The sequence below is a fragment of the Bufo bufo genome, chromosome 10 (genome assembly GCF_905171765.1).
Source record: "Bufo bufo chromosome 10, aBufBuf1.1, whole genome shotgun sequence".
NCBI classification, from domain to species: domain Eukaryota; kingdom Metazoa; phylum Chordata; class Amphibia; order Anura; family Bufonidae; genus Bufo; species Bufo bufo.
The window spans coordinates 57,596,793-57,740,971 of record NC_053398.1 but is presented as its reverse complement, the minus strand read 5'-3'; the positions used below and the strand labels follow the sequence as shown (position 1 = coordinate 57,740,971).

The following is a 144,179-nucleotide window of genomic DNA, read 5'->3' as shown; positions in this document are numbered from 1 at the left end:
GAGTAACAAGGCATGATTGTGGTACAATCAAGTGGACATAAATCAAGAGTATGCAGTATATAATATCTTGTAATACAAAGGTATAGTTTGTACTTAGGCAAGTTGATGTAAAAAAAAGAAAACAAATCAAAGTTTCTTTGCATATACAGCAAGAATACAATAAATTCAGCTAATACATTAATAACGTGTGAGGTTTGAGTATTATGACACATTTAAGGACCAATGGAGATCGCAGATCCAGCTGAAGTGGTTAAAAATGAATCACACCAGAGACCCCATACTTTCTGGAGTTTGTCAGGGCATTTCCTGTTCATGAATATTACATTTTCAAGAGGTATTACTTGATTCACTAGTCTTTTCCAAATCCCCAATTTTGGTAGATCGTCTGCCATCCATTTAAGAGCGATTACCTTACGAGCTAGAAACAGAGTTTCGCTCAGGAATATTTTATTGTAATGAGACCAACCATCATTGTCCAAAATACCCAGTAAGCATACCTTAGGACATAATGGGCCTATACCCAATGATGAAAGTACCCCAAGCACTTCCGGCCAATATGATCTAATGTGTCTGCATTCCCACATCATGTGCCAGAAATCGGCACTATTATGAGAGCATCTTAGACAACTGGGTTGGGACATTTTCCCCATCTTGTGCAGTCTAGTGGGGGTTAAGTAACTGCGATGCAGCATAAATAGCTGAATGAGTCTATTATTGACAGAGGGAGACACATTGGTAACCGCCTCCATCGCCTCTGCCCAATCCTCTGCAGAAAGATGGGGAATATTCCCTTTCCACCTGGCCTCGGTTAGTATGGGTTGTAGTGACATATGGTTATCTAAAAGGTAAGTATAGAGTGCAGATATTATACCTCTAGGTCCCTGTGATTTAAAGGGAACCTGTCATCAACTTTATGTTGCCCATACTAACGGCAAAATAAAGTAGAGACAGGTGAGTTGATTTCAGCGGTCTGTCATTTATAAGTTAAAAAGTTATTGGCTGCCGAGAACCAACATGAGAATCATTGCAGACTGGGCCTGGAAAAGAGTCCCGGCCACCTGAAAAGAGTCCTGGTTATTCATAATCTCCTGCTCTCCCTGACAGTCTTCTACCTAGTTTTCTCCCTTTCTGTCTAGGAAGTATGTATCCACTGGACTCTGGGGTCGAGTGGAGGGTGGACCATAGGCGCAAAACACAACCAGAGTTTGTTTCAAACCAATAGTTTTTTTTTTATTGTTTTTGTTATCGTGACAACGCGTTTCGGGGTACTGTGGACCCCTTTTTCAAGTCTGTGAAAATGCTGCTGATGGAAATTGCGCTGCTTCCAGCTTCTGGCACGTGCGGCGTCCACGCCGCACATGCCAGAAGCTGGAAGCAGCGCAATTTCCATCAGCAGCATTTTCACATACTTGAAAAAGGGGTCCACAGTACCCCGAAACGCGTTGTCACGATAACAAAAACAATAAAAAAAAACCTATTGGTTTGAAACAAACTCTGGTTGTGTTTTGCGCCTATGGTCCACCCTCCACTCGACCCCAGAGTCCAGTGGATACATACTTCATACACTGACCCGGACGGCGGCTTGGCCCCCGCCAAAGGTGAACACGGACGTAACCGGCAGCACCAACCACCAACACCTAAACCACTCCTACTCGCCTCCAGTATAGTTGCACCGAACATTAGGTGCAACAACAACAGGTGAGCAGTACCACTCTTCCTGTATTTGGAAGCTTGTTCTGAACCTACTCACCCTATGAGCGCCTTTTTCCTCCTTTGGCCACTTCTTTCTGTCTAGGAGAGAACTGCCAATCATCAGCAGATGGGTGAGAGAGCAGGAGAATATGAATAACCATGACTCTTCTCAAGTAGATTTGACTCTTTTCAAGGCCTGTGCTGCAATGATTATGATGCTGGTTCTCAGCAACCACTTACTTTTAGCCCATGAGTGACACACCGCAGAAATCAGCATTTCTGTCACAAATTTATGCTGCCCTCAGTGAGGTCACCATAAAGTTGATGACAGGTTCCCTTTAATGACCCCAATTAAAGGATAAGAGGAAATGGCCCTGTTTCCATCCCTAAATTGTTCCTGGAGGGCATGTCTGATCTGTAAATATTTAAAAAACTGGGTGCGTACTATCCCAAATTGCTCTTGAATTTGGGAAAAGGAGCATAAAACTCCACCTTGATATAGATCTCGCAATACAGTGATCCCAGATGTTTCCCAGGTGTGTGTTCCCTCTATACCTTGTAAGTGGGGGAACAATGGGTTATCCCACAAAGGTATGGTATCGGCCCAATCGTGATATTGTCGTAATTTGGCATCTCTCCAAACCTGCTGCGCCAATCTGTGGATCTGCAACATTTGTCCCGATAGGGATCCGACATTTTCTAGCACTGGCCACAAATTGGATAGACCTAGGTATTGTTGCAAGTAGTACTCCATATTCTGAAGGGGTTCCCCATTGACCCAATTAGCTAGGAACCTCAACTGTCCTGCGAGAAAATACAAATGAAAGTTTGGTAGCGCTGCACCTCCCTGTATCTTAGATCGTTGCAGTGTGTTCAAAGCAAGTTTGTGTCTGGCCTTTCCCCAAATAAAGTTAACCATTAGAGAATGAAGGCGGTCAAAGAAGCTCCGGGATATCGGGGTGCAAGCGTGCTCCAACATGTATAGCCCTTTGGGTAATAAGATCATTTTTATTAGGTTGATCCTACCCATGATGGACAAAGATAGGGTTTTCCACACCTTGAATTTGTCAGTAAAGATGGCTTCTAAAGGGGCAATGTTTTTGGAATAGGAGTCTTTCGGCACTCTAGTAATAAAAACACCTAGGTATTTAAAATGGTCCATTACCTTGAGATTGTGATGAACCTCGGACCAGTCGGATCGCCACAGCGGCATCAGGGCCGACTTAGCCCAATTTATATGTAACCCTGAGAAGTGCCCAAATTTTTCTATGATGGTAATCGCTTGTAGTAGAGAAATGTCCATCTCACTCATAAATAATATAAGGTCGTCCGCATACAGACCAACTCTGTCCTCTCTCCCCCCCTAGCGCCACCCCTTTAAATGTCGAGTCCTGCCGAATTCGTAAAGCCAGATGTTCAATGGCAATTGCAAACAGTAGGGGAGAGAGAGAGAACAACCCTGCCTCGTACCCTGCTGTAAAGGAAAAGAAGAAGAGGCCGTACCGTTGACTAGAATACTGGCCTTAGGGTCCCTATATATTATCCGTACCCATTGTAGGAATCTAGGTCCAAAGCCGAACTTCTTCAGCGTTTTCATTAGGTAGTGCCATTCCAATGAGTCGAAGGCTTTGGCCGTATCTAATGACGCAATTGCCCATTGTCTGTCGTGATGGGTTCCAATTTGGGCTATGACTTGTGCCCTGCGGATATTATTGGAAGTCGACCTTCCTGGTATAAAACCAGTTTGATCGCTGTGTATTATGTGAGTTATTATTTTGTTCAACCTATTGGCCAAGATTTTTGTCAGAATTTTGTAATCTAAGTTTAATAAGGATATCGACTGGTATGAGGCACAGTCCAGCGGATCTTTGTCCGGCTTTAGTAATACTACTATGGACGCCTCATATAAGGAGTCCGGTAATTTGCCCATCCGCCATGCCTCTTTGAACATCTCTTTCAGCTGGGGGCCAAGGATATCCACATATTTGGAATAAATCTCCAGGGGCAGCCCATCAGGACCAGGAGATTTCCCGTTCGCCAGACCATTAATTGCCTCCTGTATCTCTTTCAGGGTTATATCCTCCTCTAACAAATTGCTGTCTTCTACTGTTAGTGTTGGGTAAGCTATCTCATCTAGATAGTACTCAAGCTCCAGCTCCGAGTACGCCACTCGTGATTGGTATAGATCACCATAGAAGTCAGCAAAACCCGATACAATGCCTGGGGCAGAGTCTCTGACCTCACCACTTGGGATCTGTATGCGTAAGACCGGTGGAGCAGATGTATTTCTGTGGACTATATGGGCTAGCACTCTTCCTGCCTTATCTCCCAACTCAAAGGCCTGTTGTTTATAGAAAAATAACTTGCGGTTACTTTTTTCATGTAGATGGACCATGTACATCCTACCCTTCTATAACCAATCCTGTCTATTTGCTTCAGAAGGATCCGAGACAAACCTTGCCTCGGCTTCCTTGACATAGACACTAAGGGAGTCCTCCTTTTTCCGTGCGTCCTTTTTAATGTAGGAGATGGAGGATTTAAGGCACCCCCTGAGATACGCTTTCAACGTATCCCACAGTAGCAAGGTATTCGTATCTACGTCCTGTAACTCTAGGAATATTTGTAATTGGTCTGGGATCCTATCTTGATCCTTCAGGAGGGTGAGCCAGAATGGATGTATTCTCGTTTTCAAGCGAGGGCTGAGTACATGTGGAACATTGAACTGTGCTATTAAGGGTGCATGGTCAGACACACCTTGGGGGCCATGAGATATAGTTGATAGTTCTAAGTATACATCAGGGGAGCCAAATATGTAATCGATCCTGGATAATGCTCCACAAGAGGGAGTGAAATAGGAGTACTCCACAGACCCTGGATGTTTCTCTCTCCACAAATTTAACCCACCCCATTTCCTCAATCCAGGCTGACAACAAAGTGGCCAAGCTGTAGACTGAGGAAGTCGGGTAAGCATGGAAACAATCCATATGTAAGTTCATGACCATGTTAAGGTCCCCCGCACATATAAATTTAGCATGCGGATACTGAGCCGCAAAGGTGTCCGCAGTCTGCAAAAGCGATAAATTAGCAGGAGGGGGACAGTAAATGCTCAGAATCACACATGGAGCACAGTTCACATGTGCATACACAAAAATATACCTCCCATCCGGGTCAATCTCAACTGTGTGCGGTTCCCATCTAATGGAGCGATGAATTAGAAGAGACACTCCCCTAGAGTGTGAGGTGCCATATGAGTGACTTGACCATTGAACCCATGGTTTCTGAAGCCTAGTGGCCGTTTCGGCCGTCAAATGGGTTTCTTGCAAGCTGAGTATATGTGGGTTATACCTGCGGACATGTGCAAAAACAGACATTCTTTTACCCGGGTTACCCAACCTCCTCACATTCCAGGACATTAACGATAGGGCGGCCATATTGTATGTGACTTATATCTGGAAACAAATCTGCCCTTCTGCTGTGTTTTAGGAGAACTTTTCCACATCGAAACGCCAAGTACATATATAAGACTGCTTACATGTAGTGATCTACCACATTGTGCCCAAACAAAGTATATAAACTTAAAATAGAACAAATAATGCCATAAATTAACATTGAGATAGTATAAGCAATGCCAAGTATGGGAGAATAACCTCCCTGTGGCTGAGTAGTCAGGGACCTGCATAGTACAAGGTGGTGAAGGTCTATGCAGGTATCTGACCAGCTCCCTATGCATGATACACATCGTGCTGACACCCAGCCAATAATGCACACATTAAACAATAAAACTCACTCCGGATCAACTGTGCGCAACTATTACGGAGTCCATAACGATATAACGGTGCCTGGATCAGATGGCGAATTTCCTCAGACATCGCAGGTATTGTGCCCTGTTAGCTGAGTCCTCAGGCAAGGGGTGAGATGTCGGTGCCGTCCCACACATCAAGATGGCGACAGTCTGCGCGACTTCTTAGCGATCCAATCATCCGCTTCCTTGGGATCCGTGAAGAAATTAGATTTTTCCCCTTCTACCACACGCAGCCTGGCGGGGTAAGTCATAGAGTATGGTAAGTTCATGTCTCGGAGCCTTCTTTTAACAGAGACAAAGGTCGCCCTTTTCTTTTGAAGCTCGGAGGAGAAGTCAGGGAACAAGGATACTTTGGCGTTTTCATACGTGATGGACTGCATCCGCCTTGCTTGGCTAAGGATAAAGTCCCGGTCTTTCCAATTTAACATGCGCGCCAAAAGAGGCCTAGGTGGGGCCCCAGGTGGTGGTGGGCGAGCTGGAACCCTGTGGGCCCGCTCTACTGCATATGCTATAGAAAAGGATGCGTCGGGGAAGGTAGACTTGAACCAGGTCTCCAAGAAGGCGGCAGGATGCGAACCCTCTTTTCTTTCGGGCAAGCCCAATATGCGCACGTTATTCCTCCTGACCCTGTTCTCCAGGTCGTCACACTTTTGCTTCCATAAGGAGACCGAGTCTTCCAGGGCATGGATCTTGGCAGGTAAGGGACGGGTGAGGTCCTCTAGCTCAGAGATCCTCTCTTCCGCTCCCCGCACCCGTTCTCTGAGTTGTTGGACATCTTGTCTGAGGAGGCCCAAATCCACACGTACCTCAGCAATCTTGGTAGTGAGAGAAGTTTGGCAGGCCAGAATCGCTAACATAAGCTGCTCATGCGCCTCTTTCAATGTAAGCTCAGGCGCATCCGACTCATCAGTAACTGCTTGTTGTGCCGCTTGTCCGCGGGTATGTTGAGCGCGAGGTGTACTGGCTGCCGCGGCACCATGTTGGTTGTCTTTGCGCGCAAATTCTTTAAGGCATTCTTGAGCCTTGCTGGGTCCCATTAGGTAACCGTGGGATCCCGTGGCGTTGCACACCTTGTAACTTGCCAAGTGAGCAGTGTCAGCACTCAGGATGGAGCAGGATGGTAATCGGGAGCCGGAGAGCAGATCAGATGCGGCCATTCATGCTGGTAGCTAGCCACGCCCCCAAGCTGCTGACAAAGCTTTTCCACATTTCGGCCATGCTAACCCTGCCTTTTGAGGTGCTGGCGGTGCCCCAGCTGCGTTGGCGACCTCTTCCTCGTCCTCTGCCTTCGCCTTGTGCTTCCACTGTGCCCCCGCTGTCAGGTGGGAATGCCATCAGCAGCGCATCTACCAGCGTGCGCTTGTACTCGCGCATCTTACGATCACTCTCCAGTGACGGAATTAAGGACGGTACGTTGTCCTTGTAACGGGGATCCAGCAGCGTGGCCACCCAGTAATCAGCACAAGTTAGAATGTGGGCAACTCGGCGCTCGTTGCGGAGACACTGCAGCATGTAATTGCTCATGTGTGCCAGGCTGCCCAGAGGCAACGAAAAGCTGTCCTCTTTGGGAGGTGTATCGTCTGTGTCCTCTGTATCCCCCATCCACGCACCAGTGATGGCCATGAGCTGATCTGGGTGCCACCCTGCTGTATACATGGTTTCTCCTCCTGCATCTCCTCATCCTCCAGAACTGTGCCCTGGCTGGACAATTGTGTACCTTGGGTTTGTGGGTGCAGGAACCCACCCTCGGTGCCACTTGGGAATGACTGGCCGGAAACCCTATGAAATGATCCCTCTTCCTCCTCCTCCTCCTCCTGTGCCACATCCTCTTCCATCATCGCCAGGAGCGTTTTGTCAAAGAGGCATAGAAGTGGGATAGTAATGCTGAGAACGGCGTTATCGGCACTGGTCATGTTGGTGGAGTACTTGAAACAGCGCAACAAGGAATACAGGTCTCGCATGGAGGCCCAGTCATTGGTGGTGAAGTGGTGCTGTTCCGCCGAGCGACTCACTCGTGCGTGCTGCAGCTGAAACTCCACTATCGCCTGCTGCTGCTGCTCGCACAGTCTGGCCAGCATGTGCAAGGTGGAGTTCCACCTTGTGGGCACGTCGCATATGAGGCGGTGAGCGGGAAGGCCGAAGTTACGCTGCAGCACTGACAGGCGAGCAGCAGCAGCGTGAGAACGCCGAAAGCGCGCACAGACAGCCCACACTTTATGCAGCAGCTCTGACATGTCGGGGTAATTTTTAAGGAATCTCTGCACCACCAAATTCAGCACATGCGCCAGGCAAGGGATGTGTGTCAAACCGGCTAGTCCCAGAGCTGCTATGAGATTTCGCCCATTATCGCACACCATCAGGCCGGGCTTGTGGCTGACTGGCACAAACCACTCATCGGTCTGTTGTTCAAGACCCGTCCACAGCTCCTGCGCGGTGTGGGGTTTGTCCCCAAAACAGATAAGTTTTAAAACTGCCTGCTGTCGTTCACCCCTGGCTGTGCTGAAGTTGGTGGTGAAGGTGTTACGCTGACCGGATGAGGAGCTGGCAGAGGATGAGGAAGCAGAGTAGGAGGAGGAAGCAACATAGGCAAACTGAAGCGCCCTGCAATCCTCGGTGGTGGAAGGACATGCGCCAAACTGCTATCCGCCTCAGGCCCAGCCGCCACTGCATTTACCCAGTGTGCTGTTATGGAGATATAACGGCCCTGACCGCGCTTACTGGTCCACGTATCTGTAGTCAGGTGCACCTTGCCACAGATGGCGTTGCGCAGTGCACACCTGATTTTGTCCCCTACTTGGTTGTGAAGGGAAGGGATGGCTCGCCTTGAAAAGTAGTGGCGGCTGGGCACGACGTACTGTGGGACAGCCACCGCCATAAGGCCTTTAAAACTATCCGTCTCCACCAGACGTTATGACAGCATTTCAAAGGCAAGTAATTTAGAAATGCAGGCATTCAGGACTAGGGATCGCGGGTGGGTAGCGGGGTACTTCCTCTTCCTCTCCAGCGCTTGTGATATGGAGAGTTGAACGCTTCCGTGGGACATTGTGGAGATGCTTGGTGACCCAATTGTTGGTGTTGCTGGCAGATCCTCTGTTTGTGGGGTGCCAGGTGGCACTGTCACTCCAGAGGTGGATGAAGAGGCCGCGACTGCAGCAGAAGAGGAAGCAGGAGGAGCCAGAGACCTTTCTTGGTTTTTGAGGTGTCTACTCCACTGCAGCTCGTGCTTTGCACTTAAATGCCTGGTCATGCAGGTTGTGCTCAGGAAGAGAACGTTTATGCCTCGCTTAAGGCTCTGATTGCACAGCGTGCAAACCACTCGTGTCTTGTCGTCAGCACATTGTCTGAAGAACTGCCACGTCAGGGAACTCCTTGGAGCTGGCTTTGGTGTGCTCGGTCCCTTGCTGCGGTGGGCAGTAGGAGGCGTACTCTCTAGAGGACGGCCGCTCCGCTTTTGCACCCTACTCCCTTTTCTGCTGTGCTGGTGGCTCTGTGCGACCACCGCCTCTTCCTCCGAACTACATCGGTCACTCGCATGACCTTGATTCCATGTGGGGTCGAGGACCTCATCGTCCTCCACATCATCTTCCACCTAGTCTTCACCCCTGACTTCCTTGTCGGTCTGCACACTTTCGAAAGCCCCAGCAGTTGGCACCTGTGTTTCGTCATCATCCGAGACGTGCTGCGATGGTCCTCCCATGTACTCATCTTGAAAAATAAGTGGTTGGGCATCGGTGCACTCAGTCTCTTCCACTTCTGGGGCAGGGCTAGGTGGATGGCCCTGGGAAACCCTGCTAACAGAGTCATCAAAAAGCAGAAGAGACTGCTGCATGACTTGGGGCTCAGACTGCTTGGCTAATTTGCAAGGGGGTGAGGTGAAAGACTGATGGACATCGGCTGCAGGTGCCAACTGTGATCTTTCAGCAGGAGACTGGGTGGGAGACAATGTGAAGGAACTGGATCCACTGTCAGCAACCCAATCTACTATCGCCTGTACTTGTTCAGGCCTCACCATTCGTAGAGCAGCATTAGGCCCGACCAAATACAGCTGCAGGTTTTGTCGCCTACTCGCACCTGAGGAAGGGGTTTCACTTGTGCGTGTAGCTGGCACAGATCGACCACGTCCTCTCCCTGCAACAGGAGCTCTACCAGCAGCACCACGACCTGGGCCACGTCCCTTGTTTGACGCTCTCCTCATTTTTTTTAATTTAGGATCTTGCCCTAAATGGGTGTTTAATAGTAGAATAGAACGACAGTATGTAAAGGGTGTATCTCACACGGCCTGAACCAGACTAGGCCTCAATAAAAGATTTTTTCCCCCAAAATGGCTGTATTTCAAATGTCTAATTCAAACCCCTGTATGTAGAGGTAGTATCTCAGAGGGCCTGAACCTCTGTAGGCCTGAAGAAAAATATATCTTTGCACAAAATGGCTGTATTTCAAATGGCTGTATTTCAAATGCCTAATTCAAACCCCTGTATGTAGAGGTGGTATCTCACAGGGCCTGAACCAGTGTAGGCCTGCAGTAAATATATCTTTGAACAAAAAGGCTGTATTTCAAATGGCTAATTCAAACCCCTGTATGTAGAGGTAGTATCTCAGAGGGCCTGAACCTCTGTAGGCCTGCAGTAAATATATCTTTGCAAAAAAAGCCTGTATTTCAAATGGCTGTATTTCAAATGCCTAATTCAAACCCCTGTATGTAGAGGTAGTATCTCAGAGGGCCTGAACCTCTGTAGGCCTGCAGTAAATATATCTTTGCACAAAATGGCTGTATTTGAAATGGCTGTATTTGAAATGCCTAATTCAAACTCCTGTATGTAGAGGTGGTATCTCAGAGGGCCTGAACCTCTGTAGGCCTGAAGTAAATATATCTTTGCACAAAAAGGCTGTATTTCAAATGGCTGTATTTGAAATGCCTAATTCAAACCCCTGTATGTAGAGGTAGTATCTCAAAGGACCTGAATCTCTGTAGCCTGCAGTAAATATATCTTTGCACAAAATGGCTGTATTTCAAATGGCTGTATTTCAAATGCCTAATTTCAACCCCTGTATGTAGAGGGGGTATCTCACAGGGCCTGAACCAGCGTAGGCCTGAATTCAATATTGGTGCACCAAATGGCGGTATTTAAAATCTCTGAATGTAACCCAAATGTATTAAGGGTGTATCTCACAATGACATCTGCATCAAAGGCTGCCAACTAAATTTTTTGTGCCCAAATGAGTGTTTGTTTAAAAACTGAATTTGACAGCAGTATATAAGCCTCTAATTTCACACGTGCTGATGCTGCAAGATCTGAAAATAGTGTTTTTTGTCAAGAGTATGTTTTTCAAACCCCAGAAAATGATGGGTGTATTTCTACCTTAAATTGCACACTGACTAATACAGATGTTGTTGATTGCCAAAATTTCTTTTTTTGCTAACAGAATATGAAAACTGTATATATTAAACTTGAATTTAACACTTGCAGATCTAGAAAATACAGTTTTGGGGGGAAAAAAAGTGTGTTTTTCAAAACCCAGAAAATGATGGGTGTATTTCTAGCTTAAATTGCACACTGACTAATCCAGATGTTGTAGATTGCCAAAAAAGTGTTTTTTTTTTGGTAACAGAATATGAAAGCTGTATATATTAAACTTGAATTTAACACTTGCAGATCTGGAAAATACAGTTTTTTGAAAAAAATAGTATGTTTTTAAAACCCCAGAAAATGATGGGTGCATTTCTACCTTAAATTGCACACTGACTAATCCAGATGTTGTAGTTTGCCCCCAAAAAATGGTGATTTGCAATGTCCCAAAAGCTCAGATGCAGTGCTGGTGCACTGAGCATGCATAAAATGGCCACCGCCACCCACCTAACTAACAGAATTCTAAAAGTTAGTATTTTTTTGTCAATGAGCTCAGGGCAGGGTAAAACGATAGTGCCCTGCATCCAGACAACTATTTGTCTGTAGATCGCTGAGTTATATTCTCTCCTATTCTCTCCCTAAAATCACAAGTCCAGCAGCATCCTCTCCTTACACTTGTAACAGTAGAGTGACGTGCAGCGCTATGTGACTCAAGCTTATATAGAGCCTGGGTCACATGCTGCTCTGGCCAATCACAGCCATGCCATTAGTAGGCATGGCTGTGATGGCCTCTTGGGGCAAGTAGTATGACCCTTGTTGATTGGCTGCTGTGCAGCCTTTCAAAAAGCGCCAAGAAAGCGCTGAACACCGAACCAGAACTTTTACGGAAATGTTCGGGTTCGGGTCCGGGGTCCAAAAATCCTAAAGTTCGGTACGAACCCGAACTTTACAGTTCGGGTTCGCTCAACCCTACTCTCTAACTATCCTCCTGGCCAACACAGGTGTCACTTTTGGCTTCCGACCACGTCCTCTGAGATTTTTCACAGTGCGCAACATCTTGTATTTTTTAATAATATTTTGCACTGTAGCCACTAGAACTTGAAAACATTTAGAAATCGCCTTGTAGCCCTTTCCTGACTTGTGAGCAGCCACAATGCACAGCCGCAGGCCCTCACTGAGCTCCTTTGTCTTAGCCATGACTGTCCACAAACCAACTACAGAGAGCTGCTGTTTTTCACCTGTTGAGTTGATTAAAACAGCTGTTCCCAATTAATCAGGGTAATTAGGATGCTTTAGAACCGCTTGGACTATTTGGAAGGGTATAGAACTTTTGATTTTCCCACAGACTGTGACAGTTTGTGAAGGGTAGGAATAATTTTGGACTGGACACTTTTTGTTCAAATGTAAATAAAAGCTGAGAAATGTTTTTTTTCCCCACAATAATGCCTCTTGTACATCGTCTTATTATGTTTTTGGAGACACCTATGTCATTTCCCGTCAAAAAATTACTTGCTGGTTGAATAAAAGTAACGTTAAGTCAAAATTTGCCAGGAGTATGAATAATTATGGGCAGCACTGTATATAAGGCAAGCTGGACATATTTTGATAAAGTGATCTGTTATAGTGCTATCAGTTTTGAAACTTAAGATGGATAAACGCAAATGTGTTAATGATCCAAACAATTTCTGCTACATACAGTCTTGTGAAAAAATTAGGACACCCTTTGAAAGCATGTGGTTTTTTGTAACATTTTTAATAAATGGTTATTTCATCTCCGTTTCAACAATACAGAGAGATTAAAGTAATCCGACTAAACAAAGAAAACTGAAGAAAAGTCTTTTCAAGATCTTCTGTAAATGTCATTCTACAAAAATGCCTATTCTAACTGAGGAAAAAGATAGGACACCCTTGCCCCTAATAGCGAGTGTTACCTCCTTTGGCTGAAATAACTGCAGTGAGACGGTTCTTGTAGCCATCTACCAGTCTTCGACATCGGTCTGAGGAAATTTTACCCCACTCCTCAATGCAGAACTTTTTCAGCTGTGAGATGTTTGAGGGGTTTCTTGCACGTACAGCCCTTTTCAAGTCACCCCACAGCATCTCAATGGGATTCAAATCTGGACTTTGACTTAGCCATTCCAGGACTCTCCATTTCTTCTTTTTCAGCCAATCTTTGGTTGATTTACTAGTATGTTTTGGGTCATTGTCATGTTGCATGGTCCAGTTCCGCTTCAGCTTTAATTTTCTAACTGATGGTCTCACATGTTCTTCAAGCACCTTCTGATACACAGTAGAATTCATCGTGGATTCTATGATGGTGAGCTGACCAGGTCCTGCTGCAGCAAAGCAGCCCCAAACCATGACACTTCCACCTCCATGCTTCACAGTTGGTATGAGGTTCTTTTCTTGGAATGCTGTGTTTGGTTTACGCCAAACATGTCCTCTGCTGTTGTGTCCAAATAATTCAATTTTGGACTCATCTGTCTAAAGAACATTATTCCAGAAGTCCTGGTCTTTGTCAACTTTATCGCTGGCAAATGTCAGTCTGGCCTCGATGTTTCTCTTGGAAAGCAAAGGTTTCCTCCTTGCACACCTCCCATGCAAGTTAAACTTGTACAGTCTCTTTCTGATTGTAGAGGCATGTACTTCTACATCAACAGTAGCCAGAGCCTGCTGTAGTTCTCGAGATGACACTTTAGGGTTTTTGGATACCTCTTTTAGCATCTTGCGGTCTGCTCTTGGGGTGAACTTGCTGGGGCGACCAGTCCTGGGCATGTTGGCAGTTGTTTTGAAAGCCCTCCACTTGTAGACTATCTTCCGGACAGTGGAATGGCTGATTTCAAAATCTTTTGAGATCTTTTTAAATCCCTTCCCAGACTCATAGGCTGCTACAATCTTTTTTCTGAAGTCCTCTGACAGCTCTTTTGCTCTCACCATGGTGCTCACTCTCACTTCAACAGTCAGGAGCACACCAAACTAAATGTCTGAGGTTTAAATAGGGCAAGCCTCATTCAACATGCAGAGTAATGATCTACTAATTATGTGCACCTGGTGTGATATACCTGTGTGAGATCTGAGCCAATTTAAGAGGGAATACATGTGAGGGTGTCCTATCTTTTTCCTCAGTTAGAATAGGCATTTTTGTAGAATGACATTTACAGAAGATCTTGAAAAGACTTTTCTTCAGTTTTCTTTGTTTAGTTGGATTACTTTAATCTCTCTGTATTGTTGAAACGGAGATGAAATAACCATTTATTAAAAATGTTACAAAAAACCACATGCTTTCAAAGGGTGTCCTAATTTTTTCACATGACTGTATGTGGCAAATACACTACTTATGATCACCACAAGAATCTGACAAAGCGAGTGCGTCTTGCAGCTTGGGATGCATTTGTGCTAGTAATGCAGAACTTCCTTGGGAACAGACGAGCTGCAAACTATGCTGAATTAGTAGACAACATGCTTACAGCATATGAACAACTTCGCTGCCGAATGTCATTAAAAGTGCATTTCTTACATTCCTATCTTGACTTTTTCCCACCCAATTTGGGACATGTAAGTGACGAACATGGACAGCGGTTCCATAAAGATATTTCTACAATGGAGAACAGGTATCAAGGCCGCTGGAATACCAACATGATGGGGTACTACTGCTGGTTTTTGCAACGGGAAAATATGACCGTTCACAAAGGCAAAAGCAGATGGCTGAAGCACTTTTAACAGTACTGGGCCATGCTCAAGTAAGGCCCCTTTCACACGGGCGAGTATTCCGCGCGGATGCGATGCGTGAGTTGAACGCATTGCACCCGCACTGAATCCTGACCCATTTTTTTGGGGGGGCTGTGCACACGAGCGGTGATTTTCACGCATCACTTGTGCGTTGCGTGAAAATCGCAGCATGCTCCTCTTTGTGCGTTTTTCACGTAACGCAGGCCCCATAGAAATGAATGGGGTTGCGTGAAAATCGCAAGCATCCGCAAGCAAGTGCGGATGCGGTGCGATTTTCACGCATGGTTGCTAGGAGACGATCGGGATGGTCCCCGATCATTATTATTTTCCCTTATAACATGGTTATAAGGGAAAATAATAGCATTTTGAATACAGAATGCATAGTAAAATAGGGCTGGAGGGGTTAAAAAAATATTTAAAAAAATTTAACTCACCTTAATCCACTTGCTTGCGCAGCCCGGCTTCTCTTCTGTTTTCTTTTTTGCTGTGTGCAGGAAAAGGACCTTTGGTGATGTCACTCCGGTCATCACATGGTCCGTCACATTATCTTTTACCATGGCGATGGATCATGTGATGGACCATGTGATGACCGGAGTGACGTCACCACAGGTCCTTTTCCTGCACACAGCAAAAAAAAAGACAGAAGAGATGCCGGGCTGCGCGAGCAAGTGGATTAAGGTGAGTTAAATTTATTTTATTTTATTTACCCCTCCAGCTCTATTGTAATATGCATTCTGTATTAAGAATGCTATTATTTTCCCTTATAACCATGTTATAAGGGAAAATAATACAATCTACAGAAAACCGATCCCAAGCCCGAACTTCTGTGAAGAAGTTCGGGTTTGGGTACCAAACATGCATGATTTTTCTCACACGAGTGCAAAACGCATTACAATGTTTTGCACTCGCGCGGAAAAATCTTGCATGTTCCCGCAACGCACTCGCACCTTTTCCCGCAATGCCCGTGTGAAAGAGGCCTAAGATTTTTAAACTGGAAAAACTAGACTTTTTGAAATTTTGTTATTCCATTCCATTTTCATACAGGTGAAACTCGAAAAATTTGAATATCGTGCAAAAGTCAATTTATTTCAGTAATGCAAATTAAAAGGAATTGCATTAATGCAGCTTAAAATTAGAATTTTGCCAAAAGGTTCAATATTCTAGGCTCAAAGTGTCACACTCTAGTCAGCTAATTAATCCATATCCCCTGAGCAAAGGGTACCTCAAAATTGTGACTTTGGGGTTTCATAAGCTGTAAGCCATAATCATCCAAATTATAACAAATAAAGGCTTGAAATATCTCGCTTTGCATGTAATAAGTCTATCTCATGTATTAGTTTTATCTTTTAAGTTGCATTACTGAAATAAATGAACTTTGCCCGATATTCTAATTTTCGAGTTTCACCTGTACACTGTTTACTACGCAAACTTTGATGTAGATCAGGTAATTGTTGGAGTAAAACTCGTTCTGTTCAAAATTATTCAATGCTTTCCAAGTCTTTTAGGCATACTTATGCATAGCAAAATTTTGTGACGCGTTACAACAATTCTGACTTCGGGTTTGTAATCCGCACACTCAATTTAGTATAGGACAAATGTTTTTTGCCCAGTAGCAGACAAAAAGTGTTTTATTGTTGCGTTTTTGATTAAAATTGTGTCAGACCCATGTACTAATGGCAAGGTGGCTTCTGCAGATGGGAACCTACACTATCAGACTTAATTCAGGGCAATGTAGGATACAACTACACAATGCTCTAAATAAAACCCTTGGACAGATGGGCAGGAGTGCAAGGTTCAAATGGAGTCAACCACGCCCCCAATTGTGCCATGCAAAAAAATGAAGCTAGACTAGCACCTCCAAACGATATGAAATAAAGTACAAGTTTACACTACCATGGCTGACATGCAGAAGTAACAACGTACGTTAGGATTCTTTCACTAGGAAAAGAAGATGTCTGTCAGCCCCCAGAACTGTAGCATTCATTTCTAGGCATTGTTTTTTACCTATGTATTTTGCATTGAACATATAAGTATCATCGTTCTAGAAAAATATTGTGGGGCAGTTATCAATGTATTTCCGCCACTATTGTTTTACTATTTCTGCCATAATTTGTGACCTTTTGATCTTCTCAACACTTTCTGCAGTGACTAGGAAAGAGGCGGGGTTTAGTGGGTGGGGCAGACTCTATCAAGAGGCGGGGTTTAGTGGGTGGGGCAGACTCTATCAAGAGGCGGGGTTTAGTGGGTGGGGCAGACTCTATCATGATTCCGTCGGATTTACTAAACTTACACCAGAAACTGGCGTACATTATAGCTGAAGTCTACACCATCCCCTGGCTGCCGTAGATTTGAGTTTCTGGCACACAGCGTGCCATAGTTGCAACTAATTTATTAATTTGGGAATGCCAGTCTTGATAAATCTCCCCTGTTGTGTAGTTAGATGTTATTAATGAAAATCATCCAAATCCAGAAGATGAACCCATTCCCAAAGATTAGTGATTTTACACAACCTAAATTTTAATAGCTTGTACAGTATTTAGTTAATGCCCTCAACACAAGAGGAGCCCATTCAGAAACACATCTGCCAACCAAGACAAAAAATATTTAGCTGCTGTGAATAAACTGTAAAAAAAAATTGCTAGCGGCTTATGCTAGTCTCATTCAGAAATATTTCTTAGATTTATTATTGGGTTTGATCCTACACTTTCTATCTGAACCTCCCTTCCAGCCACAATGTTCTTTTAAATGAAGAAACCAACTGAGTACAGTTTATTTCACACGAAAGAGCTTTGGATCTAATCACAGCAAGGTCACGTTTCTCTGCATGCCGCAATACAACATCCACCTACCAGGGTCACCATGAGAGATCAAGTGCTGTCAACTTCAGCCATTTTACCGGTGACTAAGCTCTTACATCACTTTATAAATACCTTCAGAACCCAGTGTTCACAAATTATATTATTAGACTACTGCTTTTAAAGGGAGCCTGTCACCATGAAAATAAAGTGCAATATCCAGACAGCATGTTATAGAGCAGGAGGAACTGAGCAGATTCATATATAGTTTACTTTAGATTCAGTATAGCTTTGAATCCAGAGGGAAAAAAAACTGCACTGTTTGCAGCGAGACTGAGAAGAGCAGCTTTATAAGCAGACTAAATGTTTGATTTGAGATTACGTGACTTTAGGAGGGAACTGCACTTTTTTATCACTTTCATTGCAGTGTATAATCTACTTTTTTCTTTTTCCACATTAGCAAGTATGTGCTCAATGATTGACAATGCAGTCCAGTGTACATCTTGTGCAATGTATTCAGTCCTGGACAGTGGCGTCGCTAGGTTAAAACATTCGGGGCCTGGGCCCCTGATCAGTGGCGTACACACAATCCATGGGGCCCCGGTGCGAAACTGATCTATGGGGCCCCCTCCAGTCGCCCCCCCAACCTGCCTCCAAGCCCCCCCCCCCCACTACCTCCCCTACTAGTGTTGTAACTATAGTGTTATGGGCCACAGTGCAAACATTTTTACAAAGAACCGGCAGATTTTCTTACTAAGGGCTCTTTCCGTGCGGCTAATCCACTGCGTGACTGAGTGCCAAGCCCCATTCTGGACAGCAGAGACACGGAGCTGTAACATCATTGACTGTCATCTTTTTACTACAAAATCACGGTGACAACTTTATGTCTCTGTGATTTTGTAGTAAAAAGATCACAGAGAGGCACAGAGCATTACCAATCATGTTAATGCTCCGTGTCTCTGCTGTCCGGAACGTGGCTTGACTGTCTTTCACGCAGCGGATTACCCGCACGGGATCCGCTCGTGTTAAAGAGCCCTAAGCCCAATGCATGGCTACACTCACCCAGTCCTAATAAAATCTGGTCCTACCTCATCCAGGGTGTCACTGGCGTCGGCGTGATGTCCGCTGGATCCAGAACAAGGTCCCTGTGGTGAGAAAAAAAGAATAATCACATAAGGAAGGGATGGTGACTGCCCCTGTGAAATCAACAGCAGGGGGCACTGTGCTGGCCTGTAAGACTGAGCCATGCCAATGTATAGCAGGGTAATCTAGGACATTTCCCCTAAGTGCAACCACACAGCACACAGTACTAATGCCCATCTTGTGGCCCCTCACAGTAGTTATGCCCACCTTTGTTCCTGTCACAGTAATTATGCCCAGATATGTGCCCCCTCATAGTAGTTATGCCAAATATGTGTCCCCTTACAGTAGTTATGCCCAGATATGTGCCCCCTCAGAGTGGTTATGCCAGATTATGTGTCCCCTCACAGTAGTAATGCCAGATTATGTGTCCCCTCACAGTAGTAATGCCAGATTATGTGCCCCCTCACAGTATTAATGCCAGATTATGTGCCCCCTCACAGTAGTAATGCCAGACTATGTGCCCCTCACCTAGTAACGCCAGATTATGTGCCCCTCACAGTAGTAATGCCAGATTATGTGCCCCTCACAGTAGTTATGGCAGATTATGTGCCCCTTCACAGTATTTATGCCCAGTTATGTGCCCCCTCAAAGTAGATATGCCCAGATATGTGCCCCCTCAGAGTGGTTATGCCAGATTATGTGTCCCCTCACAGTAGTAATGCCAGATTATGTGCCCCTTCACAGTATTTATGCCCGGTTATGTCCCCCCTCAAAGTAAATATGCCCAGATATGTGTCCCCTCAGAGTGGTTATGCCAGATTATGTGCCCCTCACATTAGATATGCCCACATATGTGCCCCTCACATTAGTTATGCCAGATTACATGCCCCGTCACAGTAGTTATGCCTTCATATGTGCCCCCTCATAGTTATTCCTTTATATGTGCCCCCCTCACAGTAGTTATGCCACATTAGGTGCCCCCTCAAATTAGTTATGGCAGATAAGTGCCCCCTCAAATTAGTTATGGCAGATTAGGTGCCCCTCAGTAGAGATGCCAACTTTTGTGCCCCCTCACTCTAGTTGTGCCCATCAAACACCCCCACCCCCTGCCCCCAGTCTGCAGCATTAGAAAAAAAAAATACACATACTTACCTTCTTCCCTGATGAGAGGAGGCAGATTGCCGGGCTTTCAGCTCTCCTTCCACAGCCAGCAGCGTGATCTGGGGCCAGCAGGGGGAGCTCCTGAGCTCTGAAGATCAGTGAAGCAGGGAGCAGAGAGGTTTCCCTGCTTCACTATGGAAACGGAACTGCCTGGCCGGGTGTGAGTGAGTGTGCGCTCCCCCCCCTCCTCTTCCTTGACCCTCCACCCCCCCACACACCCATATTATACATGTAATGGAGCGCTCTGATGGGGCCCGAAATTGCCACTGTACTTCATGCCAGGCCCCATCAGAGCGCTCCATTACATGTGAGTACAGAGGGGCCCCTGCCAGTGGCCTGGGGGGGTCCACCCCTGCGACCCGGGTAGGTACGCCACTGCCCCTGATGTTTTGTCACAGGCACTGAATGTCCTGCCTGCCAGCTAGATACAACTGTATTGCCGTCCTCAGGATGGATCCGTTATGCTGCCCATAGACTTGTATTATGAAGGATCAAAACGGAATGCCTCTTAAAGGCTTCCGGTTTGACTTCCGTCTTATGAATTCCGTTATTTTCTGTTATAACCATGTTATATGTTTAACCATGTTATAACCATAATATATGTTTAGCCACACCTTCTATACACATTTTGTATATATGATTTTATGTGTGGGCCAAGAGTATTTTCTCTGTGTTCACCAACTAGAATTTATAGATGTTGTCTGGTACCTTAGTGATTGCCTTTTCTGTCACATCCCTCAACATCCAAGGTATTGGATCCTCAGAAAAACCTTTATGAGGAAATCTTTCATGGGATGGATTCTGACCCTTCTTTTGATGCTAAATATATGAATGTAAGAATAATTCCTGTCCAGATAAAGCTTTACAGTTCTGTGCAGAAATGCATTCCTAGGTGCTTTTTATCTAATGAAATAAAGTAATATGCATAGTAGTAAGGGCAATCACATGTTCCACGACTCTCCTAATATAAGCTACAAGTGAGACTGAAATGAGCATTATATTAAGGCCTCTTTCACACTTGCGTTGTTGGGATCCGGCATGCACTTCCGTTGCCGGAGGTGCCTGCCGGATCCGTAACAACGCAAGTGTACTGAAAGCATTTGAAGACGGAACCGTCTTCCAAATGCTTTCAGTGTTACTATGGCACCCAGGACGCTATTAAAGTCCTGGCTGCCATAGTAGGAGCGGAGAGCGGGGGAGCGGTATACTTACAGTCCGTGCGGCTCCCCGGGCGCTCCAGAATGACGTCAGAGCGCCCCATGCGCATGGATGACGTGATCCATGTGATCACGTGATCCATGCGCTTGGGGCGCCCTGACGTCACTCTGGAGCGCCCGGGGACCCGCACGGACGGTAAGTACACTGCTCCCCGCTCCCCACTACACTTTACCATGGCTGCCAGGACTTTAGCGTCCCGGCAGCCATGGTAACTATTCAGAAAAAGCTAAATGTCGGATGCGGCAATGCGCCGAAACGACGTTTAGCTTAAGGCCGGATCCGGATCAATGCCTTTCAATGGGCATTGATCCCGGATCCGGCCTTGCGGCAAGTCTTCAGGATTTTTGGCCGGAGCAAAAAGCGCAGCATGCTGCGGTATTTTCTCCGGCCAAAAAACGTTCCGTACCGGAACTGAAGACATCCTGATGCATCCTGAACGGATTACTCTCCATTCAGAATGCATTAGGATAATCCTGATCAGTATTCTTCCGGCATAGAGTCCCGACGACGGAACTCTATGCCGGAAGACAATAACGCAAGTGTGAAAGAGCCCTTAGAGGTTGAAAAAGCCTGATTTGGTAATGGAATAAATGAATAAAATGGTGGTCAATGTTGGAATGTTTTTCCCCTGTTCTGATTTTTCACAAATCTAATGTTTATTGTTTTCAAAATTTTCAAATAAAAATTACAAAATGCATAGAAAATACATATTAAGGCTAGTTTCACACATGTGTCACATAGTGCTGCATGCCCGCCAGACTCCAGAGGAAAAGTGACATTGTCAAATAGTGCATTCATTTGCCCAGGTCTGTGGGGTACAGTAAGTCTCAGAAATAAAGCAGATGTAGAGTCAGAGTAGGAAGACTGGAGGGTGCAGGCATGTGTTCTTGTAGTATCCAGGGGATTGGCCTCACAGATAAAGGGATCAAGGAATTATTAATTCTCATCTATTATTTATCTGTGACATTGTGGGTAAACTGTTTGAAGGTTTTCTAAGAGATGCTATCTTGGAGTACCTCAATGAAAATAAGCAAATAATGCCATATCAGCATGGCTTCATAAGGGATCGGTGATGTCAAACTAATTTAATCAGTTTCCATTACCAAATCAGAAGGCACGCCGAAACGCGCATTGGGGTATCGCCATCCCTGACCACACGAACTCCATGGGTGAGTTATGAACATCTGGTGTTATTGCTTATTTGTGCATATAGGTTGAGCATTTGCTTGTTTCTATTTGCTGTGACTTGGTCATTTATGTACCTAGTGCCAGTGTTTTTTCTGAGACTGACTACAGTTTTACATAGTCCCATGGTTTTTTGTGCGGGTCCGGGATGGCGTTATTTTCTGTCACCTCTCCTTACATCATGTGATTTTAATAATTTTGTGTACAATAAAGAATCATGTTTGTACTGGGTATATTGTGGGCCCTGTTTTGTTTTATGTAGGTCTTTTTCTGGTGATTTTGGGAGCTTGTACCATGGTCACTGTTTAATAGTGTGCCATTAACCACCTCAGCTCCCCTAGCTTAAACACCCTTAATGACGAGACCACTTTTTACAATTCTGCACTACACTACTTTCACGGTTTATTGCTCGGTCATACAACTTACCACCCAAATGAATTTTGCCTCCTTTTCTTCTCACTAATAGAGCTTTCATTTGGTGGTATTTCATTGCTGCTGACATTTTTACTTTTTTTGTTATTAATCGAAATTTACCGAAATTTTTGCAAAAAAATGATATTTTTCACTTTCAGTTGTAAATTTTTTTTAAAAAAAACTACATTTCTATATTAATTTTTCTCTAAATTTATTGTTCTACATGTCTTTGATAAAAAAAATATTTGGGTAAAAAAAAAATGGTTTGGGTAAAAGTTATAGCGTTTACAAGCTATGGTACAAAAATGTGAATTTCCACATTTTGAAGCAGCTCTGACTTTCTGAGCACCTGTCATGTTTCCTGAGGTTCTACAATGCCCAGACAGTAGAAAAACCCCACAAATGACCCCATTTCGGAAAGTAGACACCCTAAGGTATTCACTGATGGGCATAGTGAGTTCATAGAACTTTTTATTTTTTGTCACAAGTTAGCGGAAAATGATGATTTTATTTATTTATTTATTTTCCTTACAAAGTCTCATATTCCACTAACTTGTGACAAAAAATAAAAACTTCCATGAACTCACTATGCCCATCACGAAATACCTTGGGGTGTCTTCTTTCCAAAATGGGGTCACTTGTGGGGTAGTTATACTGCCCTGGCATTTTAGGGGCCCTAATGTGTGAGAAGTAGTTTGAAATCAAAATGTGTAAAAAATTCCCTGTGAAATCCTAAAGGTGCTCTTTGGAATGTGGGCCCCTTTGCCCACCTAGGCAGCAAAAAAGTGTCACACATGTGGTATCGCCGTACTCAGGAGAAGTTGGGCAATGTGTTTTGGGGTGTCTTTTTACACATGCCCATGCTGGGTAAGATAAATATCTCTGTCAAATGACAACTTTGTATAAAAAAATGGGAAAAGTTGTCTTTTAGAGAGATATTTCTCTCACCCAGCATGGGTATATGTAAAAAGACACCCCAAAACACATTGCCCAACTTCTCCTGAGTACGGCGATACCACATGTGTGACACTTTTTTGCAGCCAAGGTGGGCAAAGGGGCCCACATTCCAAAGAGCACCTTTAGGATTTCACAGGGCATTTTTTACACATTTTGATTTCAAACTACTTCTCAAGCATTAGGGCCCCTAAAATGTCAGGGCAGTATAACTACCCCACAAGTGACCCCATTTTGGAAAGAAGACACCCCAAGGTATTTCGAGATGGGCATAGTGAGTTCATGGAAGTTTTTATTTTTTGTCACAAGTTAGTGGAATATGAGACTTTGTAAGAAAAAAAAAAAAATCATCATTTTCCGCTAATTTGTGACAAAAAATTAAAAATTCTAGGAACTCGCCATGCCCCTCATGGAATACCTTGGGGTGTCTTCTTTCCAAAATGGGGTCACTTGTGGGGTATTTATACTGCCCTGGCATTTTAGGGGACCTAATGCGTGAGAAGTAGTTTGAAATCAAAATGTGTAAAAAATGCCCTGTGAAATCCTAAAGGTGCTCTTTGGAATTTGGGCCCCTTTGCCCACCTAGGCTGCAAAAAAGTGTCACAAATGTGGTATCGCCGTACTCAGGAGAAGTTGGGCAATGTGTTTTGGGGTGTCTTTTTACATATACCCATGCTGGGTGAGAGAAATATCTCGGCAAAAGACAACTTTTCCCATTTATTTATACAAAGTTGGCATTTGACCGAGATATTTATCTCACCCAGCATGGGTATATGTAAAATGACACCCCAAAACACATTGCCCAACTTCTCCTGAGTACGGCGATACCACATGTGTGACACTTTTTTTGCAGCCTAGATGCGCAAAGGGGCCCAAATTCCTTTTAGGAGGGCATTTTTAGACATTTGGATCCCAGACTTCTTCTCACGCTTTAGGGCCCCTAAAATGCCTGGGCAGTATAAATACCCCACATGTGACCCCATTTTGGAAAGAAGACACCCCAAGGTATTCAATGAGGGGCATGGCGAGTTCATTGAAGATTTTATTTTTTGGGCACAAGTTAGCGGAAATTGATTTCTATTTTTTTTTTCTCACAAATTCTCCCTTTCCGCTAACTTGGTGACAAAAAGTTCAATCTTTCATGGACTCAATATGCCCCTCAGCGAATACCTTGGGGTGTCTTCTTTCCGAAATGGGGTCACATGTGGGGTATTTATACTGCCCTGGTATTTTAGGGGCCCTAAAGCGTGAGAAGAAGTCTGGAATATAAATGTCTAAAAATTTTTACGCATTTGGATTCCGTGAGGGGTATGGTGAGTTCATGTGAGATTTTATTTTTTGTCACAAGTTAGTGGAATATGAGACTTTGTAAGAAAAAAAAAAAAAAAAACAATTTCCACTAACTTGTGCCCAAAAAATGTCTGAATGGAGCCTTACAGGGGGGTGATCAATGACAGGGGGGTGATCAGGGAGTCTATATGGGGTGATCACCACCCTGTCATTGATCACCCCCCTGTAAGGCTCCATTCAGACGTCCGTATGTGTTTTGCGGATCCGATCCATGGATCCGTGGATCCGTAAAACACATATGGACGTCTGAATGGAGCCTTAAAGGGGGGTGATCAATGACAGGGGGGTGATCAGGGAGTCTATATGGGGTGATCACCCCCCTGTCATTGATCACCCCCCTGAAAGGCTCCATTCAGACGTCCGTACGTGTTTTGCGGATCAGATCCATGGATCTGTAAAACACATACGGACGTCTGAATGGAGCCTTACAGGGGGGTGATCAATGACAGGGGGGTGATCAATGACAGGGGGGTGATCAGGGAGTCTATATGGGGTGATCACCCCCCTGTCATTTATCACCCCCCTGTAAGGCTCCATTCAGACGTCCGTATGTGTTTTGCGGATCCGATCCGTGGATCCGTCAAACACATACGGACGTCTGAATGGAGCCTTACAGGGCGGTGATCAATGACAGGGGGGGATCAATGACAGGGGGGTGATCAGGGAGTCTATATGGGGTGATCACCCCCATGTCATTGATCACCCCCCTGTAAGGCTCCATTCAGACGTCCGTATGTGTTTTGCGGATCCGATCCATGGATCCGTGGATCCGTAAAACACATACGGACGTCTGAATGGAGCCTTACAGGGGGGTGATCAATGACAGGGGGGTGATCAATGACAGGGGGGTGATCAGGGAGTCTATATGGGGTGATCAGGGGGTTAATAAGGGGTTAATAAGTGACAGGGGGGGTGTAGTGTAGTGTGGTGCTACTTATTACAGAGCTGCCTGTGTCCTCTGGTGGTCGATCCAAGCAAAAGGGACCAGGTAGCAGGTATATTAGACGCTGTTATCAAAACAGCGTCTAATATACCTGTTAGGGGTTAAAAAAATTGCATCTACAGCCTGCCAGCGAACGATCGCCGCTGGCAGACTGTAGATCCACTCGCTTACCTGCAGTTCCTGTGAACGCGCGCGCCTGTGTGCGCGCGTTCACAGGAAATCTCGCGTCTTGCGAGATGACGCGTATATGCGTGACTCTGCCTGAGTGAGCCGCCTCCAGAACGTGATCCTGCGTTAGGCGGTCCGGAGGCGGTTAATCTAGCAACACAATCGTGCACTTGCACTGTTGACTTACTTTGCTATGTGTGTTAGTTTTGGTTGTTGTTTTTTTTTCTGTTGTTAACACATAAAAGGTTATATAAAATGAGAATGCTTGGACTAGGAGAAAATGTCTGTCTGTGGGTAAGTAACTGGCTCAGGGTGGTTATTAACGGTACACACTCAGATTGGGTCACTGTCACTGGTCGGGTACCTCAGGGGTCAGTATTGGGCCCTATTCTCTTCAATATATTTATTAATGATCTTGTAGAAGGCTTCCACAGTAAAATATAAATTTTTGCAGATGACACTAAACTGTGTCAAGTAATTTACACAGAAGAGGACAGTATACTACTACAGATGGATCTTGATAGATTGGAGGCTTGAGCAGAGAAGATGAGGTTTAACACTGACAAATGTAAGGTTATGCACATGGGAAGTAAAAATAAATGTCACTAGTACATCGTAAATGGTAAAACACTGGGTAAGACTGACATGGAAAAGGACCTAGGAATTTTAGTTAGTGAACAGCAAAATAAGACTACTTTCACACTGGCGTTTTGGCTTTCCATTTGTGAGATCCGTTCAGGGCTCTCAAAAGCGGTCCAAAACGGATCAGTTTTGCCCTAATGCATTCTGAATGGAAAAGGATCTGTTCAGAATGCATCAGTTTGCCTCTGTTTAGTCACCATTCTGCTCTGGAGGCGGACACCAAAACGCTGCCTGCAGCGTTTTGCTGTCCGCCTGATGAAGCGGAGCCAAATGGATACGTCCTGGCACACAATGTAAGTCAATCAGGACGGATCCATTTTCTCTGACATAATCTGGAACAATAGAAAATGGATCTGTCCCCCATTGACTTCCAATTGTGTTCAAGACGGATCCGTCATGGCTATAGAAGGCATAATACAACCGGATCCGTTCATGACGGATGCATTTGGTTGTATTATTGGGAGGGAAGGGATGCAAATGAGCTCTTAACAAGCTCTGCCTCTAATGCCACCAGATGTAAGGCAGCTATCCTTTAACCACCTCAGCCCCTATGGCTTAAACACCCTGAAAGACCAGGCCACTTTTTACGCTTCTAACCTACACTACTTTCACAGTTTATTGCTCGGTCATGCAACTTACCACCCAAATGAATTTTACCTTTTCTTCTCACTAATAGAGCTTTCATTTGGTGGTATTTCATTGCTGCTGACATTTTTACTTTTTTTTGTTATTAATCAAAATTTAATGATTTTTTTGCAAAAAAATGACATTTTTCACTTTCAGTTGTAAAATTTTGCAAAAAAAAACGACATCCATATATAAATTTTGCTCTAAATTTATTGTTGTACATGTCTGATAAAAAAAAAATGTTTGGGTAAAAAAAAAATGGTTTGGGTAAAAGTTATAGCGTTTACAAACTATGGTACAAAAATGTGAATTTCCGCTTTTTGAAGCAGCTCTGACTTTCTGAGCACCTGTCATGTTTCCTGAGGTTCTACAATGGCCAGACAGTACAAACACCCCACAAATGACCCCATTTCGGAAAGTAGACACCCTAAGGTATTCGCTGATGGGCGGAAAATGATGATTTTTTTTTTTTTCTCACAAAGTCTCATATTCCACTAACTTGTGACAAAAAATAAAAAGTTCTATGAACTCACTATGCCCATCAGTGAATACCTTGGGGTGTCTTCTTTCCAAAATGGGGTCACTTGTGGGGTAGTTATACTGCCCTGGCATTCTAGGGGCCCAAATGTGTGGTAAGGAGTTTGAAATCAAATTCTGTAAAAAAAAATGGCCAGTGAAATCCGAAAGGTGCTCTTTGGAATGTGGGCCCCTTTGCCCACCTAGGCTGCAAAAAAGTGTCACACATGTGGTATCTCCGTATTCAGGAGAAGTTGGGGAATGTGTTTTGGGGTGTCATTTTACATATACCCATGCGGGGTGAGATAAATATCTTGGTCAAATGCCAACTTTGTATAAAAAAATGGGAAAAGTTGTCTTTTGCCAAGATATTTCTGCATTAGGAGTTTCTGCTATTCTCCTTATATTGAGCATACGGGTAATGAGATTTTTTTTTCCGTTCAGCCTCTGGGCTGAAAGAAAAAAATGAACGGCACAGATTTCTTCATTCGCATCGATCAATGTGGATGAAAAAATCTCTGCCAAAAAAAAGAAAAAGGAGGGGAAAGGCGTCTGCCAGGACATAGGAGCTCCGCCCAACATCCATACCCACTTAGCTCGTATGCCCTGGCAAACCAGATTTCTCCATTCACATCAATCGATGTGGATGAATAAATCATTGCCGGGATTTTTTTTTTTATATATACAAAGTGTTTGCCAAAGTATATGAACACCGCCACCTCCTCAGCTCATATGCCTCGGCAAACGTATCTTTTACTGCAGAGGAGAAATCTCGTCTTGCAGCGCCGCATACACCAACTTGCGTGTAATCTGACAGCAGCGCAATGCTTCTGTCAGAATGCACATCAGTGCTGCAGCTAGTCGATCGGTTGGTCCACCTGGAAGGTAAAAAAAAAAAAAAAACAGGCCGCAACACAATAATTTTATTAACTTTGGAAGAGAACATCTAAACTTTAACTTTTTGAACTGAACATTAACCTTTTTGCTTACTGGTGTTTTTTTTTGTTTTTTTTTTACCTTTATAGAACAAACCTCTCCTTCCCCATGGGTCAATGTGCAAAGCGCAAATCGCCCAAAGATGTGGCGAAGTGCGTTATGCACTAGGTCCCATGTGAAAGGAGACGTTTGCAGCAGCTGTGAGTGAATGGGCCCTAATAGCCCTGTGTGCCTGTCCTGGTGAGATGTGATCCCTATGCTAGGTGTACTTGTGTGTGGTACTTCCGGAAACACTCTCCATAGCATAGGGCAGGGTGGTCAGGACAGTCAGGACAGAAATAGCGGGTGTCACGCCTTATTCCACTCCTGCTACAGACACGACATTTTTTTCGGGGTGGCGGTTGGGTTGAGGTACCAGCAACGACACTGGGGAAATGTCGCTCGTGTAGACGGCTAACTACACTGGTGGATGGGGCCACGGAACCTCCTGGATAAAGGAGGTTCTCGATGATCTCTTCCTGGAATTTGAGGAAGGATCCTGTTCTCCCAGCCGTACTGTAGAGTACAAAACTATTATAGGCAGCCAATTGAATTAAATATACAGACACCTTCTTATACCAGCGTCTGGTTCTGCGGGAAACTAAATAGGGAGCCAACATCTGGTCATTGAAGTCCACCCCTCCCATGAGCGCATTATAGTCGTGGACTGAGAGGGGCTTTTCAATGACACGGGTTGCCCTTTCAATTTGGATTGTCGTGTCTGCGTGAATGGAGGAGAGCATGTAAACGTCACGCTTGTCTCTCCATTTCACCGCGAGCAGTTCTTCGTTACACAAGGCAGCCCTCTCCCCCCTTGCAAGACGGGTGGTTACAAGCCGTTGGGGGAAGCCCACGTGACTAGTTCGCGCGGTGCCACAGGCGCAAATCCGTTCTAGAAACAAATGCCTAAAGAGGGCCACACTTGTGTAAAATTTGTCCACATAAAGATGGTACCCCTTGCCGAAAAAGGGTGACACCAAGTCCCAGACTGTCTTCCCACTGCTCCCCAGGTAGTCAGGGCAACCGACCGGCTCCCGGGTCTGATCTTTTCCCTCATAGATCCGAAACTTGTGGGTATAGCCTGTGGCCCTTTCACAGAACTTATACAATTTGACCCCATACCGGGCACGCTTGCTTGGGATGTATTGTTTGAAGCCAAGGCGCCCGGTAAAATGTATTAGGGACTCGTCTACACAGATGTTTTGCTCGGGGGTATACAAATCTGCAAATTTCTGGTTGAAATGGTCTATGAGGGGCCGAATTTTGTGGAGCCGGTCAAAAGCTGGGTGGCCTCTGGGACGGGAGGTGGTGTTGTCGCTAAAATGCAGGAAACGCAGGATGGTCTCAAATCGTGTCCTGGACATAGCAGCAGAGAACATGGGCATGTGATGAATTGGGTTCGTGGACCAATATGACCGCAATTCATGCTTTTTAGTTAGACCCATGTTGAGGAGAAGGCCCAGAAAAATTTTAAGTTCGGAAACTTGGACTGGTTTCCACCGGAAAGACTGGGCATAAGAGCTTCCCGGGTTGGCGGATATAAATTGTGTGGCATACCGGTTTGTCTCTGCCACGACTAAGTCCAAGAGCTCCGCAGTCAAGAACAGCTCAAAAAATCCCAGGGCCGAACCGATCTGAGCCGTCTCAACCCGAACTCCAGACTGGGCGGTGAAAGGGGGAACTACAGGTGCGGCCTCAGGGATTCTAGGGGCTCTACGGGCCTGTCTGCGCGGTGGCTGCGACGGGGTAACTACTGCACGTGCCACCGTACCAGCTTCAACTGCCCTTCTGGTGCTCGCCACGTCACCATGTTGTACGGCAGTGCTGGTACTAGGTCCAGGAAGGGCTGCGCTGCTGGTGTATGCCTCACCACGTGATCCGGCAGCGACAGCCCCACTCTGCTGCCCTTGAAGCGGATCCTGCACAACCTGTGGTCTAGCGACATGGGGCCTGGTACGCCTGGTTCTATCAGGGACCTCCACCTCCTCGTCCGAACTTTGGGTCAGAGAGCCACTGCTTTCTACAGGTTCATATTCTGACCCGCTAGATTCATCAGATGAGAGTTCCCACTCCTCATGCGACTGGGTCAGAATCCTGTAGGCCTCTTCAGAAGAATACCCCCTGTTTGCCATTTGGACTACTAAATTTAGGGGTATTCCCTGAGACTACCCAAGAAAAAAAGCAAGCCTGTCTTACAAAGGGGAGGCTAGCGAAGTACCGGAGGCCGCTGCGGTTGATAAAAAATATCAAAACTGATTTTTTTATCGCCGCAGTGCGTGTAAAGTGATTGTGCAGTGATCAAAAAACAAATTTTTTTTTTCACTGCGGCGGGGCGGGCGTGGGTGAACGCACGTGTGGGCGACCGATCAGGCCTGATCGGGCAAACACTGCGTTTTGGGTGGAGGGCGAACTAAAGTGACACTAATACTATTATAGATCTGACCGTGATCAGTTTTGATCACTTACAGATACTATAAAAGTACAAATGCTGATTAGCGATACGCTAAACAGCGAATAAAAGTGACTGCGGTGCGGTGGGCTGGGCGCTAACTGATCCCTAAACTACCTAACCAAGGGGCCTAAACTAATCCTAAACCTAACAGCCAATACTAGTGAAAAAAAAAAGTGACAGTTTACACTGATCACTTTTTGTCTTTCACTAAGTGATTGACAGGGGGCGATCAAGGGGTTAATTTGGATGATGGGGGTGATGGAAGGTGATCAGGGGCTAAGGGTAGTGTTTGGTGTGTACTCACAGTTCAGTCTGCTCCTCTGCTGGATCCAACCGACGAAAAGGACCAGCAGAGGAGCAGAGAAGCCATATAACAGATCATATTTACTAATATGATCTGTTATATGGCTTGTGATTCGATTTTTTAAAAATCAGCAACCTGCCAGCGACGATCATTGGCTGGCAGGTTGCTGATGCAATACTACTCTAACTTTTGCCGGCCCGCGATGCGCATGCGCGGGCCGGCAATACCCGAAATCTCGCGTCTCGCGAGAGGACGCACCGGCGCGTCCACCCAGAGAAACAGGACCGCCGCAAAGACGCAATCCTGCGTACGGCGGTCCTGAGGAGGTTAAGTCAATGTTCAGCTCTTAAAATAAGCCTTGAGACATGACTTGGATATTAAATAAACCAGGACCTTATCTGCAGACAGCTGTTTCGGGATGTTTGCCCCTCATCAGTGCAGAACAGAGAGTACTGGCTTAACTGGGTGAGAGGCCTGTGTCTGGGTCAGGAGGGAACTAACTCTTCTTAGGGAGAGAGCACCTTAATCAGTGTGAGGAGACTTATAGGCCATACATGCTCCTCTTGTATTATTATAACAGAAGCGTTTTTGCCAATAAGATAATGGGTTGCATCAAAAGGGGCATAGATGCCTGTGATGAGAACATAGGTTTGCCACTTTACAATTCACTAGTCAGACCACACATGGAGTACTGTGTACAGTTCTGGGCTCCTGTGAACAAGGCAGACATAGCAGAGATGGAGAGGGTTCAGAGGAGGGCTGGAATGGATGGACTACAATGGATGGACTACAGTACCCAGAAAGATTATCAAAATTAGGGTTAGTTACTTTAGAAAAAATATGACTAAGGGAGATCTAATAACTATGTACAGAGTACAGAGATCTATGCCATCATCTATTTATCCCCAGGACTGTAACTGTGACGAGGGGACATCCTCTGCGTCTGGAGGAAAGAAGGTTTCTACACAAACATAGAAGAGGATTCTTTACGGTAAGAGCAGTGAGACTATGGAACTCTCTGCTTGAGGTGGTGGTGATGGAGAGTTCACTAAAAGAGTTCAAGAGGGGCCTGGATGTATTTCTGGAGTGTAATAATATTACAGGCTATAGCTACTAGAGAGTGGTCGTTGATCCAGGGAGTTATTCTGATTGCCTGATTGGAGTCGGGAAGGAATTTTCTTCCCCTAAAGTTGGTAAAATTGTCTTCTGTCTCACAGGTTTTTTTTTCCCCTTCCTCTGGATCAACTTGCAGGATAACAGACTGAAGTAGATGGACAGATATATTTTTTGGCCTTATAAACTATGTTACTATAAACTGGAGAACTGCTCTACCTGTGATTTTGGTCTGGTTAATGAAACACGATTTAGAATTAAATAAATTTGGAACTGGAGACATACAAATGAGCACTTAACATGTTCTGCCTCTACTGCTACCAGATGTAAAACAGTTATTCTATAAGTCAATGTTCGGCCGTTTAAGAGGCCTTGAGACATGACTTAATGGAGGCATGAAAGTTTTTGAAAAAATTGTTTGGTAGAGCAATAGATATGGCATGGAACAGGCAAAAATACTGGGGAAAGAGATCCATTTTTACCACATTTATGCAACCAAACCAAGACAATTGTGATTGATCATAGGAATGTAGATCCTGAGTTGTGCATTGTAAAAGGAGAAGATAGTGTATAGAGCTTCAAGAGATTTGCTGGAATCTGAACTATCTGAACAAATACTTTATAGCTTTTGTCTGCGATGGAAACCATAAACTTTTCTTCAACCCAGAAATGGTTGCAGCATCTGTTTTGATTTTAATATGGAAACCTGAACAGTCCAGGTCTCAGAAAAGCAAATATGTCAGATTTATATAATTGACATATTTATTAGATAAATACATTTGGATGTCTTTTCTTATAATTAATGGTTAGAAAATTAGATTTGTTTAGTTTAGGATTCGCTTTAAAAAAAATACAAGGAGATATGAGGGAGGGGAGTTCATAGTCCCCAATCCACACATTTATTTCTTTGCCAAGCAAGTTGGTACATTAAAAGTTTAAGTATCAAACCAAATATTTGAGAATCATCTAAAACATAATCTTGTAGAATAGAATTTAAAATGAAGCAAAACTCCTGTTCAGAAATATAAACTGGAAAGTAGTATTTTTAAATCTCTACATTTAAAATGGTTTTCCAGGATTTCAATATTGATGACATATCCTTTGGATAAGTCATGAATGTCAAATAAATGGGGGTCCAACACCTGGTACCCTTCACTCAACAGCTGGTTGCATGAGCTGTGGCCACCCAAACTAATAATGTGCATGTAGCCAGAAGCAGACAGCTCTGACCTATCTTAAGAATAGCCACATAAAAAAGGAAGAGGAAGGAGACAGCACGCCCTGGTCTTGGTATTTTATTCCAGATGGAACTTTTTGGTTAAGGAGTCTTTGTCAAACATGCTTTGTCAAAGCATAATGTGAATGGTGAGAAACGAACATTTTTCATGCATGCTTAAAGGGGATCTACAGTAAAATACTAAAATATTCAAATATTACTGCATTCTAAATATGTTTCTAAATACTTTTCATTATTATTCATTATTAGATTGTTTTGTCTAGGGGTCAGTCATCAGATGAAATATAATCACCACGTCTTAACTATGTGTATCGCCATTTTATCAGGGATGGGGGGGGGGGGCAGGCGTCCGAGGATGGCATTTTTTCTTTTGAGACAGCCAAACCTGATATCCACACTTTAGCAGACCTTATGTGTGTGATTAAGGAGTTTATTCATCACACTCAGCTATACACAGACACTAGATTGGAACAAGACTTTTTCTCACACAATGTCCAACTTGCTGCAACTTCAACTCTTTACAGAATCAACTAAAAACAACCCCTCTAATAATGCTGATATAGTGATTGTGGGCAAAGATTAGAAGAAAGTATTTTACAGATGGAGAAGAGCAGGCCTTAAATTTATAGATGATATACTACCGTACATATAATGGAAAAGTGGATCCTCACTGTATTTCAGTTAAAAGATAAATATCCTGATCTGATAATTTTGTTGACCCCCCTTCCTTTCCTATTTACAGGCAAAAAATTATACCCAGTGGGTAATATCCCAGGTCATGAGTGCTGACTGGAACCCATGGCCGCATAAATGTACATGCAAATATTGCATTGCTCATATGTGAGTCCACTTAAAGGCTATAAAATGCATTTACTTGAGACACCTAACTGCTGGAGTAATTGGGTACTGGAGATGGGAATTTACCACTGCCTATGGGAATGTCCAATGATTCCAACTTTCTGGGACAAAATTTTAATCTTGGCAACTATGTATCTTACCACTTAGATCCCACATGATCCCCTATGGATGGTTTTTAGATATGTGGACCTGGACTCCTATCAATGTACTAGACAATGGAAATTGGCAAGACTGGAGTCGCCGAGTTGATCGTTGATGGTGAGAGATGCAGTACACAACCAGATGTAAGTATTACGGTGAATTGGATTTTATTTTGGGTTGAAGACAACGCGTTTCGGGGTACGTGGGACTCCTTTATCAAGTCTAAAAAGAAGTATAAAATATTGGGGGATTTGATTTTTTTATATATAAAAATAGTGTACACACTTTTATTTTCATTTGTTACATAATGCATTGTCACCTCTATTTATTGTCCTTTTTAATCATGATTTTTTTATATATGAAATCCATTTTCCCCATCCCCCAATATTTTATACTTCTTTTTAGACTTCATAAAGGGGTACAATGTACCCTGAAACACTATGTCTTGAACCCAAAATGAAACACAATTAATCATAATACTTATGTCTGATTGTGTACTGTGCCTTTCACTGTCAACGATCAGCTCCACGACTCCAGTCTTGCCAATTTTCATTGTCACACCTTACCCCACCGGCGGTTTGGCTCCTGCCCCAAGGGTTCCTGATAGTTTCGGATGCACCGACCAGCACTTCTCCTCTCTTCTGCTCGTACTGGTGTTGTGCTCAGGGTAGCACTACGCCAACAGGTGAGCAGACTACATCCTCTTTTTGAGGAGCAGATCTTGACGTATTTACCCTATAAGTGCCTTTCTATCTCCTGCCACATATTGCATCAATGTACTAGAGGCAGTCTCAAACTGTTTTGGGACGGCAGCCAAATGCAAAAGTATCTTTCACACATGACTTGGTTCTGATGGGTACCTGTTCATGTTTTTTGGGGGAAATTGTTTTTTATAATGTGCATGGATTGGGTGGGGGCATTCCTGGGTAAGATAGGAATGAAAAAATAAAGTTACGTTAAAACCAAGCACACCATTGTTTTTCTTGTGAAATTCCCAATAGGTTTGATGTGTCACATGACCCTCTTCCTATTGAAAAAACAAAAGTTGGATTCAAAATGGCCGACTTCAAAATGGCCGACTTCAAAATGGCCGCCATGGTCACCACCCATCTTGAAAAGTTTCCCCCCTCACATATACTAATGTGCCACAAACAGGAAGTTAATATCACCAACCATTCCCATTTTATTAAGGTGTATCCATATAAATGGCCCACCCTGTATATGGCAGGACAACCCCTTTAAGTAATAACATAGACAGACCCTTATTTCTGATATACAGTATAAGCACTCTATAAAGAGAGGGAGCATTGCACAGTATTGGTGCTTATGAAATGTGGTGCCCATATTCAAAAAGGGTTCAAAATCAGAACCTGGAAACTATAGGCTGGTAAGTCTAACAATTGCTGTGGGTAAAAAGTTTTAAGGTTTTCTAAGAGATGCTATTTTGGAGTATCTCAATGAAAATAAGCATATAACGCCATATCAGCATGACTTCATGAGGGATCAGTCCTTTCAAACTAATTTAATCAGTTTCTATGAGGAGGTAAGGGTAAGTTCTAGACTTGACCGCAGTGAGTCAATGGATGTTGTATATCTTGACATATCCAAAGCCTTTGTTACTATGCTACATAAAAGATTTGTGCATAACATGAGAATGCATAACATGTGGGAAAATAAATGCCTCAGTGATAGAAAACCGAGGGTGGTTATTAACAGTACACACTCAGATTGGGTCTCTGTCACTAGTGAAGTACCACAGGGGTCAGTATTGGGCCCTATTCTCTTCAATATATTTATTAATGATCTTGTAGAAGGTTTGAACAGTAAAATATAAATTTTTGCTGATACTAAACTGCAAAGTAATTAACACAGAAGAGGACAGTATACCGCTACAGATGAATCTGGATAGATTGGCGGCTTGGGCAGAGAAGTGGCAGATGAGGTTTAACAATCACAAATCTAAGGTTATTCATATGGGAAGGGAAAATACATGTCACCATTACATACTAAATGGTAAAACACTGGGTAACACTGACATGGAAAAGGACTTAGGAATTTTAGTGAACAGCAAACTAAGGCCTCTTTCACACGACCGTTGTGTGCATCCGCGGCCGTTGTTCCATTTTTTGTTTTTTTTCACGGACCCATTGACTTTCAATGGGTCCGTGGAATACTCGCAAAAGGCACCGTTTGTCATCCTTGACCGTGATCCGTGGTTTGAGTCCGTGAAAAAAATATGACCTGTCCTATTTTTTTCACGGCCAACGGTTCACGGACCCATTCAAGTCAATGGGTCCGGGAAAGAACACGGATGCACACAAGATTGGCATCCGTGTCCGTGATCCGTGGCCATAGGTTAGCTTTTATACAGACGGATCGGAAGATCCGTCTGCATAAAAGCTTTTTCAGAGATGAGTTTTCACTTCGTGAAAACTCAAATCCGACAGTATATTCTAACACAGAGGCGTTCCCATGGTGATGGGGATGCTTTAGGTTAGAATATACTAACAGAACTGTGTACATGACTTCCCCCTGCTGCCTGGCAGGTGCTGCCAGGCAGCAGGGGGCAGCCCCCCCCTGTAGTTAACACATTGGTGGCCAGTGCGGCCGGCCCCCCCCTCCCCTGTAGTTAACTCATTGGTGGCCAGTGCGGCCGGCCCCCCCCTCCCCTGTAGTTAACTCATTGGTGGCCAGTGCGGCCCCTCCCCTCCCCTGTAGTTAACTCATTGGTGGCCAGTGGCCCCTCCCCTGTAGTTAACTTATTGGTGGCCAGTCATTGCATGACCTGTCACTTACCAGTAGGAGGAGCTCCCGGCCGGACCTGTCACTTACCAGTAGGAGGAGCTCCCGTCCGGACGCAGAGATCGCAGCTCGCAGGTAAGTATAATGGTTCTACAAATTGCTAAGTAACCATGGCAACCGGGACTGCAGTAGCGTCCTGGTTGCCATGGTTACCGATCGGAGCCCCAGCGTTTAAACTGGGACTCCGATCGGTACACTCCGCTGCCACCAATGATAGGGGGGAGATTTTAATTAGGAGGGGGAGGGAGGGGAGAAGGCCCACTGGCCACCAACGAGTTAACTACAGGGGAGGGAGGGGGGGGGCCCACTGGCCACCAACGAGTTAACTACAGGGGAGGGAGGGGGGCCGGCCGCACTGGCCAACAATGAGTTAACTACAGGGGGGGGGGCCCACTGGCCACCAATGAGTTAACTACAGGGCAGGGGGGGGGGGGCCGGCCGCAATGGCCACCAATGAGTTAACTACAGGGGAGGGGGGCCCACTGGCCACCAATGTGTTAACTACAGGGGGGGGGGTGCCCCCTGCTGCCTGGCAGCACCTGCCAGGCAGCAGGGGGCAGTCATGTACACAGTTCTTTTAGTATATTCTAACCTGAAGCGTCCCCATCACCATGGGAACGCCTCTGTGTTAGAATATACTGTCGGATTTGAGTTTCACGATGTAACTCAAATCCGACAGTATATTCTAACATAGAGGCGTTCCCATGGTGATGGGGACGCTTCAAGTTAAAATATACCATCGGATTGGAGAAAACTCTGATCCGATGGTATATTAACTCCTGACTTTACATTGAAAGTCAATGGGGACGGATCCGTTTGAAATTGCACCATATTGTGTCAACGTCAAACGGATCCGTCCCCATTGACTTGCATTGTAATTCAGGACGGATCCGTTTGGCTCCGCACGGCCAGGCGGACACCAAAACGACTTTTTTTTTCATGTCCGTGGATCCTCCAAAAATCAAGGAAGACCCACGGACGAAAAAACAGTCACGGATCACGGAAAAACGGGACCCCGTTTGGCGGACCGTGAAAATATACTGTCGTGTGCAATAAGCCTAAGCTGTAGAAACCAGTGCCAGGCAGCTGCTGCCAAGGCCAATAAGATTATGGGGTGAATGAAAAGGAGCATAGATGCCCGTGATGAGAACATAGTCCTGCTACTTTACAAATCACTACTCAGACCACACATGGAATATTGTGTACAACCCAAAATTAGAGTTATCCAATTTAGAAAAAGACGTCTGAGGGTCAATCTAATAACTATGTATAAATATATCAGGGGTCAGTACAGAGATTTCTCCTGTGATCTTTTTATATTCAGGACTGTGACAAGGGGACATCCTCCATGTTTAGAGGAAAGAAGGTTTCTACACAAACATACAGGGTTCTTTACTGTTAGAGCAGTGTGACTATGGAACTATCTGCCAGAGGAGGTCAGGATGGTGAACTCACTAAAAGAGTTTAAGGGGCCTGGATGTATTTCTGGAGTGTAATAATATTACAGGTTATAGTTCCTAGAATTCTAAAGGGTCATTGATCCAGGGAGTTTTTCATATTGTCTGATTAGAGTTGGGAAGTAATATTTTCTCCTAAAATCTGGAAAATTGGCTTCAACCTCATAGGGTTTTTTGCCTTCCTCTGGATCAACTTGCAGGTTAACAGGCTGACTTGGATGGATGGATGTCTTATTTCAGCTTTACAAATTATGTTACTATATTACTGTGCTGATCTGGGTTATGTTGTCATTAAACATACTAATTAGGCACAGAAGGAGTGATTAGAGATTAGATGCTCATCTTTTCAGTCCATTTCTGGGAAAAGTGAGCCCCCCATATGTGACAATCACAGAGCAGATATGCTGTGTGTTTGATGGGGGTAGGAGGGCATAATATGCACAGTTGTCCATGAGATCTCTTCCCCTGGAGTCATATACAGAAGTTACACAGGGAGAGGAGGATCTATCTCTCCTTCCTTGCAGCTTATCAGCACATTCCTAATGCCATCTCCTCCTCTCCACTACCACGTTTACTGAGATCATAGCGAGCTAAAGGGGGGCTACTTTAACCTGATCTATCTCAGGTTGTGTAGCAGCTACAGCTATAAGCCAAGTCTTATTTGAAAGCTAAATATAAAAGATTTAAAACAAGAATAGGATTGTGGAGCTAGCCAGGTATTACTTGCAGATCTCATACCCACCTGGTTTCTAAAGGTTCTGTTTCTTGCTGCATGGCAGCTAGCACCACTTTCCTTGTCCTGTTTGAAAGCTTAGATCATCAGTTTTAATACAGCTTGAGGTAGAACAGGTTCAAGCAGCCCCCTTACTTCAGCCAGTTATGGTCTCAGCTACTGAAGAGAAAAGTACTGCCTGTTCATGCTCCTTTTATATTGTGGGCCACATAACAGCCACTATGGTTACTACAACACAAGTTTGGCCCTTCTATCAAGGCCCCTTTTAGTGAGCTCATCACAACCTCCTCTGGCAGAGAGTTCCATAATCTTACTGCTATTACAGTAAACATCCCCTTATAGAGGATGTCCCCTTGCTATATTTACAGTTACCTGAGTATGGGAGAGATCTCTATATTGACCTTTGATATATTTATACATAGTTAGTAAGTCACCACTCAACTAATTTTTCTAGGGTAAATAACGCCAATTTTGATTGGCTACTATAGTGCATCCATTCTATTTGTTACTTCAGTTGCCCACCTTTGAATCCATTCTTCAGTTTTTACCTGAACACCATCTCCCTTGTAGCGGCAGTGCCATGTAATTACACTGCACCACCGCTACAACCCCTTAAAGGGCATTTCTAAGTAGATTCAATTTTGCCTTCCTGAAATTCTGTCTTTTTGTGAATCACCTACATAACACCTTATTGAAAAACAAGAGGAAATTGAATATATTATGGTTACATTTCTTAGGTGTACCTAAGAAAAGAACCTCTGTTATTCTGTCAGGTCTATTGGTTAAAATTAAGTCTAAAATGCCCTCCCTCTAGTTAGGTCTCTAGTTATTAACAAAAAAACTGTGTACAGTTTGTTTTTTCTGTAAAATGTGGGTAACTATCTACTACACTTTGTAGACAAATTCAACAACTTGATAAATCTGCCCCATATTAGTTGGATTACAATTCGTATGGTGGATGGGTGGGGGGAACCATCTTTATTAGGTTAATAGAAGAAGTAAAGCACAGGAATATTACATGACATTGTAGATCAGTAAAATTAACACAGGGTGTGTAAAATTCACCTGGTACCGTATTGCACAATGATATGATGATACTGTAAAGCAGTAAGTGCTCTTATACCGTATGCTACACAATGGGATTGTAATTATAACCAGTGCTAAAAACCTTGGTTACAGACTATCATGATCCAGTTCTTGTGATAGTTTCTCTATTTAGAGCTCTTGCTTTCTCATTCAAAATTACCATTTGTGTAGCTTTTGTTATTCTCATTACAGTCCTCACTATTGCATTTAAATGGAGGATAATAATTTTGCTCTGATTCTGATCCTCTAAATCTGCATATATGGAGGTTGGCTGCTCTGTGTACGTTGTTGATTTGATTTCCAGCTAAATTACAAGTTACCAGATTAGAACCAATTCATGAGATGATATTTAATTGTGTCCCACAGGGGGAGAGAACTCAACAGATAGAGCGAAAGAGGAGTTATAACATGACAGAGAAAAAAAGAGACAGAGGATTCATCACACAGAGACAGAGGGTAGGGGGGAGATTAGAACTGTGAGAGATAGACGACTTATAATATTGACAGCAAGAAGCACATTTATTAAGGTTAGAAGGACAAGAATTATGGGGTGATGTTAAGCTAGTGTTTTATACAGTAGATTATCAGCCTGACGTATATTAATGAAGTAAATCCTGAGCACACAGGAGGATGCCTGTAAAAACACCCTGGCTTTTCTAGTCTCCTTAGAGATGTGTATACTATACCTCCTTCAACAGATGGTTCATGTTGGTAGCTCTCCATGGTGCTGCACTTCTCTCTCAGTACTTATACAGGCTTGATTCTGATTTGTATTGTTCCTCATCTACCATTCCTTTTATACTCCTATCTCTAGTCTTCAGAATCCCTCACACATTTTGTTTTTCTTCTTTCAGTGGATGGATGTGTACATCAGGCAGCAGGCCCACTCCTGAAGCTTGAATGCAGCTCTCTAGGAGGCTGTGAGACAGGACAAGCCAAAATGACGTGTGGCTACCGTCTACCTGCCAAGTGTGAGTGTAAACTTGCTGGATTATTCCTCGGGGCTATATTATATACTATTCTTCCATAATGTTACATATTGTAGGTCTTGTGGGTGACCATCTGAACACCTGGATTGCTACTCTGAGTACCTACCCAGTATCTGGTTACGTCCATGAAATTTCAACTTATCTTTGATTATAACTATATTTTATGCCAAGTATACCTATTGTTACTGAATCACCTTTGGAGTCATCTCAGCAAGAAGCAGTCTTAAAATACTAGTTTTTCTCTTTTGAAAATATCATTCTAAAGCAGTGTTTCTAACCTGAGTACCCCCTACTTAAATAAATTACATCAAATTACATCAAATTACCCACATGGCTAAGATCATACACTGTGCTGCACCTGTTAAAAATACAGTCTGAGGACAGTGTGAGGACCCCCTAGAGACATGGCGTGTACCCACTGAAGAACGTGTATTACAGGTTTGTGAAGCTATGACCTAGAGGAGCAATATATCATGCACTACACAGGCTTCATTGTCTTTATACTAGAGGTAATTTTGTGGATCATTCTCTATAGATGTCATTCATACCGTGGGGCCTGTGGCACAAGGTCATCCAAGTCCCAGCCAGAAGGAAGAGCTGATGAACTGCTATAAGAACAGTATGTACCTGGCATCTGAGAGCAAGCTGCGCACTGTGGTGAGAGGCACTCTTAGCTTCCATTGTTCACTTTAAATTTACATTTGTTCCCTAATTTTTTATCAACTTCTTTAAAGGCTATGTACACTTTTGGGTACAATTTTTTTAATGATTGCATTTTACTCATTTGGGGCTAAAAATCTTTTTTTCAATTTGGTCTTTATTAAAAATATTGAGCCGTTCTGTTATGGTTAACTTTTTCTAGCTGTGTAAATAGTACTTACTTTCACTTTGTGCCATTCATCTAATAACCCTTATCTCTAAACTGCTAAAAGGTCATAAGGCTTAAAAGCCACATTCTTATCAGTAAGGTAAAAATTTAGCTTTAATGAGTATTTATAAGGTCAGAGATAAGGAGCCGGCAGATCCTGCTAGTAGATAAACTTAAAGCTGTGCAGGGAAAATGGCTCATCATTTTTAATAAAGACTAATTGAAAAAAAGATTTTTAGTTTAAAACTAGTACAATGCAATAATAAAAAAAATTGCCACCAAAAGTGTACATAGCCTTTAACTAAAGTTAAATCTTTCTCTACAGAACTAATATTTCAGCAATCAATCTAATAAGCAAATGGTCTAAAAACATACATACATATAGCACAATTGGAAATCGTCAACATGCTTCCCCACAGTCAGATCCCTAATAGCTTGCTTGACCTCCTGTCATGCAGAGAGAGTTATTCCTAAATTTACATTTTGAGGCCTTTCGGGCCCAAACTTTACTCTAGATGTAACAGACACAATGCCAGCACACCATAGATAATTATCAGAGATGGCCAAGTGCAGTACACCTAGGTATTTGTACACATACAGTACAGACCAAAAGTTTGGACACACCTTCTCATTCAAAGAGTTTTCTTTATTTTCATGACTATGAAGGCATCAAAACTATGAATTAACACATGTGGAATTATATACATAATAAACAAGTGTGAAACAACTGAAAATATGTCATATTCTAGGTTCTTCAAAGTAGCCACCTTTTGCTTTGATTACTGCTTTGCACACTCTTGGCATTCTCTTGATGAGCTTCAAGAGGTAGTCCCCTGAAATGGTCTTCCAACAGTCTTGAAGGAGTTCCTAGAGATGCTTAGCACTTGTTGGCCCTTTTGCCTTCACTCTGCGGTCCAGCTCACCCCAAACCATCTCGATTGGGTTCAGGTCCGGTGACTGTGGAGGCCAGGTCATCTGGCGCAGCACCCCATCACTCTCCTTCATGGTCAAATAGCCCTTACATTCAAAGTTTTCCCAATTTTTGCTATTGCTTTTTTCTTGCCATAATACAAATTCTAACAGTCTATTCAGTAGGACTATTAGCTGTGTATCCACCTGACTTCTCCTCAACGCAACTGATGGTCCCAACCCCATTTATAAGGCAAGAAATCCCACTTATTAAACCTGACAGGGCACACCTGTGAAGTGAAAACCATTTCAGGGGACTACCTCTTGAAGCTCACCAAGAGAATGCCAAGAGTGTGCAAAGCAGTAATCAAAGCAAAAGGTGGCTACTTTGAAGAACCTAGAATATGACATATTTTCAGTTGTTTCACACTTGTTTGTTATGTATATAATTCCACATGTGTTAATTCATAGTTTTGATGCCTTCAGTGTGAATCTACAATTCTCATAGTCATGAAAATAAAGAAAACTCTTTGAATGAGAAGGTGTGTCCAAACTTTTGGTCTGTACTGTGTATTTGCAAACAAAATCCACACATATGAATCTCCGTACAGTATTATAACAAATTTTTTGCAGCATGTTGCATCCGAAGTCGCTTTGCTCATCTTCCTCCATCCTGTGTCCTCTTCCCCCTCCCTACCTAATTGTCCATGGGGCAAGCCTTTCCATGTGCTTCCGTAACATGCAGATTGTGGACCCATTGAAGTCGATGGGTTTGCACCGCGATGCGGACTGCACATAGCTGGTGCCCATGTTTTGCGGGTCCGCTGTTTGCTGTCCGCAAAACAGACACGGTTGTATGAATGCACCCTTAATCTGATTAAGGTACATTGATGAAAAGGCTACAGTTCCCATAATATCAACAACTCTGGTCAAGCTGTAACACAATATTAGATTCTGTTCACATCTGCATTGTTGTTTCCATTGATAACAGAAGGCATGACTGATCCTGGGTTCATTGTACTACAGATACCACTGAACTGAACCCAATTGGTATCTACCACCATGGTGTCTGTCATTTTGACAAGAAAAAAATATTGCTATTCTTCCTATCAAATACTTTCAGTCTGCCACATGTGTTCTGATTCAAATGTGAATATAAATTTATAACAAACTAATTGAAATGATGATCAGTTTTTATTTTATCACTTATCGACATTTTCTGACAGCCATAACTTTTTTTTATCTTCGGTCTACAGAGCTCTATGAGGGCTTGTGTTTTGCGGGATGAACTGTAGTTTTTATTGGTACCATTTTTGCTGTACTTTTTGAATGCATCAATGTTATTTAACTTTGTGGAGGGGACAGGGTGACTAAAAATGGCAAATTGCATGTTTTTATAGGTTTTTTTCTGAGACCACAAACTTTACTCCAGATGTAACAGACACAATGCCAGCATACCATAGATAAGTATAAGAGATGGCCAAGTGCAGTACACCTAGGTATTTGTACACATATATTTGCAAACAAAATCCACACATACATACACAATACACATGCATTACTCATATAAATGCTCATTACACTTACCTCTCCTTCAGCGTTGTCACATCCCAACAGTGGAGAGTCAGCAGGGCCTGCTTACTGTAGACCTTCCCCTCCCTCTTTTGTCAGTCTTGACAGAGCTGCTCCCTGGATAAAGTTACAATAGCCAATAAGAAGCTCAGAGTGTTGTTTTTCTGTTTACGGCATTCCCCAAACAGGAACATTTTTGTAATAGTTTAATAGTTCAGACATTTTTTTAACATCTTTAGGACACAGCCTTATTTCACCTTAAGGACCAGTTCATTTTTTGCAAATCTGACCAGTGTCACTTTAAGTGGTGATAACTTTAAAACGCTTTGACTTATCCAGGCTATTCTGAGATTGTTCTTTCGTCACATATTGTACTTTATGACACAGGTAAAAATTTTATTTATAAAAAAAATACCAAATTTACCAAAAAAATAAAAAAAAATGCAAATTTCCAAGTTTCAATTTCATAGTAATACCTACAAAAATAGTTATTACTTTACATTCCCCATATGTCTACTTCATGTTTGGATTATTTTGGGAATGATATTTTATTTTTTGGGGATGTTACAAGGCTTAGAAGTTTAGAAGCAAATCTTGAAATTTTTCAGAAATTTAAAAAAACCCAATTTTTAGGGACCAGTTCAGGTCTGAAGTCACTTTGCGAGGCTTACATAATAGAAACCACCCAAAAATGACCCCATTCTAGAAACTACACCCCTCAAGGTATTCAAAACTGATTTTACAAACTTTGTTAACCCTTCAGGTGTTCCACAAGAATTAATGGAAAATAGAGATACAATTTCAAAATTTCACTTTTTTGGCAGATTTTCCATTTTAATAATTTTTTTCCAGTTACAAAGCAAGAGTTAACAGCCAAACCAAACTCAATATTTATGGCTCTGATTCTGTAGTTTACAGAAACACCCCATATGTGGTCGTAAACCGCTGTACGGGCAAACGGCAGGGCGCAGAAGAAAAGGAATGCCATACGGTTTTTGGAAGGCAGGTTTTGCTGGACTGTTTTTTTTGACACCATGTCCCATTTGAAGCCCCCCTGATGCACCCTTAGAGTAGAAACTCCAAAAAGGTGACCCCATTTTAGAAACTACGAGATAGGGTGGAAGTTTTGTTGGTACTAGTTTAGGGTACATATGATTTTTGGTTGCTCTATACAGGGAGTGCAGAATTATTAGGCAAGTTGTATTTTTGAGGATTCATTTTATTATTGAACAACAACCATGTTCTCAATGAACCCAAAAAACTCATTAATATCAAAGCTGAATATTTTTGGAAGTAGTTTTTAGTTTGTTTTTAGTTTTAGCTATTTTAGGGGGATATCTGTGTGTGCAGGTGACTATTACTGTGCATAATTATTAGGCAAGTTAACAAAAAACAAATATATACCCATTTCAATTATTTATTTTTACCAGTGAAACCAATATAACATCTCAACATTTACAAATATACATTTCTGACATTTAAAAACAAAACAAAAACAAATCAGTGACCAATATAGCCACCTTTCTTTGCAAGGACACTCAAAAGCCTGCCATCCATGGATTCTGTCAGTGTTTTGATCTGTTCACCATCAACATTGCGTGCAGCAGCAACCACAGCCTCCCAGACACTGTTCAGAGAGGTGTACTGTTTTCCCTCCTTGTAAATCTCACATTTGATGATGGACCACAGGTTCTCAATGGGGTTCAGATCAGGTGAACAAGGAGGCCATGTCATTAGATTTTCTTCTTTTATACCCTTTCTTGCCAGCCACGCTGTGGAGTACTTAGACGCGTGTGATGGAGCATTGTCCTGCATGAAAATCATGTTTTTCTTGAAGGATGCAGACTTCTTCCTGTACCACTGCTTGAAGAAGGTGTCTTCCAGAAACTGGCAGTAGGACTGGGAGTTGAGCTTGACTCCATCCTCAACCCGAAAAGACCCCACAAGCTCATCTTTGATGATACCAGCCCAAACCAGTACTCCACCTCCACCTTGATGGCGTCTGAGTCAGACTGGAGCTCTCTGCCCTTTACCAATCCAGCCACGGGCCCATCCATCTGGCCCATCAAGACTCACTCTCATTTCATCAGTCCATAAAACCTTAGAAAAATCAGTCTTGAGATATTTCTTGGCCCAGTCTTGACGTTTCAGCTTGTGTGTCTTGTTCAGTGGTGGTCGTCTTTTAGCCTTTCTTACCTTGGCCATGTCTCTGAGTATTGCACACCTTGTGCTTTTGGGCACTCCAGTGATGTTGCAGCTCTGAAATATGGCCAAACTGGTGGCAAGTGGCATCTTGGCAGCTGCACGTTTGACTTTTCTCAGTTCATGAGCAGTTATTTTGCGCCTTGGTTTTTCCACACGCTTCTTGCGACCCTGTTGACTATTTTGAATGAAACGCTTGATTGTTCGATGATCACGCTTCAGAAGCTTTGCAATTTTAAGAGTGCTGCATCCCTCTGCAAGATATCTCACTATTTTTGACTTTTCTGAGCCTGTCAAGTCCTTCTTTTGACCCATTTTGCCAAAGGAAAGGAAGTTGCCTAATAATTATGCACACCTAATATAGGGTGTTGATGTCATTAGACCACACCCCTTCTCATTACAGAGATGCACATCACCTAATATGCTTAATTGGTAGTAGGCTTTCGAGCCTATACAGCTTGGAGTAAGACAACATGCATAAAGAGGATGATGTGGTCAAAATACTCATTTGCCTAATAATTCTGCACGCAGTGTATTACACTTTTTGTGAGGCAAGGTAACAAGAAATAGCTGTTTTGGCACAGTTTTTATTTTTGGTTAACATTCATCTGACAGGTTAGATCATGTGGTATTTTTATAGATCAGGTTGTCACGGACGCGGCAATACCATTCATGTAAGTTTTAGACAATGATTTCTTTTTTGACACTATGTTTCCATAGTCTGAGAGCCATAATTTTTTTCGGTTTTTGGGCGATTACCTTGGGTAGGGTATGATTTTTGCGGGATGAGATGACGGTCTTATTGGCACTATTTTGGGGTGCGTGTGATTTTTTGATCGCTTGCTATTACACTTTTTGTGATGTAAGGTGACAAAAAATGGCTTTTTTTACACCTTTTTATTTTTATTTTTTTACGGTATTCACCTGAGGGGTTAGGTCAAGTGATATTTTTATAGAGCAAGTTATTACGGATGCGGATTACGGATGCTTCGATACCTAATGTGTATACTTTTTTTTTTATTTATGTAAGTTTTACACAATGATTTCATTTTTAAAGCAAAAAAATAATCATGTTTTAGTGTTTCCATAGTCTGAGAGCCATAATTTTTTCAATTTTTGGGCGACTACCTTGGGTAGGGTCTCATTCTTTGCGGGATGAGATGACGGCTTTATTGGCACTATTTTGGGGTGCATATGACTTTTTGATCGCTTGCTATTACACTTTTTGTGATGTAAGGTGACAAAAAATTGTTTATTTAGCACAGTTTTTATTTTTTATTTTTTACGGTGTTCATCTGAGGGGTTAGGTCATGTGATATTTTTATAGAGCCGGTCGATACAGACGCGGTGATACCTAATATGTATACTTTTTTTTATTTATGTAAGTTTTACACAATAATATCATTTTTGAAACAAAAAAAAAATCATGTTTTAGTGTCTCCATATTCTGAGAGCCATAGTTTTTTCAGTTTTTGGGCGATTATCTTAGGTAGGGTCTCATTTTTTGCGGGATGAGATGACAGTTTTATTGATACTATTTTGGGGTGTATATGACTTCTTGATCGCTTGCTATTACACTTTTTGTGATGTAAGGTGACAAAAAATGGTTTATTTAGCACAGTTTTTATTTTTTACGGTGTTCATCTGAGGTGTTAGGTCATGTGATATTTTTATAGAGCCGGTCGATACGGAGGCAGTGATACCTAATATGTATACTTTCCCCCCCCCCTATTTGTTACCAATTTTTTTTTTACTTTCTTTTTGTTTATTTTTACTTGAAACTTTTAATTTTTGGGGGGGGGGGGGCTTTATTTTTTCACCTTTTTTTTACTTTATTTTTAGTCCCACTTTGGGACTTCAACTTTTGGGGGTCTAATCCCTTTACAATGCATTCCAATACTTCTGTATTGGAATGCATTGGCTGTATGAGTAATACAGCTTCCGGCCTGTGAGATGCAGGGGGCTGGATCTCACAGGCTCGTCACCGGAAGGCAGCGCGATCGCAAGGTAATCGCAGGTAAAAACCGCAAGTGTGAATTGACCCCCCCCCCCGCCCATTTAGCCAAGGTGCCTGCTCAGTGATTTGAGCAGGCACCGGGTTCCGATCACCGCCCGCCGGGTGGCGGTGATCGGAACTATACATGACGTACCGGTACGTCATGTGTCCTTAAGTACCAGGACAACATGCCGTACCGGTACATCATGTCTCCTGAAGAGGTTAACAGGGTGATACCTGATATGTTTATTTTTTTTATTGTTAATGTGTTTTTAAATGTAAAATTGGGAAAGGGGGGTTATTTAAACTATTTTTTATGTTTTTTAAACTTTAAAGTTTTTCACAACAACCTGGAATATTTTAATTCCTTGTTTCATTCCCTTGTCCCATCCACCCTAATAGAGATCTATTAGGGTGAATGGGATTCTAACACACTCCTGGTGAGCTGTGCCTTATGCACAGCTTAGCAGGCAGCTTACAATGGCAAGCCTGGGAACCTTCAGCAAGCCCCAGGCTGTCATAGTAACCAATCAGAGCCCTGACAATTTCACTGTAGGGCTTTGATTGGAAGGCAGAGGCAGCCGCATGCCTCTGCCTAACCCCACAGATGCTGCGATTGCTGTTGAATGTGGCATCTGAGGCATTATTTGCTGGGGTTCAGCATTATTTTCATTCCCCATCATTGTGGCCGGATGCCTGCTGTGTTATACAGCTTGCACTCACTGCGTATGGAGCGAGTTCAGCACAGCAGCCTGTTCCATACAATTCCAATTATGCATTAAAGGGTTAAAGAGGTTTTCCCCATAAACATCATTGTGGATATGTAATAAATGTTGCTTATGGGAGAACCTTTTAAAGGGTAATGCAATAAATGTTTTTTTATGAGAGAGCCCCTTAAAGAGTAATGCATCTCCAGGGAGATCTTGATATCTTATGTCATCAGGCAAATCATTTTCTATAAACACATGGACTGTGGTGCTACTGGAAAATCGTCTTATGGGTATGAGGGTGGCCAAACTTTCCCTGAGTGGCAGATGGGTTGGGTTGTTTTATTTTTGGCAGTGGCTAACTCCCCTTTCTCAAGCTGAGTGTGCACGCTTATCGGGGTCTGAAGGAATAGGTGTTGGCTAAACAAGCTTCAGCTGACAACTATTTAAAGATTATGGCCAGCTTAAAGTAATTATGTAGGTTTTTTCCCTTATGCTCTGATCTAGTACTAATTTTACTATTGAAAGTAAATGGCTGGTTGTCATAGAGACTGTAAATTTCACAGTTGTTATTTTAATAGGACCTTGTATTATAGATATCCCTGATAAATATGATTGATCTTAATATGATTTTTCTTATTCAGTGTATCAGTCATTTTGAGTGCCAAACAAATAGACATGTAAATTGCCTTTTAGTCTGAGGTTGTTAATTATGTGTTGTTACGTTAAAATATGGTGTACTATTACAAATGATGATGTTATTGTATGTAGGCCCCTGTTCCTTTTAATCCTACCCTAATCATTCCACTACCCTGATCATCATGTATTTGCAGTCCTATGTGGCACTTTTCAAACCATTGCTAAAACCTCTAATGGGATCCAGTCCCATGATCGGCAAAAAACTAAAGGAAACACCATAAATTTATGTGAACAAGCTCCACTATACAAATACTTACTTTTTTGTATCCTGTGCATTTAACTAGCAAGTTATTATAATTTGCTACAATTTCAGCTACTTTACCATGACATAAATCGAAATGCTTATTGTTAAAGGGGTTTGCCAACACCCCAAAAATTAAGTGAGCGCCAGGAAGTGTCTTTGCCATCACTTGCCACTGTGGGACATGTTATCACTGAAGCTAGTGAATAGCTCCAGTGGTCAACGTGACCAGGGTGGGAGCATGATTACTTCTAGTCCACTGGTGCCTGTAAGGAGCTGGGATAGTAGCCTCAGCGCTGGAGCAGAGTCGCTTTGAAAAGATGTTTTTTTTCCTTTGTTTTAAACAGATTCCCGGAACTCAGTAGTTTTTTGGAGGGACAGAAAACCCCTTTATTACATGTGACTACCAGAGTATCAGGGTGGTGAGTGGAGACTTATGTAGCAACTGCCATATGGCCGAGATGCAGCCATGGTGCAGGCAAAAGCCCAAGGTTCACAAATGAATCAAGTTTTCACTGCTGCAATTTTTTTTAAGGCCACACAAATCTCAGGCTTTTGGCTGCACTAACCCATTAACTCACCCATGCCAAGCCTGCTTTGTGGGAAATCACCCTCAAATTTAGGCTCCATCCCAATCAGTAAAAGTAAAAGCTATATTATTTGTAATATATCTTCCTCATCTGTTTTTTAAATTTTATGTTGCGGCCTTATGTTTGATATCTTTGCTAATTTATTGAAAAGGAAATACTAAATTCTTACATTGACAAAAGTATTCTTTTGGACTTAGTTGAAGCACATTTGGTGATTACAGCCTCCAGTCTTCATGGGTATGATGCCAGCAAGGTTTTCATATCTGGATGTAGGGATTTTCTGCCATTCTTCTCTGCAGATGCTCTCAAGCTCTGTCAGATTGGATGGGGACCGTCAGTTGACAATCATTTTCAGGTCTTGCCAGAGATGTTCGATTAAGTTCCAATTAGGGCTCTGGTTGGGCCACTCAGGGACATACACAGATTTATCCCTAAGCCACTTCTGTGTTAAGTTGCTGCAGGTGTTGAGTAATTGTTTTGTTGGAAGCTGGGTCCATTCTGAGGTCCCAAGCACTCTGGATGAGGTTTAAATTAAGAATTCTCTGTACTTTGCTCCTTTCAGCTTTCCCTCAACCCTGACCATCCTCCCTCTCCCAGCTGCTGAAACCCGCCCCCACAGCATAATGCTGCCACTACCATGCTTCACTGTAGAGATGGTATTGGGCAGGTGAGTAAGCAGTGCTTGGTTTCCTCAAGACATAACGCTTATAATTAGGCCAAAAAGTTCAATCTTGGTTTCATCAGACCAGAGAATCTCGTTTCTCACAGTCTGAGAGTCCTTTAGGTACTTTTTTGCAAACTCCAAGTGGGCTTTCATGTGTGTTTTACTGAGAAGTGGCTTCTTTCTGGCCACTCATACATAGGTGTGTTACAATGGTGGTTCACCTTTATTATTGTACCTTCCACACCATCATCGGCTGCTTGCGGGAGTGCTTCACGGTCATCTCCTGGTATGGCTATTTGCTAGTACCATTGAGTATCCTGGTCTCGGTTCCTTGAGGTGGGAATTGTGCCTTTGTGCCTGTACTTCTCCTCAGTTCTGTATTTGGAGCATTAAGTTTTTCCCCTGCTATCTGTGTGTGTGCACCTGTTTGACTAATGACATTATGTCTGCTGTATAGTTCTGAGTTCTGTGTCTGTTGGGTGGGTGTCTCTTGAGTGCTATAACTTGTCCTGGTTGAGCAACTTGTCTTTCATTTCAGTCTTGCTACTGTATGTCTTGTTCTGTTCTGTTTGGAGTCTGTCTGTGCCCTAGTCATAGTCCTACTGTATAGATTTTGACTGCATTGTTTGGGTGTTTGAGCTTTGTCACAGTCTGTATTTTATCTTAGCTCGTTTGGCATAGTCTGATCTGTATCACAGTCTGAATACTGTTTTAGTTTGTTTGCTAAAGACTGTTCTTTGTGTTGTCTAGATTTTGTTCTAGTTGTTCTCCAATTGGTCTTGCCTAGTTTCTGTATGTATCTTCTGTGTCTGAACAATGTCCAGGTTCCTGAAGTCAGTTCCTGTATCCACATGTTCAAGTGCATGAAATCTGTATGTCTGGGCCTTAAAAAGGCATTCTGTTTGCTTTCCGTCCTAATAGAAGTCTATGGGAATCAAAACAGATTCGCCTGGGTGCCGTTATGCAAGACGGAAAACAAAGTCCTGTCCGAGTATTCCGTTATTTTCCGTTATAATCATGTTATAATGGAAAGCCATAAACGGAATCCCTAACACTAGTGTGACCCCCCCCTTAGTTTTATAGACAGGACTGTGTATTTTAAAATCACCTCTAATCAACTGAATTTGCTACAGGTGGACTCCAATCAATGTGTAGTAATTTCTCAAAGATGATAATGAGAAATTGGGGGCCCTCACAGCTAAATTTAATGTGTCATAGCAAAGGGTCTAAATTCTCAATTTAAATTTTTCCTTTTCAATAAATTTCCAAACATTTCTAAAATTCTGTTTTCACTTAGTCTTTATGGGTATTTAGTGGAGATTAAATGTGGAAAACTTGATATTTTTGATTTTAGCATAAGGCTGCAACATAACAAAATGCAAAAAAAAGTAAAAGGGTCGAAAGACTTTCCAAATGCATTGTACAAAACAGTTGCACTAATGTTGCAAATTAATCACAGAAATGTTTTTACAATATTATATAAAGTCTTATAATGAGTTACATATTAACAATCAGATAACCAACATATAAAAGTCAATAGTTCTGCATACCTAAGTCGTTTGTGACTGCTGATTACATGCATTGTTATTCCTGTCCTTAGTAAAGTACATTAACAGGTATAAAGTTGCAACAGTTTTTTAATCAATAACAGTTCTGGGAAAATATTCCTTAAACTGCTTCTATAGAAATTTCATCATGGCACTACGGGTTAAACTGCAATTATATGTTTTGAAGAATTGCACTAACACTCGTATCCTGTGAGGAAAGACCATGTGCTTGGTCTGAAACGTGTAAGCACCCTGTACAATGGATATAATGGTTTTAAGTTTTAGACAATAAAGCCTGAAGAGGATACGAGTACTGGATATAATTTGCAGTTGCTAGTGGCTGATGCATTTCCTCCCATAAGTCCTATGCACCATTGGATATTTGGACTGTGTGAAGCACTACAGAAGTGGTAAGCTGGCAAAGCAACTTGGAACCAGATAAGGACTCAACAAAGCTCTCTATATACTCGGCCAGAGCTGGTAAATTTATAGGTCAGTCCAAAACCACCTTCCAAGTATATTAAAATATTTTACTGTTCTACATTGTCCTTCATCTCAGTCCAACTGTGGTTCAGAATGGAACACCATGGAGTAAGTGGAAGTGGCTGAAAGTAAGTGGTTTGAACATTACATTTTCTTAAAAACTTCTGAAACAAATTTGGACTAAAAGGACTGCTTAGAAGAATAGATTTCAATACACTCATGTGAAAATCCTTGCCTTTTACTTCTATTGCATGTTCATAACTTTTTTAAAGTCACAGTTTTTTCAACTGAAGTGGGGTCAATAATAAGATACAGTGCCGCATATTGTCTATGGGATGCTTAAAAATCCAGTTCACTAGAACAGCACACAGGGCTGCCATTTGGAACACATTTGCTGCGTATAGTGATAATAGAGTGATGATATGATTTTTACAACCTTGAACAAACCAGTTAATTGTGGGCTGCAGACAGAACTGGACAGAAGAATGTGGGACCACTTTCATTGGACTTATTTTCCTGTCCATATGCAGTATATGTAAATGCACATATGATTTAGACACTACTGTGCATGTCTGCATGATTTTCTGACCCATCTTGTGTTCTATAGAATGATTTACTTGGCATATTTATGCTGACCACTTGAATATTAACTGTTGTACCATGATAACATAAAATCAGGTTTCATCTACACACAGCTCCAGACAACTCAGCTTATACTGTTGTCTGCTTGGACTTCTTATACTAATCCAATGCTGCTCGCGCTGTGGGGTGCAGCAGGCTTCAAATGTTCACAGCTGCATCGGAGTAATCATATTTACCAGAAAAAATAGAGCAGCAGGCATTGCTATTTTTCCTGTTAAAATAATGGACACCATGCCAGAATCCAATGGATTCCATTGAGACCTGTCAGGCACGTTGGTGTCTGTCATGTAACCGATCTAGATCATCTCTACTCCTGTGAAGAAAAAGAAAACTGGAAGTGACTGGCAGATGTGAACCTAGGCTATGCCAAACAATTACACAGAGGTTCTCCTACTAGCTGATCAGTACACAGGTCGTATTTCATGTGACAACCCTTTTAAGTATATCCTATGCTGATAACAGCCATGTAAAACGTAGCATTCACCAGGCAGCCAGAAACTGCAGCACTCGACGGTCTTCAATTCATGCTGGTTTATTCACCAAAACATTTCGACCTCTCGGCCTTTCCCAAGCAAACAAATGTGTGTGTATTCACAAATACATATAAATGGTCACATGATCATTATGCAAATTGATCACATGATCACCATGCAAATGGTCACATGACCAATGGTCACATGATCATTATGCAAATTGGTTACATGACCACCTTGCAAACTGGTCACATGATCACCATGCAAATGGCCACATGATCATCTTGCAAATCGGTCACATGATCACTATGCAATTCCATGACCAATCATTACCCTTTAACCTATACATCAGGTGATACACAGTGCACATGATATTAACTCTCAGTGGGACTCCATATCCCAATTCATCAGTGGTAATTGAATATACTTAATCTAAACGTATATGATGCTCTTCTGGACATACCGCAATTATAAATGTACATAATATAAACTTACAGACATGATGCTCCTGTGGACATATTCTCTCAAGCAATCGCTTCACTAAATGGCAGACAGTGCGCTCAATAGAACGGAGTGCACATGTATTGGAATACTGCGGACTCGGCGTGTCCGGTGCGCCTGTGCAACAGTTCACTACGTCCTTCTTGTCTCCAGAGTGTGATATCAAAGAAGCGCTTGTGCACATGTACCATCAGCGCAATGCATTAACGCATCAGTGCTGAATTCTCCCGGATAGTGAGGCAGATCTTTTATTCACTCTGGAGCAGCATGGAGAATGGCTTGATGGCAGGAAAAGTTTAAAAATGCAGGGTTACATTTCAGGGTGTGTTATTTTCACAATAAATTGCATTCAGTTTGTGGGTTTCTTATGCTAATTATTGACTATTAAACATCAATGTTTTATAGGCATTTCCATGCATCTCAACTGGTGTCTTCGGTGAGTATTCTTTCTTCAGGTTTTGTTATTTGTACTTTTTTTTTACAATAGTTTCCAAGCAATAAAACCATTGTTTCCACAGGATACCCTGCTGAGGAGGCTGCTGAAGTGGCGCTGGGATCTATTAGGAGCTATCTGGAGGAGAAAAAAGACAAGGTGAGAGCCATGGAGAGACAAAAAGAAAAATGTAAAAAGGAAAGTGGTAAACAGATGAAATAGACAAGAGAAGTGCAGGATGATATGGATTTACGGGAAAGATGTACAAATAAAGGATGGCCTACATAAACCAGATGTCCTGGTAATTCAGTATTGGGAAATTCCCAAAGTCATCTATTTACACAAAGAGATATTATAGGATAGGAACAAAGTGTGGCAAAATAAAACCTTGCTTTTTCCTATTTCAGGGTATTTCTTTGCACTCTAAGAGTACTTGGGGAAGTTATATAAATAGTTTAGTAGGTTGTATGTATTCAAATTGTATAATGTTCCCCATTTACTGATCATTGCTGATTATTTAGGTGTCTTTGTATGGATAAAACTTATATAGTTCAGGTGAAAGGGGGAATCACTGACTATGTTGGAGCACGAGGGTATAGGATTAGAATGTATATTATCCTGAAAATTAAGTATGCTGTTTCTTCACTATACAGCACATTTGTCACACATAGCATATCCCAGCTTCAGAGATTCCTGAAATCTGCAAAGCTTCATGCCCCCTATTAGCACTTAGTTATGTGAATAGGATACAGTAAGAGAGAAAAGGCAGCCCTACAGAAATCTCTGATGCATAGGTACAGTACTAACTCTTTGCTGTGTAGCAACAGAAATGCTGCTCTTGGCCTTCGTTTAGTATATATGCTACCATTTTCTAACGTGACTTTGGTCAGAGCAGCAATGTGTGGCAGTAAATATCAGACAAGTAGCATTTACTGAGACCACCATTATATTTATGTATACACAATCCATTTTGATATGCAGTGATTTAGTAATGATTATATTATCCATTTAAATTTTGCAATAATCATTATGAATGCACTGAAACAACAGATTAGTAACATACGTGCAAACACTGCACAATAATCTTTTACAAGTGACGTAACTGTGCAGTGGGTTTGTAACTTTCATCTACTGTATGTGTTATTAACAGATTTTTGTATTCACTATCCTAACATTTGTATATATAAGAAATTAACAGAAAACTGTTGAAAAAATCTAATTTGAGGGAAATAAAAAAACTCCTGCTCTAGCCTCCAACATATGAAATATTTCGCCATTCACTTGCGTAGCTCATTTCAACTCCTTCTTTTTGTTCCCAAGCCTTTGATGTCCACTTAGACCTCCTCTCAGCATCCTCTTGATCAGCGCGGCTGTAATCTTTGTCCCTCTTAGGCCTCAGCTACTTTGTTGCATAGATCTTCTTGTCCTCTAAATCACCCTCTTTTTTTTCACTTTGTGTCTTCCTTAAATATTAAAAGATGCAGTAAAGTATCTGTTTTGATTTTCAGTTTGACCGTATCATAATCTGTGTCTTCCTGGAGAAAGATGAAGAGATTTATCTCAAGAAGCTACCAGAATATTTTCCCTTCGGTGAGTGAATGGAAGTTCTTTATGTGAACAGTATCTGGATGAGGGAAATTAGATTGTTGTCAGGCTCCAATGGCAGCAGAGGGGAATGTATTTTCTTAAAGCTGCTGTGTCTTACAGATTACTCTGTGTTCCAACGAGAGTCATTCTGTATATGATGCAGTCACCTAATATATGAGCAAGTGCACCACCAAACCAGAGACAGACATTAGTAGGGAGAGAGGATCCTCTACAGTATGCATGGTCACCTCTCCATTGTTATTGATGGGAGTTATGGAAACCTAGAAATAGAACGATTACTTACAAATAAAAGGGGTCGTCTGAGTGTTTAATATTGATTGCCTATCCTCAGGATAGGTCATCCATATCTCATCAGCGGGGGTCCGATGCCCAGCACTGAGCTCTGTGGCCTCTTCCTAGACCAGGTTCATTGGTCCCATGGCCTAAGCCAATGCTTCTCAAATAGTGGGGCGCACCCCCCAGGGGGGGCGCCAGGCTCCGTAAAGGGGGGCTCGTTCAGGGCCGGCCTTTGGGGTGTGCGAATTTCTTCTGTATAATGCCGGCAGGCAGGCCGGGCGGCCGGCGCGTCCCTCAGTGATGTCACGTTTAGGAATGAAGCAGGCGGCGCAGACAAGTGACGTCACTGAGGGACGCGCCGGCCGCCCGGCCCGCCTGCCGGCATTATACAGAAGAAATTCGGATATACGGTACTATTAGGAGTGAGGGGGGCATGTTTAATAACTTTAAACGGCGGCGGCGGGCACACGGAATCTGTGGATGGCACAGTTAAGGGGTGGGGGTCTGTGGATGGCACTGTTATGGGCTGGGGGGGCACTGTGGATGGCATTGTTATGGGGTGGGGGGTCTGTGGATGGCACATATATAACAGTGCCAGCCACAGATCCCCCTGTAACAGTGCCAGCCACAGATCCCCCCATAAGTGTCCGTCATCCACAGATCCCCCCATAAGTGTCCGTCATCCACAGATCCCCCCCATAAGTGTCCGTCATCCACAGATCCCCCCATAAGTGTCCGTCATCCACAGATCCCCCCATAAGTGTCCGTCATCCACAGATCCCCCCATAAGTGTGTGTCCGATCCACATTTCTTTCTTTTTTTATTCTCTTATACGTTAATAAGGATACAGTGTTATGCAGAGGTGTACTTATAACAATTTTATAGACAAATGATACTATTTACAGTCGTGCGGGGGGCGCGAAATGTTTTCTTCTTCCTAGGGGGGGTATGACAGAAAATAATTGAAAAGCACTGGCCTAAGCACAGCTCAGTCCTATTCAAGTGAATGGGATTGAGCTGCAATAGCAAGCACAGCTGCTATACAATGGATGGCGCATGCTTGGTAAGCTGCAAGGAGGCAGCTTTATGTCTAGCAACAAGTTATGATCAAAATTGATTATAAAATCTGTCAATTATGTTTGGTATCTGGCCATTAGTAGATATCAGTAAACTAGTTTTTATAAAAACGGCTGGTGAATCTTCCTTAGGTTGTGATTGGTCTATTTTAAGACAGATATACGACTAACACTATGTCATACTGAGTGATAGCAAATATTTTACAACAGCAAAATTTTAAACCTTTTGGTCTGTCTTTTACTCTTAGGTATTTCTTAGGCTATGCTGGCAAGGCTAAAATCTTTGTGAGCAAAACCAGTGTCAGATTAGTAAACTAATCTGCCTCTTAGAACAGTGGCAGTGGGAAAACTGCACCAAATACTAGCTGTTTTAGCCCTTCCCCATTCACTTCAATGGGGAACACAGATAAAATAAACTTCAAAGAAGTAACGTTGTACTTCTCAAGCATATTTGAAAAATGCTGCATAAAAACCTGCAATAGTGTGCTTATAAGAAGTTGTCATTAGGGTTGTCCCTACAGCTGTCAATTTATTCATACATTTCCAGGAGTAAAAACAAAATGGTTGTCATATTGTAGTGTTGTAAGAAATGATAACTACAGCATTGTTAGTTTAAGAGGAATACAAATAGTTACTAAAACAAAAGAACAACAGATTCCGGCAGAGAACAGCCTGCTGCAATTCTCTGGATCCGGCAGTGCTGGATGCAACCAGGATGCTGCCATCCTCATTAAAGAGTGAAGGAAATTCTGGTCAGGTGCAAAATCACTGGTTCTAGCCGGTCTCTGTAGGTGAATCTTCTTTATTTACATAACAAACATATGTACATAGAACAACGCGTTTCGGGGCTCAAAATGTCCCCTTCATCAGGTTAATAAGTAATCACAATAACTAGTATTAGGCCTCATGCACACGACCGTTTTTTTATAAGGTCCGCAAAAACGGGGTCCGTAGGTCCGTGATCCGTGAAAGTCAATGGGTCCGCGAAAAAAAACTGAAAACGGCACAACGGCCACGGATGCACACAACGGTCGTGTGCATGAGGCCTTAATCACAGGTTTATATAGATGTAAAAAAACGCCAAAAAACGGATTACCTGAGGGCTGCCCACGGGTAGGAGGGGCTAGCCCCAGGTATAGTGGCATATAGTGAAAAACAACCATTTTCAAATAATCAAAATGCACATTATTATATACTAGATGTAGTTTATTCATATAATTATAAAACCGATGTGGGCAAATGTATAAAACTCATGAAAGTATAATCCGGCCGGGAGACAGGGGTCACATGACCGCTAGTGGGTTCGCAGAGCGCTGGCGCATGCGCTCTGTTCCCCTGCATTCCTTCTAGAGGCAGCCCGATCATGTGATCGCCGGCCTTGCGATCACATGGCTGATCTCCATGGCAGCAAGGACGTTTATGTGCGTCTGAACGAAGCGCAATGCATACAGTAGCACGATCCAGTGATGATGTAATAGATAGATATATATATCGCCATTATCAGAGCAATCTAGAGGGGGCTACTTAGAGGTACATACATATAGAAATATATGGATATAGGGATTAATAACATGGCGCACTTGATGATAATATAAAGGTCATATATAAATTATTATATAGATCTACAGTCAGGTCCATAAATATTGGGACATCGACACAATTCTAACATTTTTGGCTCTATACACCACCACAATGGATTTGAAATGAAACAAACAAGATCTGCTTTAACTGCAGACTGTCAGCTTTAATTTGAGGGTATTTACATCCAAATCAGGTGAACGGTGTAGGAATTACAACAGTTTGCATATGTGCCTCCCACTTGTTAAGGAACCAAAAGTAATGGGACATAATAATAATCATAAATCAAACTTTCACTTTTTAATACTTGGTTGCAAATCCTTTGCAGTCAATTACAGCCTGAAGTCTGGAACGCACAGACATCACCAGACGCTGGGTTTCATCCCTGGTGATGCTCTGCCAGTCCTCTACTGCAACTGTCTTTAGTTCCTGCTTGTTCTTGGGGCATTTTCCCTACAATTTTGTCTTCAGCAAGTGAAATGCATGCTCAATCGGATTCAGGTCAGGTGATTGACTTGGCCATTGCATAACATTCCACTTCTTTCCCTTAAAAAACTCTTTGGTTGCTTTTGCAGTATGCTTTGGGTCATTGTCCATCTGCACTGTGAAGCGCCGTCCAATGAGTTATGAAGCATTTGGCTGAATATGAGCAGATAATATTGCCCGAAACACTTCAGAATTCATCCTGCTGCTTTTGTCAGCAGTCACATCATCAATAAATACAAGAGAACCAGTTCCATTGACAGCCATACATGCCCAGGCCATGACACTACCACCACCATGCTTCACTGATGAGGTTCTCTTCACATCACTCTGGTACAAGTTGATCTTGGTCTCATCTGTCCATAAGATGTTGTTCCAGAACTGTGAAGGCTTTTTAAGATGTCGTTTGGCAAACTCTAACCTGGCCTTCCTGTTTTTGAGGCTCACCAATGGTTTACATCTTGTGGTGAACCCTCTGTATTCACTCTGGTGAAGTCTTCTCTTGATTGTTGACTTTGACACACATACATCTACCTCCTGGAGAGTGTTCTTGACCTGGCCAACTGTTGTGAAGGGTGTTTTCTTCACCAGTGAAAGAATTATTCGGTCATCCACCACAGTTGTTTTCTGTGGTCTTCCGGGTCTTTTGGTGTTGCTGAGCTCACCGGTGCGTTCCTTATTTTTAAGAATGTTCCAAACAGTTGTTTTGGCCACGCCTAATGTTTTTGCTATCTCTCTGATGGGTTTGTTTTGTTTTTTCAGCCTAATGATGGCTTGCTTTACTGATAGTGACAGCTCTTTGGATCTCATCTTAAGAGTTGACAGCAACAGATTCCAAATGCAAATAGCACACTTGAAATGAACTCTGGACCTTTTATCTGCTCATTGTAATTGGGATAATAAGGGAATAACACACACACCTGGCCATGGAACAGCTGAGAAGCCAATTGTCCCATTACTTTTGGTCCCTTAACAAGTGGGAGGCACATATGCAAACTGTTGTAATTCCTACACCGTTCACCTGAATTGGATGTAAATACCCTCAAACATCTTGTTTGTTTCCTGTGATCACCAGTCAGTGTGGTTTAATATAAGAACTGTGAAAGAGTCCCACCACACAAAAACAAAAGTTTTAGATTTTAGAAAAACAGACTTTTCAAAAATGAAATTAGTCATAAATGAGTCCTTATCAGACTGGAACGGATTACATGGAGTCCAGGAGAAATGGGACTACTTAAAAGGTGCATTATTGAAGGCAACAGAAAATTGCATTAGACTTGTCAGTAAAAGCAAAAAAAGGAGGAGACCAATGTGGTACTCAGCAGAAGTGGCCCAAATCATTAAAAATAAAAAGCTAGCATTTTGTAATTATAAAAAAAAACAGAGCAATGAAGATAAGGAAATCTACAAGATTAGGCAGAGAGAGGCCAAGCAAGTTATAAGAACTTCTAAAGCGCAGGCAGAAGAAAAACTAGCTCAGTCTATGAAAAAAGGGGATAAGACATTCTTCAGATATATAAATGAAAAAAGGAAATTAAAACAAGGAATAACTAAATTAAAAACAAAGGACGGAAGGTATGTAGAAGAGAATAAAGGGCTAGCCGACTGCCTTAATGAATACTTCTGTTCAGTTTTTACAAAAGAAAAAGGAGAAGGACCTCCACTAGAAAGAATGACTATTAAATCGTTTGATGCATGTATCTTTACAGAGGAAGATGTTCTAAGTTTGCTGTCTAAGGTGAAGACAGATAAGTCACAGGGGCCTGATGAGATACACCCAAAATTATTAAAAGAGCTTAGTGGTGAGCTGGCAAAACCGTTAACAGATTTATTTAACCAATCATTAGTAACAGGAGTCGTCCCGGAAGATTGGAAATTGGCAAATGTCGTGCCCATTTACAAGAAAGGTAGTAGGGAGGAATCGAGCAACTATAGACCAGTGAGTCTGACATCAATAGTAGGCAAATTAATGGAAACCCTATTAAAGGATAGGATTGTGGAACATCTAAAATCCCATGGATTGCAAGATGAAAAACAACATGGGTTTACTTCAGGGAGATCATGTCAAACAAATCTTATAGATTTTTTTGACTGGGTGAATAAAATAATAGACGGTGGAGGTGCAGTAGACATCGCATATCTAGATTTTAGTAAGGCTTTTGACACTGTCCCACATAGAAGACTTATCAATAAACTGCAGTCATTGAGCATGGACTCCCATATTGTTGAGTGGATTAGGCAGTGGCTGAGTGACAGACAACAGAGGGTTGTAGTCAATGGAGAACATTCAAAACAAGGTAATGTTACCAGTGGGGTTCCACAGGGATCTGTACTGGGATCGATTTTGTTTAATATATTCATAAGTTATATTGCAAAAGGCCTCGCTGGTAAGGTTTGTCTTTTTGCTGATGACACAAAGATATGTAACAGGGTTGATGTTTCTGGAGGGAAACGCCAAATGGAAAAGGATTTAGGAAAACTAGAAGAATGGTCAGAACTCTGGAAACTGAAATTTAATGTGGATAAGTGCAAGATAATGCACCTGGGGCGTAAAAACCCAAGGGCAGAATATAGAATATTTGACACAGTCCTGACCTCAGTATCTGAGGAAAGGGATTTAGGAGTAATTATTTCAGAAGACTTAAAGGTGGGAAGACAATGTAATAGAGCAGCACGAAATGGCAGCAGAATGCTTGGATGTATAGGGAGAGGTATAAACAGTAGAAAGAGTGAAGTGCTTATGCCGCTGTACAGAACACTGGTGAGACCTCACTTGGAGTATTGTGCGCAGTACTGGAGGCCATATCTCCAGAAGGATATAGATACTCTAGAGAGAGTTCAGAGAAGAGCTACTAAACTAGTACATGGATTGCAGGATAAAACTTACCAGGAAAGGTTAAAGGACCTTAATATGTATAGCTTGGAAGAAAGAAGAGACAGAGGGGATATGATAGAAACTTTTAAATACATAAAGGGAATCAACTCGGTAAAGGAAGAGAGCATATTTAAAAGAAGAAAAACTACCACAAGAGGACACAGTTTTAAATTAGAGGGGCAAAGGTTTAAAAGTAATATAAGGAAGTATTACTTTACTGAGAGAGTAGTGGATGCATAGAATAGCCTTCCTGCAGAAGTGGTAGCTGCAAATACAGTGAAGGGGTTTAAGCATGCATGGGATAGGCATAAGGCCATCCTTCATATAAGATTGGGCCGGGGGCTATCCATAGTATTCAGTATATTGGGCAGACTAGATGGGCCAAATGGTTCTTATCTGCCGACACATTCTATGTTTCTATGTTTCTATGTTTCAAATTCATTGTGGTGGTGTGTAGAGCCAAAAATGTTAGAATTGTGTCGACGTCCCAAAATTTATGGACCTGACTGTATATAGTGAAACCATATATACAGTCCTGATCAAAAATTTAAGACCACTTGAAAAATGGCAAAAAAATCATATTTTACATTCTTGGATCTTAACAAGGTTCCAAGTAGAGCTTCAACATGCAACAAGAAGAAATGGGAGTGAGACAAAACATTTTTTGAGCATTCAATTTAATGAAAACAACGAATAAACTGAAACAAGCTGTTTTTCAGCTGATCAAAAGTTTAGGACTGTCATGGTCTTACCTTCTTGCTGTTCTCCTTCGTTTGACATGTGCTGGCGGCCATCTTGGTTTCTGGGTTTCTTGTAGCCTCCCACCCTGCGGCTCCTCCTTCCCACTGGGAGGAGCTGGATGCCTAGCTCATATATATAGGAGGTCTGTGGCTTCAGTTCCTTGCTTGGTCCTCCTGTGTTCACATGCTTCTAGACTGCTGCTGCTTCTGGTTCCTGATCCTGGTTTCGTCCGACTACCCTGCTGGTTCCTGATCCTGGTTTCGTCCGACTACCCTGCTGGTTCCAGATCCTGGCTTCGTCTGACTACCCTGCTGGTTCCTGATCCTGGCTTCGTCTGACTACCCTTCTGGTTCCTGACCTCTGGCTTCGCAAAGACTCTGCTTCGGTTTCGCCATCCGTTTGGACTTTTGCTTTACAGCTTTATTTTCAATAAAGCCTTCTTATTTTCACTTATCCCTTGTTGTACGTCTGGTTCATGGTTCCGTGACATTAGGACCAAGCCATGAATTCTGACGGTACAGGGCCATCCTCGCTACCCACGCTGGTTGCCAGACTTGATCAGCAGGATCACCTGTTGGGTCGGTTCGCTGTGGCGTTGCAAACCCTGCTTGAACGCATGGCTCATTTCGCTCCCGTTGCCGATGGGTCGGTTGTCGCTCCTGGGCCCGCTCCTACTGCCGCTCCGGTTGTTGCGCCAGAGTCTACCCCGACACCTGTTGTTGCACCTGCGGTGTTTCGGGGTATGACCGGTTCTGCCCCTCTTCCACAGCGCTTTGGGGGAGAGCCAACTCAGTGCCGAGGTTTCCTTAACCAGGTGGGCATTTATTTCGAGTTGCTGCCACATGCCTTTCCCACTGAGAGATCAAAGGTGGGCTTCTTGATCTCGCTGCTCTCGGACAAGGCCTTGGCCTGGGCCAGCCCTTTATGGGAGAACAACAATCCGGTGGTTGCCGAGTTTTCCGGTTTTGTTGCTTCTCTTCGGAAGGTATTCGATGTGCCGGCTCGTGCTGCCTCTGCTGCGAAGCTCCTTATGTCCATCAGACAGGGTTCACGATCCGTAGCTGAATACGCCATTGAGTTTCGTACCCTGGCAGCAGAGGTGGGCTGGAATAATGAGGCTCTGGTCGCTGCTTTCTCTCATGGTCTCTCGGATGCCTTGAAGGATGAGGTTGCAGCTAAGGACCTACCAGTGGAGCTCGAGTCTCTTATTTCTTTCCTGATTTTGATTGACACCAGACTCAGGGAGAGACCTTCCTTTAAGGAGAGCCTGCGGAGGTTTTCTAACAGATTGGCGCCTACGTTTGTTGTCCCACCCGTGCCTCCCTCTCCTCCCACGCCTCCTGGGGATGACTTGTCTGGGGGTGAACCCATGCAGCTGGGGTTTGCTCGCCTGTCCGAGGGGGAGAGGGTACTCCGGAGACGCGAGGGCCGATGCATGTACTGTGGTCTCGGTGGGCATTTTCGGTTGGCATGTCCGAACCGTCCGGGAAACGCTCGCACCTGAGATCCTGTCGGGGGCAGATCTTGGGTGGAGTCTCCTCGTCCCCGGTTTCCCGTGTTGACAAACCACTGATCACTGTTGTCCTCTCCTGGGTCGGGGGCTCGGTGACGACCCAGGCGTTGGTGGACTCTGGTGCTGGTGGTTTGTTCATTGATAATGTGTTCGCTGCCGCCAATTCCATTCCTCTGCAGGCTCGAGGTTCCCCACTGGCTCTTGAGGCGATAGACGGCAGACCCCTTCTGCCGCCACACGTGACTCATGAGACCCTTCCAGTGGGGATAGCCATTGGTGCCGTTCACAGAGAGTCGGTCTGCCTCCAGGTTATTTCGTCTCCACACTACTCGGTGGTCTTGGGGTACCCCTGGCTCCGGAAGCATAATCCGACTTTCGATTGGAGATCATCCGAGATCCTCTCGTGGTCACCGCAGTGTGGGGCTAGTTGCATCCATGGGTCTGTCAAGTTGCTGTGTACTTCCTCGGACTCTCTGTTGCCTCCTGAATACGAGGAGTACCGGGATGTATTCGATAAGGTGCGCGCGGTTGCCCTACCTCCGCACCGCCCATACGATTGTGCCATAGAGTTACAATCTGGTGCCGTTCCTCCTCGTGGCAAAGTCTATCCACTGTCGGTAGCGGAGAATGAGGCCATGGAGGAGTACGTGAGGGAGGCGCTTTCAGGCGGACACATTCGCAAATCCTCGTCCCCGGCAGGGGCTGGATTTTTCTTTGTGAAAAGGAAGGGCGGTGAGTTGAGGCCTTGCATCGATTACAGGGGTCTCAATCGCATCACGATCAAGAACGCTTACCCGATACCCTTGATTTCCGAGCTGTTCGATCGCCTTAAAGGGGCCACGGTCTTTACCAAACTCGACCTGAGGGCGCCATATAACCTGGTAAGGATCAAGGCGGGCGATGAGTGGAAGACCGCGTTTAACACCAGGACCGGTCATTATGAATCCTTGGTTATGCCCTTTGGGTTGTGCAATGCGCCCGCAGTCTTTCAGGAATTCATCAACGATGTTTTCCGTGACCTGTTGCAGCAGTGTGTGGTGGTCTATTTGGATGACATCTTGGTATATTCTGAATCCATGGAGGCCCACATTCTGGATGTCAGACGAGTGTTGCAACGGTTACGAGAGAACAAGCTGTTCGGTAAGCTTGAGAAATGCGAATTTCACCGATCCCAGGTAACCTTCTTAGGTTACATCATTTCCGCTGAGGGGTTCTCCATGGATCCTGAGAAGGTTTCGGCTGTCTTACAGTGGCCCCAGCCCAGTGGTCTTCGTTCCCTGCAGCGCTTTTTGGGCTTCGCCAATTATTATCGGAAGTTCATCAGGGACTTTTCCATGCTAGCCAAGCCTCTCACGGATCTGACCAGGAAGGGCAGTAATTCCCAGGTCTGGCCGCTCGAGGCCATCCGAGCTTTTGAGGCTCTAAAGTCCGCCTTTGTGTCGGCTCCGATTCTGTCGCATCCCAACCCTGGGTTGCCCTTTGTCCTCGAGGTGGACGCGTCTGAGACGGGAGTAGGCGCCCTTCTGTCTCAGCGTAGAACACCAGAGGGTCCTCTGCTTCCTTGTGGGTTTTACTCCCGGAAACTGTCTTCCGCGGAGTGCAACTATCAGATTGGTGACAGGGAGTTATTGGCCATCGTGCAGGCCCTTAAAGAATGGAGGCACTTGCTCGAGGGTTCGGTGGTTCCGGTCCTCATCCTGACGGACCACAAGAATCTGACCTACCTTTCTGAGGCCAAGAGATTGACACCACGTCAGGCCAGATGGGCTCTGTTCTTGCCACGTTTTAATTACGTGGTCTCCTACCTACCCAGTTCCAAGAACATCAGGGCGGATGCCTTATCACGGCAGTACTCCGAGCTGTCCAGGGAGGAGTCGATTCCGACTTCAGTCATACCTCCGAATCAGATCTTGGCCGCCATTCGCACCAGCCTGACCTCTCCCCTGGGTGAGCAGATTTTGGCGGCTCAATCTGGTGCTCCCTCTGGGAGACCCAACGGCAGATGTTTTGTGCCTGAGGAGTTGCGCACTCGGTTGTTGCGAACCTACCATAACTCCAAGACCGCGGGGCATCCTGGAAAGAATCAGCTGTCCTGGGCTGTTTCACGTCTGTTCTGGTGGCCTTCCCTACGTTCCGACATCGCCGCATATGTAGCGGTATGCTCCGTTTGTGCCCAGAGTAAGTCCCCTCGGCACCTTCCGTTGGGCCTTCTGCAACCCATAGCCACCGGGGAGCGCCCATGGTCACACCTGGGGATGGATTTCATTGTGGACCTCCCTGCATCCCGAGGCCATACGGTCATTCTCATGATTGTGGATCGGTTTTCCAAAATGTGCCACTGTGTTCCTCTCAAGAAGTTACCCTCTGCACAAGAGTTGGCCACGATTTGTGCCAGGGAGGTCTTCCGGTTGCACGGTTTGCCCAAGGAGATTGTGTCGGATCGGGGGAGTCAGTTTGTGTCCAGGTTCTGGCGCGCCTTTTGCTCCCAGTTGGGGATTCATCTCTCCTTCTCCTCGGCCTACCACCCTCAGTCCAATGGGGCCGCAGAACGATCCAATCAGGCCTTGGAGCAATTCCTTCATTGCTATGTCTCCGATCACCAAGACAATTGGGTTGACCTCCTGCCTTGGGCTGAGTTTGCCAGGAACACGGCGGTGAACTCTTCCTCTGGGACGTCTCCCTTCATGGCCAATTATGGGTTCCAACCTGCCGTGTTACCGGAGGTATTCTCTCCCCAGGATATTCCGGCTGTGGAGGATCACCTTTCCGTCCTACGTGCTTCTTGGGTACTGATCCAGAAGTCCCTTGAGGTCTCTGCGCAGCGCCAGAGACTCCAGGCTGATCGCAGACGAGCGCCTGCTCCTTCCTACCAGGTCGGAGACCGTGTATGGTTGTCCACCCGCAACCTCAACCTTCGAGTGCCCACTCCCAAGCTGGCGCCTCGCTTTGTTGGTCCCTTCCGAGTGCTTCGCAGGGTAAACCCGGTAGCCTATGCCCTTGCGCTTCCTCCTGGCATGCGGATCTCCAACGTGTTTCATGTCTCCCTGTTGAAGCCACTGGTGTGTAATCGTTTCACTTCCTCGGTTCCTCGGCCTCGTCCGGTCCAAGTGGGTAATCGTGAGGAGTATGAGGTGAGCAATATCCTGGACTCACGCCTGGTCCACGGTCGGGTGCAGTTTTTGGTCCATTGGCGTGGTTATGGTCCAGAGGAGCGTTCCTGGGTTCCCTCCGCAGATGTCCATGCTCCTGCCTTGCTCCGAGCCTTCCACGCACGCTTCCCTCAGAAACCGTTCTTTACTCCGCGGAGGAGGGGCCCTTGAGGGGGAGGTACTGTCATGGTCTTACCTTCTTGCTGTTCTCCTTCGTTTGACATGTGCTGGCGGCCATCTTGGTTTCTGGGTTTCTTGTAGCCTCCCACCCTGCGGCTCCTCCTTCCCACTGGGAGGAGCTGGATGCCTAGCTCATATATATAGGAGGTCTGTGGCTTCAGTTCCTTGCTTGGTCCTCCTGTGTTCACATGCTTCTAGACTGCTGCTGCTTCTGGTTCCTGATCCTGGTTTCGTGCGACTACCCTGCTGGTTCCTGATCCTGGTTTCGTCCGACTACCCTGCTGGTTCCTGATCCTGGCTTCGTCTGACTACCCTTCTGGTTCCTGACCTCTGGCTTCGCAAAGACTCTGCTTCGGTTTCGCCATCCGTTTGGACTTTTGCTTTACAGCTTTATTTTCAATAAAGCCTTCTTATTTTCACTTATCCCTTGTTGTACGTCTGGTTCATGGTTCCGTGACAAGGACCACACCTCCAAAAAAAACGAAACCCCCCCCAAAACAGAAATCCAACTTCCAAACATGAACTCAGTGATGAGTAGCTCCGCCGTTATTGTTTATCACTTCAAAAATTTGTTTCGGCATGCTTGATGCAAGCGTTTCCATGAGGTGAGTGGGAACATTTCTCCAAGTAGTGAAGACGGCCGCACGAAGGCCATCTACTGTCTGGAACTGTTGTCCATTTTTGTAAACTTCCCTTGCCATCCATCCCCAAAGGTTCTCAATTGGATTTAGATCAGGGGAACACGCAGGATTGGCCAAAAGAGTGTTTCTTATTCTCCTGGAAGAAGTCCCTTGTCCTGCAGGCATTGTGTACTGTAGCGTTGTCCTGTTGAAAAACCCAGTTGTTACCACACAGACGAGGGCCCTCAGTCATGAGGAATGCTCTCTGCAACAGCGGCCGTTTGACGCCCCTGCACTTCCTGAAGCTCCATTGTTCCACTGAAGGAAAAAGCACCACAGACCATTATGGCGCCCCCTCCACTGTGGCGCGTAGAAAACATCTCAGGTGGGATCTGCTTGTCAAGCCAGTAACGTTGGAAACCATCAGGACCATTAAGGTAAAGAATTTAGAGAATAAAACTTTCTTCCACCTTTGAATGTCCCATGTTTGGTGCTCTCTTGCAAAGTCCAAATGAGCAGTTCTGTGGCGTTCAAGGAGACGAGGTCTTTGAAGACGTTTTTTATTTTTGAAGCCCTTCAGTCTCAGATGACGTCTGATGGTTATGCGGATGCAGTCAGCACCAGTAAGGGCCTTAATTTGGGTCGAGGATCGTCCAGTGTCTTGATGGACAGCCAATTGGATCCTCCTGCTCAGTGCTGATGACATTTTTTTGGGTCTTCTACTTGACTTTTTTGTTCCATAACCCTCAGGATCATTTAAGAAATTCCAAATGACTGTCTTACTGCGTCCCACTTCAGCAGCGATGGTGCGCTGTGAGAGACCCTGCTTATGCAGTTCAACAACCCGACCGCGTTCAAAAAGGGAGATTTTTTTTGCCTTTTCCATCACAACGTGTGACTACCTGACAGAAAATGACAATGAATCCACATCTTTGCACAGATTTGGCCTTTTAAAGGCATGTGGTCCTAAAATTTGGATCAGCTGAAAAACAGCCTATTTCAGTTTAATCATTATTTTCAATTAATTGAATGCTCAAAAAATGTTTTGTCTCACTCTCATTTCTTCTTGTTGCATGTTGAAGCTCTACTTGGAACCTTGTTAAGATCCAAGAATGTAAAATATGATTTTTTTGCCAATTTTCAAGTGGCCTTAAACTTTTGATCAGGACTGTATATATATATATATATATATATAGTGTGAGACTTGCTCTTAATACATGAAAACTCGAGGGGGAAGAGTGAGGGGAAGGGGGGAGGTGACAAGGAAGAATTGGAAAGGTGACCCACTAGAAAGTGTGGTACAGGTATGGAAGTTACAAATAAATATAAATGGGTGTAAATACAGGGAGTGCAGAATTATTAGGCAAGTTGTATTTTTGAGGATTAATTTTATTATTGAACAACAACCATGTTCTCAATGAACCCAAAAAACTCATTAATATCAAAGCTGAATATTTTTGGAAGTAGTTTTTAGTTTGTTTTTAGTTTTAGCTATTTTAGGGGGATATCTGTGTGTGCAGGTGACTATTACTGTGCATAATTATTAGGCAACTTAACAAAAAACAAATATATACCCATTTCAATTATTTATTTTTACTAGTGAAACCAATATAACATCTCAACATTCACAAATATACATTTCTGACATTCAAAAACAAATCAGTGACCAATATAGCCACCTTTCTTTGCAAGGACATTCAAAAGCCTGCCATCCATGGATTCTGTCAGTGTTTTGATCTGTTCACCATCAACATTGCGTGCAGCAGCAACCACAGCCTCCCAGACACTGTTCAGAGAGGTGTACTGTTTTCCCTCCTTGTAAATCTCACATTTGATGATGGACCACAGGTTCTCAATGGGGTTCAGATCAGGTGAACAAGGAGGCCATGTCATTAGATTTTCTTCTTTTATACCCTTTCTTGCCAGCCACGCTGTGGAGTACTTGGACGCGTGTGATGGAGCATTGTCCTGCATGAAAATCATGTTTTTCTTGAAGGATGCAGACTTCTTCCTGTACCACTGCTTGAAGAAGGTGTCTTCCAGAAACTGTCAGTAGGACTGGGAGTTGAGCTTGACTCCATCCTCAACCCGAAAAGGCCCCACAAGCTCATCTTTTATGATACCAGCCCAAACCAGTACTCCACCTTCACCTTGCTGGCGTCTGAGTCGGACTGGAGCTCTCTGCCCTTTACCAATCCAGCCACGGGCCCATCCATCTGGCCCATCAAGACTCACTCTCATTTCATCAGTCCAAAAAACCTTAGAAAAATCAGTCTTGAGATATTTCTTGGCCCAGTCTTGACGTTTCAGCTTGTGTGTCTTGTTCAGTGGTGGTCGTCTTTCAGCCTTTCTTACCTTGGCCATGTCTCTGAGTATTGCACACCTTGTGCTTTTGGGCACTCCAGTGATGTTGCACTGAAATATGGCCAAACTGGTGGCAAGTGGCATCTTGGCAGCTGCACGCTTGACTTTTCTCAGTTCATGGGCAGTTATTTTGCGCCTTGGTTTTTCCACACGCTTCTTGCGACCCTGTTGACTATTTTGAATGAAACGCTTGATTGTTCGATGATCACGCTTCAGAAGCTTTGCAATTTTAAGAGTGCTGCATCCCTCTGCAAGATATCTCACTATTTTTGACTTTTCTGAGCCTGTCAAGTCCTTCTTTTGACCCATTTTGCCAAAGGAAAGGAAGTTGCCTAATAATTATGCACACCTAATATAGGGTGTTGATGTCATTAGACCACACCCCTTCTCATTACAGAGATGCACATCACCTAATATGCTTAATTGGTAGTAGGCTTTCAAGCCTATACAGCTTGGAGTAAGACAACATGCATAAAGAGGATGATGTGGTCAAAATACTCATTTGCCTAATAATTCTGCACGCAGTGTACATTACAAGTCCTAAATATATGTCCTAAAAAAAAGAAGAGAAAAATGGCTTCATACTATGTATAGGAATTAACCAATGCATCTAAAAGGTGTCCTGTGTTTGTATATATAGGGAACAAGTGTCAATCACTCTCCTGAAGAAAATTGATTTTAAAAAAATAATATAAAAAAAATGTAGTATAAAAAAAATTAATCTAAATGAATGCCTATAGATATATAAACAAACTTTTGGGGGTAGTAATACATTACATGCACATATAAAAATTTTAATATATATAAAAAATATATATGTAAATATTCTCAATCTCAAATCCCATCTTAGAGATTCTGCATCCCTCATCACCCTACTGAAAGATATGGTGTGGCAAGATAGCTACTATTGGGTGACTTTAAATGTATCAGCGCTATATTCAAATATCTCTCATGATTTAGGTATGAAGTGCACATCCAATTTTTTAGATAATGATCATGAAATGCCTGCTACCCAAAAGGCGTTTATCATGAAGAGCATTGAATTCATACTTACGCACAACGTGTTCATGTTCCAAAATAATATTTACAAGCAGATACGAGGGACCGCAATGGGGACGCGTTTTGCGCCCAGTTTCGCGAATTTATTTATGGGGGCGTTTGAGGAGTTGTTTATCTACCATTCAAGCTTCTGGGCCAACAATAATATTATCTTTTTTCGCAGGTATATCGATGACTTAATTTTTATTTGGAATGGGGACTCATCATCTATTGATAGTTTTATTTCACACCTTAATACCAATGACTGGGGAATTTATTTTACTGGAACATACAATAACACCAAAATCGAGTTTCTGGATCTAGGAATTTTTATTCAGGACAATAAAATAAACACACGTACATTTTTCAAAAAGGTTGACAGTAACAGCTACCTGGACTTTAAGAGTACACACTATAGAAAATGGAAGTCAAACATTCCTTTCAGTCAATTCAGAAACTGTACTCGTGAAGACGATTTTGTCCAACAGTGTGATGTTCTGGCCTCTAGGTTCAGTCAAAAAGGCTATCCTTCTAATATTATCTCTGGTGCAAGAACGAAAGCTGCTAAACTCACTCAAGATGAATGTCTGATTCCAGTATCTAAAAAGAAAAAAGACAACAGTAGCGATAAATACAGTTGCAATTTTATCACTACTTACAATCAAAACCATATGTCCATAAAAGCGACTTTATAAAAACACTGGCCTATTTTAAAAAGAGACCCCATTCTAAATCAGATTATTCCAGAGCTCCCGAAACTTACAAATAGGAGAGCGTGTACTTTAAAAAATATTCTTGCACCTAGCAAACTAAATCCAGTCGAACATCATACTGAGAACTATGGTACTACTGCCCCTAAAGGCAGCTCAAGGTGCGGACACAAAAGATGTTTATGCTGCTCAAGTATATGTCAGAAATCCACTTTCTTTAGCCGAGTGAGTGGAGAGTCTTTTCCTATTTTGAGTAATTTGAACTGTGAATCTAATCACGTTCAAATACCTTTTAGAATGTCCCTGCCATTTACAAAATGTGGGGCGCACGATTCAAACATTGCGGAATAGGCTAAACAAACATAGATCAAACATCAAGAAAAAATATTTGAAACACAGTGTATCCAGACACGCGACAGAACACCATGAGGGTAGCTCAGTTGGGTTTAATGTGACCCCAATTGAACAAATCCCAAGTCACTTATATAAGGACATCCAGTACATTAGACGCAGAAAAATGTACTGGATTTTCAAATTGAATAGTTTGAACCCCCCATGGTCTTAACGAAGCATTCGAGATCAATTTATAAAAGCGAATTTCTTTAAATCTGGACAGAATGAATTTTTGGTATTTATTACCCCTTTTTCTATGTATTACCCCTTTTTCTATAGGTACTTTTAGTAATCATTTCATTATATTTATTGTCCTAATTAGGGTTGAGCGAACCCGAACTGTTAAGTTCGGGTTCGTACCGAACTTTAGGATTTTTGGAACCCGGACCCGAACATTTCCGTAAAAGTTCGGGTTCGGTGTTCAGCGCTTTCTTGGCGCTTTTTGAAAGGCTACAGAGCAGCCAATGAACAAGCGGTTAACTGTCTAACCTTAGAAGCCATCACAGCCATGCCTACTAATGGCATGGCTGTGATTGGCCAGAGCAGCATGTGACCCAGGCTCTATATAAGCTTGAGTCACGTAGCGCTGCACGTCACTCTGCTGTTGCAAGTGTAGGGAGAGGATGCTGCTGGACTTGTGATTTCAGGGAGAGAATAGGAGAGAATCTAACTCAGCGATCTACAGAGAAATAGTTGTGTGGGTGCAGGGCACAATCGTTTTACCCTGCCCTGAGGCCATTGACCAAAAAATAAATAACTTTTATAATTCTGTTAGTTAGGTGGGCGGTGGCGGCCATTTTATGCAAGCTAAGTGCACCAGCACTGCATCTGAGCTTTTGGGACATTGCAAATCACAATTTTTTTGGCAAACGACAACATCTGGATTAGTCAGTGTGCAATTTAAAGTAGAAATACACCCATCATTTTCTGGGGTTTTAAAAACACACTTTTTTGCCCAAAAACGTTATTTTCCTGATCTGCAAGTGTTAAATTCAAGTTTAATATATACAGCTTTCATATTCTGTTACCAAAAAAACACTTTTTTGGCAATCTACAACATCTGGATTAGTCAGTGTGCAATTTAAGCTAGAAATACACCCATCATTTTCTGGGGTTTCAAAAAGCACACTTTTTTGTAAAAAAACTGTATTTTCCTGATCTGCAAGTGTTAAATTCAAGTTTAATATATACACCTTTCATATTCTGTTACCAAAAAAACACTTTTTTGGCAATATACAACATCTGGATTAGTGAGTGTGCAATTTAAGGTAGAACTATACCCAGCATTTTCTGGAGTTTGAAAAACACACTTTTTTGTCAAAAAACAGTATTTTCCTGATCTGCAAGTGTTAAATTCAAGTTTAATATATACTACTTTCATATTCTGTTACCAAAAAAACACTTTTTTGGCAATCTACAACATCTGGATTAGTCAGTGTGCAATTTCAGCCAGAAATACAGCCATCATTTTCTGGGGTTTGAAAGACACATTTTTTTCTTCAAAAAACACTATTTTCAGGCCTTGCAGCATCAGCACGTGTGAAATTACAGGCTTATATACTGCTGTCAAATTCATTTGTTAAACAAACACTCGTTTGGGCACAAAACATTTAGTTGGCAGCCTTTGATGCAGATACCTACACTGGTTCAGGCCCTGTGAGATACACCCTCTACATACAGGGGTTTGATTCAGGCATTTTAAATACAGCCATTTGAAATACAGCCATTTTGGGCAAAGAAATATTTAATTTAGGCCTACACTGGTTCATGCCCTGTGAGATACACCCTCTACATACAGGGGTTTGATTCAGACATTTAAAATACAGACATTTGAAATACAGCCATTTTGGGCAAAGAAATATTTAATTCAGGCCTACACTGGTTCATGTCCTGTGAGATACTCCCTCTACATAAAGGGGTTTGATTCAGGCATTTAAAATACAGGCATTTGAAATACAGCCATTTTGGGCAAAGAAATATTTAATTTAGGCCTACACTGGTTCAGGCGCTGTAAGATTCTCCCTCTACATACAGGGGTTTGATTCAGGCTTTTGAAATACAGCCATTTAAAATACAGCCTTGTTGGGCAAAGCAATATTTAATTCAGGCCTACACTGGTTCAGACCGTGTGAGATAGACCCTCTACATACAGGGGTTTGATTCAGGCATTTGAAATACAGCCATTTGAAATACAGCCTTGTTGGGCAAAGAAATATTTAATTCAGGCCTACACTGGTTCAGACCATGTGAGATACACCCTCTACATACAGGGGTTTGATTCAGGCATTTGAAATACAGCCATTTGAAATACAGCCATTTTGGTCAAAGAAATATTTAATTTAGGCCTACACTGGTTCAGGCCCTGTGAGATACACCATCTACATACAGGGGTTTGATTCAGGCATTTAAAATACAGCCATTTGAAATACAGCCTTGTTGGGCAAAGAAATATTTAATTCAGGCCTACACTGGTTCAGACCGTGAGAGATACACCCTCTACATACAGGGCTTTGATTCAGGCATTTGAAATACAGCCATTTGAAATACAGCCATTTTGGGCAAATAAATATTTAATTTAGGCCTACACTGGTTCATGCCCTGTGAGATACTCCCTCTACATACAGGGGTTTGATTCAGGCATTTTAAATACAGCCTTTTTGGGCAAAGAAATATTTAATTTAGGCCTACACTGGTTCATGCCCTGTGAGATACTCCCTCTGCATACAGGGGTTTGATTCAGGCATTTGAAATACAGCCATTTGAAATACAGCCATTTTGTGCAAAGAAATATTTAATTTAGGCCTACACTGGTTCAGGCCGTGTGATATACACCCTCTACATACAGGGGTTTGATTTAGGCATTTGAAATAAAGCCATTTGAAATACAGCCATTATGTGCAAAGAAATATTTAATTTAGGGCTCTTTCACAACTGCGTTATTGTCTTCCGGCATAGAGTTCCGTCGTCGGGGCTCTATGCCGGAAGAATCCTGATCAGGATTATCCTAATGCATTCTGAATGGAGAGAAATCCGTTCAGGATGCATCAGGATGTCTTCAGTTCCGGAACGGAACGTTTTTTGGCCGGAGAAAATACCGCAGCATGCTGCGCTTTTTGCTCCGGCCAAAAATCCGGAACACTTGCCGCAAGGCCGGATCCGGAATTAATGCCCATTTGAAGGCATTGATCCGGATCCGGCCTTAAGCTAAACGTCGTTTCGGCGCATTGCCGGAGCCGACATTTAGCTTTTTCAGAGTGGTTACCATGGCTGCCGGGACGCTAAAGTCCTGACAGCCATGGTAAGTGTAGCGGGGAGCGGGGGAGCAGTGTACTTACCGTCCGTGCGGCTCCCCGGGCGCTCCAGAGTGACGTCAGGGCGCCCCAAGCGCATGGATCACATGATCGCATGGATCACGTCATCCATGCGCATGGGGCGCTCTGACGTCATTCTGGAGCGCCCCGGGAGCCGCACGGACTGTAAGTATACCGCTCCCCCGCTCCCCACTACTACTATGGCAACCAGGACTTTAATAGCGTCCTGGGTGCCATAGTAACACTGAAAGCATTTGGAAGACGGTTCCGTCTTCAAATGCTTTCAGTACACTTGCGTTTTTCCGGATCCGGAGTGTAATTCCGGCAAGTGGAGTACATGCCGGATCCGGACAACGCAAGTGTGAAAGAGCCCTAAGGCGTACACTGGTTCAGGCCCTGTGAGATAAACCCTCTACATACAGGGGTTTGATTCAGGCATTTGAAATACAGCCATTTGAAATACAGCCATTTTTTGCAAAGAAATATTTAACCACCTCCGGACCGCCTAACGCAGGATCGCGTTCCGGAGGTGGCAGCCCTGCGCAGAGTCACGCATATATGCGTCATCTCGCGATGGGCGAGATTTCCTGTGAACGCGCGCACACAGGCGCGCGCGCTCACAGGAACGGAAGGTAAGAGAGTTGATCTCCAGCCTGCCAGCGGCGATCGTTCGCTGGCAGGCTGGAGATGTGTTTTTTTTAACCCCTAACAGGTATATTAGACGCTGTTTTGATAACAGCGTCTAATATACCTGCTACCTGGTCCTCTGGTGGTCCCATTTGTTTGGATCGACCACCAGAGGACACAGGTAGCTCAGTAAAGTCCCACCAAGCACCACTACACTACACTACACCCCCCCCGTCACTTATTAACCCCTTATTAGCCCCTGATCACCCCTGATCACCCCATATAGACTCCCTGATCACCCCCCTGTCATTGATCACCCCCCTGTCATTGATTACCCCCCTGTAAAGCTCCATTCAGATGTCCGCATGATTTTTACGGATCCACTGATAGATGGATCGGATCCGCAAAACGCATCCGGACGTCTGAATGAAGCCTTACAGGGGCGTGATCAATGACTGTGGTTATCACCCCATATAGACTCCCTGATCACCCCCCCTGTCATTGATTACACCCCTGTCATTGATCAACCCCCTGTAAAGCTCCATTCAGACGTCCGCATGATTTTTACGGATCCACTGATAGATAGATCGGATCCGCAAAACGCATCCGGACGTCTGAATGAAGCCTTACAGGGGCGTGATCAATGACTGTGGTGATCACCCCATATAGACTCCCTGATCACCCCCCTGTAAAGCTCCATTCAGATGTCCGCATGATTTTTACGGATGCACTGATAGATGGATCCGATCCGCAAAACGCATCCGGACGTCTGAATGAAGCCTTACAGGGGCATGATCAATGACTGTGGTGATCACCCCATATAGACTCCCTGATCACCCCCCTGTCATTGATCACCCCCCTGTAAAGCTCCATTCAGATGTCCGCATGATTTTTACGGATGCACTGATAGATGGATCCGATCCGCAAAACGCATCCGGACGTCTGAATGAAGCCTTACAGGGGCATGATCAATGACTGTGGTGATCACCCCATATAGACTCCCTGATCACCCCCCTGTCATTGATCACCCCCCTGTAAAGCTCCATTCAGATGTCCGCATGATTTTTACGGATGCACTGATAGATGGATCCGATCCGCAAAACGCATCCGGACGTCTGAATGAAGCCTTACAGGGGCGTGATCAATGACTGTGGTGATCACCCCATATAGACTCCCTGATCACCCCCCTGTCATTGATCAACCCCCCTGTCATTGATCAACCCCCCTGTCATTGATCAACCCCCCTGTCATTGATCACCCCCCTGTCATTGATCACCCCTCTGTAAGGCTCCATTCAGATATTTTTTTGGCCCAAGTTAGCAGAATTTTTTTTTTTTTTTCTTACAAAGTCTCATATTCCACTAACTTGTGTCAAAAAATAAAATCTCACATGAACTCACCATACCCCTCACGGAATCCCAATGCGTAAAATTTTTTAGACATTTATATTCCAGACTTCTTCTCACGCTTTAGGGCCCCTAGAATGCCAGGGCAGTATAAATACCCCACATGTGACCCCATTTCGGAAAGAAGACACCCCCAGGTATTCCGTGAGGGGCATATTGAGTCCATGAAAGATTGAATTTTTTGTCCCAAGTTAGCGGAACGGGAGACTTTGTGAGAAAAAAATTAAAAATATCAATTTCCGCTAACTTGTGCCAAAAAAAAAAAATTTCTATGAACTCGCCATGCCCCTCATTGAATACCTTGGGGTGTCTTCTTTCCAAAATGGGGTCACATGTGGGGTATTTATACTGCTCTGGCATTCTAGGGGCCCCAAAGCGTGAGAAGAAGTCTGGTATCCAAATGTCTAAAAATGCCCTCCTAAAAGGAATTTGGGCACCTTTGCGCATCTAGGCTGCAAAAAAGTGTCACACATCTGGTATCGCCGTACTCAGGAGAAGTTGGGGAATGTGTTTTGGGGTGTCATTTTACATATACCCATGCTGGGTGAGAGAAATATCTTGGTCAAATGCCAACTTTGTATAAAAAAATGGGAAAAGTTGTCTTTTGCCAAGATATTTCTCTCACCCAGCATGGGTATATGTAAAATGACACCCCAAAACACATTCCCCAACTTCTCCTGAATACGGCGATACCACATGTGTGACACTTTTTTGCAGCCTAGGTGGGCAAAGGGGCCCATATTCCAAAGAGCACCTTTAGGATTTCACAGGTCATTTACCTACTTACCACACATTAGGGCCCCTGGAAAATGCCAGGGCAGTATAACTACCCCACAAGTGACCCCATTTTGGAAAGAAGACACCCCAAGGTATTCCGTGAGGGGCATGGCGAGTTCCTAGAATTTTTTATTTTTTGTCACAAGTTAGTGGAAAATGCTTATTTTTTTTTTTATTTTTTTTTTCATACAAAGTCTCATATTCCACTAACTTGTGACAAAAAATAAAAAGTTCCATGAACTCACTATGCCCATCAGCGAATACCTTGGGGTCTCTTCTTTCCAAAATGGGGTCACTTGTGGGGTAGTTATACTGCCCTGGCATTCTAGGGGCCCAAATGTGTGGTAAGGAGTTTGAAATCAAATTCTGTAAAAAATGACCTGTGAAATCCGAAAGGTGCTCTTTTGAATATGGGCCCCTTTGCCCACCTAGGCTGCAAAAAAGTGTCACACATCTGGTATCTCCGTAATCGGGAGAAGTTGGGGAATGTGTTTTGGGGTGTCATTTTACATATACCCATGCTGGGTGAGAGAAATATCTTGGCAAAAGACAACTTTTCCCATTTTTTTATACAAAGTTGGCATTTGACCAAGATATTTCTCTCACCCAGCATGGGTATATGTGAAAAGACACCCCAAAACACATTCCTCAACTTCTCCTGAATACAGAGATACCAGATGTGTGACACTTTTTTGCAGCCTAGGTGGGCAAAGGGGCCCACATTCCAAAGAGCACCTTTCGGATTTCACAGGTCATTTACCTACTTACCACACATTTGGGCCCCTAGAATGCCAGGGCAGTATAACTACCCCACAAGTGACCCCATTTTGGAAAGAAGAGACCCCAAGGTATTCGCTGATGGGCATAGTGAGTTCATGGAAGTTTTTATTTTTTGTCACAAGTTTGTGGAATATGAGACTTTGTATGAAAAAAAAAAAAAAAAATCATCATTTTCCACTAACTTGTGACAAAAAATAAAAAATTCTAGGAACTCGCCATGCCTCTCACGGAATACCTTGGGGTGTCTTCTTTCCAAAATGGGGTCACTTGTGGGGTAGTTATACTGCCCTGGTATTCTAGGGGCCCAAATGTGTGGTAAGGAGTTTGAAATCAAATTCAGGAAAAAATGAGGAGTGAAATCCGAAAGGTGCTCTTTGGAATATGGGCCCCTTTGCCCACCTAGGCTGCAAAAAAGTGTCACACATCTGGTATCCCCGTACTCAGGAGAAGTTGAGGAATGTGTTTTGGGGTGTCTTTTTACATATACCCATGCTGGGTGAGATAAATATCTTGGTCAAATGACAACTTTGTATAAAAAAATGGGAAAAGTTGTCTTTTGCCAAGATATTTCTCTCACCCAGCATGGGTATATATAAAATGACACCCCAAAACACATTCCCCACCTTCTCCTGAGTACGGAGATACCAGATGTGTGACACTTTTTTGCAGCCTAGGTGGGCAAAGGGGCCCATATTCCAAAGAGCACCTTTCGGATTTCACAGGTCATTTTTTACAGAATTTGATTTCAAACTCCTTACCACACATTTGGGCCCCTAGAATGCCAGGGCAGTATAACTACCCCACAAGTGACCCCATTTTGGAAAGAAGAGACCCCAAGGTATTCGCTGATGGGCATAGTGAGTTCATAGAACTTTTTATTTTTTGTCACAAGTTAGTGGAATATGAGACTTTGTAAGAAAAAAAAAAAAAAAAAAAAATCATAATTTTCCGCTAACTTGTGACAAAAAATAAAAAGTTCTATGAACTCACTATGCCCATCAGCGAATACCTTAGGGTGTGTACTTTCAGAAATGGGGTCATTTGTGGGGTGTTTGTACTGTCTGGGCATTGTAGAACCTCAGGAAACATGACAGGTGCTCAGAAAGTCAGAGCTGCTTCAAAAAGCGGAAATTCACATTTTTGTACCATAGTTTGTAAACGCTATAACTTTTACCCAAACCATTTTTTTTTTTACCCAAACATTTTTTTTTTATCAAAGACATGTAGAACTATAAATTTAGAGCAAAATTTCTATATGGATGTCGTTTTTTTTGCAAAATTTTACTACTGAAAGTGAAAAATGTCATTTTTTTGCAAAAAAATCGTTAAATTTCGATTAATAACAAAAAAAGTAAAAATGTCAGCAGCAATGAAATACCACCAAATGAAAGCTCTATTAGTGAGAAGAAAAGGAGGTAAAATTCATTTGGGTGGTAAGTTGCATGACCGAGCAATAAACGGTGAAAGTAGTGTAGGTCAGAAGTGTAAAAAGTGGCCTGGTCTTTCAGGGTGTTTAAGCACTGGGGGCTGAAGTGGTTAATTCAGGCCTACACTGGTTCAGGCCCTGTGAGATACACCCTCTACATGCAGGTGTTTGATTTAGGCATTTGAAATACAGCCATTTGAAATACAGCCTTGTTGGGCAAAGAAATATTTAATTCTGTCCTACACTGGTTCAGACCGTGTGAGATAAACCCTCTACATACAGGTGTTTGATTCAGGCATTTGAAATACAGCCATTTTAAATACAGCCTTTTTGGGCAAAGAAATATTTCATTCAGGCCTACACTGGTTCAGACCGTGTTATATACACCCTCTACATACAGGGGTTTGATTCAGCCATTTGAAATAAAGCCATTTTGGGCAAAAAAATCTTTAATTGAGGCCTACACTGGTTCAGGCCCTGTGAGATACACCCTCTACATTCTGTCGTTCTATTCTACTATTAATTAAACACCCATTTAGGGCAAGATCCTAAATTAGAAAAATATGAGGAGAGCGTCAAATAAGGGACGTGGCCCAGGTCGTGGTGCTGCTGGTGGAGCTCCTGTTGCAGGGAGAGGACGCGAGTAGGCGACAAAACCTGCAGTGGTATTTGGTCGGGCCTAATGCTGCTCTACGAATGGTGAGGACTGAACAAGTATAGCCGATAGTAGATTGGGTTGCTGACAGTGGATCCAGTTCCTTCACATTGTCTCCCACCCAGTCTCCTGCTAAAAGACTACAGTTGGCATCTGCAGCCGATGTCCATCAGTCTTTCACCTCACCCCCTTGCAAATCAGCCAAGCAGTCTGAGCCCCAAGTCATGCAGCAGTCTCTTCTGCTTTTTGATGACTCTGTTAGCAGGGTTTCCCAGGGCCATCCACCTAGCCCTGCCCCAGAAGTGGAAGAGATTGAGTGCACCGATGCCCAACCACTTATCTTTCAAGATGAGTACATGGGAGGACCATCGCAGCACGTCTTGGATGATGACGAAACACAGGTGCTAACTGCTGGGGCTTTCGAAAGTGTGCAGACCGACAAGGAAGGCAGGGGTGAAGACTGGGTGGAAGATGATGTGGAGGACGATGAGGTCCTCGACCCCACATGGAATCAAGGTCATGCGAGTGACCTATGTAGTTGGAGGAAGAGGCGGTGGTCGCACAGAGCCACCAGCACAGCAGAAGAGGGAGCAGGGTGCAAAAGCGGAGCGGCCATCCTCTAGACAGTACGCCTCCTACTGCCCACCGCAGCAAGGGACCGAGCACACCAAAGCCAGCTCCAAGGAGTTCCCTGGCATGACAGTTCTTCAGACAATGTGCTGACGACAAGACACGAGTGGTTTGCATGCTGTGCAATCAAAGCCTGAAGCGAGGCATAAACGTTCTCAACCTGAGCACAACCTGCATGACCAGGCATTTAAGTGCAAAGCACGAGCTGCAGTGGAGGAGACACCTCAAAAACCAAGAAAGGTCTCTGGCTTCTCCTGCTTCCTCTTCTGCTGCAGTCGCAGCCTCTTCATCCACCTCTGGAGTGACAGTGCCACCTGCCACCACGCAAACAGAGGATCTGCCAGCAACACCAACACCTGGGTCACCAAGCATCTCCACAATGTCCCACGGAAGCGTTCAGCTCTCCATCTCCCAAACGCTGGAGAGGAAGAGGAAGTACCCCCATATCCACCCGCGATCCCTAGCCCTGAATGCCTGCATTTCTAAATTACTGGCCTTTGAAATGCTGTCATTCCGTCTGGTGGAGACGGATAGTTTTAAAGGCCTTATGGCGGTGGCTGTCCCACAGTACGTCGTGCCCAGCCGCCACTACTTTTCAAGGCGAGCCATCCCTTCACAACCAAGTAGGGGACAAAATCAGGTGTGCACTGCGCAACGCCATCTGTGGCAAGGTGCACCTGACTACGGATACGTGGACCAGTAAGCACGGTCAGGGCCGTTATATCTCTATAACCACACTGGGTAAATGCAGTGGCGACTGGGCCTGAGGCGGATAGCAGTTTGGCGCATGTCCTTCCACCACCGAGGATTGTAGGGCGCTTCAGTTTGCCTCCTGTTGCTTCCTCCTCCTACTCTGCTTCCTCATCCTCTACCAGCTCCTCATCTGGTCAGCGTAACACCTTCACCACCAACTTCAGCACAGCCAGGGGTAAACTACAGCAGGCAGTTTTAAAACGTATCTGTTTGGGGGACAAACCCCACACCACGCAGGAGCTGTGGACGGGCCTTGAACAACAGACCGATAAGTGGTTTGTGCCAGTCAGCCTCAAGCCCGGCCTGGTGGTGTGCGATAATGGGCGAAATCTCGTAGCAGCTCTGGGACTAGCCGGTTTGACGCACATCCCTTGCCTGGCGCATGTGCTGAATTTGGTGGTGCAGAGATTCCTTAAAAATTACCCCGATATGTCAGAGCTGCTGCATAGAGTGCGGGCCGTCTGTGCGCGCTTTCGGCGTTCTCACCCTGCTGCTGCTCGCCTGTCAGCACTGCAGCGTAACTTCGGCCTTCCCGCTCACCGCCTCATATGCGACGTGCCCACAAGGTGGAATTCCACCTTGCACATGCTGGCCAGACTGTGCGAGTAGCAGCAGGCGATAGTGGAGTTTCAGCTGCAGAACGCACGGGTGAGTCGCTAGGCGGAACAGCACCACTTCATCACCAATGACTGGGCCTCCATGCGAGACCTGTGTTCCTTGTTGCGCTGTTTAGAGTACTCCACCAACATGACGAGTGCCGATAACGCCGTTCTCAGCGTTACTATCCCACTTCTATGCCTCCTTGAAAAAACGCTCCTGGCGATGATGGAAGAGGATGTGGCACAGGAGGAGGAGGAGGAGGAAGAGGGATCATTTCGTAGGGTTTCTGGCCAGTCATTCCCAAGTGGCTCCGAGGGTGGGTTCCTGCACCCACAAACCTAAGGTACACAGTTGTCCAGCCAGGGCACAGTTCTGGAGGATAAGGAGGTGGAGGATGAGGATGAGGAGATGGAGGAGGAGGAACCATGTTCACAGCAGGGTGGCATCTAGACCAGCTCATGGCCATCACTGGTGCATGGATGGGGGGATACAGAGGACACAGACGATACACCTCCCACACCTTTTGTTGCCTCTGGGCAGCCTGGCACACATGAGCGATTACATGCTGCAGTGTCTCCGCAACAACTGCCGAGTTGCCCACATTCTAAATTGTGCTGATTACTGGGTGGCCACGCTGCTGGATCCCCGTTACAAGGACAACGTACCGTCCTTAATTCCATCACTGGAATGTGATCGTAAGATGCACGAGTACAAGCGCACGCTGGTAGACGCGCTGCTAGTGTCATTCCCACCTGACAGCAGGGGCACAGTGGAAGCACAAGGCGAAGGCAGAGGACAAGGAAGAGGTCGCCAACGCAGCTGGGGCACGACCAGCACCTCAGAAGGCAGGGTTAGCATGTCTGAAATGTGGAAAAGCTTTGTCAGCACGCCACAACAACCTGCACCACCAGCTGATATGGAACGTCTTAGCAGGAGGCAGCATTTCACCAACATGGTGGAGCAGTATGTGTGCACACGTCTACACATACTGAATGACGGGTCTGCCCCCTTCAACTTCTGGGTCTCCAAATTGGGCACATGGCCTGAGCTTGCCCTTTACGCCTTGGAGGTGCTGGCCTGCCCTGCAGCCAGTGTATTATCTGAACGTGTGTTTAGCATGGCAGGGGGCGTCATCACAGACAAGCGCAGCCGCCTGTCCACAGCCAATGTGGACAGGCTCACGTTCATTAAAATGAACCAGGCATGGATCCCTCAGGACTTGTGCGTTCCTTGTGCAGATTAGACATGTATACCGGCACTAACCAGCCATTGTTATACTGCAGCGCAACTGCCCATGTTTGTATTTTGGATATTTCACACTCTTTTGGAGTGTACCTTAATTTAAAAAAATAAAATTAAAACCAAAAACCTGTATTGGCTATCTCGTCCTCCTCCACCGCCGCTTCCACCTACTCCTCTACGTCCACCGCCTCCTCAAACTCCTACTCCATATGGAACTCCACCTCATAAATCAATTTTCTTTCTTTTTTTTGTATGGGTTTTATTTTATATCATTTCACTACTTTGTCATTAACATTTTCGGTTGAAATTAACAAATTTTTGGGTGTATAGTACCACTGCTATACCTAGTAGGCCGGTTAAAAAAAAAATACATTGTCATTAACATTTTCTGGTGAAATTAACCAATTTTTGGGTGTATAGTACCACTGTTTTACCTAGTAGGCCGGTTAACAAAAAAGAAAATTTGTCAGTTACATTTTCTGGTGAAATTCAGCAATTTTTTGGTGTGAAGTACCACTGATATACCTATTTGACCGGTATCGGCTTGAACCAGTGATTTTGCGCCTGACCAGAATTCCCTTCACTATAACCACCCTTTGGGGGATTGGGCATCCGATCCCAAAGATACTTCTTCTGCGGCTGCATTCCTGGATCCTAAAGGTCTATATATATATCTACAAGTCTACAATAGAGTTGTGTCTATTATTAGCACAACCTTAAAAGGTGAGCACCTTTATCCTTCAATCAATTCATTTTGTATTGAATGTATTACCCTATTGTGCGCCCCCCACCCTCTTTTTTGTTTCTTTATTTCCCTGGTGACCGAGTGGAATTTAGATTCGCCCGTGGTTGCTAAGATCCTCATTAAAGAGGACCTTTCATAGATTTTTTTTTTGTTTAATTAAATACCTTTCTTTGCCGGGTGCTCCCCCCCCCCCATACCTTTCTTTGCCGGGTACTCCCCCCCCCCCGCTGCCACCCTGCCGTTGGGCCCCTCTGCTGTTTTCCCACCCAGTATGTAAATACTGAGCATAGGTACAGGGAGGAGGAGACGCCAGGGTTTCTCAATGGGCGTCTCTGTGGCTGTGTCGCGATCTAATCACAGCGGAGAGTGTCACAGCCAGGCAAAGAAAGGTATTTAATTGAACTGAAAAAAAAAATATGTAAGGTCCTCTTTAAGTATAATGGGGTCCAGCAGAGATTTGACTGCATTCTGACAAAAATGCTGAGAATCGGCTGGACACAAACCGCTGTATGCTGCGGTTTGTGTCCGGCTGATTCCCAGCATTGTCTGTTGGATCAGGCAGCCAGATTGTAGTGCCGCTAGTGTGAAAGTTGCCTAAAGGAGTCTAAAAACATGAGGAAAAACACATGTATAAAATATGACAAAACAAAAATGTTGCCAAAAGCACATATAAAAAATGCTAAACTTTACATTTGAAATACATCTAGGTTTTTTTAACATGTCTTTTAAAACAAAAGGGAGTAAAAAAAACCTCTTACACTGGCCAAGAATTGGACCAATTTTTGGAGAAAATGTTCATTCCCGACCAATGACCTATGTAAAGGTGACGGTGACCTCGATAAACAAGCAACACTAATTTGTTGAGTGATTGCATCTTTCACATGACACCTAAAATAGTTGCTTGTCTGCAGCACATCGCCCTGTGTTAACAGAGGATGTGCTGCTGACAATATGCAAAGTGAATTGGGGATGATTGATCGTAATAATGATTGTTCATTCCCTTCTCAGTTTACATCAGGCTGTGTTAAAGCCACTTTAAATGAGAGGTGATCGACTTGTATATCATCGATCAGCACTTGTTATTGGCCCGGCAACAGCCTGTTTAGGAGGACCCTAAGGACCCTTTCACACGGGCGAGTTTTCCCGCGTGGGTGTAATGCGTAGGGTGAACGCATTGCACCCGCACTGAATCCGGACCCATTCAATTCTATGGGGCTGTGCACATGAGCGGTGATTTTCACTCATCACTTGTGCGTTGCGTGAAAATCGCAGCAAGCTCTATATTGTGCGTTTTTCATGCAACGCAGGCCCCATAGAAGTGAATGGGGCTGCGTGAAAATCGCAAGCATCCGCAAGCAAGTCCGGACGCGGTGCGATTTTCACGCACAGTTGCTAGGAGACGATCGGGATGGGGATCTGATCATTATTATTTTCCCTTATAACATGGTTATAAGGGAAAATAATAGCATTCTTAATACAGAATGCATAGTACAATAGGGCTGGAGGGGTTAAAAAAAAATAAAAAAAAATTTAACTCACTGTAATCCACTTGTTCATGCAGCCCGGCTGCTCTTCTGTCTTCATCTTTGCTGTGCAGTAGGAAAAGGACCTGTGATGATGTCACTGCGCTCATCACATGGTCCGTCACATGATCCATCACCATGGTAAAAGATCATGTGATGGACCATGTGATGAGCACAGTGAAGTCATCAAAGGTCGTATTCCTCAAAAATGAAGACAGAAGAGAAGCCGAGCTGCGCGAACAAGTGGATAAAGGTGAGTTAAATTATTATATTATTTTTTTTAACCCCTCCATATTGTACTATGCATTCTGTATTAAGAATGCTATTATTTTCCCTTATAACCATGTTATAAGGGTAAATAATACAATCTACACAACACCTAACCCAAACCCGAACTTCAGTGAAAAAGTCCGGGTTCGGGTCTGGGTACCAAACATGCCGATTTTTCTCACACGCGTGCAAGACGCATTACAATCTTTTGCACTCGCGCGGAAAAATCGCGCATTTTCCCGCGAATCACCCGCATCTTATCCAGGTAAAAAACATGACGCCCGTGTGAAAGAGGCCGAAGTAGGCAGAGACACCAGTGATCTGCTATCAGTACTAGTATTTAGTAGAATATCCGTTATCAAATCTTGTGCAAAACACTTTTCTTCTATTCCATGCAGCTGCATTCACATGGCCGTATTTGTGGTTTGTGTAAGGTCTTTTTATTTTGCGCCTAAATTGGGTTGGATCCTATTCAATGGAAGCAAAAAAGGCCTTCCTGTTTCCATCTAATGGGACCTAATCTCCTGTCTGGCACAGTAAATACATTGCAGATATGACCATGTGAACACAGCCTTATTGATACAATCCAAACAGCTTTCCTGCACACATAAATACTGCAGACGATGCTTAGTACATCACTGCAGGTTGACATTCCTGAGGCTGCATCCTTACAATTCCAGGTGAGAATCTACAATAAAATATGGCATATCTACTTTATAGTTAATCAGTGAAAATGGTTCTAAAAAGTGAAAATAAAAAATAATAAACTTTACTAAGAAAGGAAAAATACAGAGTAGCAGAAGAGTCAGGACACCTGCTCTCAGAGCCCAGAGACCTTGGTACAAGCTGAACCGACCTCTGTCTTGTGGGACTTTGTTTCCAGGGATTTGTGTTCCTTCTTGCTGCTATGGCTCCTTCTCCTTATGTGCACTTCATTATACTGCTGCAATTCCCATCTGACTCCTTCCTGTATATAAATACAGGAAGAAATAGAACTGCAAACTCAAGAATACACAGTCCAGCATTTCCTCATAATTGAATTAATTCATCACATATTAGTAAAACCCAGGAACAATTCTTTTGATATTCTTTTCTAAGGCAAAAGGGACAGTAAGTTAATTAAAATTAAGACTCTGCAGCATCTTCCAGTTGACTCTTTACAAGAGTTAAATAGACTGTGCCGCATTCATAGCCGCCATTCACTGGAAGAAACAGTATGATTTTGATTTCAATAATAAATGAGAAAGTATATCAACAAAACTGCTGGCGGGGACAGTCTGGAAGTGGCAGCTTCTTGAGCAAAATATGAATTTATCTTCTCTTTTCATCAGGCTACTTTATACAGACTGCCACGAGATTGAAAGCTTTGAAAGATTCAGTACTGAAAAAAATATTGAAACACCCCCCCCTCCCCCCCAAATGTAGAGGAAGAATATTTCTTGGCACTGATTTTAATGGATAGATGTAGGTTTCCGTAATTCTTAGTAAAAACTGTACCAGAGTTCATTGGTGGGGGGTCCAGTAAGATTAGTCTTTTGATTGAAAGGTCAATAAAAGTCAGTTATCGGAACACCCAATAGATAATACGGTATATTCATTGTGGGACCATGTGTAATGGACAGGCCTGATATGTATATGAATTAGAATTTAGCAAAGACACAATTTGTCACAATACTAGTGGAATACTGCTGGAATCCAATGGCAGGGACAAGGTCAGAACCCAGGAAGCACCGGAGTCTTGAACAAGAGGTAGCAGGATAGAAGGATGAAGCAAAGCTAGGCAGGCGGAGCCGTTACCAGTAGCAGCAATGCAGGATTGAAGGATGAAGCAGAGCCGGGCAGGCGGAGCCGTTACCAGTAGCAGCAATGCAGGATAGAAGGATGAAGCAAAGCTAGGCAGGCGGAGCCGTTACCAGTAGCAGCAATGCAGGATTGAAGGATGAAGCAGAGCCGGGCAGGCGGAGCCGTTACCAGTAGCAGCAATGCAGGATTGAAGGATGAAGCAGAGCCGGGCAGGCGGAGCCGTTACCAGTAGCAACGATGCAGGATTGAAGGATGAAGCAGAGCCAGGCAGGCGGAGCCGTTACCAGTAGCAACGATGCAGGATTGAAGGATGAAGCAGAGCCGGGCAGGCGGAGCCGTTACCAGTTGCAACGATGCAGGATTGAAGGATGAAGCAGAGCTGAGGTCAGATGAGCAATGGGTCAGGGCAGGCGGCACAGGAACATAGTCAGGCAATCCAGGTCGGCAACAGGAGGTAGCAGGGTAAACCACAAGGAGAAGGAACAAACCAGAGAGCAAGTTCCAAGCAAGAGGACTGCACAAGCAGGAGCTCAAACATAATACTCAAGCAATTAGTAACCGAAATGAGAGGTTTAAATGTGAAACAGGAAGTAAGATGGAACCCTACTGAGACACAATCCACCATCTTAACTGAGGGAAAACATGAAGGCAAGACAATCTGAACTAAACAGACATAGCAGGATGATTCCTGACACAATTTTACATTACAATTGAATCTCTCATATAGTTATTGACCCTAATGTCGGTATCAGGGTTTATTATCCCATTTAGGCTCTGTTCACAAGACGTTTACAGGAAAACTTTCAGCCTACATGCTTGAAGTTGGGAGCCAAATGTATGCCCTAGTCATGAGTAAGGTCTTCTGATCGAAGTGCGTTGACAGTTATGTCATATGCCACTGGAGTGAATTTTAATTGTTTGGAATAAAGAAGTGATAGTTTTATTTCTGAGCTCTGGACAACTTCTTGCAGATTCACTATGTTGCTGGAGCACTACCCGTGCACCGGTTTACCTCTCTATGCCATAGATGTATGCTTATCCCAAGGGTGTATGCAGGATTGTGCCCCCCGGGGGGATGGGGGGGGGGGGGGGGGGCGAAGCATTCATGAAATTGAATGTGTACAAAGTACTTGGATAGTAAACAGATGCTGAAAAATTCACAGGGATGTACATGTAGATTTTGCAGCAAATTACACTGCAAAATCTGTATATTTTACATATGGATTTAGTTGCAGATTTTTCTGTTAATTTACCATGGATTTCACCACCACTACACTGATAGGGAAACACTTAACATGCTGTGCATTTACAATCTGCACCACAGGTCAGTTTACACACCGTATTGCCCCCTTTCACCGCCCAGTCTGGAGTTCGCGTGGAGACAGCTCATTTAGGATCAGCCCTCGAGTTTTTTTAGCTGTTCTTGACCGCAGATCTCTATGACCTAGTTGTGGCAGAAACCAACCGCTACGCCACACAGTTTATTACCGCCAATCCGGAAAGCTTCTATGCCCAGCCTTACCGGTGGAAACCAGTCACAGTTTCCGAATAAAAAAATAATAATTTTGGGCCTTATCCTCAGCATGGGTCTAACTAAAAAAAATGTATTGCGGTCATATTGGTCTAAAGACCCAATACATTACATGCCCATGTTCTCTGCTGCAATGTCCAGGGCACGTTTTGAGGTCATCATGTGCTTTATGCATTTCGCTGACAATAACACCTATCATCCAAGAGGCCACCCTGCTTATGACCGGCTCCACAAAATTCTGCCCCTCATAGACCATTTGTCATCAGAATTTGCAGATGCGTATACCCCCAATCAAAACATCTGCATAGACGAGTCCCTAGTACATTTTACCGGGCGCCTTGGCATCAAACAGTACATCCCCAGCAAGAGCGCCCTGTATGGGGTCAAACTGTATAAGCTCTGTGAAAGGGCCACAGGCTATACATATCGTTTTAGGGTCTATGAGGGAAAAGACTTAAAACTGGAGCTGGTCAGATGTCCTGACTACCTGGGGAGCAGTGGCAAGATTGTCTGGGACTTGGTGTCACCCTTACTCCACAAGGGGTACCACTTGTACGTGGACAATTTTTACTCAAGCGTGGCCCTCTTTCGGCACTTACATCTAGTCGGAATTCTATGCTGTGGCACCGCGCGACCTAGTCGCCGGGGCTTCCCCCAACGGCTCGTTAGTACCCGACTTGCACGGGGGGAGAGGGCTGCCTTGTGTGACCAAGAACTGCTCGCGGTGAAGTGGAGGGACAAGAGGGACGTTTAACTTCTGTCCACCATTCACGCAGACACGACAGTGCAAATTGAAAGGGCAACTGGAGTCATTGTGAAACCCCTCTCTGTCCACGACTATAACCTTCACATGGGAGGGGTGGACTTCAATGACCAGATGTTGGCTCCCTATTTAGTGTCCCGCCGCACCAGACGCTGGTATAAGAAGGTGTCTGTATATTTAATTCAATTGGCTGTATATAATAGTTTTGTTCTTTACAGTAAGGCTGGGAGAACAGAATCCTTCCTAAAATTCCAGGAAGAGATCATTTCGGAAATCCTGTATCCAGGAGGGTCCGTGCCCAAAGTCCCTGATGTAGTGAGCCGGCTACATGGCAGACACTTCCCCAGTGTCTATCCTGGTACCCCAACTCAACTTTCCCCAAGAAAAAGATGTCGTGTCTGTAGCAGGGGTGGAATAAGGCGTTACACCACCTTTTTTTGTCCTGACTGTCCTGACCAGCCTGCCCTATGCATAGGGGAGTGTTTCCGCAAGTTCCACACACAGGTACACTATTAGTGTAGGGATCGCGTGACACAGGACAGGCACACAGGGGTCTTAGGGCCCTTTCACACAGAGCTGCCACAAACCTCTCCTTTCACCTGGGACAAAGTGCATAACGTACTTCGCCACATCTCTGGGCGATTTGCGCTTTGCACATTGTCCCATGGGGAAGGAGAGGTTTGTCCTTTAAAGGTAAAAAAAAAAAAACACAGGTAAGCAAAAAAGTTAATGTTCTGTTTCAAAAGTTCAATAAAGTTTATAAAAGTTAATGTTCTGTTCAAATGTTATATAAAGTTAATGTTAATAAATTTATTGCGTTGCGGCCTGTTTTTTTTGTTTTTTTTTACCTTCTAGGTGGACCAAGCGATCAAGCAGCTGCAGCATTGATGTGCATTCTGACAGAAGCATTGCACTGCTGTCAGATTACACAAAAGTCGGTGTATGCGGCGCTGCAAGACGAGATTTCTCCTCTGCAGTAAAAAAGATACGTTTGCCGAGGCTTATGAGCTGAGGGGCGGTGTTCATATGCTTTGGCAAACACTTTGTATAAAAATTAAAAAAATTAAAAATTCCAGCAATGATTTATTCATTCACATCGATTGATGTGAATGGAGAAATCGGGCTTGCCAGGGCATACGAGCTGAGTGGGTTTGGATGTTGGGCGGAGCTCCTATGTCCTGGCAGACGCCTTTCCCCTTTTTTTTTTTGCACATTTTTTGGCAGAGATTTTTTCATCCACATTGATCGATGCGAATGAAGAAATCTGTGCCGTTCATTTTATCTTTCAGCCCAGAGGCTGAACGGAAAAAAAAATCTCATTACCCGTATGCTCAATATAAGGAGAATAGCAGAAACTCCTAATGCTGGCCATACATGTAATGATTGTGGAGACCCTCAAATGCCAGGGCAGTACAAACACCCCACAAATGACCCCATTTTGGAAAGAAGACACCCCAAGGTATTCGCTGAGGGGCATATTGAGTCCATGAAATATTGAACTTTTTGTCCCAAGTTAGCGGAAAGGGAGACTAAAATAAAATAAATTTCCGCTAACTTGTGGTTCTTCTATGAACTCGCCATGCCCCTCACAGAATACCTTGGGGTGTCTTCTTTCCAAAATTGGGTCACATGTGGGGTATTTATTCTGCCCTGGCATTTTAGGGGCCCTAAAGCGTGAGAAGAAGTCTGGAATCCAAATGTCTAAAAATGTCCTCCTAAAAGGTAATCCAAATGCGTAAAAAATGCCCTGTGAAATCCTAAAGGTATTCTTTAGAATTTGGGCCCCTTTGCGCACCTAGGCTGCAAAAAAGTGTCACACATGTGGTATCGCCGTACTCAGGAGAAGTTGGGCAATGTGTTTTGGGGTGTCTTTTTACATATACCCATGCTGGGTGAGAGAAATATCTCTGTAAAATGACAACTTTGTATAAAACAATGGGAAAAGTTGTCTTTTACAGAGATATTTCTCTCACCCAGCATGGGTACATGTAAAAATACACCCCAAAACACATTGCCCTACTTCTTCTGAGTACGGCGATACCACGTGTGACACTTTTTTGCAGCCTAGGTGCACAAAGGCGCCCAAATTCTAAAGAGTAGCTTTAGGATTTCACAGGGCATTTTTTACGCATTTGGATTCCAAACTACTTCTCACGCTTTAGGTCCCCTAAAATGCCAGGGCAGTATAAATACCCCACAAGTGACCCCATTTTGGAAAGAAGACACCCCAAGGTATTTCATGAGGGGCATGGCGAGTTCATGTAAAATTTTATTTTTTGTCACAAGTTAGTGGAATATGAGACTTTGTAAGAAAAAAAAAAAAATAATAATAATTTTCTCGCTAACTTGTACCAAAAAAAAGAATCTTCTAGGAACTCGCCATGCCCCTCACGGAATACCTTGGGGTGTCTTCTTTCCAAAATGGGGTCACTTGTGGGGTATTTATACTGCCCTGGCGTTTTAGGTGACCTAAAGCGTGAGAAGTAGTTTGGAATCCAAATGAGGAAAAAAATGCCCTTTGAAATCCTAAAGGTACTCTTGAGAATTTGGGCCCCTTTGCGCACCTAGGCTGCAAAAAAGTGTCACACATGTGGTATCGCCGTGCTCAGGAGAAGTTGGGCAATGTGTTTTGGGGTATCTTTTTACATATACCCATGCTGGGTGAGAGAAATATCTCTGTAAAATGACAACTTTGTATAAAAAAATGGGAAAAGTTGTCTTTTACAGAGATATTTCTCTCACCCAGCAAGAAATTTATTGAGGGGTGTACTGAGCACCTGTACCTGATGTACCCCACAGGCTTTTCACAAAATTTAGAAACACTTGGCTGTGAAAATTAAACATTTCTTCCAATAAAATGTTGGTTTAGCCCCAAATGTGTAATTTTACAAAGGGTAATAGAAGAAAAAGCACTCAAAAAATTATATTTTCTCCTGAATACAGCAGCAGCCCATATCTGGTCATAACCTGCTATATGGGCACACCGTTAGACCCAGAAGGGAAGGAGCACTTTATGGTTCTTGGAGGGCAGATTTTGCTGGAATGGTTTTCAGATGCCAGGTCACATTTGATGAGACCCTTGGGTAAACACATAGTCAGGGCCGGCGTTAGGGGGAGGCAAACTGGGCAATTGCCTAGGCCCCGCATTGTCTAAGGGGCCCCCAGCTTTAGTGCTCCTGTTCAGCTGAACGTCCAAGGAAACAAACGGGCGGCCAGCTGAACAGCTGCACTTTACAATATTTAAGAGAAATCATTACCACAGTGCTGACAGGACCTGAGATAATGTCAGATGCAGGAGGCGGAGCTCAGCAGAGAAGAGGGGATGAAGGACCTGCAATGACCTCACCATCATGTGACCAGAACAGGAGGAGGAGCTCAGCATTGCAGTAAAGAAATGACCAGCTGTGTATGTGAAGAAGTATGGATTCAATGTAAATGCCAGGGAAATGCTGGGAGTTGTAGTCCACTCAGCATGTCCAGGCCATTATTATATAATATAATCAATATCAAGACAGATCCGTCATGACCCACAATGCAAGTCAATGGGGACGGATTTGTTTTCTCTACCACAAACTGCCACAATAGAAAACGGATCCCCATTGACTTTAAATGGAGTTCATGACGGATCCGTCTTGGGTATGTAAGAGTACATTCACGTTAGCGTTTTTTTTTTCCGGTGTTCAGTTTTATTAATGCATTCTGAATGGAGAGCATTCCGTTCAGTATGCATCAGTTCAGTCCCTCTTACGTTTTTTCACCGGATAGAATACTGCAGCATGCTGCAGTTTTCTCTCCGGCCAAAAATCCTGAACACTTGCCGGAATGCCGGATCCGGCATTAATTTCCATTGAAATGTATTAGTGACGGATGCAGCATTAAGTGTTCCGGCAAAATGGATCCGGTTTTCCGGTCTGCGCATGCGCAGACCTTTAAAAATGCATAGAAAATGAATACCGGATGACACCGGAGACGGATACGGTATTTCAATACATTTGTCAGACGGATCCGGATCTGTCTGAAAAATGCCATCAGTTTGCATCAGGATTGCCGAATCCGGCAGGCATTTCCGGCGACGGAACTGCCTGCCGGAATCCTCTGCCGCAAGTGTGAAGTACCCTTACAGATAATACAACCGGATCGTTCATAACGGATGCAGAAGGTAGTATTATCAGTAACGGAAGCGTTTTTGCTGAACCCTGCCGTATCCAGCAAAAACGCTAGTGTGAAAGTAGCCTAGGCTTCAAGCCTGGGAGGCATTAGAACAGAGCAAGAAGCCGAAATGACATCACTGCAACCTCCTGCTCTGGGTCTTGCATGATGATGTCATCACGTGAGACCCGGAGGAGGATTGGTGATGTAATTGGGACCGCATGCAGCAACACAATTCACAGATAAAACTGTGGTCTGGAGGGAGGCGTTTTTTTTTTTTTAAATACTAAATGTCGACAATGCTGGGGCACCAGGGAAGGAAGGAGATCATTATATATACTTGGCACTGCTGGGGAGGAATGGAGGAACACTATATACTGGCTTTACAGGGGAACATTATATATATATATATATATATACAGTATATCAGAGAAAAATGGCGGCACTGGCAAAAAGTGAAAATGTGGGTGCACGTTCTTGAGGGAATAGGCTTCTTACCCCAATAATAGTCCAAGAAATTGAACGCCACTCCAGTAGATCATGGACAAATAATACCTTTATTCACCCGTGCGGTGCTGGTGAATAAAGGAGTTATTTGTGCATGATCTACTGGAGTGCCGTTTAATTTCTTGGACTATATACAGTATATATATATATATATATATATATACTGGCACTATGGGGGGGAGCATTATATATTGGAACTAGTGGGGGGCACTACAGGGGGACATTAGAGCCACTGGGAGCATTATGGTTATATTATTACTACTAGGGTACTGTAGGGGCATTATTATTATTTGACACAATATGGAGGGCATTGCTACTAATGGGGGTTATCTTGGGGAGTATTATCACTAATGAGGGGGGCACTATTACTAATGAGGGCAGTCTGGGTGTATAGTATAGTAAAGTGTTTGTGGACATGGGGGGGAGCAGAACAGGCACAGTATTGGGGGTAGCTTCAAGAGGTTCTCCGGGTTTTTTCATATTGATGACTGTGCTTTTAGGACATTATTACAAGATGTGGGCCCCCTCTTTTTGATTTTGCCCAGGGCCACATTTTGTCTCAAACTGGCCCTGCGTATAGTGGAAAACCCGAAAAAGTGACCCACTTTAGGAAACTGCACCCCTCAAGGAATTTATTGAGGGTGTTGTAAGTGCTTTCACACCACAGGTGTTTCATCGAATTTAGAAACCTTTGGCTGTGAAAATGAAAAAAAAAAAATTTTCCAATAAAATATTGCTTTATCCCCAGATCTTTCATTTTTATAAGGGTTAACATGTGTAAAAGAACCACAATTTGTTACACATTTTTCTCCTGAATACGATAACATATATGATCGTAAATTACTGTTTAGGCACACTGCAGGCTAAGAAGAGAAAGAGCACCATGTGCACTTGAGGCCTAGTTTAGTGATCTATACAGCACTGGCTGACATCTGCAGAAGCTCTGAGTTAAAATAATATATAAGAAACCCCCTAGAAGGGATCCCATTTTAGAAACCTCATCCCTCACAGAATTTACCAAGGGGTGTAGTTAGCATTTTGCCCCTATAGGTGTTTTGCAAAAATGTATTCACAGCAAATGGTGCAAAGTGAAACTTGTCCACAGATATACCATTTCAGTTCCCATGGTGGGCCAGTGTGAAAAAGTAAGCCCTCTTATTATTATGCTGTGCTTCCTGGTTTTATAAACAACCTACACGTGGCCCTAATCTTTTGCCTGGACTTTTCTCTCAAAGGTGATACCTAATATGTCTTTTTTTTTTCTTTTGTAAATGGCTTGATGAGGAGAGAGACACTGTTTACTTTAACTTTTTTTTTTATAAAACTTTTTTTTATTTTTATTTTTGTCCCACTTTCAAGGTCTGATCCATTTTTCAATGCAGTACAATACATGCTGTATTGGACTGCATTGGAACTGTCAGTTTTACACTGAAAGTTTACCCATGAAACCAAGCCTGGGGGCTAGTCCTCATAGGCTTCAGGCTCCGAGGCCTGTATTAAGCCTCGCGGGAGCCGATGGGGTCAGAGAGGGAACTCCTTCCCTCTAAAATCCCCTTAAATGCTTCAGTCAGCATTGACTGCGGAATCTAAGTGATTAATCCACCTGCATCTGTGTTTTCACAGATGGTGGTGGATACAGCAGGAGTTCGGCTGTCAGTAACGGGCCCCTGCCCCTGATCAGGCAAGCACAGCTTTTATGCCTGCCCGATCAGCGCACCATACAATTACGACGCTGGTCAGGAACTCACTTCATGCACATGTACAGCTCGGCTCAGGAAGACGTTTACACCGGAGAATTGTTTTCTTTGCTTTTATTTTATTTGAGTTTGTTTTTACCCAAAACCTGAGTGAAGATCTTTTAAAACTGCACATACACCCACATCTCAACAGGTGGTCACACTTGCTAATGATCAATTCATAAAAGACATTTGATTAGCCAGCTTTGAAAACTCACCTCCTCCCCGGTAAGCACACCGTCCACTCCGCCTATGAATACACCAGCGTTGCTACATATTTTACTGCATGAGTTTTGATGTTGAGGCGCATAGTGGGGATGGGATACTCAGCCGCAGACACCCACAGAATATATGCTGGTTGGCTGTTGAGTCGGTCAATCAAAACTTCTACCGAGCACATGCTCAGAACTGTGTATTGGCGGTGCATGAACTCTCCAAGCAAACATAGGTCGACAAGGAGTTTACTACTGCAGTGGTTGGGAATGGTTTTTGCATTTTTATTTTTCCGCCTTACATTCCAATAGCCATAACTTTTTTATCTTTCTGTTCACATTATGAGCGATTATTTTTTGCAAGACAAGGGGCATTGTTTAATGACACCATTTAATTTACCATGTTTTGCATTGGTAAAATAAAAAATTCAGCCAAGTTTTATTTTATTTTGATAGTACGTTAGTAGGCATGGCTGTGATGTCTTCTAAGGGCACACAGCTTAAAAGCTTGTTGATTGGCTGCCCTGCAGCCTTTCAACAAGCTTTATTAAATGCCCGAACACCAATCTCAAACTTTTCCGGAAAAGTTCGGGTTCGGGTCCGGGTACCAAAAATTGTACAGTTCGGTACAGACCCAAACTTTCCAGTTCAGGTTCGCCCAACACTACTCCTCAGACATTACTACTTCCAGTTCACCAGTTTTACTATTAAGGCTTCTGGCATTAGTATACATATAGTCCTGATCAAAAGTTTAAGACCACTTGAAAAATGGCAAAAAATCATATTTTACATTGTTGGATCTTAACAAGGTTCCAAGTAGAGCTTCAACATGCAACAAGAAGAAACGAGAGTGAGACAAAACATTTTTTGAGCATTCAATTAATTGAAAATAACGATTAAACTGAAACAGGCTGTTTTTCAGCAGATCCTAATTTTAGACACATTTGAACGTGGTTGGGTTGTTGAACTGCATAAGCAGGATCTCTCACAGCGTGCCATCGCTGCTGAGGTGGGACGCAGTAAGACAGTCATTTGAAATTTCTTAAATGATCCTGAGGGTTATGGAACAAAAAAGTCAAGTGGAAGACCCCAAAAAATTTCATCAGCACTGAGCCGGAGGATCCAATTGGCTGTCCATCAAGACGCTGGACGATCCGCGACCCAAATTAAGGACCTTACTGGTGCTGACTGCAGCCCCATAACCATCAGACGGCATCTGAGACTGAAGGGCTTCAAAAACAAAAAACGTCTTCAAAGACCTCGTCTCCTTGAACGCCACAGAACTGCTCGTTTGGACTTTGCAAGAGAGCACCAAACATGGGACATTCAAAGGTGGAAGAAAGTTTTATTCTCTGATGAGAAAAAATGTAACCTTGATGGTCCTGATGGTTTCCAACGTTACTGGCATGACAAGCAGATCCCACCTGAGATGTTTTGTACGCGCCACAGTGGAGGGGGCGCCATAATGGTCTGTGGTGCTTTTTCCTTCAGTGGAACAATGGAGCTTCAGGAAGTGCAGGGGCATCAAACGGCCACTGGCTATGTCCAGATGTTCCAGAGAGCATTCCTCATGACTGAGGGCCCTCGTCTGTGTGGTAATGACTGGGTTTTTTAACAGGACAACGCTACAGTACTCAATGCCCACAGGACAAGGGACTTCTTCCAAGAGAATAACATCACTCTTTTGGCCCATTCTGCGTGTTCCCCTGATCTAATAAATCCAATTGAGAACCTTTGGGGATGGATGGCAAGGGAAGTTTACAAAAATGGACAACAGTTCCAGACAGTAGATGGCCTTTGTGCGGCCGTCTTCACCACTTGGAGAAATGTTCCCACTCACCTCATGGAAACGCTTGCATCAAGCAGGCCGAAACATATTTTTGAAGTGATAAACAATAATGGCGGAGCTACTCATTACTGAGTTCATGTTTGGAAGTTGGATTGCTGTTTTGGGGGGGTTTAGGTTTTTTTTGGAGGTGTGGTCCTAAACTTTTTTTTAACTGTACACCTTTCCTTTTGAACTGTTCTAGTCCCCCCCTCCATATCACCCCAGTCCTATTACCTTACCCCAGGTCACTATCTGCACTGGATTCCCCTCCTATAATATCATTACCCTCCCCCCCAGCCCTTTAGTTTAAACTCTCCCACAAACTTTTAGCCATCTTCTCCCGCAACACAGCTGCACCTTTCCCATTGAGGTGTAGCCCATCCCCACGATAGAGCCTGTAGCCAACTTATAAGTTGGCCCAGTTCTCCATGAACCCAAAATCCTCCTTCCTCCTTTTTGAGCCACTTGTTCACCTCCCTAATCTTCCGCTGCCTTTCTGGTGTGGCTCGTGGTACCAGTAGTATTTCAAAAAATCCTTGCCCTAAGCTTGTGTCCTAAGTCCTTGAAATAATTTTTAAGGACGCTCTACCTACCTCTAACTTTCTCATTGGTTCCAATTGCTGGGTTTTCACCAGCCCCTCCCAGTAATCTATCAACCTGATCCGCGATATGTCGAACTTGAGCACCAGGAAGACAACACACTTTTCGACGGTCTTTGTGACAGATTGCCCTATTTGTACCCCTAATAATCAATTCCCCTGCTTATTGTAGCTGACATTCCCCATGCTGGCAGAGGAAGTGTCTTGGTGCAGCAGTATCATCCCTGAACCAACATCCCTCTCATCTTCCAACCTTTCAAACTTGTTGGAGTGTGTCAGATCAGGGCTAGCTTCCCTGGCACTCTTCCCTCTACTGCTTTCTAACTGTTATCCAGCTAGCTACCTTACTTTCCTGATCCTCTTTGCTACCACCCTCCCCCACATCTACCCAATAAAGTGTCTTCTCAGTGAGCTGCCAACTGTTTTCCATATTGCCACGGTATCTCAATGTTGAAATTTGTTTGTTTGCATACATGATGTGTGATTCCAAACAGGGCAATTTGCTCACATTTTGAACAAATATATGCACCCTCAAATGGCGGTTTCAGGACTGCATACATTTGACAATATGTGCACTGAACTGCCTTGTCGATGATGAAGCACATACTTGCTAATAGGGATTACACAAGAGAGAAAGAAAAAATACAAAAATACAATGCAATGACAAACAACTGACTTACTGAAGTCACCTCCTAAAGTCCCTGAATCTAAAGTCACTCAATCTTAAGTCACACACTTAATACAAACACACACTTGAAATCAAACATGTGAACGCTCACATACTCGCTTCGTGTACACACTGTATCTATTATACCTCTTACTATCTGACCGTCAGCAACATGTGACCTGTGACATCACAACTTCTTTTACCCCCTCCATTCTACCTTCTACTAGAAGGCTCTCTCCCTCCAACTCCAGCTTCATTGCTCCTGTCCTGACAGTCCCAAACAGAGGTGAGACATTTAAATGGGGACAATGCTGCTGCTATCGGGGGAGGGGTGGTCAGAGGACAATAACGCTGGGTATTTTGTACTTCTTGGTGGTATTAATTCGGTGATGTTGGGGAGATATTTTGTGCTGCAATGTTTTATTTATATGGTGAAGTTGGGGAGGTAACTTGGCAATGCACGTTGGTATCAGATGCTGCTCTGAACTATTTTGAGCTCTACTATGGTATGCATTGCTGTTGGAGAGGGTAATGCATGTCCAAAAACAAACAATTAGGCATTTTGTGCTGCCCTTCTATTTCCTTTCTAGTATTGATGGTTAACATAGGGGCATAACCAAGTAAAACAAAATTCACCTCTGCAGTGTGCATTGTGCACTATTTCTTTTTAATGCAATATCATATGTGGCAGCAGAAAGCAGAGTTCATGGAGAAAGGGGAGGGGCTGGAATGGATAGTGAGAGGGACTATGAACTGAGCTTGGGGGCCCCAATTTAGATTCTTGCTATGGGGCCCAGTGATTTCTATGTACGCCTCTGACTGTACATACTGTATTTACAAATTGGCCATCTGTGGGAAGCTGCATCTGTCTATATATTTCCCCCGCCACAGAAAATGTATGCTGTAATGCATGGACAGGCTGGTTCTGCCAGAGAGGGGTTTCTCTTACAGACAAGCTCTCCTGCCTTGCTCATACAGGTGGTCCTGAGTGGTGGACCACTTTAAGACATGTATAATACATTCGGAAAGTCGTCAGACCTTTTCACTTTTTTCACATTTTGTTAGGTTGCGTTCTTGTGCTAAAATAAAAAATATATAAGTTTTTCCGCATCAATATGCACTAAATACCCCATAATCATAAGTGAAAACAGAATTTTAGAAATCTTATTGAAAAAGAAAAACTTAAATATTGCAATGACATAAGTATTCAGGCTCTTTACTCCGGACTTAATTTGGGGATTTTCTGCCATACATCTCTGCAGATCCTCTCAAGCTCTGTCAGGTTGGATGGGGGCTGTCGTTGGGCAGCCATTTTCAGGTCTCTCCAGAGATGTTCGATTGGGTTCAGGTCAGGGCTCTGGCTGGGTCACTCAAGGACATTCATAGAGATGTCCCTAAGCCACTGCTGTGTTGTCTTGGCTGTGTGCTTAGGGTAATTGTCTTGTTGGAAGGTGAACTTTTGTGCCAGTCTAAGGTCCCAAGCACACTGGATGAGGTTTTCATTAAGAATATCTATGTACTGTACTTTGCTCCTTTCAGCAGTCTATGATACTGCCACCACCATGCTTCATTGTAGGGATGGTATTGAGCAGTATCTGGTTTCCTTCAGATATGATGCTTAGAATTGAGGACAAAAATGAAATCTTAGTTTCATCAGACCAGAAAATCTTGTTCCTTACAGTCTGAAAGTACTTTAGGTGTTTTTTTTTCTACAAACTGTAGGTGGGTTTTCATGTGTATTTTCTTTCTGGCCACTCTGCCATAAAGCGTAGATTAGTTAAGTTCTGCAGTGATGGTTGATCTTTTGGAAGTTTCTCCCACCTGCAAGCAGAATCTTTTGAGCTTGGTCAGAGTGACCATTGGGATTTTGCTCACCTCTCTTACCAAGGCTCTTGTGCCCCAAATACATATTCTGGTGGGGCAACCAGCTCTAGGAAGAGTCCTAGTTGTTCCAAACTTCTTCTACTTTTATTTAAGAATTATTGACTGACTTTCAATAATTACTGACTTTCAGTGCAGCAGAAATGTTTTGTACCCTTCTCCAGATCTGTGCCTCCACACAATCATTCTACTTATCACCTGCAGCCCTTTGGCTAACATCACCCATTTCCGGAAGTGCGGATGCGAACAGCACAATGTGTGCTGTCCGCATCTTTTGCGGCCCCATTAAAAATAAATGGGTCTGCACCGGTTCCGCAATTCGGACCCATTTTGGACCCTTATAACATGTGCTGCTTAAAACGTTCAACTTTATTGTGATTCTTAAATGAAAACTTGGAGTTGTTTAAAAAACCAGCAGGTTTGTTACTTCCACTGATCTCCTATGAAACTTCCTCCTGCAACTTGCTATAATTATACCTCTTAACTGATCCAGCAACAGCCTGCTCTTAAAATGATTTCATTCATTGCCCCCAACATGTTTAGCCAGGAATGACGTCCTCAGGGGTATATGAGCAATGACATGTTGGAGGGCAATCAATGAAATAATTATAAGAGCAGACTGTTGCTGGGTTAGGAGGTATAATTATAGCAAGTTGCAGGAGGCAGTTTCATAGATCAGTGGAAGTAGTGCACACTACCACGATCCCTGCTCTACCATTGATCTATAGCAGTTAGACAGCATATAGAGCAACAAACCTACTGGGGTTGTCTCTATGGATACATCAGCATGTTAGGAGAATTTCCCAATGTAAATGGTGCGCATGTAGCTCAAGTGTCTTGTGAATAGAAGATAACTTCAGCCTTATCGCCCCCTTACACAAGACGACACTCTAGCAGACTGTCAGGAAGGAAGCGTTCCTTCCCGACAATCTGCTGATCACTAGCGGAGTATGGGGAGGAGCGATCGCTAATGCCATTGTTCTTCCCCATACTGTCTTGTTGTTTCCCAGCAGCAGATCCCAGCACAGTCTGCCACTGGGAAACGATGATCTGCAAGACACTGCAAGATCAGCACTAACAAGCATTACTAGTAACACTTGTTAACGATGATCGTTTCAATTGTGGGGCAGGGAAAGAGGTCATTAGTCCAGAGTATCGGGTTCTTCTTGGGATGATAACTTTCTTTTCTAGGCAGTGATACATTTCCATTTTGATTTAAAAAAAGAAAGACAAGAATGGGGACAAAGTTATACAAAGAGTGTGAACTGAACCAAATGTACAGAAAGGGCCTGGGAGGAAAAACTGTCTAAAGGCTCATGCACACAACCGTTGTTGGCCGGTGCCCATATTATGGCCCGCAAACAGCGGGCCCACAATATACAGGGACCGGCTGTTTGTGCACCGCATCACTGATGCAAACCCATTCACTTGAATGGGTCTGCAATCTGGAAGGTGCATTGTGGAACAGAACCCCACTGAGGCAATATAGAGTGCTTCTGTGGGTTTTGTTACCATGCCTTCGCACTGCAAAAAAATAGAACTTGTTCTATTTTTTTGTGGTGTGGATGGATCACGGAGCCATTCAAGTTGAATGGGTCTGCATTCATCTGCACCAGCCACACGGACAGTGCCCATGCATTGGGGACCGCAATTTTATGACTTGCACATAGATTGCTATAAAATGATTAGCAAACAGTGCAGACAACCATTATACTGTGGCTTATTTCCAATGATCTTATAAGATCTTATTAAGATTAAATTAAATTACTTTGGGAGGAAAATAAATGCTAATTTTCCTCACAATGAGTTCCACACCCCCAAGTCCTAGCCAATGTCTGCATAAAAGCCATATTATGCTAGTGGACTCAGCTGGCAATTATCGGGAATGAATCAGTAATTCCCAACAACTGCCTGTCAGAGCGGGTGAGTGCTAAATTTTCATGTTATCTCCTCTGCATGGGATCGAGCGATCACTTCTTCCCTTTAAGAGAGACAACCACAGAGGCCTATAATAAAATTTAACATTTCAACATCACAGCCATAGTGCTACCATTGATAACATTCCCCCATAATGACGGCCCCAGACCCCCATAACAGTGACAGGTATGGTGGCTTATGTCAGAGTGTCTTCTGATCCCCTATAACAGAATAATCTGTTCTTCCTTATGAAGTGAAATGTGTGTAGCCAATATGGGGCTGTTACGGCTTCCTTGTCCTAAATAAACGATTAGAGAAGTTTAATTGTCAGGCAGGAGCTGTCTATGACTCACTCCTCCATGCAGATAGACTTCCCGCTATGCAGGAAACTTGGCTGCCGTGCCTGGAAACTCTTGGAGCAGTCAAGTATGTTCATAAGCTGCTATCTTGTGAGCATTGATTCAGTCCATTTCATGGCTGCTGATGGTTGTATGTATAGCAGGGGACTTTAGGGGAAGCAGTTATTTTATTTCTGTACATGTATGTTCTATATGCTCAGACTGATACAGGAAAACATGATAATATGTTGTAAAGGTGGAGGATAATAATTGATTTGCTCGGGTAATAACTCTCTCTGCTTTTTCAGAGTAGCACAGAAGATGTCCTCTGTGTGCGGGGTAAGACAGCTGCGTGTAAACCTGAGACCGCTAACATACTGAAGTGTGTGCACTGAATGCATCTAACAACTGATCAGATTTAAAGGGCTTCTGTCACTCCACTAAACTCATTATTTTTTTTTGTCTCCTTAAAATCCTTATGCTGCGATTTCTCAATATATAGGGCTATTACTCAGTTTGGTTCAGTAGTTATATAAAAAAACTGACTTTTATAATATGCAAATTACCTCTGCTAGCAGCCGCATCCTCCATTCATAATGACGCCCCCTCCTCATGTTGATTGACAGGGCCAGCGGACGCGCTCGTTCTCTGCTGGCCCCGTCTGCATTCAAAATCTGGCGCCGTACCTGTCTTGAGTCGGCGCAGGCGAACTGAGGGGAGGACGCTCACTCGGCCGCTCCATCCTCAGTGCGCCTGCGCCGATGACGTCACATGTACACATGCGCACTGAGGATGGAGCGGCCGAGCGAGTGTCCTCCACTCAGTGCGCCTGCGCCAATTGAAGACCGGCGCGAGATTTAAAACGCAGACAGGGCCAGCAGAGAACGAGCGCGTCCGCTGGCCCAGTCAATCAACATGAGGAGGGGGCGCCATTATGAATGGAGGATGCGGCTGCTAGCAGCAGGTAGCCTCCCTACCTGCTGCTAGAGAGGTAATTTGCATATTATAAAAGTCAGTTTTTTTATATAACTACTGAACCAAACTGAGTAATAGCCCTATATATTGAGAGATCGCAGCATAAGGATTTTAAGGAGACAAAAAAAATTATATGAGTTTAGTGGAGTGACAGAAGCCCTTCAAGACAGAATCCTTATATTAAACACACAAGCATGATTTACCATAATATATATTCTGCCTTATGCATATGTTGCATAAACTACTACATTATCATATGTATTACTAACATACAGTCGTGGCCAAAAGTTTTTTGAGAATGACACAAATATTAGTTTTTACAAAGTTTGCTGCTAAACTGCTTTTAGATCTTTGTTTCAGTTGTTTCTGTGATGTAGTGAAATATAATTACACGCACTTCATACGTTTCAAAGGCTTTTATCGACAATTACATGACATTTATGCAAAGAGTCAGTATTTGCAGTGTTGGCCCTTCTTTTTCAGGACCTCTGTAATTCGACTGGGCATGCTCTCAATCAACTTCTGGGCCAATTCCTGACTGATAGCAATCCATTCTTTCATAATCACTTCTTGGAGTTTGTCAGAATTAGTGGGTTTTTGTTTGTCCACCCGCCTCTTGAGGATTGACCACAAGTTCTCAATGGGATTAAGATCTGGGGAGTTTGAAATGTCAACGTTTTGGTCCCCGAGCCACTTAGTTATCACTTTTGCCTTATGGCACGGTGCTCCATCGTGCTGGAAAATGCATTGTTCTTCACCAAACTGTTGTTGGATTGTTGGAAGAAGTTGCTGTTGAAGGGTGTTTTGGTACCATTCTTTATTAATGGCTGTGTTTTTCGGCAAAATTGTGAGTGAGCCCACTCCCTTGGATGAAAAGCAACCCCACACATGAATGGTCTCAGGATGCTTTACTGTTGGCATGACACAGGACTGATGATAGCGCTCACCTTTTCTTCTCCGGACAAGCATTTTTCCAGATGCCCCAAACAAATGACAGCAATGAAATGCAGTGGAAAGGTTTTTTGGGATTAAGTTAATTTTCATGGCAAAGAAGGACTATGCAATTCATCTGATCACTCTTCATAACATTCTGGAGTATATGCAAATTGCTATTATAAAAACTTAAGCAGCAACTTTTCCAATTTCCAATATTTATCTAATTCTCAAAACATTTGGCCACGACTGTAGTAACATAGTTTATAAGGCCGAAAAAATACATCTGTCCATCCAGTTCAGCCTGTTATTCTGCAAGGTGATCCAGAGGAAGGCAAAAAAAACTGTGAGGTAAAAGCCAATTTTCCCCACTTAGGGTACTTTCACACTAGCGTTATTCTTTTCCGGCATTGAGTTCCGTCCTAGGGGCTCAATACCGGAAAATAACTGATCAGTTTTATCCTAATGCATTCTGAATGGAGAACAATCCGTTCAGGATGCATCAGGATGTCTTCAGTTCATTATTTTTGCCTTTTCAGGACAGAGATAATACCGCAGTTTGCTGTGGTTTTATCTCCGTCCAAAATTCCGGAACACTTGCCGGAATTCCGAATCTGGCATTTTTTCCCATTGAAATGCATTAATGCCGGATCCGGCCCTGAGTGTTCCGGCAAAACGGATCCGCAAAAAATGTGAAAAAAATAAATGCCGGATCCCTATTTCCGGATGACACCGGAGAGATGGATCCGGTATTTCAATGCATTTGTCAGATGGATCGGGATCCTGATCCGTCTGACAAATGCCATCAGTTGGCATACGTTTTGATGGATGCGGCAGGCAGTTCCGGCGACGGAACTGCCTGCCGGAATCCTCTGCCACAAGTGTGAAAGTACCCTAAAGGGGAAAAAATTCCTTCCTGACTCCAATCAGGCAATCAGAATAACTCCCTGGATCAACGACCCCTCTCTAGTAGCTATAGCCTGTAATATTATTACACTCCAGAAATACATCCAGGCCCCTCCTGAACTCTTTTAGTGAACTCACCATCACCACCTCCTCTTGCACAATGCTGTGAAAAAGTTCTTAGTTATAAAAATTGTATGATTTTCCTAGTCTATGAGGTAAAGTCATGATTTTATGAAAGACACGGAGGCGAGTATTGCGTAATCTCTCTTTACTGACAACCACAGCAGCAAGGAAAACTGTTCTGAGATTAACATATCTCCATAGCAACAGGCCCTCCCCTCTAGAGCCCCTATATAGTGTCAATGAACCAGAAAAACCTCCTCTTTCTTGGCGGATGCCACACATGACTCTGCTTGAACACAGAAACTCCAACTGAACTGAAAAAGGAAAACTCGGAGAATCACACTGGAATTGAAAACGGAAAACCGCCGGGAGGTTATTCAGAACTAGGAAAGATCGGCTACTCATCCTGTGAAAACATAAGGTACATGAAGAGGATGTTAGTCCTACTGGGGTCAAAGACTCTACCGAGTCAATAAGGAAGTATACACATATCACGAATAGTAGCAATAGATAACAGTAATAACCATAGCATAATTTTATAACAAAAGCAACTATACAAAAGGGAGGGAGCCCAAAAAGAGTGGTGGGCAATACTCGCCTTCATGTTTTTCATAAAATCATGACTTTACGTCATAGACTAGGAAAATCATACAATTTTATTTCAAGACACTGAGGCTCCTATTGCTGGTTCAAAGCTGGTAATGATCGATGAAAAAGCATATAGTGGCGGACGAAAATAGAACTCCCTAAAAGTGGAAACCCTGGACCAATCCGCTATCTTCATGATATCCTCCAAACAGGCACCCGAAATAACCATAGAAGTGGAAGATGCATCTCGAGTAGAGTGGGCTGTAAAAACGGACGTATCCACCCCCGCCAAAGTCATGCCCACTTATCCCAACGTGCTAACGTAGTGCTCGTGACTGGAGAAAACGGCCGACGAAAAGAGAGGAATAGTTGGGGAGAGTCCCGCGAACGATACTGAAGAGTTCTTGTCTCATATTCCTGCAGGCAAGCAACTGGGCAAAGCGCCGGAACAGCAGGGAAACTCGGGTAAGTGACAGAGCGAATCTGAGTCTTGATCCGGCGAGTGATGTTGAAGACAACTCCCTCTGGAGAAAAGGATCTGGCGTCATAATCTAGCGCCCGGACGTCCGACACTCTCGGAGATGAGGCAGAACAAGGTAACAAGCTTGGCCAACAACTGACGCAGAGAGAGATCAGAATTAGTCGGCCATGAGAAGAACAGAGATAGAACGAGACTTCCCATATAGAGGAAAAACGAGGTCTAGGTGGCCGGGACAACCGAGAACCCTTAAGCAGGCGACAAACCAAGGGATGTTGGCCTGCTGGACACCCCTCGAATCCCTGGTGAAGAGAAGAAATGGCGGATCTGAAGAGGTTAATGGTTCGGTAAGCCTTACCGTCCTCGAATAAGGATGTCAAAAAAATGTAAGATCTCTGCTACAGGCGCTGAAACGGGATCCAAACCCCGAGCCAAGCACCAGCTAGCCCAAGATCTCCAGGCTGCTCTATAGGCCCATCTCGTGCCGGGAGCCCATGCGTCCTCCAGAAGACGTCTAGTTGCCTCCGAAAATTCTCTGCCAACTCCGGAACACCCAAGATCCTGCAAGCTAACAGACGAAGGGAGCCCTCCAGGAGAAGCGGGTGCAGAAGCCCCCCTGGACCCCGGAGGAGAGATGGACCCCCTGGTAGAAGCAAGGGTGGAAGTACCAGTAGTTCCAAAAGAAAAAGGAACCAAGACTGGGAGCTCCAAAAGGGAACTATCAGGACCAGCTCGGCTAGCTGATGACGGACTTGATTCAGGACCCAAGGAAGCATTGAGAAGGGGGAAAAGCATAAAGCAGAGGACCGTGCCAGTCCTGGAGAAAGCGTCGACCGCCTCTGCGTCCGGGTCTGGACGCCAACTGAAAAACCGGGGAAGCTGTGTATTCAGGCGGGAAGTGAAGAGGTCGATAGAGAAAGGACCCCAGAGCGACGAGATGGTGGAGAATACCCGCTCGTCCAATCTCCAGTCGCTGCCATCCGTGAGATAGCGAGAGCTTCAATCCGCCTGGGTGTTGTGCAGGCCCTGAAGATACACCGCAATCACCGTAATGTCCTGAGACAGACAGAAAGACCAAAACCTCCTTGGCCAAATGTGAAAGCATGGCTGAGTGAGTACCCCCCATGGAGTTCACATAACGGACAGCAGAGACGTCCATACGTAACCTGATGCTAGCACTGGCAATGCCCTTCGTAAAACTGCGAATGAGCCTGCAAGAAGCTCCAGCGCATTGATGTGGAGAGAGGACTGATCCGACCAACAGCCTCCGGTGGACACCCCCTCGCAGTGCGCTCCCCAGCCGTGTAGGCTGGCGTTCGAATACACTGAAATCCAGTCGAGGGCCGCAGATAGCCTTCCCGTTCCATGCCGCGAGATTGTGGATCCACCAACTTAGCTCGTCTCTGGTCTCCGAATCCAAAGAGATCAGGTCCGCGTAAGAGGCCCCCGCGTGGAGATGGGCGGTCTTCAGGCGTTGTAGAGCTCAGTAATGGAGCGGAGCCGGGAACACCGCTTGTATGGAGGAAGAAAGAAGACGGATGATTCGGGCCAGGTGCCGAAGGGAAAACCGGGGCATGGTCAGCATCCTGCGTAATTCCTTCCGTATCGCACAAATCTTCGTTGGTGGGAGACTGAGAGTCTCCGTCACGGAATCCACTGAGAAACCGAGGAACTCCATGGTACGGGCCGGAATCAGGACTGACTTCTCCTGATTGATGAGAAAACCCAGGCGGGACAGTAGAGACATGGTTGAGTCCAGATGCTGGAGAAGGATAGCAGTGTCCTGTGCTAGCAGGAGGATGTCGTCCAGGTAGATGATCAACCGAACTCCTCGGCTGCGGAGCCAAGCCATCGCCGGACGCATCAGTTTGGTGAAGCACCACGGGGCTGAAGAAAGGCCGAAGGGTAAGCAAGTAAACGCCAAATCTCCCCTTTCCATCGGAAGCGAAGGAGGTCTCTGGAGGACTCTGCTACGGGAACAGTGAGGTACGCATCCCTGAGGTCGAGTTTCACCATCCAGTCTCCCCGAAGTAGGAGGTCTCTGAGGAGGTGGATACCCTCCATCTTGAAATGACGATAGCGGACAAACCTGTTCAAAGGACGGAGATTGATGACAGGACGCAATTGACCGCCCTTCTTCCGAACCAAAAAGATGTTGCTGAGAACGCCCGCGTGTGTTACTGGAGCACGTTCGATCGCCTCCTTTCTGCAGAGGTCCGAGAGTTCTCTGTTGATGTAGCTTTGTGTGTCCACCGACAGGACCTGAGGAGGAGGAAAAGGTAAGTGGAGTGGGGAATCCACTAACTCTACGTGGAACTCGAGGACCGTGGACAAGACCCGTGGTGATATCGGCCCAAGCATGAGAAAAATGGCGGAGTCTGCCCCCTACACAAACCTGAGAAAAAGGAAGAGGACTGACACTTACCAAATGGTCGGCTTGAGCTAGAGAGACCTCTGTACCCTCTCCGGCTTGGAGGTCCACGGGAGGGGAAGAAATTCGCCGATTGCCTGGCCTCTTGAAAGGCAGATCCCTGGACAAATGAGCGATGGGCGTAGGAGCCTCGACCCGAACCCCGGGTCTGGAATGTGGAGCAGCCGGACAGACGGTCCCTAGAACTGCCGGCCCTGGTGGAGACCCTGCCCTGGAACATCCTCTTCATTGAGGATTGGGCCTTATCCAAGGCCGTGAAATCGCCCACAAAACGGCTTAGATCCTTGATGAAAGAATCGCCAAATAAAAGGCCCTGTGCGTTCCGTCCAGCCTCAGAGAGCGCCAGAGCACCAAATTAGCCAACTTGGGTTCTATTTTGAACAATATGGCCTTACGTCTCTCGATCGAGAGTGACGTGTTTATATTGCCGGTAATGCATATAGCGCGTTGGATCCAACCCCGGAGCTCCTCCGGATCCACCAACTCATCCGCCGCTCTAGCGGTTTCGGCTAATTCAAATATTTTTGCTAAGGGGCCGAAGACGTCCAGGAGCTTGTCCTGACACGCCTTGAGGGCTGATTGCTTGTCCTGACACGCCTTGAGGGCTGATTCCAAGCCCCTGCGGGGATTCCAGCCAGATTTTGATAAAAATTGGGCCATCTTGGGGTCAACGACCGGAGTGTCACAGACCTTGTTGACTACAAGGGGCCTAGGGCATTCCGTCCTTAATTTATTACACGCCTCTTTGCTGAGAGGGCAGCGTACCCGAGCCTCTAGATATTGGGCCACATGGTCCATAGGGAGCCACTCGGCAGACCTGGAGTGGTGAAGGACGTCCGGGTCAAAGAGCGGCTCGCCCGATGGGCCCGTTAAAGGGATAGATGGGACCGACATGGCCTCAGAACCGGAGGTTCCTGCGGCGGTACCTGGAGGGATAGGGGTGGGACGATCAGGGGACATACCGGACAGGCCCACCTCCGGAACCTCCAGGTCCTCAAACCTAGCCTCCTCCTCAGAGCCCTCCTCTGACTCAGTATCAGATACCAGCTGTGCTCTGGCACATTTTCAGTTCTGCGCCTTTTCTGCCTGGCGTGGTAAGGCTCATTTGCGCGTAACACGCGCGCGTGCCATCACGGGTGGCAAAAGACACACCAATCATTGGGTTTCTGGAGGCATGAGGGACCGGTATTGTTGCTGGTAGGGCTAGGGTCGGGTCCCTGGATGTGGAAGGTTGAGCTCCTAGGGCCTCTGAAATAGATTTAGAGAGGGTCTGGGACATGGATCCCATGGCCGCAAGAATGGCGTCCGAGACGGAGCGCTGAAAGGCCTCCGCTTGGGACATGTCTGGGAGGGACAAAGCTCCTCTACTCTCAGGAGGCAGGTGGGGAGAGTGGGTTCCCAAATCTGAGTCCTCAGCCTGAGGACTGGGAGATCTTTGAAGGTGGGACATGGTCTAAGGAACCGGAGAATACTACAAAGGGCCTGGGCCAAAGGCAGCCTGGGAACAGGGGGCGATAGGGTACAGTGGGAGAACAAGGGGTTAATATAGGGTGAGTTACCCTGACTAACCCGGACCGAAGCGCGCACGAGGGACCGCTGACCGCAAAGAAACCAGGTCGGAGCGGAAGAGGCTTGGCCAAGAGGAAAATCGCAAAGCGCGCAAAAAGAAACTGTAGGAGGAGAAGAAAGCCAAATCTACGGTGAATGCGCCGGACAAGATGGCCACCGAAATCTAGCGATAGCGGCCGGGGTCTCGCGAGACCTCGGTCGCAATGGAGAACGGGCGGGCCAGAGAATATGGTGCAGTGGCGGAGGGCCAGAAGACAAGAGAAAAGGTAGAACAAAGGGGTACAGGGAAAAAGGGGGGCCACCTGACCACAAAATAGGAAAAAGAAAAACCATGAGAGGAAAAGGAAAGACCTGAGGGGAAAGAAAAAAACAAAAATCTCCAAATGCAGCCAGTATGCAATAAGGGTATAAAAGCACAGACCACAATATAGGACTACAGTGAGCCAGAAATACAAAATCACACCATGACACAGTAAAGTCAAACAGTAAGAGCTGGTTACTTATCTGTGGCAGCAGCAAAGAAAGAGGAGGTTTTCCTGGTTCATGGACACTATATAGGGGCTCTAGAGGGGAGGGCCTGTTGCTATGGAGATATGTTAATCTCAGAACAGTTTTCTTTGCTGCTGTGGTTGTCAGTAAAGAGAGATTACGCAATAGGATCCTCCATGTCTTGAAATAAAATAAAAACTTATCCTTAGGGTCCATTCACACGTCCGTAATTTGGGTCCGCATTCGTTCCGCAATTTGCGGACCCATTCACTTTCAATGGTGCTGGAGCGGATGTGAATCCGCATTTTCGGGATCCACATCCGTTTTTTCGGGATCCGTTTTTTCAGGATCCGCAATTCCGTTCCTGAAAAAAATAGAACATGTCCTATTCTTGTCCGCAATTGCGGACCAGAAAAAGCATTTTCTATTACAGTGTCTGTGATGTGCGGCCCACAAATTGCGGATCGCACATTGCAGGTGTCCTTGTTTTGCAGATCCGCAATTTGCGGATCCGCAAAACACTTACGGACGTGTGAATGGACCCTAAAGGACATTTCATATGTGTTTAACCTCTGATAAATATTTGTGCTCCATGTGGACAGAGGCAAAAAAAATCTGTTGAGGCACACTGGGCCAGACTCATTTGCTACATATTAATTAAACAGCCAAGACAATCTTAACCTAAAATTTAGGCCTCTTTCACACTGCCGTATGGCTATTTCAGTGTTTTGCGGTCCGTTTTTCACGGATCCGTTGTTCTGTCTTTTTGTTTCCGTTGTGTTTCCGTTTCCTTTCTGTTTTTCCGTTCCGTTTTTCCGTATGCCAGATACAGTATACAGTAATTACATAGAAAAAATTGGCCTGGGCATAACATTTTCAATAGATGGTTCAGCAAAAACGGAACAGATATGGAAGACATGCGGATGCATTTCCGTATGTGTTCCGTTTTTTTTGCTGACCCATTGACTTGAATGGAGCCAAGCACCGTGATTTGCGGACAAGAATAGGACATGTTCTATCTTTTCACGGTACGGAAATACGGAAATACTGAAACGGAATGCACACGGAGACACTTCAGTTTTTTTTGCTGAACCATTGAAATGAATGGTTCAGTATATGTACAGCATACTGAACTAAAAACAACGGCCAGTATACTGAACGCAAAATACTGTCGTGTGCATGAGCCCTAAGTCTTGCTGGGGTAGTGTACCCTAAACTATACTAACCCAAGTCATCTCAGTAGGACAGCTCTGAATGTGACAATGCTGGAAGCAGATACTATCTTATTAGAATGCAGTGTTGCTGTGTACAGTCGTGGCCAAAAGTTTTGAGAATTACATAAATATTGGAAATTGGAAAAGTTGCTGCTTAAGTTTTTATAATAGCAATTTGCATATACTCCAGAATGTTATGAAGAGTGATCAGATGAATTGCATAGTCCTTCTTTGCCATGAAAATTAACTTAATCCCAAAAAAAACTTTCCACTGCATTTCATTGCTGTCATTAAAGGACCTGCTGAGATCATTTCAGTAATCGTCTTGTTAACTCAGGTGAGAATGTTGACGAGCACAAGGCTGGAGATCATTATGTCAGGCTGATTGGCAGACTTGACATGTTAAAAGGAGGGTGATGCTTGAAATCATTGTTCTTCCATTGTTAACCATGGTAACCTGCAAAGAAACGCGTGTAGCTATCATTGCGTTGCATAAAAATGGCTTCACAGGCAAGGATATTGTGGCTACTAAGATTGCACCTAAATCAACCATTTATAGGATCATCAAGAACTTCAAGGAAAGAGGTCCAATTCTTGTTAAGAAGGCTTCAAGGCGTCCAAGAAAGTCCAGCAAGCGCCAGGATCGTCTCCTAAAGAGGATTCAGCTGCGGGATCGGAGTGCCACCAGTGCAGAGCTTGCTCAGGAATGGCAGCAGGCAGGTGTGAGCGCATCTGCACGCACAGTGAGGCGAAGACTTTTGGAAGATGGCCTGGTGTCAAGAAGGGCAGCAAAGAAGCCACTTCTCTCCAAAAAAAACATCAGGGACAGATTGATCTTCTGCAGAAAGTATGGTGAATGGACTGCTGAGGACTGGGGCAAAGTCATATTCTCCGATGAAGCCTCTTTCCGATTGTTTGGGGCATCTGGAAAAAGGCTTGTCTGGAGAAGAAAAGGTGAGCCTACCATCAGTCCTGTGTCATGCCAACAGTAAAGCATCCTGAGACCATTCATGTGTGGGGTTGCTTCTCATCCAAGGGAGTGGGCTCACTCACAATTTTGCCCAAAAACACAGCCATGAATAAAGAATGGTACCAAAACACCCTCCAACAGCAACTTCTTCCAACAATCCAACAACAGTTTGTTGAAGAACAATGCATTTTCCAGCATGATGGAGCACCGTGCCATAAAGCAAAAGTAATAACTAAGTGGCCCGGGGACCAAAACGTTGACATTTTGGGTCCATGGCCTGGAAACTCCCCAGATCTTAATCCCATTGAGAACTTGTGGTCAATCCTCAAGAGGCGGGTGGACAAACAAAAACCCACTAATTCTGACAAACTCTAAGAAGTGATTATGAAAGAATGGGTTGCTATCAGTCAGGAATTGGCCCAGAAGTTGATTGAGAGCATGCCCAGTCGAATTGCAGAGGTCCTGAAAAAGGAAGGGCCAACACTGCAAATACTGACTCTTTGCATAAATGTCATGTAATTGTCGATAAAAGCCTTTGAAACGTATGAAGTGCGTGTAATTATATTTCACTACATCACAGAAACAACTGAAACAAAGATCTAAAAGCAGTTTAGCAGCAAACTTTGTGAAAACTAATATTTGTGTCATTCTCAAAACTTTTGGCCACGACTGTATAATGTATCTCTAAGGTTAGTTTTGTATGAGATGTGGTTAAAAAAAAACACCACATTAAAAATATTTACCCTGAATTATTCCAGTAATGTCATCATGATATAATGATGTCTGGGAAGAGGAGAGTAGGATGCACTCCCCTAACATGCCCAATAGTGTATGCAGGGACATGTAGGAAACATGGCAAGCACTAAGCTACAGAACTTTCATATAATGAACAGAGAGTGACAACTTAATTGTAGCGATACAAAAAATTCATCCTTGCTTTATGCTCAGTACTGGGGGATAGCTTACAAATAATAGTGGCAATGTACAACCACAAAGGACATCCTTTGTTGTGTCTTCCTGGAACTAATCTCACAAGCTGTTTGGCTGCATGCGTTTCGAGATGCTTTCTCTCTTTCTGTTTGCATACAGTGTGTGCATGCTCTAAATACTTGCCTGAAATGTACAGTTGCTATCTGTTGCCAAAGACTTCAACAAATCAGTAGTTGTTTTTTTTTATCAGAAGTCCATTATTCATAGGATTTCCTGAAGTTTAAGAGGGGTTTTCTGAGATTTTTTTTTTTTTTACTGATGTCCGCAGGATTGGTCATCAGTATGTGATTGGTGGGGGTCCAATATCTGGGACCCCCGCCGATCAGCTGTTTGAGAAGGCAGCGGCGCTCCTGTGAGCACTACGGCCGTCTCTCTGCTTTTCCTAGGCCAGTGATATCACGTTCATCGTTCACGTGGCCTAGGAGCAGTTCAGCCGCATGCAAGTTAAAGGGGCTAAACTGCGATACCAAGCACAGCTGCTATACTATACTATATACGGCACTGTGCTTGGTGAGCTGTGAGACGGGAGCAGCGCTCACAGGGGTGCCGCTGCTTCTAAAAACAGTTGATCGGCGGGGGTCCTGGGTGTCGGACCCCCACCGATCAGATACTGATCAAGTATCCAGAGGATAGGTCATCAGTGAAAAAAAAATCTCAGAAAAACCTTTTAAATGAAATGTCTTAATCAAGGTCTATAAGAAACACTTATAGAAATTAAAGTGTCACTCCAGGCAACAAAATAAAAATTCATCCTTTGGTCAAAGTCCTGGACTTATACATGTTCCCCGAGTTAAATTTACCTGAAGGTCTTAGGCTACTTTCACACCTGCGTTAGGTGCGGATCCGTCTGGTATCTGCACAGACGGATCCGCACCTATAATGCAAACGATTGTATCCGTTCAGAACGGATCCATTTGCATTATTCTTAAAAAAAAAAGTCTAAATCAAAACGGATCCGTCCTGATTTACATTGAAAGTCAATGGGGGACGGATACGTTTTCAACTGCACCATATTGTGTCTGTGAAAACGGATCCGTCCCCATTGACTTACATTGTAAGTCAGGACGGATCCGTTTGGCTCCGCATCGCCAGGCGGACACCAAAACGCTGCAAGCAGCGTTTTGGTGTCCACATCCAGAGCGGAATGGAGGCGGAATGGAGCCAAACTGATGCATTCTGAAAGGATCCTTATCCACTCAGATTGCATTGGGGCTGAACTGATCCGTTTTGAACCGTTTGTGAGAGCCCTGAAACGGATCTCACAAACGGAATTCAAAACGCCAGTGTGAAAGTAGCCTTAGAAACATAGAAACATAGAATGTGTCGGCAGATAAGAACCATTTGGCCCATCTAGTCTGCCCAATATATCTGAATCCTATGAATAGTCCCTGGCCCTATCTTGTATGAAGGATAGCCTTATGCCTATCCCATGCATGCTTAAACCCCTTCACTGTATTTGCAGCTACAACTTCTGCAGGAAGGCTATTCCATGCATCCACTACTCTCTCAGTAAAGTAATACTTCCTTATATTACTTTTAAACCTTTGCCCCTCTAATTTAAAACTGTGTCCTCTTGTGGTAGTTTTTCTTCTTTTAAATATGCTGTCCTTCTTTACAGAGTTGATTCCCTTTATGTATTTAAAAGTTTCTATCATATCCCCTCTGTCTCTTCTTTCTTCCAAGCTATACATATTAAGGTCCTTTAACCTTTCCTGGTAAGTTTTATCCTGCAATCCATGTACTAGTTTAGTAGCTCTTCTCTGAACTCTCTCTAGAGTATGTATATCCTTCTGGAGATATGGCCTCCAGTACTGCGCACAATACTCCAAGTGAGGTCTCACCAGTGTTCTGTACAGCGGCATAAGCACTTCACTCTTTCTACTGCTTATACCTCTCCCTATACATCCAAGCATTCTGCTGGCATTTCGTGCTGCTCTATTACATTGTCTTCCCACCTTTAAGTCTTCTGAAATAATTACTCCTAAATCCCTTTCCTCAGATACTGAGGTCAGGACTGTGTCAAATATTCTATATTCTGCCCTTGGGTTTTTACGCCCCAGGTGCATTATCTTGCACTTATCCACATTAAATTTCAGTTGCCAGAGTTCTGACCATTCTTCTAGTTTTCCTAAATCCTTTTCCATTTGCCGTTTCCCTCCAGGAACATCAACCCTGTTACATATCTTCGTGTCATCAGCAAAAAGACAAACCTTACCATCGAGGCCTTTTGCAATATCACTTATGAAGATATTAAACAAAATTGGTCCCAGTACAGATCCCTGTGGAACCCCACTGGTAACATGACCTTGTTTTGAATGTTCTCCATTGACTACAACCCTCTGCTGTCTGTCACTCAGCCACTGCCTAATCCACTCAACAATATGGGAGTCCATGCTCAATGACTGCAGTTTATTGATAAGTCTTCTATGTGGGACAGTGTCAAAAGCCTTACTAAAATCTAGATATGCGATGTCTACTGCACCTCCACCGTCTATTATTTTATTCACCCAGTCAAAAAAATCTATAAGATTTGTTTGACATGATCTCCCTGAAGTAAACCCGTGTTGTTTTTCATCTTGCAATCCATGGGATTTTAGATGTTCCACAATCCTATCCTTTAATAGGGTTTCCATTAATTTGCCTACTATTGATGTCAGACTCACTGGTCTATAGTTGCTCGATTCCTCCCTACTACCTTTCTTGTGAATGGGCACGACATTTGCCAAGTTCCAATCTTCCGGGACGACTCCTGTTACTAATGATTGGTTAAATAAATCTGTTAACGGTTTTGCCAGCTCACCACTAAGCTCTTTTAATAATTTTGGGTGTATCTCATCAGGCCCCTGTGACTTATTTGTCTTCACTTTAGACAGCAAACTTAGAACATCTTCCTCTGTAAAGAGACATGCATCAAACGATTTATTAGTCATCCTTTCTAGTGGAGGTCCTTCTCCTTTTTCTTTTGTAAAAACTGAACAGAAGTATTCATTAAGGCAGTCGGCTAGCCCTTTATTCTCTTCTACATACCTTCCGTCCTTTGTTTTTAATTTAGTTATTCCTTGTTTTAATTTCCTTTTTTCATTTATATATCTGAAGAATGTCTTATCCCCTTTTTTCATAGACTGAGCTAGTTTTTCTTCTGCCTGCGCTTTAGAAGTTCTTATAACTTGCTTGGCCTCTTTCTGCCTAATCTTGTAGATTTCCTTATCTTCATTGCTCTGGTTTTTTTTTATAATTACAAAATGCTAGCTTTTTATTTTTAATGATTTGGGCCACTTCTGCTGAGTACCACAGTGGTCTCTTCCTTTTTTTGCTTTTACTGACAAGTCTAATGCAATTTTCTGTTGCCTTCAATAATGCACCTTTTAAGTAGTCCCATTTCTCCTGGACTCCATGTAATCCGTTCCAGTCTGATAAGGACTCATTTATGACTAATTTCATTTTTGAAAAGTCTGTTTTTCTAAAATCTAAAACTTTTGTTTTTGTGTGGTGGGACTCTTTCACAGTTCTTATATTAAACCACACTGACTGGTGATCACTAGATCCCAAGGTTTCGCCTACAATGACATCATATACCGAATCCCCATTTGTGAATACCAAATCCAAAATGGCCTCCCTCCGGGTTGGCTCCTCAACCACTTGTTGTAGAGATAACCCCAGTAGGGAATTTAGAATATCTGTACTCCTGGTAGAACTTGCTATTTTGGTTTTCCAGTTTATATCTGGAAGATTGAAATCTCCCATAATGATAACTTCTCCTTTCATTGTCATTTTAGCTATTTCTTCAACTAGTAGATCATCTAGTTCTTTAACTTGACCAGGTGGTCTATATATCACACCTACACGAGTTACTGCATGGTTAGCAAACTGCAACGTAACCCAAACTGACTCTATGTTGGCCTCACCAACTTGTATTAGGTTAGATTTAATGCTATCTTTCACATACAGGGCCACTCCTCCTCCTTTCTTGCCTTCTCTGTCTCTTCTGTATAAAGAGTACCCTGGTATGGTTATGTCCCAGTCATTTCTTTCATTAAACCATGTCTCCGTAACAGCCACTAAATCTACATTCTCAGATGCCATTATTGACCCAAGTTCATTGATTTTTTTACCTAAACTGCGAGCATTTGTAGACAGGACTCTGAGCTTATCATTTCTTAACCTCTCTGCTTCTGACCTGTTCTGGCATTGTTTCGGGGGGCAATTGGACTCTTTTATTTTCACTCTTTTGCCCCCCCTTCCTAGTTTAAATACTCTTTCGCAAATTCTTGGAGTTGTTCACTAAGTACATTTGTTCCTTTAAAAGAAAGATGCAAACCATCTTTTTTGTACAGTTCCTTTCTATTCCAAGTAGAGCTATCATGTGCTTCCAGGTTTGTGTCGCCCCGTTGCAAAAGATAAGCCATGCCCTATTCTTTGCCGCATCTTGCGGATCGTGGACCCATTAAAGTCAATGGGCCGGCACTGCGATGTGGCATGCACATGGTCGGTTTCCGTGTTTTTCAGATCTGCTGTTTGCAATTCAGAAAACTGACACAGCTTTGTGAACAAACCTTAAGAAATATACATAAGCTCTCCTGCAGGATACTAACAGGACACCAGCGATAATAGGGCTTCGATAAAGTTAAGATGTAATATTATCTCAGGTTTATATCTCAGTCTCATGACATAATTTATAACTCCAGCTTCACATTTTCACCTCAGTGGGAGGGGCTACCCATTAATATGTATGTACTAAGAGGTAATTGCTTATACACATAGCACAGTTTCCAGCCTTGGAGTCATGAAGAGAACAGCCCTATAGTACTGCAATGGAGAAAATATGTAGTAACAAGAAATAAAAGGGAGCAGAAAGCCTGAGCAATGAAATAATAGGGAACACTTACAAATGCCAAGTGATGGCTGATTTTTTTAAGTGGAGTGGTCCTTTAGTCCTTATAGGGGTTTTCATTGGAGGTCCGATGCTCAGAACCTCCGCCAATCAGTTGTTTGAAGAGGCCACAGCCTCCTGTGATGAGCTCCACTGCCTCCTCACAGCTTACCAAGCGCCATCTATTGGATATTGGCAGTGCTTGGTATTGTAGCTCAGCCCCATTCACTTGTGTGGATTATTAAATTCACAATTACAGTATGGAAAACCCCCACAATGAAAATAACACTATACTCACCTTCCCTGGTTCCCTTGGCTACTCCCATGCCAGTCTCTGTAGAACTGCCCCTCATGCAATGAGGTCTTGTCCCATTTGACCACTGCGGCCAATTTCATTGTGGATAACTGAGCAATTGCTGTGGAAATTTTCTGCAGCAATTCCACTTTGTGTGAAGGTACCCTTAGAAGTCACTGGCCTGCACAAAAGTGGGAATCACTACACCACCCAAATACAGGAGTTGTGGGAATGAGCTACTTAGTATGTATAACCTTGAACACTTGACACATTAGTTAGGTATTCTGAGAGGGAATTAAACGTGGACACTATAACTAGACAAGAGCATTCTAAGATGATTTCAGTTGAAGACTAGTTTTAGTCTGCATTAGCTAACAGAAGAATGTTATACTTAATCATGGGACAACCCTTTAAGATTGTTGCACACACAGCAGAGCCTACTGCACAAAGGCTGTATGGCAATGCATAGAGGCATTCGTATGGATTCTTACTACAGAGTATTGTTAGGAAGAATACCTCCATATCAAGCTTGCCACAATTCTTTCTCTCAAACTCAAACAGAATCCAGCACAAAAAAATTCAGTATGACAATATTCAGTATTAAAGGTATATAGACAAACACTTAAGGTGTGTTTAAAGGTATATAGAGAAACACTTAAGGCGAGTTAAAAAAAAAAAAGTATGCATAATTGCTAAGCTTCTTTGTACAATCATAACTTGTGAAGGAATAGGTCTTTTTAGACTTACCTAATGTCTTTTTCAGCCTAATTATTCCCCTCTCGAACTGCACAGCTAGATGCATTTCTCTCACAAGCAGGGGTGTTTCCCTTCTGTGGAATCTGCCGGTACCGTACTGCCACAACATCCTTTCCTTACTTCCCACCATGTCTGTTTTCAACTCTGAAGCTCACAGAACAGATAAGGATGCCATATGTTCACATCAAGTTTCATTTTTCGTTTTTCTGATCCATCAGAATGAACAGAAAAAAACGGATCCTTTATTTTGAGCATATATAATGCTTATTTTGCATCAGTTTAAGCCATTTCCATCTGGTATTCGTTATTTTTGACAAAAGGAAAGATCCTCCACTGAGACCCCCCCTGTCAAAAATAACAGATTTTTAGGTATATGTCTAGTTTAATGTACTGTACATCAGTTCCTGTACGAAGAATGCTTCTTTTGAATGCAATACCATGAGGCGGCAATGCTTACACTATCCCAGTTCTGTACACTGTCTACATCAGTGATGGCTAACTTCCGGCACTTCAGCTGTGGTGAAACTACGACTCCCAGCATGCTCCATTCATTTCTTTGGAGTTCGGAGAACAACCAAGCAAGTGTGCATCGTGGGAGTTGTAGTTTTACCACAGCTGGAGTGTCAGAGGTTAGCCATCACAGGTCTACGCCATGTCAGCCTTACCTGTTCTATGCAGGTGCTTTTGGTTATGTTCACATTGTGTTTGAGGCAGTAAGGGTTCACTGTGCTATAATATTGTGGGGTGTCTATGTACCTGGACCTCTTCTAATTCTCAAAACAGAACGGTCACGATGGCTGAACTCTTTCTTTGCTGAATCAGAATCTCGAGCACAGCATGCCCTCCAAAAGTGCCAGTGATGTGGCAATATAATTTAGGCTCCATTCAGACGTCCGTAGTCAGTGCAGTTTCTAGGTAAAATTTCTCTCAGGGCGAGTGTCAAAAAAACTCCCCCCCACCTCAAAACTGCTCGATGAAATAAGTGTCTCCCCATTGTAAAAAATGTGTAACCACATTGCACGGATGGTCACAGTGACGCACCCAGTGACCCACAGACTCAGGCTCTCACTCACAGCAGGCTTCTTTCTCAGCACTGCTCCGGGCAGGCGGTAACAGGCAGGCAGTGCGGGCGGCGGTGCTTACCTCACTACTGTACGTCACGTGGCGCGTGACGTACAGTGAGTGAGTGCCACCGCCCGCAGAGCCTGCCTGTGGGGGACATTATTTTTAATAAGGATCACTATGGACATTATTTAGAATGGAGGCTGCTGTGGGTGTCATTATAACTGCATAATGTCTGATAGGCCTAGTCCTTGGTTATATTACCCTGCCCTGTATAATAATGTACCCTGATACCCCTTAGTTATATTACTCCAGCGGGGTAATATAACTAAGGGGTATCAGGGATGGGTACATTATTATACAGGGCATGGGCAGGGTAATATAACTCAGCTCAGGACTAGGCCTATCAGACATTATACAGTTATAATGACACCCACAGCAGCCTCCATTCTAAATAATGTCCATAGTGATCCTTATTAAACTTAATGTCCCCCACAGTGACAGTGGCCCCCATTTTCATGTCTCCCACAGTGGCCCCCCATTGTAATTAATGCCCCCCCATTGTAATTAATGTCCCCCCATTGTAGTTAATGCCCCCCCCCATTGTAATTAATGCCCCCCCCCCCAGACCATCACTCACCTCACAGCAGGCATCAGCACTGCTCAGGGGCTTAGGGCAGGCGGTAACAGGCAGGCAGTGCGGCGCTCACTCACTCACTGTACGTCACGCGCCTGCGCCGTCTAGTGGGAGGAGCAGGCGCGTGACGTCAGTAAGTGCCACCCGCACTGTCTGAAGAATGAGAGGACTCGGGCCGGCACTCGTGCGCAGGTCAGGCGAGATGTCAGAGGGAGGGAGGCAGGGCGCACGGCAGAGAAACGACAAGAGGGCGCCCCTGCTGGCGCCCCCCTTCTGACAGCGCCCCGGGCGGCCGCCCGTCCCGCCTGCCCCTAGAAACGGCACTGTCCATAGTGCATTGCGGATCCGCAATACACCCGTCCGGCACCCCCATAGAAATGCCTATTCTTGTCCGCAATTGCGGACAAGAATAGGACATGCTCTATTTTCTTGCGGAGCTGCGGACCTGAAAATCGGGGCCACGCTCCGGAAATACAGATGCAGAGAGCACATAGTGTGCTCTCCGCATCTCTTCCGGCCCCATAGAGAATGAATAGGTCCGCACCCATTCCGGATTATTGCGGAATGGATGCAGTCCCATTCTACGGACGTCTGAATGGAGCCTAATGGAATACAGCCTGGAGATCTGTTACATTACAGACTTCCCCACAATGTTATCTTCTGCCATTTCTATACAATGTCAGAATATATGTTCTGAACGAATTATTTTATATAAAAATACAAACTTGCTGCAATACGATGTCATGACATGAAAATTCATGTTTCTTTTTTCCTTACAGACCGGGCGGAAGTGTCCTGTAAGCTATAGGCTTGTGTGTGGAGACTGATCAAGTATAGAAGATTCCCCTCTCAATGTTGCATGCATGGTTTTCTATTCCTGTCGTATCAATGAAATCAATACCTTAATAGTGTGATTATTTACCCGTTTCAGAAGGCAGCAGAAAGGATAAAAGAGAGAAGTACTGCCCTAATGATTTCATTAAAAGCTAAGCTTAAAACCATTTATGATTTGCTCTTCCGTTAATCTGAGACATCTACTGACACGTCACAATTAGGGTTGAGTGAACCCGAACTGTAAAGTTCAGATTTGTACCGAACTTTAGGATTTTTGGACCCTGGACCCGAACCCTTACATTTCAGTAAAGGTTCGGGTTCGGTGTTCGGCGCTTTCTTGGCGCTATTTGAAAGGCTGCAGAGCAGCCAATCAACAAGCGGTTAACTGTCTGACCTTAGAAGCCATCACAGCCATGCCTACTAATGGCATGGCTGTGATTGGCCAGTGTATCATGTGACCCAGCCTCTATATAAGCTGGAGTCACATAGCGCTGCACGTCACTCTGCTGTGCTTAGTGTAGGGAGAGGATGCTGCTGGTGATTTCAGGGAGAGAATAGGAGAGACTCTGCTCAAAATCAGAATCTAACTCAGCGATCTACATACATTGTGTTTTGTGGGTGCAGGGCACAATTTTTGTTATCCTGCCCTGAGCCCAGTGACCGAAAAACAATAACTTTATTAAGTCAGTTCGGTGGGTGGCGGCGGCCATTTTATGCAAGCTCAGTGCACCAGCTCTGCATCTGAGCTTTTGGGACATTGAAAATCATTTTTTTTTGGGCAATATACAACATCTGGATTAGTCAGTGTGCAATTTAAGCTAGAAATACAGCCATCATTTTCTGGGGTTTTAAAAACACACTTTTTTGCCAAAAGCCAGTATTTTCCTGATCTGCAAGTGTTAAATTAAAGTTTAATATGTACAGCTTTCATATTCTGTTAACAAAAAAAACACTTTTTTTGGCAATATACAACATCTGGATTAGTCAGTGTGCAATTTAAGCTAGAAATACACCCATCATTTTCTGGGGTTTTAAAAACACACTTTTTTACCAAAAAACACTATTTTCCTGATCCGCAAGTGTTACATTTTTGCCCCGTGACAGTACCCCCCTTTTACGAGGGGCCACCGGACCCAAGACTTCAGGCGATGGCCTTTCAGGGAGTTCTAAATTAAATTTTCTAACAAGTCTAGGAGCATGAACCTCCCTGGCGGGTACCCAAGATCTCTCTTCGGGTCCATACCCCTTCCAGTGAATCAGGTACTGTAAGGAATTACGCACTCTCCTGACATCCACTATCTTAGACACCACATACTCGACAGCATCACTAACAAGAACCGGCGGAGGCGAGGCTTTCAACGGTACAACAGGTTCAAATTACTTTTTAAGTATAGATTTATGAAATACATTATGAATGTGGAACGACTCGGGCAGCTCCAACTTAAATGATACCGGATTAATCACCTCCGTGATCTTATACGGTCTAATAAAACGAGGAGCAAATTTTCTAGAAGCTACCTTGAGAGATAGATTCTTGGAGGACAACCATACTTTATCCCCAACCTGAAAGTTTACCCCTCTTGAACGTCTCCTATCGGCCTTGAGTTTTTGAGAACTTTGAGCCTTTTCTAGGTTTGATTGAACCCGGGCCCAAACTGTGCACAGTTCGGAGGAGAGTTTATCTGCTTCAGGGTTAGAGGAGGAGACGGACGACCCAGAATGAAAACGGGGATGAAAACCATGGTTACAAAAGAAAAGAGAGACCCCAGCAGAAGAATTGACACGGTTATTCAAAGCAAATTCAGCCAACAGAAGGAATTTGACCCATAATTGCTGGTCATCAGCAACATACAACCTCAAGAATTGTTCCACAGACTGATTAAGGCGTTCAGTCTGCCCATTACTCTCAGGATGGTAGGCGGAAGAAAAAGACAATGAAATTTTACATCTTTGACAGAAGGCCCTCCAGAATTTGGACACAACTGCACACCCCTGTCAGAAACAATATTTTCCGGGGTGCCATGTAAACAAACAATCTCTCTCACAAAAATAGACGCCAGGGTTTTTGCATTCGGAAGTTTAGACAGGGGAATGAAATGAACCATCTTGCTAAACCTATCGACCACTACCCAAACCACAGTCCTACCCTCCGCCAGCGGTAGGTCAGTTATAAAGTCCATCGAGATATGGGACCAGGGTCTACTGGGAATGAGTAGGGGTCGTAAATTACCAGCAGGGCGAGTCCTAGGTGTCTTAGACCTGGCACAAACCTCACAGGCTGACACGTAGGACTTGACATACCTGGTCAGAGTGGGCCACCAAAAAGATCTAGAAACCAGATCCTTAGTGCCCTCAAAACCCAGATGTCCACAAAGGGCAGAATCGTGACACTCCCCCAACAGCTGGAGACAAAATTGTACGGGAACAAACAACTTATCTGTTGGGGTGGATGCCGGTGCCAAATGTTGTTCAGCCTTAATGCGAGCCAAGATATCCTGGGTTAGAGCCGCTAAGAAGATGTTTGCTGGTAGGATGGATTCAGGCGGCGCCTCAGTGGGTTGAAAAGCATGGAAGCTCCGAGATAATGCGTCTGCCTTCACATTTTTTCTTCCCGGCCTGAACGTAATGGAGAAATCAAAATGGGTAAAAAACAGAGCCCATCGGGCTTGCCAGGGATTCAACCTCTTAGCAGACTCGAGAAACAATAGGTTTTTATGGTCAGTGACAACAGTTACCCGATGCTTTGCCCCCTCCAAAAAATGCCTCCACTCCTCAAATGCCCATTTAATAGCCAGCAGCTCCCTATTCCCTATGTCGTAGTTTCTCTCCGTGGGAGAGAATTTCCTGGAAAAGAAGGCACACGGTCTCAGGTTAGTGAGGCTAGCAGGACCTTGTGAAAGGACTGCTCCTGCGCTGTCCTCGGACGCATCCACCTCTACAATAAATGGTCTCTCCTGATCAGGCTGGATCAGGATGGGAGCGCTACTAAATGCCTTTTTTAATGTTTCAAATGAAGAAATGGCCTTGGTAGACCAATTCTCCAAATCCGCCCCTTTCTTAGTAAGGTAGGTCAATAGTTTAGCAATTACAGAAAAATTCATGATAAATTTATGATAGTAATTAGAGAAACCCAAAAACCGTTGTAAGGCCTTTAAGGATGAAGGCCTTACCCATTCCTTAATTGCCAAAACCTTACCAGGATCCATCTTAAAGGCGTGAGGAGTCAGAACATGCCCTAGAAACAGTATCTCCTGTACGCCAAAGACACATTTCTCTTGCTTAGTGGATAGCTGGTTCTCCCTCAACACCTCTAATACTTGTTTGACATGAGACACATGAGATTCGAAATCAGGAGAGAATATCAAAATGTTGTCAAGATAGACAATAATAAATTTACCTAAGAACTCCCTAAGATATCGTTCATTAAGTTTTGGAACACATCTGGGGCATTGCTGAGTCCAAAAGGCATCACCTGATATTCAAAGTGTCCTATCGGAGTATTGAACGCTGTCTTCCATTCGTCTCCCTCCTTGATTCGGATTAGATTGTATGCCCCTTTCAGGTCAATCTTGGAAAACCAGGTTGCCCCCAGAACCCGGTTAAATAAATCCGGAATCAATGGGAGAGAGTATCTATTTTGGACAGTGATTTTATTTAATCTCCGGTAATCAATACAAGGCCTAAGACCGCCATCCTTCTTCTTAACAAAGAAAAACCCTGCTCCCATAGGAGAGACTGAAGGTCTAATATGCCCTTTAGCAAGGCTCTCCTTAATATAATCTTCCATAGCCTTGCGTTCGTGCTTAGAAAGATTATAAATTCGCGTTTTAGGAAATTTGGCACCCTCTATTAGCTCTATGGCGCAATCATAAGGTCTATGGGGGGGGGGGTAGAACCTCTGGAGTAGGGGATGAGAATACATCAGAATATTCCTTAATAACTGAGGGTAATGAATTAGACCTTACTGAAACCCCAGCCTGGACCACGGACAAGCATGAGTTACACGTAGGTCCCCATTTCACCAACTCTCCTTTGGACCAATCTATTGTGGGGTTATGTAAACGGAGCCAAGGCAACCCTAGTGCCACCTCAACCGGTAGGTTCTCCAGGACTAAAAGAGAACATCTCTCAGAGGGGCACACACCCACGGTTAGATAAATTTCAGAGGTACATGACCTCACCGTACCACCAATCAGGGGAGTAGCATCATTAGCCATGACATGGATAGGTGTAGGTAAAGCAAACATTGGAATATCCAATTTACTAGCATATTCATAGTCAATAAAGCTGGCTGCTGAACCGGAATCAATAAAGGCCTTACCCGGGCACTTATTAACCCCCAGAGAAATTATTATGGGTACCAAAAGCTTACATTTAGAAAAATCAGGGTGTACCTGGTCTTTAGGTTGTCTTGCCTTAGGAGACTTGTCAGAGAGGACCCTCTTAGGACACTTGTTGATCCAATGGCCAGGATCTCCACAGTAGAAGCACTCTCCGCGTCTGCGACGAAGATTACCCCGGGTCATGCCAACCTGCATGGGTTCCTCGGAGGAGACCTCAGTGTTGTCCCTGGAAAAGGCCTCTGGCTGGACCACCATCTGAGAACAGAACTGTCGTTCTTGTTGTCTCTCTCTAACTCGTTGGTCAAGTCGGACAACTAAGGTCATCAACTCCTCTAAGGTCTCTGGATTTTGATAACTGACTAATAGATCTTTTAAATTATCAGACAGACCAGACCTAAACTGACTCTTCAGGGCTGGTTTATTCCATCCTGAGGGGACACCCCACCGTCTGAATTGGGTGCAATACTCCTCCACAGGGAGATGGCCCTGAACCTGTGCCCTAAGAGCCGTCTCGGCTACCAGTCTGTCTGGTTCGTCATAGAGGGTACCCAGGGCCTGAAAAAAAACCTCCACAGAAGTAGACAACTGGCCCCAGGAGGTAACGAGAATGCCCAGTCCTGGGGATCACCCTGTAGTAGAGAAATGATAATACCCACGCGTTGGCTCTCGGGACCGGAGGACACGGGGCGCAAACGGAAGTAGAGTTTGCAACTCTCCTTAAAGGAGAGAAACCTCTTCCGGTCTCCAGAAAAGGGTTCTGGAAGCTTGATCTGGGGCTCAAAATGTGGACTGGAGGGCTGAGGAGTGGAAGAACTTTGCCCTAACTCAAAAGAACAGAGTTTCTCTCCTAGGTCCTGCACCATCTGTGTCAGGTTAGAGACATGGTCAGTCAGGGTCACAAGAGGATTCATGATACAGTGGTTATTGGGCCTGTTAATCTGTAACGGTCACATCCACACACACACAGGGGGAAGGATAGTGACCACTGCACTCCACCCTCACCCCTGGCCCTGCCTACTTGCCTCATGAGTCCTGATGACAGGGGACAACTGGACGACAGTCCATTACTTAGGATATGTGCAGGGAGGACAGACAAGACAAAATACGGAACGTGAACGGACCGGGTCAGAACCAAGAGAGCTACGCAGTACAAAGGGTTAAGTAAAGAATGGTCAGGAGAAGCCGGGGTCAAATACCAGGAGAGTAGAGAAGTACCAGAGGAGTCCGCAAAGAGTAGTCAGGTGGGAACCGAGGTCACAATACCAGGAGGGATGCGCAGTACAGGAGGAGCAGGCAAAGGATCGTCAGGGAACAGGATCAGGTGAGTATTCAGTAGTCCAACAAATAGCCAGGAACCTAGAATTAACAGGCAACCTGTGGCCAGCAGGCTGCCTGTATTTATAGTGGGGTCTGAGGGTCATGTGACGTGGCCAGCGTCACATGACCAACAGACAGACAAGTCGAGCACCGAGTGATCAGCTCGGCGCTCAAGGCAGACCTAGGAGCAGGGAGCATCCCAGCTAGCAAAGCCACCCTGGGAACGAGGCCAAACACAGATCCTCGCTCCCGAAGCTAAGTAGCAGGTCTGTGGCTGATGGGAGACCGAGTGCGCCTTTGGCGCCCCATGACAACTAACACCTGGGTCACCAAGCATCTCCACAATGTCACATGGAAGTGTTCAGCTCTCCATCTCCCAAACGCTGGAGAGGAAGAGGAAGTACCCCCCTACCCACCCACGATCCCTAGCCCTGAATGCCAGCATTTCTAAATTACTGGCCTTTGAAAAGCTGTCATTCCATCTGGTGGAGACGGATAGTTTTAAAGGCCTTATGGCGGTGGCTGTCCCACTGTACGTCGTGCCCAGCCGCCACTACTTTTCAAGGCGAGCCATCCCTTCCCTGCACAACCAAGTAGGGGACAAAATCAGGTGTGCACTGCGCAACGCCATCTGTGGCAAGGTGCACCTGACTACGGATACGTGGACCAGTAAGCACAGTCAGGGCCGTTATATCTCCATAACAGCACACTGGGTAAATGTAGTGGCGGCTGGGCCTGAGGCGGATAGCAGTTTGGAGCATGTCCTTCCACCACCGAGGATTGCAGGGCGCTTCAGTTTGCCTCCTATTGCTTCCTCCTCCTACTCTGCTTCCTCATCCTCTACCAGCTCCTCATCCGGTCAGCGTAACACCTTCACCACCAACTTCAGCACAGCCAGGGGTAAACGACAGCAGGCAGTTTTAAAACGTATCTGTTTGGGGGACAAACCCCACACCGCGCAGGAGCTGTGGACGGGCCTTGAACAACAGACCGATGAGTGGTTGGTGCCAGTCAGCCTCAAGCCCGGCCTGGTGGCATGCGATAATGGGCGAAATCTCGTAGCAGCTCTGGGACTAGCCGGTTTGACGCACATCCCTTGCCTGGCGCAAGTGCTGAATTTGGTGGTGCAGAGATTCCTTAAAAATTTCCCCGATATGTAAGAGCTGCTGCATAAAGTGCGGGCCGTCTGTGCGCGCTTTCGGCGTTCTCACCCTGCTGCTGCTCGCCTGTCAGCGCTGCAGCGTAACTTCGGCCTTCCCGCTCACCGCCTCATATGCGACGTGCCCACAAGGTGGAACTCCACCTTGCACATGCTGGCCAGACTGTGCAAGCAGCAGCAGGCGATAGTGGAGTTTCAGCTGCAGCACGCACGGGTGAGTCGCTCGGGGGAACAGCACCACTTCACCACCAATGACTGGGCCTCCATGCGAGACCTGTGTTCCTTGTTGCGCTGTTTCGAGTACTCCACCAACATGGCCAGTGCCGATAACGCCGTTCTCAGCGTTACTATCCCACTTCTATGCCTCCTTGAAAAAATGCTCCTGGCGATAATGGAAGTGGATGTGGCACAGGAGGAGAAGGAGGAAGAGGGATCATTTCGTAGGGTTTCCGACCAGTCCTTCCCAAGTGGCTCCGAGGGTGGGTTCCTGCACCCACAAACCCAAGGTACACAATTTTCCAGCCAGGGCACAGTTCTGGAGGATGACGAGGTGGAGGATGAGGAGATGGAGGAGGAGGAACCATGTTCACAGCAGGGTGGCACCCAGACCAGCTCATGGCCATCACTGGTGCGTGGCTGGGGGGATACAGAGGACACAGACAATACACCTCCCACAGAGGACAGCTTTTTGTTGCCTCTGGGCAGCCTGGCACACATGAGCGATTACATGCTGCAGTGTCTCCGCAACGACCGCCGAGTTGCCCACATTCTAACTTGTGCTGATTACTGGGTGGCCACGCTGCTGGATCCCCGTTACAAGGACAACGTACCGTCCTTAATTCCGTCACTGGAGTGTGATCGTAAGATGAGCAAGTACAAGCGCACGCTGGTAGACGCGCTGCTGGTGGCATTCCCACCTGACAGCGGAGGACGAGGAAGAGGTCGCCAACGCAGCTGGGGCACCGCCAGCACCTCAGAAGGCAGGGTTAGCATGGCCGAAATGTGGAAAAGCTTTGTCAGCACACCACAACAACCAGCACCACCAGCTGATATGGAACGTCTTAGCAGGAGGCAGCATTTCACCAACATGGTGGAGCAATATGTGTGCACACGCCTACACGTACTGCCCTGCAGCCAGTGTATTATCTGAACGTGTGTTTAGCACGGCAGGGGGCGTCATTACAGACAAGCGCATCCGCCTGTCCACAGCCAATGTGGACAAGCTCACGTTCATTAAAATGAACCAGGCATAGATCCCTCAGGACTTGTCCGCACCTTGTGCAGAATAGACATGTATACCGGCACTAACCAGCCATTGTTATACTGAAGCGCAATTGCTCATTCTTGTATTTTGGATATTTCACACTCTTTTAGAGTGTACCCTAATAAAATAAAAAAAATTAAAACCAAAAACCTGTGTTGGCTACCTCGTCCTCCTCCACCGCCGCTTCCACCTACACTGCTACGTCCACCGCCTCCTCAAACTCCTACTCCATATGGAACTCCACCTCATAAATCAAATTTTTTTCTTTTTATCTGTACGTATTTTATTTTATATCATTTCACTATTTTGTCAGTTACATTTTCAGGTGAAATTCTCCAATTTTCGGTGTATAGTACCACTGCTATACCTAGTAGACAGGTTTAAAAAAAAAATTGTCAGTTACATTTTTGGGTGAAATTTACCAATTTTTGGGTGTAATATACCCCTCCTCTACCTAGTTGACAGCTTAATTAATTTCAAAAAAATTTCTGTTACATTCTTGGGTTGACATTATACAATTTTAGACGTGAATAAACACCTGCTATGCATAGGTTACAGAGAATAACATTTAATAAATTCTTCAGTAATTAATGCGCGTCACATCCTTTCATTCAATGCTTAAACTTTGAAAAGTTGTCACACTTTTATGCTTTAATAATTTCTCCCATATTTCAACTCTGTAATTTTAAATTTAAAAAAATGAATCCTCCCTTGGATGTGGTCTCTCTTTCTCTCTGGCCTGGAACCCTGATTCCCCGCCACCCGTGATCACCATGGTAGGCACATAAAAACATTGAAAGTTGATAGAGCAGATATCAAATTGGATTGTGAACATCACAGGGACGTGCGACATGGTGGGGCAGTAAGTGTGCACACGCCTACACGAACTGACTGACAGGGGTCAGCCCATGCAACTTCTGGGTCTCCAAATTGGGCACATGGCCTGAGATTGCCCTTTACCCCTTGGAGGTGCTGGCCTGCCCTGCAACCAGTGTATTGTCTGAACGTGTGTTTATCATGACTGGAGGCGGTTATCACAGGTTATATTTCCCAATGTTTTGGGGTGTACCCTAATTTTAAAAATAAAATTTAAAACCAAAAAGCAGTGTAGGCTACCACCTCCTCCACCGCTGCTTCCACCTACACCGCCACATCCACCGCCTCCTCAACCTCCTACTCCATATGGACTTCGTCCTCCTAGATCAAGATAATTTTTTTTTTTTACCTATTTTATGTTTTTTAAAGTAATTTCCCTATCCACATTTGTTTGCAGACCACTTGCCATGCTCTTAACCACATTTTGATGCCATTTGCAGCCCTCTAGCCCTTTCCATGACATTTTTACAGCCATTTTAGTTCGAGTTCGGGTCCCCATCGACTTCAATGGGGTTCGGGTTCAGGGTCAAGTTCGGGTCCCGAACTCAAACTTTTTTCTCAAGTTCGGCCGAACCCGTCGAACCCGAACATCCAGGTGTCCGCTCAACTCTAGTCACAATGAGAAAAGATATAGCCTGAGAATTCAACAGAGACAGTCACCAATCAGATTGACAGAGAGTGTCACACGGTTCAGGAAAGTCAACAGGATTGCATTTGTGGCATTATTTCCCTAGGGGTGAAAGATGCAAAAAAGGCTCCTTTAAAGGGGTTGTCTCTGACATTAATTATGTAGAGGAAGTTAATAGAAGACAATTACTAATGTATTTTTATTCTCCATATTGTTTCCTTTGCCAGCTTGATTTATTTTTCCATCACATTATACACTGCTCGTTTCCATGGTTACGACCACCCAGCAATCGGCCAGTGCTGATCGTACTTGCACACTATAGGAAATAGCTCCGGCCTATTTGCTGGCCGGGAACGTGAGAGCTCACATAGACTGGGGCTTTTTCCTATAGTGTGCATACACAACCACCACTGATGGATTGCAGGGTGTGATGGAAAAATGAATCCAGTCAGCAAATGAAGCTATTTGGATAATAATAATACATTAGTAGTAACTTGTATTAACTTCCTCTACATAATAAATGCTATTTGCTGAAGTGAGACAACCTCTTTAGGCCTCATGCACACGGCCATTGAGGGCGTGGCCCATATTGCCGCCCGCAAACAGTGGGTCTGCAATAGGCAGGCATAGGCCATGTGCTCGCCGCATCACGAATGCGGACCCATTAACCTGTTCTATTTTTTTGCCGTGTGGACAGATAACGGACCCATTCAAGTTAAATGAGCCTGGATCTCTTGCGGTAGCCGCACAGATGGTCCCCAATGCACAGAACGGCCGAACAACAGCCATGTGCAAGAGGTCTTAAACTGTTTTCTGACCCTGGGTTACAGCCTGTATTAGACCTTCAGAGCTGACATCGCCCAGCATTTCTTGTTGATATCATTTCTGCACAGAAGATAGTGTAATCTTTATTCCAGACATTATAGAATAATCTCATGTAGCCAAAAGACAAAACTCAAGACTGGCTATACACATTAGTTTCCAGTCTCTATGTCCTCCCATATACATGCACTCACAATTTGGCAGAGCGTGCATGTGTTCTCAATAGGTTGAGTAGAGTAATCCTCTTCCCAAAAGTAAAAAGATTGAGCATGTTGAAATCCAACATTTGTTGTTTAGGAAGAATCTGGAGGTCCATACACACTAGACAGTTAGCAGCCCCGCAAAAAACAGATGGTTCCACCAATGTACAGGCAATGTGTAAGTACCTTTTAAGTCTTCAGTCATTCTATGAAAGGGGTCCTCTAAAAATGTGTCACAGCAATGGGTCTGACACCTAGAACCACTAGTTAAATGGATGCAGGTGAAATCTAGTATAATATGCCAACCATCCAAATGAATAAATGTGACCGTGTAATTCATGGATAGTGAACATTTCCTTTAAAGAGGTTGTCCAGGACGTAAATATGGATACATCAGATCGTGGAGGTCTGACTCCCAGAGCCCCTGCAAATTAGATGTAAGAAAGGGCTGCAGTGCTCTCTCTAGTGCTGCGGCCTCCTTCTAGTATACCAAGCACAACACCATACATTGTATATAGCAGATGTGCTTGATATGGCAGCTCAATCCTATTAACTAGAATGGGATGGAACTGCAGAAAGGGATAGCAATTGATTGACGTGACATCACAGTCCTAGGAAGAGTCAGCTAATTGTTGGGGGATGCCGGTGGTCAGAACTCACTGATAATATATATGTACTCATTAGGCTTCTTTCACACTTGCGTTTTCTCTTTCCGGTATTGAGATACGTAATAGGACCTCAATAGCAGAGGAAAACACTTCCGTTTTGTCCCCATTCAACTGAATGCACCAGAATGCATTCGTTCAGTTTGGTTGCGTCCCCATTGCGGACAGAAAAACACAGCAAACAGCAATGGGGTGCGGAGAAAGACGGATCTGTCATGACACACAATGTAAGTCAATGGTGCCAGATCCGTTTTCTCAGACAGAAATGAAAACGGATCCTTCCCCGATTGACTTACAATGTTTTAGTGATGGATACAACTTTCTTGGCTAATTTAGAGATAATACAACCGGATCCGTTCATAACAGATGCAGACGGTTGTATTATCATGACGGAAGCGTTTTTGCTGATCCATGATGGATCCAGCAAAAACGCAGATGTGAAAGTAGCTTTATACCTCTGAAGGGAGGTGTATTGTGTATGTTGTGAAATGCTATTATTATTATTATTGAAGTTGCTACATTTTAGAGTGTAATTTATACTACACAATGTGAACCATCTCAAGGTTCAGACTTTACACTATAGTTTTCCAACGAAACCTACAGTCGGGTCCATGAATATTGGGACATCGACATAATTCTAACATTTTTGGCTCTATACACCACCACAATGGATTTGAAATGAAACTAACAAGATGTGCTTTAACTGCAGACTGTCAGCTTTAATTTAAGGGTATTTCCAAATCAGGTGAACGTTGTAGGAATTACAACAGTTTGCATATGTGCCTCCCAGTTGTTAAGAGACCAAAAGTAATGGGACAATTGGCTTCTCAGCTGTTCCATGGCCAGGGGTTTGTTATTCCCTCATTATCCCAAATACAATGAGCAGATAAAAGGTCCAGAGTTCAAGTGTGCTATTTACATTTGGAATCTGTTGCTGTCAACTCTCAAGATGAGATCCAAAGAGCTGTCACTATCAGTGAAGCAAGCCATTATTAGGCTGAAAAAACTAAAGAAACCGGTCAGAGAGATAGCAAAAACATTAGGCATGGCCAAAACAACTGTTTGGAACATTCTTAAAAAGAAGGAACGCAACCAGTGAGCTTAGCAAACCAAAAGACCCGGAAGACCACGGAAAACAACTGTGGTGGATTTCCGAATAATTCTTTCACTGATGAAGAAAACACCCTTCACAACAGTTGGCAAGATCAAGAACACTCTCCAGGAGGTAGGTGTATGTGTGTCAAAGTCAACAATCAAGAGAAGACTTCACCAGAGTGAATGCAGAGGGTTCACCACAAGATGTAAACCATTGGTGAGCCTCAAAAACAGGAAGGCCAGATTAGAGTTTGCCAAACGACATCTAAAAAAGCCTTCACAGTTCTGGGACAACATCCTATGGACAGATGAGACCAAGATCAATTTGTACCAGAGTGATGTGAAGAGAAGAGTATGGAGAAGGAAAGGGACTGCTCGTGATCCTAAGCATACCATCTCATTATCAAGCATGGTGGTGGTAGTGTCATGGCGTGGGTATGTATGGCTGCAAATGAAACTGGTTCTCTTGTATTTATTGATGATGTGACTGCTGACAAAAGCAGCAGGATGAATTCTGAAGAGTTTTGGGCAATATTATCTGCTCATATTAAGTCAAATGCTTCAGAACTCATCGGACGGTGCTTCACAGTGCAGATGGACAATGACCCAAAGCATACTGCAAAGGCAACCAAAGAGTTTTTTTAAGGTAAAGAAGTGGAATGTTATGCAATGGCCAAGTCAATCACCTGACCTGAATCCAATTAAGCATGCATTTCACTTGCTGAAGACAAAACTGAAGGGAAAATGCCCCAAGAACAAGCAGAAACTGAAGACAGTTGCAGTAGAGGCCTAGCCGAGCGTCAACCAGGGATGAAACCCAGCGTCTGGTGATGTCTATGTGTTCCAGACTTCAGGCTGTAATTGACTGCAAAGGATTTGCAACCAAGTATTAAAAAGTGAAAGTTTGATTTATGATTATTATTCTGTCCCATTACTTTTGGTCCCTTAACAAGTGGGAGGCACATATGCAAACTGTTGTAATTCCTACACCGTTCACCTGATTTGGATGTAAATACCCTCAAATTAAAGCTGACAGTCTGCAGTTAAAGCACATCTTGTTAGTTTCATTTCAAATCCATTGTGGTGGTGTATAGAGCCAAAAATGTTAAGATTGTGTCCATGTCCCAAAATTTATGGACCTGACTGTAAATTAGGGTCTGTACACACATTTTTCCACTGGCATTTTTTTACCACTAAAAAACACCAGATAAAATGCAGGCTTTTTTGTCACATTTTTGTGGCATTTTTATTTTGCAAGCAGTTTGATTGTCCACTAGTGTATTATCCCTATACAGAAGGTGATAGGAAAATGCTTGAAAAAACACCAAGAGCTCCAGAATACAGTGTTTTTAAAAAGAAGCAAGAAAGACAACAACATCACCTAATGAACATAAATGGCAGTAGCAAAAAAAAGAGAAATAAACACTTGTGTGCCCTGCATTTTATATTTCCCATAGACCTTCAGCTAGCATCTGGAGCTGGTGGTTTTACCTGAAAAATTTCATAAACAGTGCTGCTCTCAAATGTAATGACCAGGACTGTAAATTGTTACAAGGAGGTGTAAAAGACTCCACACACTTACAAAATATAGAAGATGGGAGTTTCATATAATCAGATGAGCCACCAGGAAGGATCATATTATGTAGAATCTGCTTACAAAAAAGATGATAGAATTTACAATTTCTAATAACTTTATGGTGAATGTGAAACTACAATGAACCACATTTTCGTTTTCCTTAATATACCACATATATACCATTAATATTTTTTTTTACCATGATACTTTTTTGCAAATATGCTGCCATCTAGTGGGCATATGTTGTAATGCAAGATTGTAAATGCTGACTTCAAGCAATAAACACTTGTACACTGCAGATCAGGGCTCAAATCTATTCCTAGCGTGGCCCCACCAAACAGAACAGCACGTTGCTTGGTACTCACTACTGATGGAAGTCAATGACAAAATGAACAAAAGAAGCCAATTGTGATCTAAACGAGAGACTGGTGCAGCCTACGACTACTTCTGTATCTTCTACCTATGCAGCTGCACCACACCAACAACAGTGTAGCACCTGGAAGTGTTGCTGTACACAAAACATTTTTCATTTACATTAAGAAATTTCATGCAGCAAAGGTCCATAGTGGGTGGTGATGTTGATCCTGTGCCCTGACTTACCTCCTCCTAGGAAAGTTTCTGATCCAGATCAAGTTTGTGATCCATAAAAAGTATAAATCTGAAGGAGCTAGCCCTTTACAGAGTGATGAGGTTGGAGTTGAAGAGGAAAATCAACTGTCAGATGAAATGCAGAATGTAAAAGTAAATTCCCGATTAAAAGTGACCTGTCTGACCCAGGAAGAAGAAGTGGAACTGCATCTTAAAATCAACAAATCACCGAAACCAGATGGCATATTCCTCTGTATCCTAAGAGAATTAAGTAATTTCATAGCCAGACCCTTATTTCTGATATTTAGGGACTCTACATTGACAGGGAGCATTCCACATGATTGGTGGTTAGCAAATGTGGTGCCAATATTCACAAAGGGTTCAAAAACAGAGCCCATGAAGCCGGTAAGTTTAAGATCTGTCATGGCTGAACTGTTTGAAGGTTTTCTAAGAGATGCTATCTTGGAGAACCTCAATGAAAAGAAGCAAATAATGGCATATCAGCATGGCTTCGTGAGGGATCGGTCATGTCAAACTAATTTAATCAGTTTCTATGAGGAGGCAAGTTTTAGACTTGACTGCAGCGAGTCAATGGATGTCGTGTATCTTGACTTCTTCACAGCATTTGAAACTGTACCACATAAAAGGTTAGTATAAAAAATGAGAATGCTTGGACTGGGAGAAAATGTTTGTATATGGAATGGGGGTAACTGACTCAGTTATAGAAAACAGAGGGTGGTTATTAACGGTACGCACTCAGATTGGGTCACTGTCACTAGTGGGTTACCACAGGGGTCAGTATTGGGCCCTATTCTCTTCAATATATGTATTAATGATCTTGTAGAAGGCTTGCACAGTAAAATATACATTTTTGAAGATGACACTAAACTGTGTAAAGTAATTAACACGGAAGAGGACAGTATACTACTACAGGTCGATCTGGATAGATTGGAGGCTTGGGCAGTTAAGTGGCAGATGAGGTTTAACACTGACAAATGTAAGCAGGGCCGCTGATAGAAATCATGGGGCCCCGTACAGCATACATGACGGGGCCCCCTTCAGCTCCACCCCCTGATCCCTCCTTCAGCCACACCCCTGGCCCCGCCCTTGGCCCCTCCCCAGACGCCGCCTTGAAACAACATGCAGATTTGTCTACAAGTGATATTTATTTTTCTCCAGCCAGTTATAAGTTTTATTATCCAAAATAAATACTGTTTTCAGATGAGAACAGACCTCTTTAATATCAATATGTAATAAAAAAACATTAATGAATAAATGAAGTGGTATTTTGAAAAAATTAGGAAGATTAAACAAATGATAAAGGTGGAAAAAAAACAACAAGCCAGGTCTCGTTAAAGATAGTTTACTGTAGACAACTGGGTAAACATAAGTGCGCCAACAGGCACAAAAACAACAGCAGTCAAACGACCCAAGTTCAGAGTGCAATTGAACATTCACAGTCTGCATAAGTGCATATATTTATGGCTTCACCCAAAAACACTGACCAGTTTCACTAGTCCTTTCCCATTTTGCCAAAGGTGTTACAAATTTGTAGTGGACATTCTTCGTACCTTTGCTTCAGCAAACTCATTTATAAGGTCTTTAAAGTTTAGCTGTCTTGCAAGTTCATGCTCATGCCATCCACAGATCCCCCCCATAACAGTCATCCACAGATCCCCCCATAACAGTGTCATCCACAGATCCCCCCCATAACAGTGTCATCCACAGATCCCCCTCCCTCCATAATGGTGCCATCCACAGATCCCCCCCATAAGTGTCATCCACAGACCCCCCGGCCCCCCCCATAAGTGTCATCCACATGACAGACCCCCCTCCCCCCCATAACAGTGCCATCCACGGATCCCCCGCCCTCCCTATAACAGTGCCGTCATGACGTCATCCATATAGATCCCCCCCGCCACTCACAGTAGTATACATTAATAAA

At 44.0% G+C, this 144,179-nt stretch overlaps 1 protein-coding gene across 1 annotated transcript; it reads left to right on the top strand.

Annotated features, from left to right (window-relative positions):
* The first annotated feature begins 41,213 nt into the window (after nt 1–41,213).
* On the top strand, nt 41,214–127,885 carry LOC120980655 (ADP-ribose glycohydrolase MACROD1-like). The gene is made up of 8 exons (XM_040409892.1): nt 41,214–41,241; nt 41,640–41,756; nt 42,310–42,431; nt 56,274–56,304; nt 56,387–56,460; nt 57,810–57,891; nt 107,890–107,920; nt 127,647–127,885. The coding sequence occupies exons 2-7, from the start codon at nt 41,726–41,728 to the stop codon at nt 107,892–107,894; spliced, it is 345 nt and encodes a 114-aa protein (XP_040265826.1). The 5' UTR covers nt 41,214–41,241; nt 41,640–41,725; the 3' UTR covers nt 107,895–107,920; nt 127,647–127,885.
* Nucleotides 127,886–144,179: the final 16,294 nt, after the last annotated feature.

Excerpts from the sequence above, each read along its gene's own strand:
- LOC120980655 (XM_040409892.1), top strand. The coding sequence starts at position 41,726 with ATGACGTGTGGCTACCGTCTACCTGCCAAGT. Across the intron at positions 41,757-42,309 it reads CTACCGTCTACCTGCCAAGT|ATGTCATTCATACCGTGGGG; the intron begins GTGAGTGTAAAC and ends CATTCTCTATAG. Across the intron at positions 42,432-56,273 it reads AGAGCAAGCTGCGCACTGTG|GCATTTCCATGCATCTCAAC; the intron begins GTGAGAGGCACT and ends AATGTTTTATAG.